Source organism: Arachis hypogaea, chromosome 6, assembly GCF_003086295.3.
Source record: "Arachis hypogaea cultivar Tifrunner chromosome 6, arahy.Tifrunner.gnm2.J5K5, whole genome shotgun sequence".
NCBI lineage: Eukaryota > Viridiplantae > Streptophyta > Magnoliopsida > Fabales > Fabaceae > Arachis > Arachis hypogaea.
This window is the reverse complement of record NC_092041.1, coordinates 114,177,612-114,316,382: the sequence shown is the minus strand read 5'-3', so window position 1 is coordinate 114,316,382 and position 138,771 is coordinate 114,177,612. Positions and strand designations below refer to the sequence as shown.

The 138,771-nt window shown below is 30.9% G+C and overlaps 8 protein-coding genes and 2 long non-coding RNA genes across 16 annotated transcripts in view; 6 read left to right on the top strand and 4 right to left on the bottom strand.

Annotated features, from left to right (window-relative positions):
- Positions 1-5,441: 5,441 nt before the first annotated feature.
- Positions 5,442-11,277, top strand: LOC112755921 (putative wall-associated receptor kinase-like 16). Its single transcript, XM_025804256.3, has 3 exons — positions 5,442-6,433; positions 8,593-8,757; positions 9,499-11,277. The coding sequence occupies exons 1-3, from the start codon at positions 5,557-5,559 to the stop codon at positions 10,710-10,712; spliced, it is 2,256 nt and encodes a 751-aa protein (XP_025660041.1). The 5' UTR covers positions 5,442-5,556; the 3' UTR covers positions 10,713-11,277.
- A 3,080-nt stretch (positions 11,278-14,357) lies between these two features.
- On the top strand, positions 14,358-18,874 carry LOC112755918 (probable magnesium transporter NIPA9). Of its 2 annotated transcripts, none has more exons than XM_025804254.3 (7): positions 14,358-14,734; positions 16,517-16,605; positions 17,138-17,194; positions 17,292-17,360; positions 17,654-17,774; positions 17,896-18,044; positions 18,407-18,874. In XM_025804254.3, the coding sequence occupies exons 1-7, from the start codon at positions 14,627-14,629 to the stop codon at positions 18,624-18,626; spliced, it is 813 nt and encodes a 270-aa protein (XP_025660039.1). In that variant the 5' UTR covers positions 14,358-14,626; the 3' UTR covers positions 18,627-18,874. The 2 variants fall into 2 exon arrangements, with proteins under 2 accessions (XP_025660039.1, XP_025660038.1); XM_025804253.3 differs by having other exon boundaries at positions 14,371-14,734; positions 16,517-16,609.
- A 7,881-nt stretch (positions 18,875-26,755) lies between these two features.
- Positions 26,756-29,416, top strand: LOC140173528 (uncharacterized). Its single transcript, XR_011862703.1, has 2 exons — positions 26,756-27,216; positions 29,070-29,416. It is a non-coding gene; the product is annotated as an uncharacterized lncRNA (long non-coding RNA).
- Positions 29,417-45,862: 16,446 nt separating this feature from the next.
- LOC112755917 (uncharacterized) lies at positions 45,863-47,346 on the top strand. Its single transcript, XM_025804252.3, has one exon. The coding sequence runs from the start codon at positions 46,077-46,079 to the stop codon at positions 47,073-47,075; it is 999 nt and encodes a 332-aa protein (XP_025660037.1). The 5' UTR covers positions 45,863-46,076; the 3' UTR covers positions 47,076-47,346.
- Positions 47,347-50,521: 3,175 nt separating this feature from the next.
- Positions 50,522-54,769, bottom strand: LOC112755916 (uncharacterized). Its single transcript, XR_003179104.2, has 2 exons — positions 52,965-54,769; positions 50,522-51,083 (listed from the first exon to the last, which is right to left on the bottom strand). It is a non-coding gene; the product is annotated as an uncharacterized lncRNA (long non-coding RNA).
- Positions 54,770-75,958: 21,189 nt separating this feature from the next.
- Positions 75,959-77,868, bottom strand: LOC112755914 (acyl-lipid (9-3)-desaturase). The gene has a single exon (XM_025804249.3). The coding sequence runs from the start codon at positions 77,737-77,739 to the stop codon at positions 76,393-76,395; it is 1,347 nt and encodes a 448-aa protein (XP_025660034.1). The 5' UTR covers positions 77,740-77,868; the 3' UTR covers positions 75,959-76,392.
- A 7,501-nt stretch (positions 77,869-85,369) lies between these two features.
- On the bottom strand, positions 85,370-88,178 carry LOC112755912 (uncharacterized). 3 transcript variants are annotated; one of them, XR_011862702.1, is made up of 7 exons: positions 88,042-88,178; positions 87,828-87,946; positions 87,608-87,690; positions 87,067-87,188; positions 86,782-86,960; positions 86,339-86,432; positions 85,370-86,229 (listed from the first exon to the last, which is right to left on the bottom strand). XR_011862702.1 is itself a non-coding variant. In XM_025804247.2 (7 exons), the coding sequence occupies exons 1-7, from the start codon at positions 88,049-88,051 to the stop codon at positions 85,983-85,985; spliced, it is 840 nt and encodes a 279-aa protein (XP_025660032.1). In that variant the 5' UTR covers positions 88,052-88,178; the 3' UTR covers positions 85,370-85,982. The 3 variants fall into 3 exon arrangements, 1 of the variants encoding a protein (XP_025660032.1); XR_011862701.1 differs by having other exon boundaries at positions 86,339-86,625; positions 86,796-86,960; XM_025804247.2 differs by having other exon boundaries at positions 86,796-86,960.
- An 897-nt stretch (positions 88,179-89,075) lies between these two features.
- Positions 89,076-94,349, bottom strand: LOC112755911 (ATP-dependent zinc metalloprotease FTSH 4, mitochondrial). Of its 2 annotated transcripts, XM_072197764.1 has the most exons (8): positions 94,096-94,196; positions 93,923-93,988; positions 92,884-92,971; positions 92,192-92,455; positions 91,349-91,630; positions 91,139-91,263; positions 90,457-90,933; positions 89,076-90,275 (listed from the first exon to the last, which is right to left on the bottom strand). In XM_072197764.1, exons 2-8 carry the CDS (start codon positions 93,947-93,949, stop codon positions 89,373-89,375), a joined length of 2,166 nt encoding a protein of 721 aa, XP_072053865.1. In that variant the 5' UTR covers positions 93,950-93,988; positions 94,096-94,196; the 3' UTR covers positions 89,076-89,372. The 2 variants fall into 2 exon arrangements, with proteins under 2 accessions (XP_072053865.1, XP_025660031.1); XM_025804246.3 differs by having other exon boundaries at positions 93,923-94,349.
- Positions 94,350-115,392: 21,043 nt separating this feature from the next.
- Positions 115,393-124,308, top strand: LOC112755910 (linoleate 13S-lipoxygenase 2-1, chloroplastic). 2 transcript variants are annotated; one of them, XM_025804244.2, is made up of 8 exons: positions 115,393-116,090; positions 117,210-117,496; positions 118,411-118,651; positions 119,660-119,983; positions 120,760-120,845; positions 120,946-121,050; positions 121,672-122,252; positions 123,377-124,308. In XM_025804244.2, exons 1-8 carry the CDS (start codon positions 115,802-115,804, stop codon positions 124,134-124,136), a joined length of 2,673 nt encoding a protein of 890 aa, XP_025660029.1. In that variant the 5' UTR covers positions 115,393-115,801; the 3' UTR covers positions 124,137-124,308. The 2 variants fall into 2 exon arrangements, with proteins under 2 accessions (XP_025660029.1, XP_025660030.1); XM_025804245.3 differs by having other exon boundaries at positions 115,473-116,090; positions 118,411-118,630.
- A 12,501-nt stretch (positions 124,309-136,809) lies between these two features.
- Positions 136,810-138,771, top strand: part of LOC112755909 (beta-fructofuranosidase, insoluble isoenzyme CWINV3) — a 4,362-nt gene continuing 2,400 nt past the window's right edge. Inside the window, exons 1-2 of one of the 2 annotated variants that reach the window (XM_072197761.1) lie at positions 136,810-137,082; positions 138,238-138,771. The exon at positions 138,238-138,771 is cut by the window's right edge and continues 359 nt beyond it. In XM_072197761.1, coding sequence (XP_072053862.1) covers positions 136,950-137,082; positions 138,238-138,771 — 667 coding nt within the window. In that variant the 5' untranslated portion in view covers positions 136,810-136,949. The other variant, XM_072197762.1, reaches the window with a different exon arrangement.

Sequence of the window (138,771 nt, the reverse complement as noted above, 5' to 3'; positions counted from 1 at the left end):
AATTAAAGATAGTTTTGGACTTCGGATCTAAGAATATTGGATTAATAATTAAATTTATCTCAGAAAAAATATTAATTTTTTAAATTAGTTTTCGAAAGATTAAATTAATCGTATTAGTTTTTTTTAAAAAAAAGTATAAATCAAATTAGTCATCTAGTTAGATGATGACGGATCAAGTTAAATATCACGTAGTATAATAACGTAGTATGTTAATGTCACGTGTGATAAAATAATTGTCTGACATATCATGTCAGTGACACGTAGAATGCCATATGTTATCTGGCATGTTATAAATTTGTTTAGAGTTAAATTAGTTTTTGAAGGCACACACGTAAATCATTTTTATTTCTAAAATTTTAAAAATTAATCAAATTAGTTTTTATATAAATTTCTCTTATTTTTTTATAATATTAAACTTTTTAATCTTTTTAATACTATTAATTAATTTTAATATCATTTTTAGGTCTTAATAAACAAATTTCTCTTTACATAAAATAATAGAAATAATTAACTTATTAAAAATTTATTTTATCATTTGTATTTTAAAATTTTTCATTTTAAAATTTTAACTTTTCTTAGTGAAATTTTTTATTTAAATCATTTTATCAAATTATTATTAATTATATATTTAAAATTTTAATTTTTTGAATCTTATTAAATAAATATAGTAGTTATTTTAAAATTTAAATTTTTTAAATTTTTTACTTTATAATTTTTGTTATTGTTTAACTTATGTGATAGAACTCAATAATTAAAAAATTGATTGATGGAATCTCTGCTGAATCTTAATATCTTAATGTAATTTTTTTAATATTATTAATACTTTTATCCCCATTTCTTTATGTCTTTTCAATTTTTTTATTTAATATTTGGTTGCCCATGTATCTTCTAACCTGACAGGTCAATGACTAATTCTTCGTGAACCTGGGCTCCATTTAAGGGTTTGTCGCTGACCAATGGATTACTGCATGCACAAGGCGGAATTTAAACCCTTAGCACTTGCTTAAGCGGACGAGTGAGTTGACCACTCGACGAACCAAAGTTGGTTAAAAAGAATTTTGAACTAAAACGAAAGATGATATGTCAGATAACACGTGACACACGTGTCACATTAGCCTGACATATCAATCAATCATCTTGTGACATGTGCCATTAATCTATCACATCATTATGTGACATGATACTTAACGTGACACATCATTGTCTGACCAACGGAATGATCAATTTAACTTACATTTTATCTTTCAAAAAATAATATGACTAATTTAATTTTTTTGGGAGTAATTTAAAAAAAAATAATTTTTCAAAAATAAATTTGACTATTCACTTTAAAATGTTTGTAAGCTTATCTTATCGGGAAAAAGAAGAAGATATAAAAATTGAAAAACGAGGGAGGAGGAGTAGCGGAGGAGAGGATCAAAGCGGAAAAAAAGGGGTTGTGAGGAGAAGAGAAGCGTTTGTAAAGTGTTGCATTTGTATGTATTAGTGTTACTATGTGGTTCCTCTTTTTTTATTTATCTATAATTTCAGAGTTATCGATGAATTTTCTGTCGTTAAAGCCAAAAGTGTAAAACGCAGCGCCTTCACAAATTGTTTGCTGTTGGATTTTCCATTAGTAATAAGTTCACCCAAAACATAGACTTTTTCGATGGATTACTGAATTTGTCGATAAAGTTTGTGAAATTTTATCTCTTCTATTATGCGACAAAAAACTTGTAGCAAATTAAATTCTATCAGTAATTTTGACAAATAATTATGCAGCGAAAAAAATCTCAGTAGTTAATGATTGTCAATAGTGTATTTTTTAGAGAAAAAAAAAGCAGAAAATGTAAAAGTAAAATTCTATGAAGCATAAACAATAATGCAGCAGACACATAAATTTTAAATTTTTCTACAATTGACATATATATAAAATATAATTTTTTTTTAAATAAATTGTAATAATATTTTAATATTTATATATTTATCAATACTAAAATATAAATGAAGATTTTAACTATTTTTATTTTTTAATTATATAAATATTTAAAAGATTTTTTATTTTAATAGATAATAATATATAGTATTTTTAAATTTATTTTAAAAATATAGGTTAAGAATAAGAATAAACATATTGATACATGATGATATTTATGTGTGTTCAAACGTATTTGAAAAAGTATTTTTATATTTTATTAAGATACCATTGGATACAAAAAATACGCGTGTCAAACAAGTGTCAGATAAGTGTCGCATTCTAAATATATCCGACATGTAGACATGACAATTCAACAAAATATTTGTATTTAATAGTGTAAAATAATTGAAGAACAATATATTATATGTTTTTTTTCAAATTTTTAATTGCTTATAACATTCATGACCTCTCTAACAATTTAGGTCTTTCATAATATTAATTAATATTTATTAACTTGTGGAAATAAAAGCTTTCACAACAGGTTGTTAATGACTTGACTTGGCACACTTTTGTAGGGCAGAGATTCTAAGAGCACCTCCAATGGTGAGTTCCTCTTTGACTTTTTTCTGACATATAGGAATTCTAACCATTGGAGGAGAGAAGGAGTGAGTTCCTGCACAAGGATCAAAGTAAGGGAGTCCCTCTAAACAGGGACTCAAATTAACCAATAATAACTTGCCATTTGGCAAGTTATTATAAAAAAAATAATAATATAAAATCTGAAATAATTAAATAATTAAATAATAATTAAATTAGTAATAATTATAATAAAAATTATATTAAATAATTATATTTTTATTTAATTAATAATTTATATTAATTATTTAAATAATAATTAATTAAATAATTAATTAGATTAAATAATTAAGTTTTTATTTAATTAATAATTTATATTAATTATTTATATTATAATTAATATTGAATATTATTTATATTATTATATTAAATTATAATTAATTAAATTTACTTACATTAAAAAATAAATTTAATTTTTATACCTTATAAAATAATTTTTAGTTAAGTTGGTTATTTTTATTTTTAAAATTTAAAATGCTAATAATATTATTAAAATTAGCAGTTGTAAACACAAAACTATAAATTAGTATAATCTCGAATTATATATTGTGTATTATTATTATATATAAATTTATTTAATATTAATATATTTTAATAATGAATTATTTTTAAATTTATAAATTTAAATAATATTATTGAAAAAATTTAATTATATTAATTTTAAGTATTTTAATTAATTAATTAAGTGGGACCACAACAAGGACTAAAGTTAGTTCCTCCTAATGGAGAAGAGAGAGATACTTTGAGTTCCTATTTACGGTTTACGACGCAAAAGCTGATGTGGAGTTACTTTTTATGACAGGTGGGCCATAAATAAGGACTGAGATGAGTTCCCTACTGGAGATAGTCTAAGAGCACCTACAATGGTGAGTTCCTCTTTTACTTTTTTCTGACACATAATAACTCTAACTATTGGAGGAGAGAAGGAATTAATTCCCGCACGGGTCTCAATGTGAGGGAGTCCCTCTAAACAGGGACTCAAGTTAACCAATAATAACTTGCCATTTGGCAAGTTATTTTAAAAAAATAATAATATAAAATCTGAAATAATTAAATCATTATATTAAATAATGAAATAATAATTAAATTAGTAATAATTATAATAAAAATTATATTAAATAATTATATTTTTATTTAATTAATAATTTATATTAATTATTTAAAAAATAATTAATTAGATTAAATAATTAAATTTTTATTTAATTAATGATTTATATTAATTATTTATATCATAATTAATATTGAATATTATTTATATTATTATATTAAATTATAATTAATTAAATTTACTTACATTAAAAAATAAATTTAATTTTTACACCTTACAAAATAATTCTTAGTTGAGTTAGTTATTTTTATTTTTAAAATTTAAAATGCTAACGATATTATTAAAATTAGCAATTGTAAACACAAAACTATAAATTAGTGTAATCCCGAATTATATATTGTGTATTATTATTATATATGAATTTATTTAATATTAATATCTTTTAATAGTGGATTATTTTTAAATTTAAATAATATTATTAAAAAAATTAATTACATTAATTTTAAGTATTTTAATCAATTAATTAAGTGGGACCACAACAGGGACTAAAGTTAGTTCCTCCTAATGGAGAAGAGAGAGATGCTTTGAGTTCCTATTTGCCGTTTATGACGTAAAAGCTGATGTGGAGTTACTTTTTATGACAGGTGGGTCATAAATAGGGACTGAGATAAGTTCCCTACTGGAGATGGTCTAAGAGCAACTCCAATAGAGAGTGCCTATACAGCTTTTTCTGACATAAAATGAGTTTCTCCCGTTGGAGCAAAATGAAATAGGTCCTTGCACAAGGCCCAATGGAGCAAAGTCCCTCTGAATAGGAACCGAAGGTAATGAATAATAACTTGTCATTTGGCAAGTTATTATTTAAATAAATAATTATATAAAATTTTAATTAATTATATTAAATAATTATATTAAAATAAATAATTATATTAAATAATTAAATAATAATTAATTTAATAATAATTATAATAATTAAATGGTAGTTAATTTATTAATAATTATAATATTTAATTAGATTAAATAATTAAATTTTTATTTAATATTAATATCTTTTTATTTGATTGAACACATATGGCAATTTTATAATGTTTGTCGTCAACTATAGAGCTTAATTATGTTTTTCTTTGTATTAAGTAATTTTACAAATTAGTGTAATCCCGAATTATATATTGTGTATTATTGTTATATATGAATTTATTTAATATTAGTATCTTTTAATAGTGAATTATTTTTAAATTTATAAATTTAAATTACATTATTCAAAAAAATTAATTACATTAATTTTAAGTATTTTAATCAATTAATTAAGTGGGACCACAATAGGGACTAAAGTTAGTTCCTCTTAATGGAGAAGAGAGAGATGCTTTGAGTTCCTATTTACTACTGTTTATGACGCAAAAGTTAATGTAAAGTTACTTTTTATGACAGATGTGCCATAAATAGGAATTGGGATGAGTTCCTAATGGAGATGGTGTAAGGTGCCAATTAAGAATCCAGCACCTTTACTTAATTATTCCAGCATTGATATAATCATAATTAAAGTTAATAAGCCGTCCTGGTTAACATTATATTGATGTCACAACTTTTGATCTTCATTGAAATATATATACATAAAAGATGAAAGACATTTTATAAATCGTTTCATATTTGATTGACTCTCTCTGGTCAGTGTTCGATATTTTCAAGAAACTTTTGTATGCTCATAGTCGTAGAACATATTTTACAAGTGTTTTAAGAATATTTTATTTCATAAAATATTAATTAAGTGCTTACAAGACATGCATTAAAAATGTATTAAACTCTAAAAATATGTAAAAGTTTCTTTCTGGCAACAACTTGTCAACATGCATATAACATTCAAAGCCCTATATAAGAGTTATCCCTAGCATCACTCTTAGGTTCAAATTATAAACACTATATCCAATTTATAAAAATTTCACCTGAAAATAAAATACAAAGTAATCTTGCGACGGTAATGGAGCCGGTGGCGATGGTGTTAATGGTAGTATTAGTCATCCTGGCAGTTACGGCCGCCATGGATGACAATCAAACCCAAGTCCTAGAAGGCTGTCAAAGTTCTTGTGGAGAAATTCAAATTCCATATCCATTTGGGGTTGGAAAATCATCAAAAACCGGTAAGAATTGTTATTTATCGGAGCGATTTAACCTAGTTTGCACAAACTCAACCTTACATAGAGATAGAGGTTCAATTCCAATCATAGGCATAAACATCACCAAAGGTCAAGTTGACATGATGATTTTGATCTCCAAAAGTTGTTATGACAAAGATTCTGGTCCCACCATAACCATTGGGATCGAATCATGGCTAAGAACCACTTATTACACAATTTCTAGCATGGACAACAAGTTCATAAGTGTTGGTTGTGACACTTATGGCTACCTAAATAGTTTCTTCGATGGTGCAACATATTCAACCGGTTGTTTAACGAGATGCTATCGAGAATCGACGATTATCGTCGACGGAAAATGCTCCGGGATTGGGTGTTGTCAAGTGGATATTCCGGCCGGAATGAGGAACAACACGGTTCAAGCATTTAGCTTTGAGAATTTCAATAGATCCTTAGGGTTCAATAATTGTAGCTATGCTTTTGTTGCCAAACATGGAAATTATACATTTTCTAAGGACCATTTGGAAAATTTACCTTATGAGAGGATGCCTGTGGTTTTTGATTGGAGTGTTGGAAATGAGAGATGTGAAGAGTCTTTGAAAAGTGGTACCAATGTTTGTAAGGGTAATTCCAATTGTGAGGAATCAGAGGCTGGAAATGGTTATCTATGCAAATGCAAGGAAGGTTATCAAGGAAATCCATATCATCCCATTGGTTGCATAGGTAATAATATTTACTTCATTTTATATTGTTTTCCTTTACTATATATTTTTTATGCAGTTGTTTTCGTATTAAATTGAGAGTGAATTTCATCCGTCTCCTGACAATTATTTCGAAAGGACAATGAGGTCCTTAAGAAAAAAATATTAAATCTGGTCTCTGATCTTTTTTTTGGACTAATTAACTCTTGTGCAAAAAAAAAATAACATTGACTTTTTTTGGCACAAGGGCCTCGTTGTCGTTTTGAGGTAATTGTCAGTGGTCGGGTTGGATTTTTTTTTTCGTCAAGGGCCTCGTTGTTTTTCGAGATAATTGTCAGAGCTATTTTGGATTTTTCTCTTAAATTAATAATTAAAAATTGTCAAATAATTTGACGTATTTAATTAAATTATCATCTAATGATTCTCAGTTATTAACTTTAGATGAAAATAAATTACACGTGAATTTTCATCATTTTCTATTATTTTTTAATTGTGACTTTCTTCTATCGCATTTTAAAACCCAAAAATAATGCTAAGTTCTTTTTTTTTTTTCTAATTTTAAATGATTATTGAATTGTGTTATTTACCTAATTATACTCATTTAATTTGAGATAATTAAACACATAAAAGATATCTTTATTATGTAGACACGTATGTATTATATCAAATAATTATATATATTAAATTATCTAAAAAAATTTAATTGTTTATTTTTCTTAAAGTGAATAATTATCTTAATTTTAATTACCAAATCAACATATATCCTTCTGCTAGTTTGAACTATGGAAAAGTATATGTTGACTTGGTGTATAATATAAGATGAATATACAAAATATTGTTCTTAATAGTTAATTGTGTTTTCATTTTATCCAATAATATTTTCACATTTTACGGTTGATATTCACAAATTTAGATTAAAGAGAAATTTAAAGAAATTGGAGGCTAGGAGAAAGATTCTTAATAAGCTATAGAAAAATATATAAATTTTAAAAAATTAGAGGATAACTATTATATTTTAAAGAAAGTAGCGAATATTTTCTAAATTACACAATATATTTTAATATTTCTGATGATGAGTTCGTGTCCTGTTCTGCTCATCTCATTGCAAGATATATATTATAGATTATAAATTCCTGCTACTACTTTATATATATTTGCTTCAATTACAAATTAAAAAAAAAAAATACATGAAAGTAAGAGTGGCAATGAATAGGGTAGGGTAGGGTTTGGAGCTAACTCTAACTCTACTTGTGGATTGAGATTTTTATATAAACTCAATCTTACTTTATCCGCAAGTTGAGAATATCTCAACCCTAACCCTACCCGCTCTTAACCTGCAGGTATTCGATCACATCAGTGGGTTACAAAAAAAGATGCAACATTATTATATAACTTGATGATAATTTAAAATAGAACTGACTTTTATGTAAAAAAAAATATTAAATTATCAATTAATGATCTTCTTTTAATGACTAAGAATCTTTTGCATTTAGTGAGAGGTCTTTGGTTCAATATCCACTTAAAACATATTTCTATATAAGTATATAACATATACATATATAGGGTACGAATTGGTCGGGTAGGATTGAGGCACAACCTGCACCCTATCCGACCTGCACGAGAACCCTACCCGCATTCTACCTTACCCACTGCGAATCGGATTGACAACCCTATCCAATCGGATGAGGTCGAATTGCATACCGCAGATAGAGTACATGTTGCCACCTCTACATAAAAGCTTGTCAAATATATCCTGAGCTTGGCGTTTTGTTTGCACTTATGCAAGTAGGATTTATTTAATTTTTGCTTAGTCATCATGGCAATATCCGACAATATAATAAAACAGATTGTAACAAAACTTACTTTATTAACTTAATATTCTAATTATATATTTATTATATTTAGTATTATTTATTTATTTTATCAATAATTAAAAAATATAAAATAAAATAATTTTGAACTAATTTGTTATTGTACAAATTTTTTTATATTCTTTAATTATCATGAGAATAATTAAGTAATATTACATATAATAAATATATAATTATAGATATTATATGTATAAAATTATGAATATTATATTAAATAAAATAAATTTATATTATTATCTCTATATTATTACCGATATTTTTTTTTTCTTTTGTTTGACAATTGTGTGATTTCTCTTGTGATGCTTTGCAGACATTGACGAATGTAAGACAGGAAAGCACAAATGCATAAGTGAAAGTAATTGTCTAAATACAAATGGGTCTTACACATGTTTTTGTCCCAAGGGTCAAACTGGAAATGGCACAAAGGAACAAGGGGGATGTCAACACCAAAATTTACTTCCCAAGGTTCTCATCGGTAACAACCTGAACAAAAAATACTTTAAAATATCTATTATTTTTAAATTTTAATATATTCAGACCCAATTATCTCCAAATATATGTATTAAATTTTTGAAGTGAAAAACATTTTAGAATGAATAAAATAAACTTTTAGTCTATCTATAATCTACTAATAACCTTTAATATAATTTTGTTTTCTTATCTTAACCATGCATGATATTTTCACTTTTTTTTTTTTATATTGGTCCCATAAATATATAATGCACAATAGTTGAGAATTATTAGACAATTTGATAAAGGTTTAATTACTCTATTGGTCCTTATAGTTTCGTGAAATTTTCAATTAGGTTCCTATACTTTTTTTCTTTTTAATTGGGTCCCTGCACCATTTTTTTTTTAATTAAGTCCCTCTTAGTAGTAATTGGCTTAATTTTATAGGGACCCAACTAAAAAAAAAAAGAATTAGTATAGGGATCTAAATAAAAGGAAAAAAAGTATAGGAACTCAATTAAAAAAAATTTTGGTGCAAGGACTCAATTAAAAGAAAAAAAAGTATAAGGACCTAATTAAAAATTTTGCAAAACTAAAGGGATCAGCAGAATAATTAAACCTTTGATAAATTTAACTAAATTATCATCTAATAGAAACTATCAACTTCAGGTAAAGATAACTACATGTGAATTTTTACTTTGTAATTATAGTAAAAAAATATTTCAACAATTTTGAAATAGTCCAATTAACACACTTTTAAATGTAGGTGCAAGTGGAGGAACCATTGCTGTTGTTGTGGCAACTTCACTGTTTATTTTGACACATCAAAAAAGAAAGCACATCAAACTCAAACAACAATACTTCAAGCAAAATGGTGGCTTAATGTTGTTACAACAACTCTCTACAAGAGAAGAATCCTCACAAATTACTCAGATTTTCACATCAGAGGAACTAAAGAAGGCTACCAACAATTATGACGAGAACTTAATACTTGGAAGAGGAGGTTACGGTACAGTTTTCAAAGGTTTTCTTGACAATAATAGAATTGTGGCAATCAAGAAGTCTAAAATAGTTGATCAGAGCCAAACAGAGCAGTTCATCAATGAGGTGATTGTTCTATCTCAAATCAATCATAGAAACATAGTGAAACTGTTAGGTTGCTGCTTAGAAGAAGAGGTTCCTTTACTAGTTTATGAGTTTGTTAACAATGGTACCCTCTTTGATTTTATCCACAATCAAATTCAAAACAATGTGAATAATTTGTTAACTTGGAACACACGTCTAAGGATAGCAGCAGAGGCAGCTAGTGCTCTATCTTATCTACACTCAGCAGCATCTATACCCATTATCCATAGAGATGTGAAGAGTGCAAATATTCTCTTAGATGACAATTACACTGCAAAAGTTTCCGATTTCGGAGCTTCCAGATTGGTTCCACTAGATCAACAAGCGTTGGCCACCATGGTGCAAGGAACTATTGGATACTTGGATCCAGAATACATGCAAACGAGTCAACTAACTGAGAAAAGTGATGTGTATAGTTTTGGAGTCGTACTTGTAGAACTTCTAACAAGCGAAAAACCTCTTTCTTTTGATAGGACGGAAGAAAAGAGAAGTCTTGCTCTTTACTTTCTGTCCTATCTAAAAGAGGATCGCTTGTTTGAAGTCGTTCGAGTCGACCTTTTGAGTGAAGAAAACAAGCAAGAGATTGAAGAGGTTGCTTTTCTTGCGGCAAAATGTTTGAGACTTAATGGAGATGAGAGACCAAGTATGAAGGAAGTGGCAATGGAATTGGAGGGATTGCAGTTAATGCAGAAACACCGTTGGATCAATGGGAACAAAAATTTGGAAGAGACTTGTTACTTGCTTCCCAGTTCATCATCCAAAACATGTGAATATGGTGATAGTAGTTGCCATAAAAATGCTGGGTATGATAGCATCAGAGATCAAGTACTAATTTCTTTTGATGATGGAAGATGATTATGGCATCATTTTATGCACAAGTTTTGTATAGAACATTTTGTATGTAATCTTTATGAACAAATATAACATAAATAAGCACAGAATATTTAGAAGTTGGTATCAAATTTAGAAAGTGTAGTTGTTGACCCCTTAACCTTGTTAAAGAAGTTTAGATCCAACTTGGGCAATACTCAAGTTCTTTGACTTGGAGAAGGGGTAACCCCTTAACCAAACTACTAAAATATTTTAAGTATATAAACAATATAAATAATCATCATCAGGGCAAGCTTATCTCAATTTGGTGATGGGCATAATAAGGTTCAGTTTCACATTGATGATGTGAACTGCTCTTGGAATTTATGTAGCACAAAACTATAATGTCCCCAATATCAAAGATTTAGCTCACAACTACATTATGAATGCCAAGCACATTGAACAAACATACCGCAACCCTCACAAAAGTGGAGATTCACAAGAAAACTCCCAGTGAAGAAAATATTTATTTTCTGAATGTATTACTTTAATAATATTGTCTTGTCTTGCCTATAGTTTTTATTTTATTTTTTTGTTTGGGGTGATTCAAGCTATGTAGAAATGGTGTATATATATAATTCTCATATATTATAAATCAATTCGCATATTACCAATTCAAGTTGCTTTATATTTGCAACACCCTGGCCTCATTGGAGATTTTAATATGAACTAACCTGGATAATTAGTAGGAACTACAACAATTTTAATTCAGATGTTGTAATCTGATTATGCTAAATTAGAAGTGCTCATAGATTGGTTATGTCAGGTGATTTCTTTTGAGATTTCTGATACATTTACTTTTATATGCCTTTTTTAAATGATAGGATTAGATTCTAAATCGGTAAATTCTTATGAATAATAATAATAAAAAAAAGACTTAAAAAAATGAACCTAAATATTATTGTTTTATTTAAAAGTTATTATATGTATAGACCCATCTCAAAAAGATATATTTATATTTTTAATGGTTTGTGCTGACTTTGTTTAAATGAGTCATATCTTGATTAAACAGCTAATTATTTTTGTATATATAAAAAAAACTAATTAAGTCTAAAGAAATCTCTGTGTACACTTGTTAAATCTTTTTTAACGTGCATAATCATTCAAAAAGTGACCATAGCTTGATGCATTAGTTCAAATGTGGAGATGGGGGTGGAGATGTACTAAAACAAATTGATAAGTAACCTTAGAATGGAAAAAAAAAAGGCAAAGGAAATAAATTGTTTTTCAAATTACAATAATTAATTTTTTTTTGTTTGACCAATAATTAATTAATTAATAAAGACTAAAATCATGAAAGTATATAAGGCCTATCAAGTTATTAAGATATCTAGTAGCCCAACCAAAAAGTTGATTGGCCTATTCACGCGGACGATTATTAATCGAGTATATTAAAATCATCACAAGGTATGAATGTTTTTAGGATCATTCATTCTGGTTTCAAATATTTTGGATTGATTTAGACACCACCTTATAAAAACTATTAATAAAAACTATTAATGTACTTTTAGGTTGTGTTTGTTTTTGTAAACAGGACATAAAAATATGGACAATACATATCTAAAATGTATTTGGATAAAAAGATATGGACATTGAACACAATGTCTTTGGGACACTTTTTTTTTTTTTTTTTTGTGTCCACTTCTAAACTAAGGACATGAATAGACACGAAAATAAAAAGGTGGACCTGAAATTTTTAATAAATTTTTTTTTCTCTTTTTGCCTATAGTCATTTTTTATTATTCTCCTATTATCCCTTTTTATTATCTTGTGAAAAATTTTATCCATTTTATTAGATAAGTCTATTTTAGTAATTTTACATTATATTTTAATCTTATTTATATTTATCCAAATATAATATTAAATATTACATTAGTATATTGTCCATTATATCTAAACACAATACATAAAAGTAATTTTTAATATTTCTGTCTCAATATTATATCCTATTCTATTTACAAAAAATAAAAGTGCTGGTGACAATGACATAACACATTTTATTTTATTTTTGATACAACACACAGGATTTGTTTTATTTTTGCATGAACATGAATTTGTAATGTACAACAATAATGATATAATATAATTATTTGTGTGCACTGGCCATGGTGAAATAGTGATACTTGCATATAAACAATAGTAACATGCCCAGAAACTATATTAAAGCTTAGTTAGCTTTTAACGTATAAGAATAATTGATATATATATATATATATATATATATATATATATATATATATATATATATATATATATATATATATATGTCCAGGTAAAGGATTTTGAGTTGCAATAAATTTGGAGAAACAATATAAATTTTGGATGTTAATTTTTTTTAATGTACAAATCTTTTGTTAGTTTATTCTTCTTGTTTCCATTAGTAAGACTAACTGAGTTAACATTCTTGTTATAATTAAGGATTGTTATGTTAGGAAAGAGAAAAAAAAAAGTGCAAAAAGATATGAAGGCGATTGATAATTATTTTCAAAAACACTTAAGTTTAATAAAATTCAGAATAACATGACAAATTAACCAATTCTTATTGTTTGTGTAAAGTTAATTTACACATACTGATTTAATAAAACAACTATTAGAATTATACTTTAAAGGTTAGAGATTTATCCTATGTTAAGAAAATTACTATTTATTCACATTTTAACAATTAGGGTAATAATGTTACATAACTAAAACAAAATAAAGAACCCTATGGAACAAAAAAAAAAAAAAAAGTTCCTTCAAGTTGTAGTGGTAAGCCTGGTAATTAAGTGGAATATAGCATGTTGAAGATGAACCTATTCATTATCTATCTCTGAAGTTGGAAATATGATGCTGCGGCACAATGGGCAAGAATGTGGCGACTGACAGTTGGCACAGCGTCGGAGCCAGTGGAGCAAGCAGCGATCATGAAAAACATGCGAGCAATTTGTACGAACAATTTGTACGCTTGAATCTTCATTACCATCGTCAAACTTCTCCAAGCAAATGGCGCATTCAGCATCATCATCTTGCTCATCAGAATCTTGAACAACATTGTACGAGGTAACATTAAGGTTCACAACAATCTCCCGCGTGTTGGAGTCACACCTTCTTGCAGTTTCGACTATGTCATGTAAAATTCGGTCTAATAGCTGAGGGGACACACTTAGTGAAGAACAGATTTCATGTAACAAGATTGTGTCTTCTCTGCTGAGCTCTGTGAGTGGAGTAACACTGCATAAGATGTCTGAAGGAACCAAGATTGCTTCCGTGGCTGTACTTGTAGTAGAACAAGACTCAACCTCACGAGTTGAGTTTGAGCTTTCAATAATTTGGATCAATTTTTTGGTGTAATTGAAGATGATGGAGAAGCAATCACCCAAATAAAATTCTTCTTCAATGGGAGTGATTTGCAAAGAAGAAGAGGAGAATTCCATGGAAACCTATTATAAGAAGTTATTGAGGAATTAGGGAGTTTAATACAATCTAAATCAGAAGAATGAAAATTATGTAAATTAGATCACCAAAAGTGTTTAAATAGAACCTTAATAAACTAACTAAAAGATAAGATAAAATAATTTAATTCAAATCTTTTAAAAATAAGATAACTAAATTAAAATTTGATTTAAAATTGATTTATTTTAGGGTAAATTACATTATCATCCTCATCCTCTTGCTTCTCACTGAACACCACCCCAATCCTCCGTCATCACCACCATCATACCCTCACACTCTCTCTTCCCCCTTCATCTCTCACTCTCACCCTCCACCACCGCATAACTCCCTCCTTCCTCCGCCCATCCCCGCTTCCGCAGGTGCCGGCAACCCTCCTCGTGCCGCACGCTAAGCCCCCTACGGCCGACAAGTCCGGCGAGCAGAATTGGGTCCACGAGGGCCTCATTACCGAGTCCCTCCCCAACGGCATGTTCCGCGTTCGCCTCGACAACCAGGACCTCACTCTCGGATATGTTTCTGGGAAAATCCGAAAGAATTTCGTCAGAATATTGCCCGGGGATCGCGTGAAGGTTGAGGTCAGTCGCTATGATTCTTCCAAGGGACGTATTGTTTATAGGCTTCGTAGTAGTAGTTCGTCTTAGTATTAACATGGACATCAACTGTTTGTGAAAATGTCTTAATGCACCCCAAATTGGGTTCTTAGTTTTTTTGTGTGATTTCGTAAGATAAGGATGGATTTGTTATTGTTTATCTGATTTATGCTGAATTAGAAAGAATATACTTTGAGCATATGGTTGTTGTCTAAATAGTCATTCATCTTTGATTTGGTTCCATATATTTTAGTTTTGTTAAAATAGTGTTGTAGTTTTCGAATCTGAATAGCGTTTTTGAAACACCCGCACATGGCATTATGGTAGTTTAAGGTAGTACTTCTTAACATAGATGTTTGATTGAAACCTGAATTCCTGGCAACTAGAAAATTGTATGTGGCTCCTTTTGTCAAGAAGTAAACACAGCTAGGCTATAAACATTGGTGGATTGTGGCACACTAAGGGAGATGCCTGTTGAGTTAAGGAAGAAGGTAATGTTATTACAGTCGTAAAGTTGAAAGGAGATGGTGGGGATGATAAGGTTGTTATTCTTGTCAACATCTGAGCAACCTTCTTATAAATACTTCAATTCTCTGTGATAGGAATTCAATTCTTTCTTGTGGGTTTAAATCGTATGATCTACATACTCTATTTGAAAACACACATTTTCATTAACAACATTAATTATTGCTATAATATTTCTTAAAGCTATACCATCACAATACAATTTGTATGGTCTAATTAAACTTTACGGAGGTCACTCTAGCTTAATTTGTTCTGTTTGTTACTCTAAGCTTGACACCATGCTTGAAATTGAGAACTATACCATATTCTAGTTCTAAAGGCTTTTCCATGTTAGGTGAATGGCGAAACAAATATTTCCTATACAAATGAATTAGAGAAAGCTTGATCTCTTGTAGGGAAAATTTTTTGCCAATACATGCACGAGGACCAATTCCAAATGGTATAAATGTATAAGGGTGCCTTTGTTTCATCTCATCACATTTAGGGTCAAATCTCTCTGGTTTGAACTTCTCTGGCTCTGGAAATTGTTTTGGGTCTTTTGCTAGAACTCCAAGTGCTAGCCACACCCATGTTCCCTGCTCATAAAATAAACTACATTAGTATATGCCTCCATCAAGAATTTAACCCAATATTTGGCATTGAACAATGATGTAATTATCACCTTTGGAAGGAGATAACCTCCTATCTCTACTTCAGTTGATGTTTCTCTTGCAACTAATGGGGAGACAGTGTAAACCCTCATGGCCTCTTGGATAACCTGAAATAATTAAATGCACCATAAAATATTTGCTTGGTCAATGAAAGTTAGTTTGCTAACTTAATTACCTGAAGCTTAATTAAGCTACAAAATATGAACACAACCAAGATGGTATCAGAGGTATGGTTGGTGTTACATAGTTAGCAGTTAGTACAAGACATATATAGTTGACTGTAAACTTGAATCATAAAACTCTACTTGTAAACTTGATTTGGGACCTAAGCTTGTAAGTTTTATAACCTTACTTTGGATCCATTGTTGTGAGTTGTGACCATTTTATTTGTGTATATATTAAATGCTTCACTCGTTGACAATGGACGAAGGCTTTGGGGTTTTTGTTAAATCTTTTGTTTGGCTGCTAATAAAACTAAGCATGCAGTCTTTTAACTTAATCCACCAAATTGTCGCTGTACTAATATATGCATATGCATTTCTGGAATGCTATTCGTTAACTGTTACATCATTACATGCTTTTCGAATTTTAGGAGTTGGTGCCGGAGGTGAAGAGCAAGAGGCGGCTACTCTGTCCATTTTTCACATACCATGTCTGGCATTTGTTGTTGCCATCTTGTTTGTAGGTACCTTGTCTTATGAAGAAACTACTTTAATTTTCACATGCTTTTATATTCCGAAATATTCAACATTCACAGTTTTGCATATTAGCAAGAATTCATTTGTGTCGCTTGATTTTACAATAGTGACTAGCTTTTGAGGAAATGCATTTGGAAAGACAAAAAGTCCTGTTATTATCTGGAAACCTACACATGGAATTGCTGCAAACTCATAGAGAGTCTTGAATCTGATGCAATAAACCCTTGTTAGTAGCATATAATTATGCACAATGTTGTTTACATTTTTCTTAATCATTTCGTATCAATATTATCCCCGTTAGGCCTCTTGGAATGCATTAAGTCGATTATGCTTTCCTTTTTCTTTATGTGGTAGCATTATCAAAGGACATTGGTCATTACAAAACATGAATGGAATTTTTTATAATAGGTTTCAGCAACTCCTCTTTAGAATATTGTAATCCAGCAGTGCAATCGAGTGTTATTACTTTCTTTGAGACTTCATTATTCTTTTAATTGATATAAACAGCTGTATAGGTATTGCTTAATGGAGGGCTTAGAATATGCAGGCGTCATCGAAGAGAACAAGAGATGGTAACTCGTGCTTTCATCATATCTTTAGATTTACATGTTTGTGTCTGCAAATAGTGATTAATGAAGTGTTTTTTTTCAATCATTTGACAATTTTAAGTTATATACAGATGGAATATGATGTTGTTGAGGAAAGTATTTATGGCTTGGAATCTGGAATTTATTTTGGGTACTTTTCCTTCCCTCCCTACTCTATTTATGTGTCCCCTTCTTTTAGAGTTAAATAAGAGTTTCCTTCTTTAACACAATTAAATTAGCCGTTGCTTGCTTTGGTAATATTGCATGCATTTTTATTTCAGTTGTTTTAACGCAATGCTTTGGCATTGGTTGTGATTGTAGCATTTCTTTCCGTTTGTCTAATTAGAATGGCTAGTTTATGCGACAAGCGCATTCATATGGCGTAAAATTAGAAGAACTTGATTATATGTCTTGACTCTTAATTATGTTTACACCAAAATGCAGGATGTCTTCGGTAATTTCGAAGATGGGATTTCTGTTCCTAGAGCAAGGTTTTCACCAACTGTTGGTTCCTCTGTGCATCATATTCAGTGTGTGTTGTAGTGGAACAGGGTTTTACTACCAGGTATTATGAAGGCCTATTTTCTATGATCTAATTCTGTGTGAACTTTAATTTCAAGTTCTACGCTGCCGATTCTGGTTTTGATTACCTCGAATAAAAATTCGTTGTCTTCTGTGCTATGCAGACACGGGGACTAAAGCACGGTAGGGCTATTGTGGTTTCTACATGTGCAGCCGTGGCATCAATTGTGAGCGGTGTACTAGCTGGAATGCTTGCATTGGGTGAAAGACTGCCTTCTGCCCCGAAAGCTCGCTTGGCACTTATTCTTGGATGGTAATATAAGATTTTTTGCTTTTATTTGTTAATTCCAATTACTTAATAATCTTAGTATAAAAATTTTGGTGGTTATCATTTTTAGATCGAAAAGTGTCCATCCAAGAATCCAAACTTATTACTTTTTTTCATATTGATCTGATCAATAAAAATTTCTACCTGACATTTAGTTGTCCGTTTGAAACATTTTTTGGCTTTTATTGAATTTTTGTTGCTATTAGGAGAATTGGGATGAAAGACCTAGATCAGTATCATTATTATGGTAGGAACTAGTCTAGCAATTCTTGTTTCGCAAGCTTGTCGCGCAGTAGCTTGAAAATAAGTTGATACTTCATACATGATAAACATTATGTCTGTTGCAGGCTACTTATAATCACGGGTGTAGTTTTACTCGTTGGTTCGACGCGGCTAGTGAAACTCCTCTCGTGTTCTTCAGGACGCATGAAAAGAAGCAATGCTGATAAGAGTTACGGCGCTAGAAGACCAAGTTCTTTGCGTATAAGGGAACCGAATCCAAGCGCCGTGATACCAGCCACGACGTTAAATCATCTGCTACCATCGGCTTCCAAAGAAAAAGCTTGAGTCAACGTTAGCCGGAAAAGAATGAATGTTATTTCATCGATTTGGCGAATTTAGGGTTAAGGGTTGTATACTGTATAATGATCTAACAGTGTTGCTTTCATCAGAAGGCATGAATGTTTTTAGGATCATTCCTTCTGGTTTCAAATATTTTGGATTGATTTAGACACCACCTTGTAAAAACTATTGATGTACTTTTAAGGATTGTATATGAGAGTGCTGGTGACAATGACATAACACATTTTATTTTATTTTATTTTTGATACAACACAGAATTTTTGCATGAAAATGAATTTGTAATGCACAACAATAATGATATAATATAATTATTTGTGTGCACTGGTGAAGTAGTGATACTTGCATATAAACAATATCAACATGCGTAGAAACTATATTAAAGCTTAGTTAGCTTTTAACGTATAAGAATAATTTATATCTTTATATATATATATGCCCAGGTTAACGATTTTGAGTTGCAATAAATCTGGAGAAACAATATAGATTTTGGATGTTATTTCTTTCTTGGAGGCCACTCAGATAAAGACGCTTAAAACGTCTTTTTTTAAAGATGTTTCCATGTTGTGTTTTAATTGGTTTCTGAGTGACCTCCTTCTTGGAGGCCACTCAGATAAAGACGCTTAAAACGTCTTTTTTTAAAGATGTTTCCATGTTGTGTTTTAATTGGTTTCTGTATAATTTATTCGGTGTTCTTCATCACATATTATTAAATTTCTCAAAAGATTTTCTTTCCAAAAATAATAAAAAACATTTAATTTAGAAAACAAAAAACGTAACTATTAGATTTTTTTTAAAATATTATTTACATAAAAAAATATATCACATTCATCAAATATATATATATATATATATATATATATATATATATAACAAGCTCTTAAAATTTTTATAAATAAAAAAATAATTTAATTTTTATATAATATATAAAATAATTACTATATTATTATTATATTATAGATTAAAATTTATTAATTTAAATTTTGTTTTTATTTTTAATATAAGCATTATAAATAAATAACTTTTTTATAACAAGATGTAATGTAACAAAATATATATAATATTAGTTAGTTTTTAAAAAATTCTGAAAAGATGATTTTTTCTAATAAAGTGTTATTAAAAAATTAACATTATAAAAACTAATTTCAACCAATATGATATAATAGGTTCTTAAATATATTTAATACAAAACACATTGAATATAAATTTTTATTGATTTTAAATTTTAAATAATTTTTAGTTGAATTTCGAATATTTTTATTTTAAAGAGTTAGAATATTTTAACATCATTTTTTTCGTATCTTTTTAATTGAGTCTTTGATTTTTTAAATTATAGACCTTATTTATAATTAAGAGTAATGTTTTAACACCACCAATTAGTCACACATATAAAAATACAAGAACAATTCTATTGTCATAATTATAATCTAACTTTATAAGTAATACAATACAATAAAACTATATATAAATAATATAACTAAATTTTATCTACATCTATAGTCACATTTCATAAATAATATAATTAAATTATATTTATGTTTATAATTAAAATATGAATAAAAATACAAAAAATTATCCGGATAGTTAATTTTTTTGTTCATAATTTTTTTTATTATTTTTGTTGTGAAAAGTTTAATTATTTTAATAATTAATTATTTTTTAAAAAAAGATAATTGAATAACACAAAAAAGTCTTATTAAGAGTAATTTATTTATATATGATTAAAAAATAATTGAATAATTATATAAGGTAAAAAAATTAATATTATTAAAAAATAAAAATAAAATTTATTTTAAAATTAAAAATCATGTTTTTTTTATTTTTTCCAAAATTTAGCTACGAGTAATTCTATAAATATTTTATGATGAATAAAAATATTAAACTCGTACTAAAATTTAGTCTAATAAAATTTATTTTTATGCTACTAAACGTTAAATAAACTATTGAAAAGAATTTTGTTTCCTCCATTAGAGAAGAATGATAAACTTCCATACTTCTATTATGTTATGGCAATAATTTGGCATGTTATTTTTTAATATACATAATAATAATAATAAAACAAGTATATATATCACGATAAAAAAGAAACACGTCACCAAATAATTTATCATCCGAATTATATATGAATCAAATTGATAATATAAGGGCTAACACTACAAAAATCGATAACAAGGTTAGGGACTTACAAAACCTTTCTTAAGATCATAGAAAAAAAAACGTTTATATTTGTGTGATATATAAAACAATTATCATATTATTATTATTATTATTATTATTATTATTATTATATATATATATATATATATATATATATATATATATATATATATGTATGTATGAGCAAAAAAGTCCAACTGTTTTAAAGTAAATTTTTCTTTTAATATTTGATTAGATGTTCTTGTATTTAGTACTTTTTTTTTTGCACTTCCTCTTAGTTAAGAATATAATCATTATAATTTTTTAGTTATTATTGCTAGGGGTGTTTACAGATGGGATATGGCTGAAATTTCGATCTAATCCGCACTAAACTCATTAGATCAATTCGATATTCGCACTTTTTATGTTTGGATCAGATATCAAATATAATAATAAAATAAAAAATATTTAAAAATTTTATTTTTATAAAAAAGGTCAATAATTTTTTTGTTTACTTTTGTTAACATATTTACTTCTATCTGATTAGAGTGTGGATCCGATTCGATCCAATCCGATCATCTTACATATCAGATCATATCCTCAATACTGTGGATTTATATGGATATGATCTAATCTATGAACACCCCTAACTACTACTATAGGTTCATTGTTGCAAAAGAATGCTTCTTTTATTATAAACCATTATTAGATCTTAATTACCATTAAAACAACTTAATTGTCAACAAAGAGATAATACTTATTGGTCTCTGAAATTATGTTCGTATTTGAATCCATAGTTGTAAAAACCAAACTGGATCGGCTGGTTCGACCGAAAAACTAGTGAACCGGACTAGAACCGAATCCTAGTTCGGTTCGGTTTACTCTTTAGACCGTTTAAGGAATAAAACCGGTATGAACCGGTAAGAACCGGTACAAACCAGTCTAACCAAACTGGTTTGCTTGAAAAAATTTTTAAAATGTCTCCACAAGGTCCGAATCAAGAACCTTAGAGTAAAAGCAACCTCTACTTGCCACTTAGCCATTGCACTTCTAAGTATTATATTTGACAAATACTAATTATATAGTATACATAAATATCTAATTTAATTTAATTTTTGTTTTTTTTATTTTTAAAAATAATTATATTTTAATTATATACCATTATTAATATAAATATAAATTTCACTAAAAATTTATTAATTTACTTGATCTATTTTATTGCTAGTATTGTGATTAAGGTTATTTGTTTTGATGTTAGTGTTAAAATCTACTGATATTATAGTTAGATAATAGGCTTTGTGAATTAATTATTTTTTTATTGTGTCAAAATAAGATACTATTGTAGTATTAAAATTTTATAATTTTTTTATATTAGTTATTTTTAGAAGTTGAGACTTGATTCTTCATAAAATGTTAGTGAAGATATGTATTTCAAATTTTAATTTTAAGTTTTTAAATATTTTATATTTTATATTTACGTGAGACCAGTTTTATCGGTTCAACCAGTAATTTATCGGTTGAACCAATAAACCAGTGAACCAGTAGTTTGATCGGTTCGATCACTGGTTCGGTTCAAACAACTATGTTTTAATCTAATTTCAAAAATTTTGATTTACTCAATTTAGTCTCCCAACTTAATAGTTATGACTCACATTGGTTCCTAATCTTATTTTTGTCACTGTCTCACAAAATCGTTAATAACATGCTGAGATGGACTAACGACTGTTACATTATACATTCTAGCAACTGTTTGATGTGACAATTGAAATTTTTTTACCTTATTTTTTTTCAACTAAACACTTAAAACCCTAATATGAGTCACGGATACTTAAGTTAAAAAATCAAACTAAGTAAATTGAAACTTTAAAAATCAGATTAAAGTTCGAATATAACTTCAAAATAGAATTTTAACTTATGTAGTGATTAATTTAAATGAGAATCAAATAAATCAAAATTCAACATAATTTTTATCAATGTTTTCAAATTCGAAATTTCTATACCAAAATTAACTAGGATTTTTCTTTAAATTAAAAGTTTAATGAAATAGTGACTTTAATTATCTTAACCAATGTCCTAATTAATTATTTTTATGTCTTAAAAAAATTGTATATGAGAAGAAAATAATTAATTTGTCTACTTTAATAAATAGTTATTTTACTAAAATGAAAGAAACTATTTTTTTAGATTTTTTTAAGAACTAATTAATATTATATATATTTTGTACATTTAGTTATAAAAATTTTATTTATTTTTAATGCGTATATTAAAAATAAAAAGAAAATTTAAATTAGTGAATCTTAATATATAATATAATAATAATATAGTAATAATTTTATATATTGTACAAATATAAATTAATTATTTTTTATTTATAAAAATTTTAAGAACTTGTTATATATATATTATTTTTTTTTGATGAAGTGATATATTTTTTTTATGTGAATAATCTTTAAAAAAAATCTAATAGTTAATTTATTACCTTTTTTGTTTTAGTCCAAATTAAATGTTTTTTATTGTTTCTGGAAAGAAAATCTTTTGAGAAATTTAATAATATGTGATGAGGAACACCGAATAAATTATACAGAAACCAATTAAAACACAACATGGAAACTTCTTTAAAAAAAGACGTTTTAGGCGTCTTTATCTGAGTGACCTCCTTCTTTTAATGTACAAATCTTTTGTTAGTTTATTCTTCTTGTTCCCATTATTAAGACCAATTGAGTTAACATTCTTGGTTTGATTAAAGATTGTTATGTTAGAAAAGGAAAAAAAAAAGTGCAAAAAGACACTAAGACGATTGATAATATCTTTAAAAATACTCAAGTTTAATAGAATTTAGAATAACATGACAAATTAACCAATTCTTATTAGTTGTTTGTATAAAGTTAATTTATACCGACTGATTTAACAAAACAACTATTAGAATAATATTTTTAAAATTACTATTTATTCACATTTTTTTTTAACAATTAGGATAATAATGCGACATAATTAAACCAAATTAAAGAACCCTACGGAACACAAAAAAACAAAAAAAAAGAAAGGTTCCTTGAAGTTGTAGTGGTAAGCCTGGTAATTAAGTGGAATATAGCATGGTGAAGATGAACCTATTCATCATCTATCTCTGAAGTTGGAAATATGATGCTGCGGCACAATGGGCAAGAATATGGCGATTGACAGTTGGCACAGCGTCGGAGCCAGCAGAGCAAGCAGCGATCATGAAAAACATGCCAGCAATTTGTACGAACAATTTCTACGCTTGAATCTTCATTACCATCGTCAAACTTCTCCAAGCAAATCGCGCATTCAGCATCATCATCTTGCTCATCAGAATCTTGAACAACATTGTACGAGGTAACGTGGAGGTTCACAACAATTTCCCGCGTGTTGGAGTCACACCTTCTTGCAGTTTCGACTATGTCAGGTAAAATTCGGTCTAATAGCTGAGGGGACACACTTAGTGAAGAACAGATTTCATGTAACAAGATTGTGTCTTCTCTGCTGAGCTCTGTGAGTGGAGTACCACTCCATAGGATCTCTGAAGGAACTAAGATTGCTTCCGTGGCTGTAGTTGTAGTAGAAGAAGACTGAACCTCAGGAGCTGGGTTTGAGCTTTCAATAATTTGGATCAATTTTTTGGTGCAATTGAAGATAATGGAGAAGCAATCACCGAAATCAAACTCTTCTTCAATGGGAGTGATTTGCAAAGAAGAAGAGGGGAATTCCATGGAAAGGTATTACTACTATACCTTTAAAAGAATCTGTCCTTAACAACTTAGATGACAGGATGAAAATTGAGAGAGACTCACTGACAAAATTCCTTTAGTATTGGTGTTTTATGAAACTCATCTATCTCGGCTAGTCAATTGATTCAAGAGGGTTCCGTTCCTTAAAGAAAGAAGAGTCCTTTTCTGTATGAAACAAGCAAAGACGCCTTCAACTGAGAGTTCTCACCTTCTCTCCTCTTTTTCACCGGGAACCCCTATTTCATCAACCACATGGACAATGGGAAGCGTCTGACCTCTAACAAAAATACGATAAAATAACTAAAAAATAAGATAAAAGTGTTTAAATAAAATTCTAACAAATTAAAGATAAAATAAAATAATTTAATTCAAATTTTCTAAAATAAATAAGATAATTAAATTGAAACTTGATTTAAATTTGATTTATATTGAGTTACAAATGAGACAATTATATAACACAATTCAATTTAAGATATCTACTTAATATTAATTTTCAATCTATTTATTCATATAATTTATTCAAAAATAGATTGTTATCTAATAATTTTTAATTATTAACTTTACATGAACACGTGAATTTTTACCATTTTTTATTATTTTTTAATTGTGATATTTTAAAACCGAAAAATAATGCTAGGTTCTTTTTTTTTTAATTTTAAATGATTATTGAATTGTGTTATTTACTTAATTATACTAATTTAATTTGAAATAATTAAACACATAAAGATATTTTTTATGACACGTATGTATTATATCAAATAATTATGTTAAATTATCTAAAAATTTTTAATTGTTTATTTTTCTTAAAGTGAGTAATTATCTTAATTTTAATTACCAAATCAACATATATCCTTCTGCTAGTTTGAACTATGGAAAAGTATATGTTGACTTGGTGTATATATAAGATGAATATACAAAATATTTTTCTTAATATTTAATTGTGTTTTCATTTTATCCAATAATATTTTCACATTTTAGGTACGGTTGATATTGACAAATTTAGTTTAAAGAGAAATTTAAAGAAACTGGAGGTTAGGAGAAAGATTCTTAATAAGCTATAGAAAAATATATTAATTTTAAAAAATTAGAGTATTACTGTTATATTTTAAAGAAAGTACGTAGTGATGAATATTTTTTAATTTAAAAAATTAGATGATTACTATTATATTTTAAAGAAAGTAGCGAATATTTTTTAAATTACACAATATATTTTAATATTTCTGATGTTGAGTTCGGATCCCGTTATGCTCATCTCATTGCAAGACATATATTATAGATTATAAATTCCTGCGACTATTATGTATATAATATATATATATATATATATATATATTTGCATACTAATGAAAAAAAATACATGAAAGCTTGTCAAATATATGTATCCTGAGCTTTGCGTTTTGTTTGCACTTATGCAAGTATGATTTATTTAATTTTTGCTTAGTCATCATGGCAATATCTGACAATATAATAAAATAGATTGTAACAAAACATACTTTATTAACTTAATATTCTAATTATATATAATCTATAATTATATACTTATTATATTTAATATTATTTATTTATTTCATCAACAATTAAAAAATATAAAATAAAATAATTTTAAGCTAATTTGTTATTGTACAAATTTTTTTATATTCTTTAATTATCACGAAAATAATTAAGTAATATTATATATAATAAATATATAATTATAGATACTATATTTATAAAATTATAAATATTTAAATAAAATACGTATAAAATTATTTTATTTGCAGTGTAAACGAAATAAGAAAAAAATATTTATTTTGATAAATATTTTTTATATTATTTATTTAAGTAATTATTATAATTAATTTATTTATTAAAATAAAAAATCCGAAATCTTAGAAAAAAAAATTAGGCACTTGATTATTTAACCAAAATTCATTTTTTCTTTTTTTATTTTTTTCATAGGATTTCCCAGGCACTCTTCTCTCCTAGTTCCTAGAGCATTGTCATAGGAACAAAAAATTGTAACCACAAGAATATTAGCACATGCATAGGAAAAAGAAAAACCAATGTTCTAAAAACCAGACCGAACTGACCAATCGAATCGATTCAACCGCGAATCGGAAATATTAGCGGTCCGATTAGACATGTAAAACCATCGTTTAAAAAACCGGTGAAAAACCGCTGAACCGGAACCCGCCCGGTTTACACAAAAACGGAAACTCCTCCGTTTCTTTCTCCCTTTCCCCCTTCCTTTCTTTCATTCAGAAAGATATCAAATCACACAACCCCAGCGAACAAACTCTAGCACTGTAAGCCTACACCACCGCCGTAAGGAGTGGCATACTGCCGCGTCCGTCGCACTCAAAGATCGCTATCCGTCCGTCTATCTAGCTTCCCTCGTGATCCAAGTCCTCAACCCCTGTTCGCTGTCACCGATCGCGGCTGCTTCCTCGAGCTCGGCGTCCGTCGTCTTTGTCTGCTCAGCCGCGCTTCCGTTGCCGTTTGTTTGCCGTTCACGTTCGCGCCTTCGCTCAGCTGTCGTCTTCGTTCGCGTTCTTCGCCGTTCACGTTCGCTCGGCGTTCACTGTTCGCGTTCACTCGCCGTTCACCGTTCGAGTTCGCATTCGTGTTCGTCTGGAAGCCACGTTGCTCTGCTTCAAACACTGCGACCAACCCGCGCGCTCCACCTAGCCGTCGAACTGCTCTCTTTTGTCGCAGCCGTGAGTTCCCTAAACCCGCCACCAGACAATACACTCACACAACACCAATACTCTGCTTCACACTCTGCAAATTCTGATTTCTATTACAATAAGTAACTATTGATTTGGTAGTGATTTGGATTATTTCATAGACTGAATTAAAGTTACAATAGTTATGTTCTCTTCTCTATCACATTGATATTAAGCTTTGAATTCTCTTATTTTGTTTTAATTTTACCGCACTCAACATGTTTGATGAAATGCTTTAACCATATTTCTGGTTGATTTTATAATTTCTAGCTTTTAGAAACTTAGTAAGTTGATTGCATGTGAAATTAGAATAATTGGATCTTAGTAATTAGGAAATTTTAGCTGCACAAATAGCATCTTTGCAGAAAACATATTAGCATGATGTTCCACATGCATTAGTGTTCTTCTGGTAAATTTTAACTGATATTGTGAATTTGTTAATTTGCTAATTGTTCTTGTGTTGTTGTTCTGTTGTTCTTCTGTTACTTTTAATTAATCTTTTTTGTTTTTGTTGTGATTTTCTGTTCTTGATTTAAGCTGTGATTGAAGGTTCTTTGGTTTTGGTATTCTTCACTTTCCTGTAAGCTTAGCTCTTAATTCATTGAGCATACATGGATCAAATCATTGTTTTCAGCAATGGTGATTTTTAGATTTTTTTTGGGTTGCTTTGTTTTAAATGTTCATATTGTTGTTGTGTTTTTGCTGTGATTTGAATGTTCTTTTGATTTTTTTTTTCCGAATGCCCAGTCAGTACTTGGTTGATTGGTTTTGCTCACTGAATGTATTTGATGATAAATTTTAAATTGATAACTCTGTTTCTGTAGTTAAATTTTACTAAAGTTTCTTGAATTTGCACTGCCCATGTTATTGATTCACTATTCCTTCATTGCTTTTTTTTTGTTGTTAATCATTGTGATGAGCTTTGTTAAAATTGGGTTGAAAACTACTAATCTTTCTTCATTTTTCACTGTTCTAACTCTAACTTCTGTTCTTATTTAAAGATTTGCAATTGGTGATCTTTTGATTTATTATATGCTTCATGTTTTCATTGTTCTGTTCTTATGAAGAAAAAATTTGCAATTAGTGATTGTATGATTCATGTTTTGATTGTTTTGTTATATAAACAAAATTCTGTTTTCATTGTTTGGTTGCACTGTCCCTGTTCTTGATCTCCGCCGACTTGCTACCCCTCCTCCGTGTTGGATTCTTTTTGTTTCAGGCTTTGTTGTGTTTTTGTTTCAGCCTCGTGTTGTGTGTTTGTTTCGGGCTCTGTTGTGTGTTTATTGTGCAACACTATCTTTTTTTGTTTTACTTTTTGACTTAGCTACATTAAGACAATATTCTCTATCTTTAACTTGTGCATTGTAATTCAATCCAGCTATTTTTAATGGAAGTATAATTATGTTAATTGTCAACAAATTTGCAGCAAGTTATGGCATATTTTGATGATTAATTACATTTAGTTGGTGATATTTTATGTAGGGTTTTAAATTTGAAAGATATTTAGGATGTTTATTTATAATTTATTTATTATTTTATTATGGGATGGTTTTTCCAGTTGAGTCATGGTTAGACTGATTGGACCAATAAACTAATGAACCAATAACTAAAATGGTTTGATTATCGGTCCAGTTTTCAAAACCTTGAGAAAAACACATTATAGTGATAGTGGTATTAAAATTGCATAGAGTCATAGACCCCCTTCCATTTTTTTTAATTTTTTATTTTAGGCGATGGGAAGAAGGGTCCCTGCATAACATTTCATTGACAAAACCATTTGCATATTTTTCCTTTTACTTTTTAGGTTTGATTGCAACCATGGCTATAATCACAACTCTATGTAGTGTTAGATTTAGAAGAAAAAAAAGCATCCAAGGAATCTCAGAATCCAACTGGCACAAGTCTTTTGATGAATGCAACTTCTCCGGATCAAACCCCGGAAGTCGTGTCGGGTGTGGTGTCGCCGGATTGGCCTCAAATGTCAAACTTCATAGTAAAAAAAACAATAAGCATAATAATTTGTTGGAGAAGGAATTACCTCTTCCGCCCACAAAATTAGAAATTAAAGAGTCAAAATCATTTCACATGAAAAATGCAATTTCAAAAAAGCTATCTTTTAACGTGAGTTTGAAGTTACCGAAGAGTTTGTCTATAGCAAAAAATCATGATGACAATGACAATGGAAAGAAAACAGATGATTTAAAGAAAGATGATGCTGTTTGGATGCAATTTCACCAACTTGATTATATTCAGTGTGTGTTGTAGTTGAACAGGGTTTTACTACCAGGTATTATGAAGGCCTATTTTCTATGATCTAATTCTGTGTGAACTTTAATTCAAGTTCTATGCTGCCGATTCCGGTTTTGATTACCTCTAATAAAAATTCGTTCTCTTCTGTGCTATGCAGACACGGGGACTAAAGCACGGTAGGCTATTGTGGTTTCTACATGTGCAGCCGTGGCATCAATTGTGAGCGGTGTACTAGCTGGAATGCTTGCATTGGGTGAAAGACTGCCTTCTGCCCCGAAAGCTCTCTTGGCACTTCTTTTTGGATGGTAATATAAGATTTTTTGCTTTTATTTGTTAATTCCAATTACTTACATAATCTTCGTATAAAAATTTTTCACACCATTACACATAATATTAGTATAAAAATTTTGGTGGTTATCATTTTTAGATGGAATAGTGTCCATCCAAGAATCCAAACTTATTACTCTTTTTCATATTGATCTGATCAATAAAAATTTCTACCTGACATTTAGTTTTCCGTTTGAAACATTTTTCGGCTTTTATCGAATTTTTGTTGCTATTAGGAGAATTGGGATCAAAGACCTAGATCAGTATCATTATTATGCTAGGAACTAGTCTAGCAATTCTTGTTTCGCAAGCTTGTCGCACAGTTGCTTGAAAATAAGTTGATACTTCATACATGATAAACATTATGTTATGTTGCAGGCTACTTATAATCACGGGTGTAATTTTACTCGTTGGTTCGACGCGGCTAGTGAAATTCCTCTCGTGTTCTTCAGGACGCACGAAAAGAAGCAATGCTGATAAGAGTTACGGCGCTAGAAGACCAAGTTCTTTGCGTATAGGGGAACCGAATCCAAGCGCCGTGATACCAGCCACGACGTTAAATCATCTGCTACCATCGGCTTCCAAAGAAAAAGCTTGAGTCAACGTTAGCCGGAAAAGAATGAATGTTATTTCATCGATTTGGCGAATTGGCGAACTTAGGGTTAAGGGTTGTATACTGTATAATGATCTAACAGTGTTGCTTTCATCAGAAGGCATGAATGTTTTTAGGATCATTCCTTCTGGTTTCAAATATTTTGGATTGATTTAGACACCACCTTGTAAAAACTATTAATGTACTTTTAAGGATTGTATATTAGAGTGCTGGTGACAATGACATAACACATTTTATTTTATTTTTGATACAACACAGAATTTGTTTTATTTTTGCTTGAAAATGAATTTGTAATGCACAACAATAATGATATAATATAATTATTTGTGTGCACTGGTGAAGTAGTAATACTTGCATTTAAACAATAGCAACATGCCCAGAAACTATTTAAAGCTTGGTTAGCTTTTAACGTGTAAGAATAATTTATAACTTTATATATATATATGCCCAGGTTAATGATTTTGAGTTGCAATAAATCTGGAGAAACAATATAGATTTTGGATGTTATTTTTTTTTAATGTACAAATCTTTGGTTAGTTTATTCTTCTTGTTTCCATTAGTAAGAGCAATTGAGTTAACATTCTTGTTTTGATTAAGGATTGTCATATTAGAAAAGGAAAAAAAAGGTGCAAAAAGACAAGAAGGCGATTGATAATTATCTTCAAAAACACTCAAGTTTAATAAAATTCAGAATAACATGATAAATTAACCAATTCTTATTGTTTGTGTAAAGTTAATTTACAGAGACTGATTTAACAAAACAACTATTAGAATTATACTTTTAAAATACTATTTATTCACATTTTTTTAAACAATTAGGATAATAATGCGACATAATTAAAACAAATTAAAGAACCCTACGGAACACAAAAAAAAAAGGAAGGTTCCTTGAAGTTGTAGTGGTAAGCCTGGTAATTAAGTGGAATATAGCATGGTGAAGATGAACCTATTCATCATCTATCTCTGAAGTTTGAAATATGATGCTGCGGCACAATGGGCAAGAATATGGCGATTGACAGTTGGCACAGCGTCGGAGCCAGCGGAGCAAGCAGCGATCATGAAAAACATGCCAGCAATTTGTACGAACAATTTCTACGCTTGAATCTTCATTACCATGGTCAAACTTCTCCAAGCAAATGGCGCATTCAGCATCATCATTTTGCTCATCAAAATCTTGAACAACATTGTACGAGGTAAAATGAAGGTTCACAACAATCTTCCGCGTGTTGGAGTCACACCTTCTTGCAGTTTCGCGTATGTCAGGTAAAATTTGGTCTAATACCTCAGGAGACACACCTAGTGAAGTAAAGATTTCATGTAACAAGATTGTGTATTCTCTGCTGAGGTCTGTGAGTGGAGTACCACTACATAGGATGTCTGAAGGAACCAAGATTGCTTCCGTGGTTGTACTTGTAGTACAAGAAGAGTGAACCTCAGCAGTTGGGTTTGAGCTTTTAATAATTTGGATCAATTTTTTGGTGCAATTGAAGATGATGGAGAAGCAATCACCGAAATAAAACTCTTCTTCAATGGGAGTAATTTGCAAAGAAGAAGAGGGGAATTCCATGGAAAGGTATTATAACAAGTTATTGGAGGATTTTCTACTAGACCTTTAAAGAACTTGTCCTTAACAACTTAGATAAGAAGGATGAAAAATGAGAAATAAATTGTCTTACCAAAAGTGTTTAAATAGGATTCTAACAAACTAACTAAAAGATAAGATAAGATAATTTAATTCAAATCTTCTAAAGATAAGATAATTACTATAATTATGTATTAAATACTAAAGACAAGATAACTAAATTAAAACTTTATTTAAATTTGATTTATTTTTGGATAAATTACATTTATTTAGTGTAAATTAAATTTTATTAATTCGATGGTGAATCCTACTAGTAAATTATTTAGTGTAAATTAATTTAATTAAATTTAATTTAATTATATTTATAAAGCTACTAATAAATACTAAATAGTAATACTTTTTTACTATAAATTTGACGATAAATCCTTTAATATTATAAAAAAATTTAGATATATCATATTATTTTATATTATATTGTGGTCAATTATATTTATGTAGCATTGTTGTACTTTTTTTTTAAAGTAACTGAATTTTGAACTCCTTACCAAAAGTAATACAATCGTTGTACTAACTAACATGAGTTGCATAATGGTTTTAATTCAAAATGAAAATTAGTTTTATTTCTAAAATTGTTGAACAAATAAATTTAGAATAGTTTTTAAATATGTAATAAATTACATCAAATCATAAGGATTTTTTCTAATTTTAGTAATCGGCACTACATTAACTCATAAATTCAAGCAACAAAATTCGGGTAATTTTTTGTTCAAGAAACCTTAGGGGGAAAAGATTAGGCACTTAATTATTTCACCAAAATTCATTTTTTTTTCATAGGATTTCCCAGGCACTCTTCTCTCCTAGAGCATTGTCATAGGAACAAAAATTGTAACCACAAGAATATTAACACATGCATAGGAAAAAGAAAAAGTGAAAAACCAATGTTCTAAAAACCAGACTGATCGGTCGGTCAGCCAATTCAACTGCAAATCGGCAATATTAACGATTCGGTCAGATATGTAAAACCGTCGTTTAGAAAACCGGTAAAAATCGTTGAACCGAAACCCGCCGGGTTTACACAAAAACGGAAACTCCTCCGTTTCTTTCTCCCTTTCCCCCTTTCTTTCTTTCATTCAGAAAGAAATCAAATCACACAACCCCAGCCAACAAACCCTAGCACTGTAAGCCTACACCACCGCCGCAAGGAGTGGCATACTGCCGCGTCCGTCGCACTCAAAGTTCGCCATCCGTCCGTCTGTCTAGCTTCCCTCGTGATCCAAGTCTTCAACCCCTGTTCGCTGTCACCGATTGCGGCTGCTTCCTCGAGCTCGGCGTCCGTCGTCTTTGTCTGCTCAGCCGCGCTTCCGTCGCCGTTTGTTTGCCGTTCACGTTCGCGTCTTTGTTCAGCTGTCGTCTTCGTTCGCGTTCTTCGCCGTTCACGTTCGCTCGGCGTTCACTGTTCGCGTTCACTCGCCGTTCACCGTTCGAGTTCGCATTCGTGTTCGTCTGGAAGCCACGTTGCTCTGCTTCAAACACTGCGACCAACCCGCGCGCTCCTCCTAGCCGTCGAACTTCTGATTTCTATTACAATAAGTAACTATTTGATTTGGTAGTGGTTTGGATTATTTCATAGACTGAATTAAAGTTACAATAGTTATGTTCTCTTTATTTTGTTTTAATTTTACCGCAGTCAACATGTTTGATGAAATGCTTTGACCATATTTCTGGTTGGTTTTATAATTTCTAGCTTTTAGAAACTTAGTAAGTTGATTGCATGTGAAATTAGAATAATTGGATCTTAGTAATTAGAAAATTTTAGCTGCACAAATAGCATCTTTGCAGAAAACATATTAGCATGATGATTCCACATGTAGTAGTGTTCTTCTGGTAAATTTTAACTGTTATTGTGAATTTGTTAATTTGCTAATTGTTCTTGTGTTGTTCTGTTGTTCTTCTGTTACTTTTAATTAATTTTTTTGTTTCTGTTGTGATTTTCTGTTCTTGATTTAAGCTGTGATTGAAGGTTCTTTGGTTTTGGTATTCTTCACTTTCCTGTAAGCTTAGCTTTTAATTCTTTGAGCATACACGGATCAAATCATTGTTTTCAGCAATGGTGATTTTTAGATTTTTTTTTTGGGTTGCTTTGTTTTAAATGTTCCTATTGTTGTTGTGTTTTTGCTGTGATTTAAATGTTCTTTTTATTTTTCCGAATGCCCAGTCAGTACTTGGTTGATTGGTTTTGCTCACTGAATGTATTTGATGATAAATTTTAAATTGATAACTCTATTACTGCTTTACTGTCGTTTCTGTAGTTAAATTTTATTAAAGTTTCTTGAATTTGCACTGCCTATGTTATTGATTCACTATTCCTTCATTGCTTTTTTTTTTGTTGTTAATCATTGTGATGAGCTTTGTTAAAATTGGGTTGAAAACTACTAATCTTTCTTCATTTTTCACTGTTCTAACTTCTGTTCTTATTAAAAGATTTGCAGTTGGTGATCTTTTGATTTATTATATGCTTCATGTTTTCATTGTTCTGTTCTTATGAAAAAAAATTTGCAATTAGTGATTTTATGATTCATGTTTTGGTTGTTTTGTTATATAAACAAAATTCTGTTTTCATTGTTTGGTTGCACTGTCCCTGTTTTTGATCTCCGCCGACTTGCTACCCCTCCTCCGTGTTGGATTCTTTTTGTTTTAGGCTTTGTTGTGTTTTTGTTTCAGTCTCGTGTTGTGTGTTTGTTTCGGGCTCTGTTGTGTGTTTATTATGTAACACTATCATTTTTTGTTTTACTTTTTGACTTAGCCACATTAAGACAATATTCTCTATCTTTAACTTGTGCATTGTAATTCAATCCAGCTATTTTTAATGGAAGTATAATTATGTTAATTGTCAACAAATTTGCAGCAAGTTATTGCATATTTTGATGATTAATTACATTTAGTTGGTGATATTTTACGTAGGGTTTTAAATTTGAAAGATATTTAGAATGTTTATTTATAATTTATTTATTATTTTATTATAGAACGGTTTTTCGGTTGAATTACGGTTAGACCGATTAGACCAGTAAACAAATGAACCAGTAACTAAAACGATTTGATGACTGATCCGGTTTTCAGAGCCTTGAGAAAAACACATTATAGTGATAGTGGTATTAAAATTGCATAGACCCCCTTCCATTTTTTTTTTATTTTTTATTTTAGGTGATGGGAAGAAGGGTCCCATTTCATTGACAAAACCATTTGCATATTTTTCCTTTTACTTTTTAGGTTTGATTGCAACCATGGCTATAATCACAACTCTATGTAGTGTTAGATTTAGAAGAAAAAAAAGCATCCAAGGAATCTCAGAATCCAACTGGCACAAGTCTTTTGATGAATGCAACTTCTCTGGATCAAACCCCGGAAGTCGTGTCGGGCGTGGTGTCGCCGGATCGGCCTCAAATGTCAAACTTCATAGTGAAAACAAACAAGAAGGATAATAATTTGTTGGAGAAGGAATTACCTCTTCCGCCCACAAAATTAGAAATTAAAGAATCAAAACCATTTCACATGAAAAATGCAATTTTTAAAAAGCCATCTTTTAACTTGAGTTTAAAGTTACCGAAGGGTTTGTCTATAGCAAAAATTCATGATGACAATGACAATGGAAAGAAAACAGATGATTTAAAGAAAGATGATGCTGTTTGGATGAAAACAATTATATTGCTTTTAATTATAAAAGTGAAGCTCGGAGTTGGGTTTGAGCGTTGGATAATTTGGATTAATTTTTTGGTGCAATAGAAGATGATGGAGAAGCAATCACCAAAATAAAACTCTTGTGGTATGGCTGGGTCTTCAATGGGAGTGATTTGCAAAGAAGAAGAGGTGAATTCCATGGAAAGGTAATAGAATAATTGGTTCGGTTTATTCTATTGCTATGTAGTTTTTATAGCGTGCTGATTTTTTTTAATAGTTTAAGAAAAAATAATCTTTTATTAGTGAATCAAATCTTTATCTCAATTATAACTGATTTCAAATTTAGTTCAAATTTGATACATAGATTTTGTATATTTTTCATATATCTTAAATTGTTAAAAAGATTTGATCAATCATTTATATTTTTTTTTTTTTTTTTGGTGACTTCAATCATTTATATTGATAATATATTAAGAGAACAATGTGTTATTGCTGTTTTTTGTTAGTAAATATTATTGATTTTTGCATGGTTGGACGTGCATAATCATTTAAAAAGTGACCATAGCTTGATGCATTAGCTCAGATATTGGAGATGTACTAAAACAAATTGATTGGTAACTTTCGAGTGAAAAAAAAAAAAAAAGGCAAAGAACTGTTTTTCAAATTACAATAATAAAATTTTTTTTTGGTATGACCAATAATTAATTAATTAATAAAGATTAAAATCACAAAAGTTAATTTACACAGTCTGATTTAACAAAACAACTATTAGAATTATACTTTTAAGGTTGGAGATTTATCCTATGTTAAGAAAATTACTATTTATTCATATTTTAACAATTAGTATAATAATGCTACATAATTAAAACAAATTAAAGAACTCTACGGAAACACAAAAAAAGTAGTGGTGGGAATATAGCATGGTAAAGATGAACCTATTCATCATCTATCTGTGAAGTTGGAAATATGATGCTGCGGCACAATGGGCAAGAATATGGCGATTGACAGTTGGCACAGCGTCGGAGCCAGCGGAGCAAGCAGCGATCATGAAAAACATGCGAGCAATTTGTACGAACAATTTCTACGCTTGAATCTTCATTACCATGGTCAAACTTCTCCAAGCAAATGGCGCATTCAGCATCATCATCTTGCTCATCAGTTTTCGATCTCTCCAACAGATTCACGAATTGTAGTCGTTCAAAAAAGTTTTGACAGAGATCATCATTATAGATATCAGAATCTTGAACAACAATGTAGGAGGTAACATGAAGGTTCACAACCATCTCCCGCGTGTTGGAGTCACACGTTTCATTGCTTAAAATCCTTCTTGCAGTTTCGCCTATGTCAGGTAAAATTTGGTCCAATACCTCAGGTGACACAGGTAGTGAAGAAAAGATTTCATGCAACAAGATTGTGTCTTCTCTGCTGAGGTTTGTGAGTGGAGTACAAGGAACCAAGATTGCTTCAGTGGCTGTAGTTGTAGTAGAAGAAAAGTGAACCGCAGGAGTTGGGTTTGAGCGTTCAATAATTTCGATCAATTTTTTGGTGCAATTGAAGATGATGGAGAAGCAATTACCGAAATAAAACTCTTGTGATATGGATGGGTCTTCAATGGGAGTGATTTGCAAAGAAGAAGAGGTGAATTCCATGGAAAGGTAATGATAAGAAGTTATTGGGGGATTAGTAAGCTTAATAAATTCAAAGTATTAAAGTCCTAACAGAATAGTTGGAAGGGGATAAAAAAAAGGCTGACAAAAAGATAAACAGTAGAATGACTAGATAAGAAGTTTTTTTTTACTAGACTTTCAAAGAACCTAAACCGAAAGGATGAAAATTGAAAGAGACTAGCACATAGAATTACTTTAATATTGGATTTTTCAATCTTCTTCATGCAACAAGAAAACAAATCACTCACTTCACTTAATCACACTAAAAAAAATGTGCATAAAGCAACTGAAAATTTTATTCCTTAAAGTTGTGTACATTGTCCCACCAAGAGTGTTTAAATAGGTTCCTAATAAGTCACAAAAAAAAAAAAAAATAGGTTCCTAATAAACTAACTAAAAGATAAGATAAAATAACTTAATTTAAATCTTCTAAAGATAAGATAACTAAATTAAAACTTAATTTATTTTAGGATAAATTACATTTATTTAGTGTAAATCAAATTTAATTAATTTGATTTATATAGAGTTACAAATAAAACAATCATATAACACAATTCAATTTAAGACATTTACTTAATATTAAGTGTCTAGAATTAATTATAAGTATGAATACAGATTTCTTGTATAAAAGTTGTCTTGTATAAGTATGAATACAGATTTCTTGTGTTGAGTAATTAAAATAAGTGTCTAGAATTAATTATATGTAAAAAATAAAAAATAAATAAAAATATTTTGATTTTAGATCAGTAAAATTAAATGTACAAAATAATTCCTAATTAATGATTCTTTTCATTTATTTACTTTTTTTTTATTTATAAATCTACTAGTAAATACTAAATAGTAATACTTTTTCACTATAAATTTGATGATAAATCTTTGAGTATTATAAAAAGATTTAGATGTGTAGTATTATTTTATATTATATTGTGGTCAATTATATTTGTGTAGCATTGTTGTACTTTTTTTTTAAAGTAACTGAGTTTTGAACTCCTTACCAAAAGTAATACAATCGTTGTACTAACTAACATGAGTTGCATAATGGTTTTAATTCAAAAAGATCTATTGCTTTCAATTATAAAAGTGAACCTCAGGTGTTGGGTTTGAGCGTTCGATAATTTGGATCAATTTTTTGGTGTAATTGAAGATGATGGAGAGGCAATTACCGAAATAAAACTCTTGTGGTATGGATGGGTCTTCAATGACAGTGATTTGCAAAGAAGAAGAAGTGAATTCCATGAAAAGATAACAAAAGTAATTGGTTCCGTTTATTGTATTGCTATGTAGTTTTCACAGAGTGCTGATTTTCTTTAATAGTTTAAGAAAAAAAAATCTTTTATTAGTGAATCAAATCTTTATCTCAATTATAACTTATTTTAAATTTAGTTCTGATTTGATACATAAATTTTGTATATTTTTCATATATCTTAAATTGTTAAAAAGATTTCATCAATCATTTATATTGATAATATATTAAGAGAACAATGTGTTATTTATTGCTGTTTTTTGTTAGTAAATATTATTGATTTTTGTATTTATATTACACTTGTTACATCTTCTTTAGTTATACGTGTATAATCATTTAAAAGGTGACCATAATTTGATGCATCAGTTCAGATATTAGAAATGTACTAAAACAAATTGATTTAGTAACTTTCGAGTGGAAAAAAAAGGCAAAGGAAATAAATTGTTTTTCAAATTACAATAATCAATTTTTTTTGGTATGACCAATAATTAATTAATTAATAAATATTAAAATCACAAAAGTATATATAAGGCCGATTAAGTTATCAAGATATCTAGTAGCCCAGTCCAAAGTTCATCGGCCTATTCATGCCGGATGATTAGCAATCGAGTATATTAAAAAAAAAAAGAGAGAAAAGAGCAATAAGTCTTTGATTTTTTTATCCACGAACATTTAAATTTTTGAAAATTTGAAAATACATTTAAGTTTTTTATTTTTTCAAAATTTGGATATATCAATTTTTCATGTTTACTTAGATTTGTCAGATCTAACAGAAAAATCAAATGTGACTCCCATTATACTGACTTGATTGATACGGATGCACACATAAAATAGTTTTTAAAATGAAAATAATTAGACACAATGATCAATATATCCAAATTTTGAAGAGATCAATAATTTAAATGTATTTTTAAATTTTTAGATACTTAAATGTTTGCGGACTAAAAAGTCAGAGATCGATTTGTCCTTACTAATTGACAAACACTATTTTTTTAGGGTAAAGTGACAATTAGATCATCAAAAATTTTGACCTTGAATTAATTAGTCGTTATAAAAAAATGTATCAATTAGGTTCTCCACAATAATAAACAGTAGACATATACGTCCTTCTACTAATAAATAATACAAAATAAAATGTTGTTGTTCATGTAATTAGTACTACTTAGCACTAAGAAATTTGGGTCTCTTTTGACTTTGTGCATCTGTTACTGAATATCTAGTGCATTTAGTATATCCAAATCTAACGATACATTTATGGGTGTGAGAAAATAATACATATTAGAAAACAAAAGTGGGTTATTAGTCATTAAATTTAAATTTCTCTAGATTTAAAACTTTGTCGTTAATTAAATTTTCTTTCTTGAGTAATTAGTTAAGAATTTTTTTTAAGGACTAATTTTATTGACTAATATAATTATTTTAATAATTCATCAATTTTTGTTGTTGTTGTTATTGTTGAGAGCTTTCGAAAGATAATTAATTTATTTTCGTATAACCTCAAAATTACAAATTCAAGTAATGGACTTAATTACTAATGCAATTATTAAATTTGACTATCTATAATTTATATTACACTTTTTAAGTGTATCTTTCTTCAAATTCTAGATTAATACAAGGTGTTTGTATACTGAATTTTTTGTCTTTATGTTGTTTGTGTGTTTTTGTTTTTGTTTTTTTCTGAGTAAAGTATCAATTGAAATGTTAGGCTCCGTTTGTTTTCGAGAACAAGATAGGACAAGATACTGAGAATATGATAGAATAAAACACTGATGAACAGAGACACAAAATTTTGTGTTCTTGTATTCTGTTTGGTGATAAATTAGAACAAATTATGAAAATCTAATTTATTCATTTTTTTTCATTCAAAAAATTTGAGATGAAAAATATAATAATAAAAAATATAATTATAAAAAATTAATAAAAATAATAAAAGAAAAAATAAAAAATAAGTTGTATACCTTGTTAGTGTCTCTGTGTCCTTCCTGTCAGGATAGACACAAAATATACTAATTCAGTATTTCTGAACACATTATTTCTGTTCATATCTCCTCTGCCAAACACAATTGTATGTCTTAGTGTTCCTGTCTCAGTGTCCTATCTCTCTAAACAAACGCAGTCTTAGAGACAATTTTAAAATTTATTTCAAATAAAATGATATTTTACTCTTTGATTTTTGAGTGATTTGTCCATGGTTATGAAGTGTAAAGATTCGTTTGGAATAAGAGCAAGCGAACGTGGAGTTTGAGTTTGTGATTGATCAGAGAATGTTTCTTTGTGGTTGTGCGGTGCCCTTAATTATATAAATTGGTATAACAATCTAATCGATGATCTTTTACTCAGAAACTCTATCATTCATATCTCAAATTTGTTGCAACATTTCCACACACAACGATTTGGTAATGCGTGTATATATATATATATGGACGGTTACGTGTACTACCTTTTTTTTTTTAAGTTATATCTTATAGTTTTGTAAAATTTTTAATTAGATTTTTATATATTTTTTTAATTAGGTTTTTGTATAATTTTTTTTAATTAAGTATCTTTTAGCAGTAATTAGCTTAATTTTATAGGAATCTAATTTAAAAAAAATTTGGTGCAACGACCTAAATAAAAGAAAAAAAATTGTAAGGATCCAATTAAAAAAAAATTGTACAAAGACTCAATTAAAAACAAATACAAAATTTTAATTAAAAATTTTGTAAAATTATAAAGACTAATAGAATAATTAAACCTATAAAAAAACAGAACTTTATATTCATCCTAGGGCTCCTTTACTATCCCTTGTTTATCATACCCAGTGTACTGTTTATATATATAAACCACGTAAACCTAAAAAGAATTTAGAAGCACATCAAAGTATTATGTCCTACACCTTTAAGGGATATAATCATTAGATAGTTTATAAATTCAAAAATACTATTTATACTGTACAACTAGTAAATTACTCGTTAAATATTTATGTATAAGTATATATATTATTTAATTTATTTTATATTTTATACTAATAATCATATAGCGACTAATTTTTTATGTACAAATTAAATAATATAATTATTATAAATTTGAAATAATTTTTTATCTCTTGAATTATTTTTTAAAATTAAATTTAGTCTATTTAATCATGATGGTATATTATAAGACATACACATTTCTCAAGAATATATGAACTACTCTAGATAATTTATAAGTTCAAAACATTCTTCATTCCTTAAATTAGTTTTTAGAATTAATATTGAAATCTTGAACTAATATTCGAAAAAATTATATAATTTATTAGACTTAGTTAACACATGACATAAGAATATAAGTTAAAATTATTATTAGTAGAAGATTTTAAATTTTTATTTTAATGTATTAAAAATTAAACTTTACACATTTTTATAATAAATTTTTTATTAATAATTTTAATATGTGCCTTAAAAACACATATTAGTTAAATCTTAATTTATTTACCAAATGGACCAGATCATTATTATGCGAATAAAAATGATTTTATAAGTAAAAATTTAATTATAGTTAATTTCATGTGAAGTTAATAATTAAGAATTGTATATTAGAAGATAATTTAATCAAACTTAATAAATTATTTAATAACTCTCAACTATCAACTTCACATAAAATTAATTACATTTGAGTATCTACCTATTTTGTATCACTAACAAAGAAGTTAATATTATTAAAAAAGAAGTAGATTATTATTTCAATATAGTTGAGGAAGTAGATTAAAAAAGAAGTTAATATTATTATTTCAAAACTTCCTTAACAAAGTAAGTATATAGCATCATGTGATTATGCCTATAATTTGTACTTCAATTCAGCTCGAGTAACATAAGCGTGAATTGTACGGAAAGACTACAATAATTTCAAAAACTCTACTATCCATTAATTATTGGAGAGAGTCATTTTAGATAAGGTTCAGTGTGAGTAATTAAGTCGACATTTAGCAAGGACAACGTTGCAATTTTGATGAATAAAATATTAGGTTAGAGAGTATAGACTCAAAGGAAGTGCTGCTGCACTTAAACAAAACTGAATAATAATAGGGTTCATCATACGATACTTATGCTATTCTAATTATTGTAGTTATAATATTTTTAAAAATATTATTAAAATTAAAATAATATTTTTTATTATTTAATCATATTTTCAATTTAAAAAATACAAAAAAGTTTTACAGAAATATTAAAAAATATAATTATAATAATATTTATATAATCCCTGTAATTACTAAAATATCTTAATACTAAAATTTACCTAATAATATATATGACGAAAGAGAAAAAATGACTCTCTCTCTGTTATGCTCCTTTCCCTTTTGTACTATATCATGACTTTGAAGAAAATTCAGTCTAAATTATCAATTTTCAATTAATAAGAAAGAAGTTGTGTTTGAATTTTTACATAGTTTTTTTTTTGTCACAATTCTAGATTATTTAGTTATAAAATTTTTAATATTATATTATGAGACTATTTTTTTTAAATCTTAAATTAATAAAAAAGTACATGAATAATTATATCTCTAATAAAAAATAATCTTAAAATAAAAACAATTAACTTTTAGTTAGTAAATGCAAAAAATATTTTTATTAACAAAAAAATAATACATATAAATAAATTAGATATGATAACACATTTTATATAAACTCTGATCCAAACAAAAGAGTAGATTGTGATAGATTAATTTAAAAAATAGTGTGTTTACTGTCTATATACTTTTTTGTGCATTTTTTTATTTTTATTAAAAAATAATTAAACGAAAATATTTAATTTAGTCCCTAAAATTATATTCGAATTTTAATTTAGTCCTTAAAATTTTAATTGTCTCAATTTAATTCCTAAATTTTTTAAATTTTAATCACGTTAGTTCCTGCGGTGGTTTTTATTACAAAGTGAATTGAAAAATTGAGACAATTAATACTTTAAAAACTAAATTGAAGTTCGAGTATAATTTTAGAAACTAAATTAAATATTTTTTCAGAAAATAATTAATAAAAAAATATACACAAAATAGAGTTATAGTAATCCAATGGATATGGTTTCGCTGCTCTATACCATAGGAGACAAGTGAGCATGGTTCACAGCCATGTCCCCAACATGCTCATTCAATTGTAGGTTATTATATATTATTATTATTTAGAGATATAATTTAAGAACATAATACTATATTTTTTATACAGAAAATTTAGGAGGGGAATATTTTTATTAAAATTTGACTAACACTTAACTAATAAAAAAAGTGAATAATTTTATACTATTAAAAATATTAATAATAATTAATTAATAGTTATAAATCACAAAATTTATTAGTTTTTTAGTACTCATCTTTTTTATTATTTTATGTATTTAATATATTAAAAATATAAAATATTATTTTTAAAATATTATTTTTAAAACATAAATGAATAAAATCGTTATTATTAAGTCAAGCCTAAAAGTCTCCAAAAGCCAACAACTAGCCGTCACGTTACATAAATCAAAGTATCTAACCTCATTTTTTGTCGCACTGTAACGGACCCATCATATGACTCCACGTGTTTCTCGAGATGTGGATATTTCCATTAAAAACCAAATAAAAATTCTAACATCGATGATCGAGATCCTTTGAGGCTCCACCTACATCCGGTACCACCCAAATACTACTCCTTATTTGGAATATTTTAATAAAAAATGAACAAAATCCACAAATAAACTTATAACTAACACCATGCTATATTTATACAATGAAATCTAACTATCTAAGATACCTACGCCTGTGATTTGTATATCTTTTTTAGTGGAAAGAAAATAATGTATATCAGTTATCTTTTTTTTTTTTTTGGCATCTTCATTTTTTTTATTTTTCAGTTATTTTTAAATTTTACTTTACTTTTCAAGTTTTTTTTTTATTAATCTAAAAATAGTATCTTTTGATGTTCAACTCAAAATTGGTACTCATAAAAAAAGGTAATTTTGCTCTAAAAATTTAAATATTGAACCAATTTAGATATTTTATTTTAGTCAAAAAACTTAATTTTTTTAAATACTTTCGACCTACGAAAATTCTATATAACAGAATGTTAAATAAAATAAAATTTAGTTATTTTTAGTTATTTTTTTTGTTATTAAATATTTTTGTTATCTTATATGAATCCCAAGGATAAAAATGTCTAAAGAAATATATATTTTTTAATTCTTGAAAATAAAAAACAAAAGAGTTTTGTGAATTCATAATGATCAAATTATATATTTTAAGAAAAAGAATTGCTTCTTTTTGAAAAAAAATAGTTTATTTATTTTAAAAATCGTGTGTTATTCTTAAAATTTAACTAAAATTATATAATTTTTTTTTAAAACAGAATAATGTTTGATTTTTTTTTAACAAATCAACTTTTCGTTAGTAATTAAGATTATTAACGAATGCTAATGTACAATATTTCTTAAAAATTAGCTTGTTACTAAAAGTAAAAAAAAAAAGGTTAAAACACTCTAGATTTTAAATAATAAATCATAAATTCTAAACTATAAATATTAAATTTGAATTAATAATATAAAATATAATAAATAAAAATAGTTAGAATTTATCTAATTAACAAAGAAGGTAGCTTTAAAGAATAGTAAAAATTATAGTGTAATTAGTATAAAAGTTTTATCATAAAATTCATTACCTATTAAATACAAAACTAAAGCAATCTCAATTAACAGCTATGAAGTACGAATATTTTACTCAGTTGTCGTGTCTGCATGTCGGACACATTTTGGATACGATATTTACTGATATTTGTCTCCGATATGCGTGTTTGCTGTTTAACCGTGACTTAATAAAAAAATAAAAAATTCTTCTCCAGACATGCTGGACACACCTAAATATCATTACGTATCAGCGTGTCCAATCTTATTCTTAACATATATTTTTAAAATAAATTTAGATATAATATATATTATTATTTATTAAAACAAAAAATATTTTAAATACTTGACATAATTAAAATAAGACATTAAAAATAATTTAAAAAATTAATTTATATTTTAATATGAATAAAATATCAAAATATCATTACGATCCATCTAAAAAATATTTTATATTTTATATGTATGCGTGTCCCTGTGTCATGTAAGATTTTAAAATTCGCGTGTTGGCGTGTCCCATGTGGTATCGTGTCGTGTCCGTGTTCGTGTTAGTGTCCGTGCATCATAGATTAACCGTGAATAAATAAGAAGCCAATAAACTATAACTCAAATGATATAGTCTCTTTATACTTATTTAAATATTGCAGATTTGAGTAAATAAACAGTGAAAAAGAACCCAACACATGATGATTTGTTTATTCCTGACCTCTTTTTATTTATTAATCTCCCCCTTGCAGTCACAAAAAGACTAAGGCAAGAAGTGTAGTGTAATGTAAAATAGCAATATATATGTATATCACTACTATATCATAGGAATTAGCTATCACAAAAAAAAAAGCACACAAAAGAAACCAAAGCAAAGCTCGTTCCACCACCACCACCACCATGTTTGAGGAATCATTGTCATCATCAACATCCTCCCTCACCAGTTGGTTCACCCCAACCATGTTTTTCCTCCTTCTCCAACTTGTTATTGCCACCATTTACATCATCTCCTCTCTCACCAACAACAATGCCAAGCATCATGAACATCATGAACCACAACAACCACTTGCAAGATCCCCTTCTCTCTTGCATAGACTCAAATCCCTAAACTTTTATAACTACCACGAACAACAACCACAACAACAACTTCCACATGAAATCAATAACTACTTATTCCAACAACAACCACTTGCTACATCTCCTTCTCTATTGCAAAGGCTTAAATCCATTAATTTTTACTCTAACCACCCTCATCACACTTCCCAAGAACCTCAACAAACTCAACAACTTCCCAGATCTCCCTCCTCAGTCATCCAACGCCTCAAATCCATTAACCTTCAAACTTATTTCCCAACTGAAACTTTATCTTCCTATTTTACCCCTGAACAACCAAAGAAAAAAACGCACGTGCCGAAAATACCAAAAGTGAAGAAAGAAGAAGAAGAAGAAGAAGAAGAAGAAGAATATGACGATGGAGATGTAGTTGGAGAAATAATGTTCCGCAATAACAACAATCATGACGTGGATGAGGATTCTTGCGCTTCCATGGACGAGATTTTCAGCAAGCTGCAGCAAGGGCAAACTGGTAATTTCACAAGAACGCATTCCGACACTAAACCGGCCTCCGGCGAGGTTCCGGTTAAGCTTCCGAGGAAGATGAAGAAGTCGGCGAGCACCAAATCGGCGTTCTCGCACTTCGAGGAGGTCGACATTGTGGAAACCCGCCGTCCGGCCACCGCGAGGGAGAGTGGCGCCGCCGCAGAAGAAGGCGGAGGTGACGGCGGCGTTGACGCAAAGGCGGACGACTTCATTAACCGGTTCAAGCAGCAGCTGAAGCTTCAGAGGCTGGATTCAATAATGAGGTATAAGGAGATGATTGGCAGAGGGACTGCCAAGTAATTAAGAAAACTTATAGGGGGCTAATTGCAATAAGTAATTAGTAATTAATTTTCACTATCTTTTTACTAGTGTAATTTTCATGTTTGTTTAGTGTTACTGCTGTTGGCTATAATTATATATATGTTTTTGTAAAATTGTGTTGTTTAAGTATCGGTTTTCCTTATTTTCTTTTTTTGGCTAATATTTTTGTAGCTATATATTCAACACATTATTATACTTTTGGTTTAGTTCTCAAGTTCTTCTAATATAATAAAATTTTATTTAATTATAATTTTCTTTTTATAAGTATGTTTTCCGAGCTTTGTAGATATTTTTCATTTAACGCAATTTTGGTATCTCATTGTTGAGGACTAAACTTCTTTTTATAAATTTATGATATTTTAGTAACATATTCATGCATTAATAATACAAATTCTAAGTGTAGTTTTGATTTGTGAATTGAATCTTGTAGAGTTGAGTGTCTCTTCATGTGGATGTTGAAATGAAGTGCATGACATTATAGGTTGTTGCTTGTTGGCCCCCCATTATTGGCTTATTGCCATATTGGTTTTAGTTCTCCATAACACTAGATAGATATTTTGGTTTGTGGTTGTTTATGTATCATAATCATCAATAATCATGCATTGTAGACCAAAGAAAATTGAAAGAGGCTTGTGTTGAATGCTGATTGGTCATTGATCATTTCCATTTCTAACTTAGTAACTTTAATTAATTCTCCACCTAATTAATAATAGTGCAACATTTTCTGATGAATGGAGTTAGTTTGTTTATGTGCAAACCGCAGAGTGAAAGTATTGTAAAGCATCATTATTCTCATTCCCCTTCCCATGGATATCACTTCTATGGAATATTCTCATGGTTTGGTTTGGAAAATGGTCATGAGTCATCACATTATGTAATGAATATATGAATAGTTAGAAAAATATTATGGAGTTTTAACTCATTTTTCTGTTATTTTCTTAATTTACAAATAAAAAAGTTTTATATTTGTATATTTTTTAATATTTTAAGAAAATAACAAAGATATTTAAATTTCTACTCATTTAATCTACGCTTTTTTGTTAACAAAATAGTAGTAATCACTCAAAGGATCAATAATTGACTTATTTTTATTAGCAAAGTAATAAAAAAATCAATAGGAAAAAAAAAAAAATAAGCAATGTTATATTTTGAATAAAAAAAAATATAACAAATTAACATATTGTTTGTATTTTCTAAGTTCAAATGTTGAAGTCAAAATTATATAAAATAAAAAAACAATAAGAATCAATTCAAAATATAATAATCAACGTTCAAAAATTATTTTATTTCCATGTTAAAAGAAGAGAAAAAAATATAATATTAAGTAAACATTTTTTGAATTATTAGAGGAAAAAAAAAAGGTTAGGGGGTCGGTGAAGGAGATGGGTAAGGTTGAAAGCCAGTTGTGAATGCAGAGTGCCAGCAATGAAGTATTAAATTCACATTCACTGCATTAATTGCAACGTGCTTATCCCCTATTATTTGGGCTTTTCCCCCATTTTCTTTTGTTTTTGACCATATGTGAAGATACCTTTTTTTTTTATCTTATTTTTTAATTATGATTCCAATTGGACAAAACTAAACTAATATAGTGTTATCTCTATGTGGGTTCCATCAACAACATTTTCAGACACGATTGTCAAATTCTCCTTTTATTTTATTTTGATTTATTTTTGGTTTGGAGCAAGGTATAGAATCGAGCAAATAAGTAAAATGACATATCTTTATTGATTTTGATGTATAAATAATATTATTTTATTTTATATTATCATTCCTTACGTAAAGAATGGTGTTAAATGAAATAGAAACAAATGAATTAAATATGTATTAAATATAAAGTTAAAATAATTATATAAATATAAAGAGATAATTTAAATATTGGATGAATATAGTTTATTAATATATAAAAAGTATAATCTCAATAATTAATTTTTTTATATATAATAACAAATTTAGTTATTTATTCTATTTTTTTTATTAGTTAAAATGTGTTTTTAAATATTTATTTTTTGTAATATAATTAAATATCAATATAATAAAAGGAGATTAATTTTTCATTTCATATAATATGTATAAAATTTTTTATTTATAAATTAAAAAATTAAACGATGAATAATCCCGACTTTACGCAAAAAATACACTGTAATTTTAAAGGAGCAAGCACCATATGAGATGGAGTCTCTGAAAAGAGAAAAGAGAGAAAAAGGCAGTTGAGGATGAAAAGCTGTGTTACCTTTGTCATTATTATTATCTATATATATATATATATATATATATATATATATATATATATATATATACAAGAATATTAGATACCCTAATCCTAATAAACATACTCTATCTAACAATCTATATACACCAGAGTATCTAAGGAGTACCTAATTAACAAGATAAAATACTATTTAATATATAACCTTAATTACATCTCCCCTCAAACTTGGGCACATGAAAATTGATGAGACCCAGTTTGTCATTACAAGAGAAGAAATTTTTAGGTGGTAGTGACTTAGTTAGGATATTAGCAACTTGGTTTGTTGAAGAAATTGGAAGAAGCTTAATCAATCCTTCCTGAACTCTATCACGAATAGTATGACAGTCAATCTCTATATGCTTAGTCCTTTCATGAAAGACTGGATTAGCAGCGATATGGAGAGCGGATTGATTATCACAGTACATAACAATAGAACGAGAGAGAGGTATTCTAAAGTCTTTCAACAAGTAAGAGAGTCACACTCCCTCACAAGTAGCAAGAGTCATGGCTCTATATTCAGCTTCAGCCGAGGAGCGAGCTAGAGTGTGTTGCTTCTTACTTCACCAAGAAATCAATGACTTTTCAAGAAAGAAACAAAATCCAGATACTGAAAAGTCTAGTATCTGGACAAGCTCCCCAATCTGAGTCGGAGAAGGCAGTGAGTATGAGATTGTTGGAGGTAGAAAATAACACTCCCTTGGCCGGAGCACCTTTAAGATATCGAAGTACATGCAGAGCGGTTTGAAAATGTTTTGTTGTGGCACAATCTAAAAACTGAGCTTGCCAACTGCGAAGTATATATCCGGCCGTGTATTCGTGAGGTAAATTAAACGTCCAACTAGCCGTCTATAAGGTGCAACATCATCAAGAGGAGTTCCTGAAGATTTAGATAGATGAGTTGTATAATTTATTGGCGTGGAGGCTGGTTTTGCATTCATCAATCCAAACTCATCAAGTAAGTCAAGTGTATATTTGCATTGATACATGGCAATGCCCTGCTGACTTATGGCAATTTCTAAACTAAAATAAATTTTAATTTGTCAAGATCCTTAATTTTAAATTTGTTATCCAAGTGTTGTTTAATCTTTGCAATTTCTCTCCAATCATCTCCTACTAAAACTAGGTCATCCACATAAACAAGGATACATGTGAAGCCTGAATCAAATAGTTTAGTGAACAAACAAATGTTTGATTTTGATTAAGTATATCCATCTTCAATGAGAACACATAACTTCTGATGCCACTGTCTACTAGCCTGTTTCAAGTCATATAACGATTTTTCTAACTTACAAACTGAACCAGCTGGCACTGCCAATCCTAATGGAGGTTTCATATACACCTCTTCTGGTAAATCTCCATGAAGAAAAACATAATTGACGTCTAACTGGTGGACATACCATCCTTTAGTAGCAGCAATAGCCAAAAGCATTCTTAAAGTAGTGAGTTTGATGACTGGACTAAAGGTATCAAAGTAGTCAAAACCTGTCGTTTGAGTGAAACCTCTTGCAACGAGCCTTGCCTTGTGGCGTTCTACCTCACCATTAGGTTTGAACTTGATCTTGAAAATCCATTTGCAACTGATTGCCTTCTTTCCAAAAGGAAGGGAAGTCAGTTTCCATGTTTTATTCTCCTCAAGAGCCTTCAATTTAGCACTTATTGTCTTACGCCAGCAATCATAGAGGATGGCCTCTTCATAACTTCATAACTTCTTGGTTCTGTGGTGGAGGATACAGCAGCTGAAAAAGCTTTATGCCTTATTAACAATGTGTTGTAAGATACATAGTCAGAGATTGGATACTTCACTTCAAAGGAAGTTGGAGATTGCTAAGTCGAAATATTGACTTGCATGCAATGATACTCTTGCAAATAGAATGGTTGTTTTCTTTGCCTGCGTGATCTTCTAAGTTCATTAGCATCAGATGTGCTGTTTGGATTACTTAATGATGCAGCAGGATTCAAATTATTTGCTTCAAAAATGGAAGGTTGGCCAGAAGAAAAATCATGAGATGCAAGTTCAAGTGATTGAGAATTAGGAGAGGATGATGCATGAGAATTAGATGCAGGTGCATGAGGTTCAGAAACGAAAATTTCTTCATTAGAATGCAAGTCTCTTGATCTTGTCAATGAATTATTTTTGAAATTAGAAAGATTTTTCAAATTAAGCAATTTATTTGATGTTTCACTACTACAAAAAAGATCTGAATAAAAATTTATTTCAAGATGAGAAATATTAGAATTTTGAGAGTACATATTTTGAGAGTACAAATTTTTAGTGCCTCAAGATTGATCATTTGAAGACAAAATCTCTTTGAAAGAAAAATATGGTTCATAGAAAACAATATTTCGAAAAATAACAACTTCTTTGGTTTAAGTAAAATATAGCCTTTTGTTCCTGATTTATATCCAAAAAAGACACACTTTCGTGCTCTATGATCCAATTTCTTTCGATGAGCATATAAAGTAGAAGCAAAGGCTAAACAACCAAAAATCTTTCGAGATGTTAATTCTGGAATGTTGCCATTAAGAATCTGATATGGATTATGTTTAAATGTAACTTGGGGTACTCTATTAATTATGTAAATAGCATGAGCCACTGCATAATGCCAAAAACAATTTAGAAGATTAGAAGTAAATATGAGAGCCCTAGCTACATTTAAAATATCTTGATGCTTTCTTTCAATAATTCTATTTTGTTGTGGTATTTTCACACAATTTTTTTGATGTAAAATTCTTTTCTTTTGATAGAAAGAAATCATCAAAAATTCCTGGCCATTATCAGTTCTAATGGCTTTTACCATGATTTCCTTTTGTGTATAAATCATTTCAACAAAATTCTCTAAAAGAGAGCGAGTTTCAGATTTATTTTTCATAAAGAAAATCCAAGTAAACCTACTCCTATCTTTAACAATGGTTAAAAAATATCTATGACCAGAAATAGATGCTGTGGCAATAGGCCCCAAATGTCAGCATGGATCAAATCAAAAGAAAATTCAAATTTACTCAAACTATTCAAAAAAAGGTAACCTCTTTTATTTTGCAAAATGACATGGATCACATGGTACATTATTGTTTGGACATGAGATGAATGGATGCATTTTTTTTAATTGTTGTAATCTACTAAACGAAATATGGCCTAACCTATAATGCCAAAGAATACTCTATGAAGTGTGTGAAGTGTCCTGTTCTTCTGTCATAATATTCAAAATCTTTTCTTCTAATTTGCTAAAGTTAACAGCCATCTTTGCTTGAGTATTTATTGTATACAGCACTCATTTTTTATCAGCAATTCCAATCATCCTCAAGGTAGGCCGCTCTTGAGCATTACATAAAACAACAAGATAAGGCATCAGTAATTTTTGAAATAGAAATGAGATTACATTTAAAACTTGGTACATATAGAACCTCAATCAAATAAAAATTAGCTGAGAAGAAAATTGTTCCACATAAAGTTGTAACAATATGTGAATCATTTGGCATGATAATTTTAACTGGATTAATGTGTTTAATAGAATGAAAATGTTTAATACTAAAACAAATGTGAGCAATTGCTCCAGTATCTAAAATCCAATCTTGAGAATTCAATTCAAAATCGGAAAGAGAAATGAGATGAAATATACCGGCTGAAGGAGCATGAATTGTTGCCAAATTTCATCATGAAGAGGTTCTTTATGTTGCTAGAATAGTGCAATAAGTGCTTCTTTCTGTCTATCCGAGAATATCTCATCCAAACTGATCTTGCCTTCATTTTGGATAACTGTGGGGTTGCATTCTACATTACTCGCAACTACCACTGAGTTCACTGAATTAGCTGAAAGAGGTACTCCATTAGAGTGATTTGGTTGCAGGTATGGTGGAAAGCCATGCTTCTGGTAACATGTATCCACTAAGTGACCTTATTTTCTACAATAAGAGCAAAGTTTGGGAGCTCCTCTAGAATACCTCTGCCACCTTTACCACGTCCTCTTCCTCTTCCTCTTCCTCTGACACTGCCTTGGCTAATCTGATATGCTCTCTTTCACCTATAGATTTAGTGTGAACAGCATTCACTAACATTCTAAAATCTGGTTTGATGAGATGCATCATTTGTCTCTCTTGTTGAAGAAGTAGAGAAAAAACAGTGTTCACATCTGGAAGGGGCTTAAGCAACATAATATGGGAACACACACTTGCATATTGGTCATTTAAACCTCTAAGAAAACGAATCATATAAGACTGCAATCTATATTGCCTCATTATGTCTAATCCACAGCTATAATTACTCAAGCAAGCACAAGTTGGTATGGGTCTAAATTCGTCTATTTCCTCCCAGATCCCTTTCAGTTTTGTATAGTAAGAGGTGATGGATAACTCACCTTGCTTTGTGCTGAACAGATCTTCCTCAAGTTCAACAATTCGAAATAGATCACCCTCATAAAATTGATGTTTGAGGTCCTTCCCCAATTCGTGTGTATTGTCCCACCACAGTACACTTTGCAAAATTTATGGACTCAATAATCCATGTAGCCATGATAGCACAAACGTGTTGCAACGATCCCAAGCATCATACGAATCATCGGTTGGAGCTGGTTTGAGTAACGTGCCATCAATGAATCTAATTTTATTCTTCGATTTTAGACAGATCCACATAGATCTGGACCAGCCAGGTGTGGTAGTTCAATATGGTCAGTGGAGTAGTTGTGAGAGCGATTCCAGGTGTCTCACTTGGGTGAAGGTAGTAACAACTTGAAGAATGTTGTTCAAACTGAGCCATCATCTTTCTGAAAATCTGCTGCAGTGACTTTGCGTATCTGGATTCATCACCTCTGCCTCATTTGTTGTCATTGATAAATAAATCGGACAGATCTACCTTTCACGAGTTACTCTCACTAAGTTCTCATATGCGGTGAAAGATTCACACTTTTTTGCAGGCTCTACACTAACCGCAGCATGACAAAACTTTGTTCAAACGTGCAAAGTTGAATAGTAAAATAGTGTAGCAAGCACCATATGAGAGGGAGGCTCTGGAAAGATAGAAAAAGACAGTTGAGGATGAAAAGCTGTATTATCTTTGTCATTACTATTATCTATATATATACAAGAATATTAGAAACCCTAACCCTAATAAACATTCTCTATCTAACCATCTATATACACCAGAATACTTCAGGAGTACTTAATTAACAAGATAAAATACTATTTAATATATAACCTTAATTACAACTAGTCCTCTTCACTGTTCTTCTTTCACATTTCTGATCTTAATTTTCCTTCTTCGTTTGTTATTCTCACTAGCTGAGAGCATTGACATCGTGGAATTCCACTAACTTGAAATCCTCTATTAGAATAGAGTGAGAGTAACAAAGAAAAAAGAAAAACTAAAATTAGAAATGTGAATGAGGAAGCAATGAGAGAGAAGTGGAGAGGACTAGTCAGTCTAACGAAGTGGAAGTGGGAATGAAGGTTGTTATAACAATATTTTGGATCATATCATTTGTAAAATTATAACAACACTTGTGCTATAATATTTTGGAACACATGTAAGGATCGTGTATGTCCTTTAAAATTACATTATATTTTTTGCGTGAAGTCGGTCATGGTTTAATTTTTTTAATTTATGAATAAAAAATTTTATACATGTTATATGGAATGAGAAATTAATCTCCTTTTATTATATTGATATTTAATTATATTACAAAAAAATAAATATTTAAAAATATTTTTTAACATATAAAAAAATAAAATAAATAACTCAATTTGTTGTTATTGTTATCTAGATTATTTTTTTATCAATAATAGGCTTACCATTGTAATTTTTTTAGTAAGAGTACATAAATAGTACATTGTATATAAGGTGTAATAACTCAACAAATATGTTCTAAGATGTTCAAGCTGTGATGTTGATGATTTGATGAACTAGAAGGGATTAAGAAATGGAAAAAAAATAAGTTATTCTCATTGTTGAAAAGAATGAAAAATCTCCTTAAAAAATATTTGTTGAGTTATTACACCTTATATACTATGTACTCTTTATATACTTTTACTAAAAAAATAATTACAATAATAAGCCTATTATTGATAAAAAATAATCTAAATAACATTATATAAAAAAAATCAACTATTGAAATTATACTTTCTATATATTAATAAATTATATTCATCCAATATTTAGATTATTTCTTTATATTTATATAATTATTTTAACTTAATATTTAATACATATTTAATTCATTTGTTTCTATTTCATTTGACATCATTCTTTATGTGATGAATGATAATATAGAATAGAATAATACTATTTATACAATAATTACTTGTATTCTTAGTTATTACTCTTACATTCTTTTAATAAGTAAAATAATATATTTTTATTGTTATGATCTAATTTAATATAAAAGGTTTATGATAGGTACTTAATCTAATAATATTTTAATATTAAATATTTTTTATTAAACTTATCATACCCGCGTATCGCACAGACACTTCATTAGTAATGTTATATTTAACATGTTTAGTTTGTTCTCTTGATTTTATGTGTATGGGAGTTAGTTATCTCTAAAATTCAAGAATTGTTAAATGTTTTATCAAAATTCTTTGTTTATAGGTATAGAACATTAAAAAAAGATACCTACATAAAATTATATTTGATAAATAAAATATAGATATAAATATTGTATTTAAAAATATTATATTAATATATTTTAAGTCTTTTTTAATAGAAATGATATAAAAATAATAATAAATAATATAATTTATTTTTTATTATTTCTATTATTTTTTTATAATTATCTTTTTTTCTAAAATTATTTTATATAAAAAATATAATAAATTAGATATTCGTAATCAAACGGAGCCTGAATATTCACACTTTACACTCAAAATAGATCTGTTTCAGTATTTATTGAATCATTATATTTATTAAAATTTATTTATCATGTGTCATAAAAATATATACGGGTTAAGTTTATAAAGTAATAAAAAAATTTATTAAAAATATAAAAAATTTAAAATTTTAATATATTTATTTTATATTTATAAAAATAAATATTTAAAATTTTTTATTAATAATATATTTATTATGTATATAAAAAAATATATATTAATTAAATTCTATTTATTAAGGAGTTAACCTAAACAGAGTTAGTTTATTTATTTAGTATTTATTTTGGGGCTAGAAAGAGAGTTAGGTGATCAGGATGACTTCGTACCATTTATCATTTTCGGTTTTTGGAACTTATGTTTTTTATATACTTTTTTTTTGAAAATAAATCTAAAATAGATTTATTTTCAAAAAAAAAGTATAAGTACTAGACAAAAGAATTTCTTTTTATTTTGATTAAATTGCCCACCTCCATTCTGCCCATGTCTACGAATTAAACGAAATGAGTTAGATTTTTTTTTTAACGAATTCAATTTTTTATGTCAACTTATTTTTTAGCAGATTAAACAGATTTAAGTGTGTAAATAAACGGATTTTATTCTATTTCATTTTATTTTTGGTAACTTCAACACAGGATATTGAATTAAGTTTATATCAAAATTTTAATTTGGAGAACAGACTCTTTTAAAAAAAAGTGAATTCGACTTAAAATTTATTTAGTATTAATGTCAAATAAATTATCTCAAACTACTAATAGCAAATAAAATGAAAATAAATAAAAACTTTAAATAAACAAAAGCATAAAATTGAAATGAAAATTGAAAGAAAGCAAAATAATAATTAAATATTTAAACAAAATAATTAATAAAAAAGACAATAAAATAAAATAGACTTCTAAATCCTAACACTTACATGCACTTGCATTTCATATCTTTTAATGCATCATTGAGATTGAGAATTTTTGTAGAGTTTGTATGATGATTTAGTGTTTTTTTATTGAAGTCCCATTTTTTTTTTAATTTTTTCTATTTATAGACCATATGATAGACTTATTCTTGAAGAATCTTGACTACGATCTAGTTCTTCCTCTTTTTCAGGCCACCACTCTGAAGGATCTTTATAGTGGTCTCTTTACATCTTGTCTTGTCTTGGTCTCCAAACTCCACATTTTTGTATCGTTTACATTTAACCACGTGATGTATTTAGTTTTGACTCCAATTCTTGACTCAAATAAATTAGTATTAAGATCAAATAAATTTTTTACTCAAAACCGATCCAAACTGCACCCCAAACATCTTTAATATTATCCCCATAAGAAACTCAAACTCTAAGCTAAACAATAAGGATTCGGTTCCGCTACGTTACCAACAGCATATCTGCCAACTTCTGCCAACTTTTATTTATAATTGTATTTCATGGAAGTGTGTTCGTGGATGTGTCTAATAAAAATGTCTTTTTTATAGCTATGTTTAATAGAAGTGTCTTTATAGATATATTTTCTGGATGTGTCTCTTTATATATGTATTTAAAATATATTAATTATTAGACACATTCATGAACACACTTCCATGAAACACAATTATAAATAAGAATTGGCAGAAGTTGACAAATAATATGTTGGTACCCTATACTTTTTCATAAGGATTTAATGTGGAAAAAAATTTAGGTTAGCTAGTCACTACTTTGAATACCTTTGTCGTTTGTGACGAAGGATTTGAATAGCTTTTATGCCGCCACGTTTATTGATATTATTTTAAAGAATAATTATAATTGATTAATAAAGGTTAAATAAAGAAGTATACGTTAATATGCAAAAACCAATCTAGATTTGTAAGTTGTTATCAATCAATCTTTGAAATGAAGAAACATGTGTTCGGTATAAGTTTAGTTTGCCGGCTGACCCATGGAATTAACAGATCTAATTTTTATAGGAAAGGGAGGGAAAAAAAAAAAATAGGGCCACATTCAAGTTTTCGCAATAATTGTTTTTGACCACAAGGATAAATACTTTGGATTTTAGAATGAAAGTTTTACTTTTACGGTATGAAGTAGGGGTGGCAATGGGTAGGGTAGGGTAGGGTTTGGAGTCAATCCTAACTCTATCCGCGGGTTGAGATTTTTATATAAATTCAACCCTACACTACCCGCGGGTTGAGAATATCTCAACTCTAACCCTACCCGCTCTTAATCCGTGGGTACCCGACCCTATCCGCGGGTTACAAAAAAAATGCAACGTTATTATATAATTTGATAATAATTTAAAATAGAACTGACTTTTATGTAAAAAGAGTTTATTAAATTATCAATTAATAATCTTCTTTTAATGACTAAGGATCTTTTGTATTTAGCGAGAAGTCTTTAGTTCAACATCTATTTAAAATATATTTTTATATAAGTATATAACATATACATATATAAGGTGCGGGTTGGTCGGGTAGGGTTGAGGCTCAACCCGCACCCTACCCGACCCGCACGAAAACTCTACCCGCACCCTACCCTACCCACTGCGGATCAGGTTGGCAACCCTACCTGACCGGATGGGATCGAGTTGGGTACCCGCGGGTAGGGTACATATTGCCACCCTAGTATGAAGTGAAGTCTATTCTTACTTCTTAGTGAATTTAGTACACCTCTCTTTATTTCATTTGAATCTGGCTACTTCTGAAAATTCCAATTGAATTATAAATACTTAACTGATAGTATTTCTATTTTTATAAAATATATATTTTCAGAAGTATTTTTATAATGGGGTAAAGTATATATTTGTCTTTTAAGTTTGACAAAAATTTCAAAAATACCCCTAAGTTTTATTTTGTTTTAATTTTATCCCAAAAGTTTTCGATTTGTATCAAATATACTCCTGACGGCTAATTTTTCACAAAATTTAAAACCAATTCAACAACAATTTTATAAGAACAACTCTCAACACAAGCATATCAAGCATAATTTTCATGCATTATTGTTAGATTGGTGTTAAATTTTTTAAAAATTTAGCCGTTGAGAGTATATTTGATGCAAATCGAAAACTTTTAGGACAAATTAAAATAAAATAAAACTTAAGGGTATTTTTAAAACTTTTGCCAAATTTCAAGGACAAAAAAAATATACTTTACCCTTTATAATGTTAAAATATATTTAATATGTATTTTAAAGGCTTATTTCAATTTAAATTTCAATTATAACTTGAATTGATTAAAAATGTATACAATACCCCTATCTTGCAATAGTGCATCACAAAGATAGAAGAGGTTTTCAAGAACAATTTTCAGAATACTGAGTATATATTTTTAGAAATGAAAATATACTATGTATATGTAATATTAAAATCAATCAAATTAGACTCATTTAGAAACAACCAAATATAATGTGGAATAAGGGTTTCACTTTTAAAACTAAATCCAACGGAAACCAAGCAAACCCCTATTATTAATTATTATTTACTAGTAACTTTTAAAACTTATACTATTAATACAAATCACAAATTCCTCTTCTATTCATATTCATGTTCATATTTCCTATGTTGTTTACCATGACATATCGAATGAGTTTTTAATGGGTGATATTAGAATTGAAATTAGGGGTGTGCATGGGCCGGGTGAAACCGGGTTTGATGTGACCCAGATTCGGCCCGAAATATATACCGGGCCTATTTGTTAGACCCGAACCCGACTCTAGACCCGATGAAACCTATACACTTTCGGGCCACGATTATACCGGGTAAAAACCGGGTGAAAACCGGGCCGTTAACATTATATTACCTTGATACCTTCTTGTAAGTTAGTATGTAAAAATATCCAAATTTCCAAGACTCCAACCATTATTTGACATGGTAAAATTCACTTAGAAAAATATAATAAGAAGTAACTCTTCTCTAAAATTAAAGTATAACCATAATCAGTATTAATATTGCCTAATAACACCAAATATTTAAATCAATACAAATAACACAAAATTATGCATTAGTCTAAAGTCTTATGCATTTTAAGCATAAAACATTAACTTATAGTCTTATATATAATGACTAATAACACAAATATTAAGGTTTACAATACTTAAATTTCACATAATAATAACCATCATCCATCACTAATAACACAAAATATTAATTGTGTATGATGATCGGGCCACCGGGCCGATTTCGGGTGACCCGAGCTATGGCCCGGACCCGACCCAAAATAATGACCGGGTCTACTTTTGAGACCCATACCCGGCCCTAGACCCGATGAAATCACATCAAATTAGCCCCTAAAGTGTTCGGGACCGGACCGGGTCTTCGGGCCGGACCGGGCCATGCACACCCCTAATTGAAATTATCTTTATATAACATGTCTTTCTCACGATAATTGTTTTTTAATTAAATTTGGATAGCAATTATTAAAAAAATGGATACCTCCTCTTTTTATTTTATTTTATTAATATACTAAAAGTGGGTTTTTAATTAAGCTTATTGGAGTGAGGTAGCATATGTTTCTTTACTCATTTTCTCTCCAAAATAAAATACATTAATTAAAGAAATAATAAAAGAAGTAATTACAAATTATTATCATTAATAATTTCTAATTCGTGTAGTTTAATTTGTAAACCTAATACTATCTGAAATGATTCAGTTGCCTATGCCCAGAATTTCTCTAATTTTATAAAATGTTTAGAAATAAATAATTTTTTATTTAAATAAAAAATCCTGAGGGAATGGAATGTTTCTTCACAATTTGGTTTATTGATTATTTTCTTTTATATTTATTTAAAGGGAAAAAAATAAATGAGTTTTTGTTGAATGTTACTATAACTAAATCTAACATTCAGAGCAGTAGAGCAGAGTGTATTATTGTGTTTGGTCCCTGTCAACGCTTACCAAATAAACTAATCACTAATAATAATTTGTTTTAATTACTTTATTTATTTATAAAAGAGAAAATCACTATCCACTAATAAGTACACGTATGTATAATTGTATACTAACGAGTCTAATTAAGCATTGGATCCAAATTAGCGAAGTTTAAGGTCATGGTCTGTGTATCCACACATATACCTAGGAAAAATGTGTTTTCATCACATGCTGATGTTGTTTTGTCCTAATCAAGGTAAAATCTTATCTACTTATTTAAAAGTAAGATAAAATATGTTTTATGTATCTCACGTTTTGAGAATTAAAAAAATAATTAATATTTAATTTTATTTAATTTTATCTTTAATATTTTTTATTTGTGTCAAAATTAATTTTAAACATTAACTCGATTAAAATTATTAGAGACAAAATAAAAAATATGCAGAGGTAGTTTTAAGGGCAATTTACGTATCTAAATTGTGGAAATGGATCCTCTCCATTTTTTTTTGTCACTGGAGAGAATACAGTGTAATCTCTCACCTTCAATTTTTCAAGTGGGACCAGAAATAAATGAGAGAGAGAATACAATGAAGGGTGAGATCTTCCACTGGATATCATCCAGTTTTTTTTCCACTGGAGAGGATCCACTCCCCTAAATTGTTTGATCCCCAATATTACGCAAATACATTGTTTCAGTTTTTAATACGCAAATGCATTGTTTCTATATTTTATGTAAACCGCTACTGCCAGTAGCGGTTTACGTGTGAGTGTGTGTAAACCGCTACTGGCAGTAGCGGTTTACGTGTAAGTGCGTGTGTGTAAACCGCTGCTGGCAGCAGCGGTTTACGTGAGTGTGTGCGTGTGTGTAAACCGCTACTGCCAGTAGCGGTTTACGTGTGATGGTTTGCCTATATAAACCGTGGTTGCAGCCGCGGATTATGTGTTTAGAAGGTTTGAGGAGTTTTCTAGAGAGAGAAAATTGTAGAGAGAAGTCAGAGCAAGTTGTGAGCGGGCCCGAGGTTCCTCAGCGGCGACTTCTGGCGAGTTATCATGGCAGGCAGGAACCTGTACCGACTGAACGGCGTTGCGCATATTGCCGGTTCTATTGGTGACGAGGTTAGTTAATATTTATTTTTTTTCTAGTCTTTGCATATCTTAGTCAGAAAAACGGTAGGTTAGGTAGACGAATTAGAATTTATAGATCAGTCGTTGTATCCTGAATTTAGGGTTCGCATGCTAGGATGTTAGTTCACTAATCTTGGTTTAGTGTTTTTAGTTTTTGTTTGTTAGTTATAGATATGCCTAGTTACCTGAAATTTAATTCCATTCAATGAATGTTATGCCCGCTAATTAATGTTGGTTTAGTTTAGGGAACGGGATAGTTGACATTAGTGAATTATTATAGTTTGTTTAGGATATTTGTATGATATGAAGTTTTAAATTTTAGATCTTTACAATATTTTAAAATTTCTGGATGTTAATAAGTAAATTATTTGTGTTGTTATTTTCCCTATCGTGAGTAGGAAATTTTTTTTAAATATTATATAGGAGAATTTGCTGATGGTTTAAGGTATTCGTATTCGGTTAGATATGGAAATCTGTTTAAGGATAGGAGAATTTAATTGGACTCTGTTTTCGTTTGTTGTTCTGTGCAGCCCAATAGGTGTATATACAGTGTGAGGCGGCAACAGAATATGCCCATGCATGAACGTATCATCCCGTATTTAGAGCGGGCTGGATTGTACCATTTGGCTAGGCTAAATAGCCAATGGTTCTGGTTGGATGAGCCACTCGTTAGTGCGTTCGTTGAGAGGTGGCGTCCTGAGACGCATACGTTCCACATGCCTTTCGGAGAATGCACGGTGACATTGCAGGATGTGGCATTTCAGCTAGGGCTTCCTGTGGACGGGGAGGCTGTGAGTGGTTGCCTTGGTGAGTTTGAGACATACATGGAGGGTGGCCGACCAGCTTGGGAGTGGTTTGAGGACCTATTCGGTGAGCGGCCCCCACCGAATAAGGTCAAGCAGATGACAGTACACTTTACATGGTTCCACGAGAGGTTTAGGGTGCTACCACCAGATGCGAGCGAGGAGACTGTCCGCATCTACGCATGGGCCTACATCATGATGCTGTTATCGACTCAGTTATTTGGGGACAAGAGTGCGAACCGGGTTCATATACGATGGTTGCCATTTGTGGCAAACCTTGATGGCATGGGGAGGTATAGCTGGGGTTCGGCCGCTTTGGCGTGGCTGTACCGATGTATGTGTCGGGTAGCGAACAGAAATGTGACTAATCTTGCGGGCCCGCTCCAGTTACTTCAGAGTTGGATATTCTGGCGGTTTCCGTCTCTTAGGCCGGCCGGGTTTGAGGTTTTCTCTTTCCCGCTGGCATCAAGGTATGGGTTATGCTTTTTTAAGTTTAACAAATTTATTGGGCATATTTTAAATTTCGTGTCTAATATGACTTAAATTTAGGTGGTCTGCCTACTTACCTCCTAATGATGGAAAGGAGCAGAGGGTCATTAGGTATCGGCTTGCATTGGATCGACTGACCGCTCGTGATGTAAGTTTTATAGCAGCAAGAGTTTTACTTTTTGTTTGATCTCTATTCGTGACTAGATATATACTTGTTATTGTAGTCCTTGATGAGTTCTTAAATTTCAGATTGTGTTGGAGCCCTACTCCGCGCTTGATGTACTTGCCGTGGTCCATCCAGAGATACTTACAGAGGAGCACAGTCGCATGTGGCGAGCCGTGACTGCCTTGATATACTTTGCGGTCATCGAGTGGCATCAGGTTGACAGGGTTGTTCCACAGCTAGGTGGAGTACAACATATCCCCGAGGATGCTTTGAACGTAGACTGGCTGCATGCTAAGGACGGTAGGGGTGGCGATAGGTGGTTTCCCCACTACTATCAGAAATGGCATGAGCATTGGGAGAACCGACTAAATGCCGTCATTTCCATTGAGCGAGTGGCAGATCCTGGCCCATCTGCAGATTACCTAGATTGGTGGTACCGAGAGGCTCAGCGGTTCCTTAGCCCTGGGGCTGCATTTGCCGATCCTAGAGGCACCCAGATACCTCCGGAGGCATATCAGAGAGGATCCTCCCAGGTTCCACGCAGATCACAGCTACCTGATATGCCGGACAACCGTCGTGTTGAGAGACGCCGTCGTGTTGGTACTAGGGACACCGGTCGAGATTGGAGGTGGTTACATGATGCGATGCAGGAGGATGACGCAGGCGGAGATGCTAGACCTGAGGTCGATCACCGTGTTCGTCGGGCTAATGCCAGACATGGGAGAACTCCGGATGATACACAGCACGCAGGCGGAGTTAGTGGGTTTGCAACGACTGAGGCTGGAGGGGATACATTCACTAGCAGAGCTTATTCTCAGATGCCGGAGTTCACACCGACCATGACTATGGATTTAGATGATCAGCTGGTCAGTCCACGGTTTTATGCAGACTTTGCTGAGTTGATTAGGGATGATGCTGGCACGTCGAATGTGCAGTTTGGTGGCCAGTCTTACCAGCAGCAGATGCCGGATGTGCAGATGGAGACCGGAGCTTACCAGCCACAGTTGACGGAGATGCATTACCAGGCACATGATTATCAGGGTCAGTATGGGGTAGATCTGAACGTGCCTGCAGGTAGTCCGTTGGATACTTGGTTCACTATGGGGGGCACCCCCCAGTCCGCGTTCGGGTTAGACCCTCCACGTGATGATGTTGGACAGGAGGCAGCCCGACCGACTCGAGTCAGACGTCCAGCTCGATGTGGGACAGGATCTCATCTCCTTGGTGACTTTCATGATGTTGCGAGGGATGATCGCGATGGTTAGCACCATGTGTTGTTGTTTTTTATTTCTCGCTATGTAGTTTATTTTCTGATTTAGGACTTTTATGTTTTTTATATTTGGATGACTGTTATTTTGGGTACTTGTTACTTTATGTTTTATGCCCGTTGGACCTTATGTTTATTCTTGTTGGAAGGACTTTTATATTGTTCAGTTTTTACTTTATGATTATGTTGAGACAGTCTATTCTTTATCGATCTATTAGCTAAGATGGAAATTAAGGACAATATCTCTAGAAAAGTGAAACACAACTACCGATATTATCATTAACAAGACAAAACAAAAAGACTAAAAACTCATAACTGATAAACGAAAAGACTAAAAACAAATAACTTAAAACTCATAACAAGTAGACACGTTTGTTATCACGGAAACTACGACAAACGAAATAAGTAAAGATAAATCTACATCCCACTAGTAGATCCTCGCTGAGGGCAAACCCGTCGGGTATGACCGGGCTGCCTGCACAGACCACACCTCTTAGGTCGGCTGGTGTCGGCTTCGTCCATGTTGTTGCGGATGCGGGTGGACCGTGGTCGTCCTTCTCTAGCCCTTCTCATGCCCGGATCGGGTATAACCGTCGGCCCGTCATATGGTGGCCAAAGCCCATCTGGAATACATGGTGAAAAGGACATCTCATACAACTTAAAGACCTCAGACATGGTGTACACCCCATCAACATAAGTTGCCCAATCTAGGCGTGACTGCGCACAGCATGCGAGGGCATGGCAGCAGGGGTAGTGCAGCGCCTGGAAGTATCCACAATCGCAGGTGCGATCCCTCAGAGAAACCCGATAGCTACCCAAAGAGAATTTCCCGGTGGGAGTCGTCTCAGCCACAGTATAGTCAAGCTGATGCCTATCAAACACTGTCACCGTGAAGCACCTCGATTCCTTCAGATTACGCTCAATGGCCTTAACTACTGCCTGTGAAAACCGGTGCCCGGACCCTAACTGTGCCTCTGCCGTCTGCCCATGGACAACAAACAACTCGGCCAGCCGGAGATATGTCGACTTAACCAGAGACGTGACCGGGAGGTTTCTTGTGCCCTTCAAGACAGAGTTCACACACTCAGAGATGTTGGTGGTCATGTGACCGTATCTTCTCCCACCATCCTTATGCTGTGTCCACCTCTCATAAGGCATTCTGTTTGCCCATTCGCACATGGCCGGGTTCTCCGTCCTCATTATATCAAACCAATAGTCAAATTCTGCTTCCGTCTTCGCATACGCGGCATTTACCAACCACCTCCGCGCATCCTGCCCCTTGAAAGTGAGGGCAAAATTTGCAGCAACATGCCGAATACAAAATGCCCGATAAGCATGGGGGGGTTGCCAACCACTATCGGGGCTCTCTAATGCAGCCTTGATGCCGTTGTGTCTGTCAGAGATCACGAGAATACCTTGCTGTGGAGTGACATGCCTTCTAAGGTTCGATAGAAAGTACGACCAAGAATCTGCGTTCTCTCCCTCCACGAGTGCAAACCCAACAGGCAAAATGTTCGAGTTACCATCCTGTGCGATCGCCAACAACAACGTCCCGCCATATTTGCCATACAGGTGTGTGCCGTCGATGCTTATCAGCGGCTTACAGTGGCGGAAAGCCTCAATACACGGAGGAAACGTCCAGAACATCCGATGAAAGAAAACTCTATCCTCGTCAACTTGGTCACCCACCCTAACCAGGGACGTCTTCAGCAGAGCAATCGAACCTTCCATCGTGCATGTGACTCCAAGGATCCACCGAGGCAGATCTGCATATGACTCCTCCCAATCACCATATATTTGCGCTACTGCCTTCTGCTTCGCCAACCACACCTTCCGATAACTAGGCATGAATCCATAAGTCGCCTCCGTGGCCTCTTGCAACACCTTAATAGACACCGACGCATCAGCTCGAACCAATGGATAGATTCTCGCACAGATAACATGATAATCAAGCTGCTTGTGGTCGCTTGATATCGATGTGGCCATACACGTGTGCGGACCGTTGTACCTCTTAACCTCCCATGTGCCCTTCCTTTTCCGCATGACTATCCGAATCAACCACGTGCACCCGTTACCAAACTCCTTGCATCTCCCTTGGTATTTCAGGTTGTCGGACTCCATAACCTTGTACTCAACTCCACGCCGAATACTGTAATCCTTCACACTCAACACGGCTTCCTTTTTACTCTGGAAGGATTGGCCAATCTGAAATTCAGACATATTTGTCCCATCATGCATCCCCTGCCCCTCGAATGTTGCATCAGCATTCTGCTGTTGGCTGATGGCTTCCAAGTTCAAAGAAGAGAGGTGGGGAGGGTACTCCTGTGTTGCAGAACCGGAACATCCATGGGCTGAACGTCCGCCTCTTGAAATATCATCATCACTGTCCCCACCAATATCGACAGGCTCCTCATCCAAATCATCGTCAAACAGTGCATTCTCAACCCGATCCGGTCCGGCATCGCATTCAAATTCAGGAACAACAGGACCAACATATGCATGAACAGCCCCAGCACGTTCGGGCTCCGGATTCGGAACTGCCACTGCTACCACAGGCATCGATGTTGAGGCACCACCGGCTGGGATCGACTGAGGATTAGGGGCCGATGTCCCTGAGCTATCCACACCATCTTCCAACTTTGCAAACAGCTCAGTTACCCTCACCTCCGGAAATCTACGCCTGCAGTGAAACAAGACATGCAAGTCTTCATCCGACCCGATCACGAAGGTCTCATATCTCACACCAGTTGAGACAACATCAATGGGAATCTTGTAAAATAATTTTTTTACCCACTTCGTCCCACACACACCGAGCTTCCGTAATATGCTTTGCTTAATCTCCGCCAACGTATTCGAAGATCGGATAAAAACACTAAGTGGTTCTCTATCTGTGAATTTTACACCATGCCTTTTGCTCTTTTGAATTTTTCCAGAGCAGTGAACCAGAGCCACAAAACTTTCCTCTCCCTCCATTTGTGAATAACACTCTACTTCTTCACATTTGGTCCCTCTATGGTTTATATAGGCAGCCCCATTCAGACACACACACGTAAACCGCTACTGGCAGTAGCGGTTTACACACACGCACACACACACGTAAACCGCTACTGCCAGTAGCGGTTTACACACACGCACACACTCATGTAAACCGCTGCTGCCAGCAGCGGTTTACACACACGCACTTACACGTAAACCGCTACTGCCAGTAGCGGTTTACACACACACACACACTCACACGTAAACCGCTACTGGCAGTAGCGGTTTACATAAAATATAGAAACAATGCATTTGCGTATTAAAAACTGAAACAATGTATTTGCGTAATATTGAGGATCAAACAATTTAGTTGCGTAAATTGCCCTAGTTTTAATATAGATAAAAAAATATTAGAGATAAAACTAAATGAATCGAAAATATTAAAGACAAAATTGAATAAAATTAAATGTTAAGAATATTTAAAAAAAAAATTTAATTTTAGAGATAAAAAGTAGCAATATCTAATTTGGTTTATAAAACTTTTAGTGTTAATTTAAAATAGGTTTAATTACCCTGTTGGTCCCTATAGTTTCGTGAAATTTTTAATTAGGTCTCTATACTTTTTTTCTTTTTAATTGGGTCCCTGCACTAATTTTTTTTTTAATTAAGTCCCTCTTAGTAGTAATTGGCTTAATTTTATAGGGACCCAACTAAAAAAAAAAAGAATTGGTACAGAGACCTAAATAAAAGGAAAAAAAGTATAGGGACCCAATTAAAAAAAGAAATTGGTGCAAGGACTCAATTAAAAGGAAAAAAGTATAAGGACCTAATTAAAAATTTTGCAAAACTATAAAAACCAACAGAGTAATTAAATCTTTAAAATAATCTTTAATTTTTGAATTTATAAATGATAATTTTTTTGTTTGTCTTTAATTTAACTGTAATTAATACCGTCCTAACATGAAGTTGTGAACTCGCAAGCAACAAATTATTAGGCAAAGAATTTGATGGTCCAAAACGTTTGAACTATTAAATGGTCTTATAATAAAATATGTTTTTTAAATTTTTTAATTAATAACGGCTAAATAGTCTGTTTCTAATTTTAATTACAAATTAATTTCATATATTTTATTTAATCATAAAAATTATTTTTTATTTTATAAATTATTATTTTATCATTCATCTATTATGTTTATTAATAACCAAAAAACAAAAACAACAACAAATTAGATCTTCCCTTGATCGTAATAACTTTTTGGCAATCCCAATCGATTAAAAGTTTATCTTTGATCTATTACATCCGTGGAGGATTTTAAAATCGTGTTTCTTAGAAAATCAATTAATTGGATTAACAAAACAATCGATTGAATTTCAGGTTTTCCATAACTTAATCGATTGGACTTCAGGTTACCATAAGTTGCAAGGTAGTATGATTTTCGCAAAAATCAATCGATTGGTCATATTACCCAATCGATTGAACGATGACTAGAATGTGAATTTTTTATAATTCAATTGATTGTTTATATTACTCAATCGATTGAAGGCCGCTATTAAAATGATATACGAAGGTTTAATCGATTGGTATGATAATACAATTGATTGAATTTTGTACGTGACTAATGGTATATTCCAATTCAATCGATTGGTATGATCATTCAATCGATTGAAATGTGATGTAAATAAATTTTTTTCTGCATTCAATTGATTGAATTTTTAATCGCGCCATTATCAATTTTCATATCGTTTTCATTCAATTGATTGTTTTGTTAATCCAATCGATTGATTTTCTAAGAAATACGATTTCAAAATTTTCGACGGATGTAATGGATCAAAGATAAACTTTTAATCGATTGGAATTGCCAAAAAATTATTACAATCAATGAAAGATCTAATTTGTTATTGTTATTGTTTTTTTATCATAATAGATGAATAATAAAATAATAATTTTTATAATTAAATAAAATATATGGAGTTAATTTGTAATTAAAATTAGAAACGGACTATTTAGCGGTTATTGAAAAATTTTAAAAATATATTTTATTATGGGACCATTTAATGGTCTAAACATTCTGGGACCATCAAATCCGGTACCAAATTATTATGGAATTTTGTGTTTGTAGTTAAGTAAGTAAGTAACAAATTCCTTGAGAATTATTAAAGGAGAAAAAGATAATAATAATAATAATAATAATAATAATAATAATAATAATAATAATAATAATAATAATAATAATAATAATAATAAATGGATAGATAGACAAAAAAAAAGGATAGATGCAGCCATGATCGAATTTCGATCTTTACAATATATAGTTGATCCAGTGAACATATTTCTTTGTTGAGAGACATTCTGGAGTTAAAATCAAGATCTAGGGAGAAAACGTCTTGCATAACTCCAGGAAAACCAATGTTTGTGCTGATTGTTAGTAAATCACAGTTTAAAGAAACAATATGATTTTCACTTTCTTAATAAATCTGTTTCAGATTCGGTAGGTTAAAAATTAATTTATCGTATATCTAAGTTCTATTTTAAAATTTTTTTATTAGTCAATAAATTACTATATATAAAAAATAATATTTGAACTCTTTACACTTATATAATAAATTAACTATTAGATCAATTTAAATTGGTTGACTTAAACTAATTTTAAGAATAAATACTCAATCCATCCTTTGTCTATTTTCACAAAGAATTAAATATTTTTTGTCAAAAAAAAAAAGAGATACTTGGAGTTTCAATATTTTCATTTTATGACAATACAACTTCTCTCTTAAATAATTCTTTAAACATTAATGAAAATTAATTTTGTGAAGATTTTATTTATAATTTATAGGAGTTTTAAATCCCACAAAATTCTTTTCAATAATATAACTAATTATAACCACTACTATCATCACCACTTTCCTCATCTTTATCATTATCACTTCTATCTCTATTATTTCTATTGTGTAACCATACTTTATCATTATCGTTGTCTTTTCTACCGTCATCATCACCAATACAAATATTATCAATATTAATATTATCTTATTTCATTTCTTGTTCGATGATATTTTTTTCTTTTAAAAGATTTTCGTATTGTAATTATTTTTTTTCTGCGACATCATTTTCAGCAATGGTCTTTTTCTACTTGACCGCCACCGATAAAGAAATTTTTAAAAAATAAACTTATTAATAGTTTATGGAAGTTTAAAACCTTACAAATTACAAATAAAATCCTCTACAAACTAATTTTTATTACTATTTAATAAATTTTTTAACAGATAAATCGTATTATCTTAAAATTAAAAAAAAAAAAGCCAAAATGCCTCCATTTTTTTTTTACAAAAAACATCTTATTTTTTAATAAAAATGGACAAGAATCGAATTGGATCTTTACTCCTAATTTTAATTCAAGATTGTACGTAGGATCAGTTTTTGGGTTTTTTTTTTCTTTGGCCTAAACCCCGTTAGTTTAAAAAAAAAAAAGTTGATATGCTATTTTTAAAAAAATCGTATGATTTTTTTTTAACATGACTCGATATAATTGATAATTTTAAAATTCTCTATTAAAATTTCTCCCCTTTACAAAATTGTTAATTGTAACTTCAGATCTATTATAAGTTATTATAATATAACTAAGACAGTTATAAGTGTAATACCTAATATTTTTAAATTAGCCTTCAATTTTATTTGGATTATATTAGTGGTTAATACTCAAATTTTATAAAATTAAAAAAAATTATATAAAATATTTTATATAAAAACAGTAGATAATTAATTTTTATTTTTAAAAACTATTTAAAAATAGTGAAAACCTCAATCACAAAAATCGTTACTAATTAGGAAGTATAATGGACTTAGTGATACTAAAACAGAAAGTGAGTATACTAAATTATAAAAACAAAAATAATAACAAATTTTACTCATATTAAATAATTATATAATAAATAAAAACAAATATCATAACCATAATCATAGTCACTCAATAAATATTAAATAAGACACACAAAGGATCCTAATTTTCTCATTTTGTGTAATTATGGTTGAAACAATCGCCTATTCTCCATCCTTAATATGAATTTAGGTAAGTGCTTAACGTTTCGTATCTATGTCTTTGATATCCCACTCCTAACTATCTTATAATGTACTGATCTTTTTAGCTCAATCAAGTAGCGTATTGTTTTATACTGCATTATTCCTGAAGATGGTACAAAAAAAAGGGATGAAAAACAAAAATTTCTCAATAGTTTATCTATATAGTGTCATCATATCTATCTCCAACCACTTCGAATTTTAAAATAAAAACAATAATAATACAATGTTATTTAATTATTATTTTCAAAAGGCTTTGTTAGTTGGAGTGGTGTAACTTTTAGATGCTTCTCATTTACTTATGTTATGATATATGTGACTCATAACAAAATGCCTATAATGTTAAAATATATAGAATGCAAATTTATAAATCTTGATTTGATGTGCCAATAAACCATAAAGCAAGACAAAATAAATAAGAGAAGAACAGAAAGAATTTTTTAATAAAATAAGGATTATAGACATAATAATAAATTAAATAGAAAGGATCTTTGGATAAAAGAAGAATATTTGAATGAAATAAGAATAATAAACACAATCATAAATCAAATAGAAAGGATAAAAGAAAAACAATCATAATCATACACTTTTTAATATATTTTTCATTATTTTTTTCGTAACTTTTAAGGAAGGTATTGAGCTCAAATTGGCATAAAAACTAAAAAGGTAGGAGTCTCCTTCCCTTACTGAACGATCATCTCGATCGATCACCTTCCCTTATCGAAGGATCATCTCGATCGATTATCTTTCCTTACCGAAAGATCACATCGATATTTTGTCTTTGAAGGTCACATTCCCTTACCGAAGGATCATTCCCTTCATTCAAATTACAATCAAGGTTATTTAGACATACATAAGAAGGGAATTTATATTACAAAAAAAAAGGGACAAAAGTTTGTCGATCACCTTCCCTTTCCAAAGGATCATCTCGATTCAATCACCTTTCCTTACTGAATGATCATTTTGAGATTTTGTCTTTTTGAGTCTCATTTCCTTATCCAAGATTCTTATCCCAAAAGTTTGCCAATCACCTTCCCTTATCGAAGGGTAATCTCGATTCAATAACCTTCTCTTACCAAATGATCATTTCGATTATCTTGTCTTTGGGGGTCACTTTTTCTTACCGAAAGATCACTCCCTCAATTCTTTAATGCACATAAGATGGTTATTATGATGCATAATATGTATAAAATAAAGAGACATTATATCATGACATGCAATGCTAACATTTATATTAAAAAATATTTAAGATATGACATAAAAAAATAGTATAAAATCCCTACTTTCATTAAAGTTTCTATATATATTCTAATACAAATAGACACGATTTGTTAGCTAAGAGAGACTTGTTCCATCGCTAGACTTTGTGTATGTCTTATTAGCTAAGAGAGACTTGTTCTATCGCTAGACTTTGTGTATGTTTTGATGTACGTATGAATCTTTTGACTGGATAGAAAGAAAGTCTCCATATTCTGTAGTATGCATAATTTAGAGAAGATATTTTTTAGAATAATATATGAGTAAAATTTGTGAATAGTTTAGCAGAGGATTTAGAGTGAGAGTAAAGAATTGAGAAATGATAAAGATTTTTTCTATAATGGAATGAAGAAAGTATATGAATAGCAATAATAGAAGATAGAGGAATAGGTTATCTAGAATTTTTGTATATGTATAAAAAGGAGAATAGAATGAAAAAGAAATGACTTAAATGTCTCTTAGGTATGTGCAGATTGTGATAGGAGAATCTAGCTCGCGTTTAGGTGAAATTTTCAATCTAAATCGTCTCTTTGCAACCCTATAATATTTTGTACGTTTGAAATTTGAAAATAGCTATTAGAGACAAATTTATAGAGAATTGAATTAGCTTTAAACTGAGTTTTAAACAAAGTCAATCGAATAACCACAGATTGAGATATTTATGAAATACTGTTAGTGCTGGTTGGTTAAAACACGATATTTTATTATAAACTTGTAACAAATTTATCTACCTAATTTAATTTTAATTTGAATATTTATGTGCACTGAACTTAATGAATGAACCTAGTTTTTTCTTTAATTTTTTTTATATAACTAAAGATCATTTAAATTCAATAAATATAGAGTTAATTATGACTATATCTTAAAAAATTATTTATTATTAGTTATAAATTTACTAAAATTAGTATTTTTATATTTTTTAATTTTAAATTAAATATGTTAGTTTTTAAATGCATTATTTTTTTATTTTTTATTATAATTTTAAAATTTAAATTATTACAATTTTAATTAATTAAGTATTCTATAATAAATATAATTAAAAAAGTTGGATGTTACATGGAAATCCGAATATTTAAACAACTATTACTTGTCCCGAGAATCTAAATGTTTGAAACTAGTTATGGTCATCGAGGCAGTTATCACATCCCAAATTGGTTGGATATTTCAATAATATTTATTTGTTAGTGTAGAAAATAGAAATAACCATTTTTTTAATGAATACAAAAAGTCAAAAAGTAAACAAGTTGCATGTGATTGAATATTACAAAAAAAATAAAAAGTGTAAAAAAGTTGCATGTGCTTGGTCCAATGGCCCTCGATATTTAACCACATGACAAGACACTCAAAACAAACGACTCCAAATATTTTTGGTTGGATTATCATCTCTTATTCTCTTCGTGATTAGTTTATTACAGCTCCGCCGTTCTCTCTTATTTATTTATTATTCTATTTTATTTTAGTGTATTTGTGAGTGAATTTTTTAATGAGTTAAAAAGAAAATGATCTTTGAAAAATTAAGCATATATTAATGAATTTATCTATTTTGTATTTTAAAAATATATGTTAAGATTATAAATTAAAATTTTTTTATTAAAAATATAAAAATTTAAATTTTTAATATATTTATTTTATATTTATTAAATAAAAAAATTTAAAATCTTCTACTAATAATAAATTTATTATATACTTTTAAGATACATGTTAGTTAAATTCTATATTAATTTAACCTTTTGGACGATTAAAACGTAACTCAAGCCATTTTGGTCTATTCGTAAAAAGTAAAAACTAGCGAATCGAACAGGTAAAAATATGATTTTTTTTATGAATTGTTTATTTTGGTTTGGCTCAGATAATTTGCGAATTAAGCATATTCGAATCGAGCGACACAATTGACTTGTTTGACACCTTTTTGTTATTGTAATATTAATTTTTTACCTAGATTTTTAGATTAAATTTATAAATACATGATAACATTTTCTTATGGATATTAAATAGAAATTTTTATAATTATCTTGTATTTTTAATTTTTATTTCAGCATTTTAGAAAAATAAAAAATAAACTAAGTGGATCAATTCATTTAACTTATCAATTCGTATGAATAGAGTCAAGTTAAGATGATATTTTCTCTTTTTTTTTTTTCAGCGCCCAAACGGGCCAGGATAAAGCCCACTACCCATAAACCCAATCTCCCCAGTATTTGGATCCTGAGGCACCACCCTTCACCGGATCACTACCTAGATCTAGCATCTAGATAGGCAGAGGTAGCATAGTGGATTAGTAGTATCTGCCACCACCACATCTGGGCGGAGCAGCTGGTCGGATACCAACACTCCTCAGCAGAATCGTTAAGATAAAAACCAGTCATTTTCTGATTCGAACTTGTCGGCCCGCTCGTTTGATTAGCTCTATCAAAATCGTTTTTTGAACAACCAATGATTTGCCTTAAGCCCTTATAGGAGAAAACAGAAATGAACAATCACCGATAAACAAAAATTGTCATTTTCCATTTTCCATCTTGACACAATCAACTCAAGCCATACATTGGTTGAGAGAAGAGGGTGCCATCATAAAATTATAGATTATAGATATTAGATACGTGACGAAATATGCGTAAGCAAGAAAGAGACTTGGTCCAACTTCACATGCTTTGCGCCAAAATTCTTTACACAACTCGCTCTGTGTTTGTCTCGTCCTTGTATGCAAAAACTTGAATACAATTGGAGATTGATAAAAGATCAAAGTATGGAAGAATGCAAGTGCCTCCACAATGATAAAACTAAAATGATGATGTTCTTTCATAAATAACAAAATCTCACAATACAATGAACAAAGTTGCATAACCAAACTGATAGGAGCAACTAGTCGATCAATAAGAAGGAAAGGAGACAAATTTCAAATGAATTCCCTTCCCATGCATAATAATGTGCTACAATACACATTGAATTCAAACTATTATGAAGCTTTTAAAGAATAATAATAATAGCATTACTTACATTCCACTCTCTGTAGCATGAATGAAGTGCAGAGCAGAATCAAGATAGAGAACAATATATTAAACCATACATTCCAGGTATCAATTTTGATAGTAAATTAGTCGAATCTGCTGCAACCACACCGGATTGACGCCTCTCTAACCAATTCGCAACCAATTATTCCCAATTTCTTCAAAGCCAAGCAACACAACAAGAACCTTGCCAGTTGCCACTCATCCATGAGTGTTAACAGCTTCCCAAACAAGATTCTTTGGAACAGGATTAGAAACGTCGCGAGCCTGCAGCGCAGCGTCCCTCAGCGTCCGAATCGTGAGAGCATTTGCCTTCCAGAAGGACACGCAATTGTAAGGAAGATTATGCTTCTTGCAAAGATCCTTAACAAAGGGAGAAATCTTCCGAAGATGGCACCGAGGCAGCCTCGGAAACAAGTGATGCTCAACCTGAAACTGCAAACCTCCATGGAACCAATCCATCCAAGAAGAACAACTCACATCAAGAGTACCATTACACTGCTTCTCACACCAATCCGTTGCGGTTGGAGGACCAACATAAACTTTGGCAGAGAAATGGTTCAAACAGAATTGAACATGCTGAATTCCAGTAACAGAAAAGCTTGCTAACACAAACAAAATCCTTTCCCCCCAATTAGGCAAACAAGAAACCAAGCAAGGGTACCAAATCCAGAAAGCAATTAGCCCTAAAATCTCAGTTCCTCTATCAGGAACCTTCCGATTCGAAGACAACAACATGAAAGATTGCGCAAACAAATTGAGCCTAGCGAAGCACATAACAGGGTAAAATGTCCAATGCTGATAACTAACCAATAACCTAGAAAACGAATCGAATTTCATGATCCTCTCGTAGAAGCAAGAAAAGAGTGAATTGAAGAACCTCGAAGAGACGACGAAGAACGGAAGGTGTTGAAGATCGGGATCGAAATCGAGGCTGTTAACAGCAATGTGATGCGCATTGTGGTTCCATTTCCACCAACCAATGCTAATTCCGGCCAGAACATTACCGGAAAGAATTTGAAGAACCCGGTTGAGTTTCTTGGAACTAACAATCTTGTAATGACCGGAGTCATGACCAATCCAACCGCTCTGAATCCATAAAAATCCCATCAAAGCGCCGGAGCCAACGCGAACCAGGCCGGTCTGGGCGAAGAGAACCGCGTAAACGCATAAACAGAACATAATGAAAATGAAGACGAGAGAAGTGAGAACGCCGCGGTTATGGTCGAAGAGGCCCATTCTTGTGAAGGTGGAGAGGAGGTTTCGGTAGTCTCTGGAAGCTTCGGAGACGTTGTGGTTGGCGAGGTAGGAGCCGGTGAAGAAAGGTTGGAGGCGGTTGAAGGCGTGGTTGGGGTGGAAAGCGAGGAATGCATCGGTTACGTCTTGACCGGCGAGGTTGAGCAATGGGGAGGCGCCACCTGGATGGTATTGGAGCCAGTTGGTGACGTTGTAGACTTTGCCGTGAATGGAGATCCATAGATCTTGGGGTTTGTTGTGCTTGCTGAGTTCTTCTCGTGAAATGTAGTTTGTTGATTGTGGTTCCGCCATTGATGAATGTAACTCAAGTGAAAGAAAGAGTGTGTGTCTGCTGCTGCTGTTGTACTTGTAGTTGTAGTAGTAGGCGCAACTCGTGAGTTTTTTTGTTTTTTTTTTAAATTATTATTATTATTATTATTATTATTATTATTATTATTATTATTTAAATAATATTTTACTTGTAGCCACTAGCCATTCAATCGTGCACCCATTTCGCCCATTTCGGGATGTGAAATGTTATGCCATCAAAATTCCCCTACATGTACAAGAGGGAGTAATGTTACATATTTTTTTTTTTATAAATTAAGTTTAATTAAATTAAATAATAAAATTTGAAATAATTTTTATTATATTAAACTAATTTAATTAGATTTGATTAATAAAAAAATTTAGATATATAATATTATTTATAAAAAATCATTAAATAATAATTTATTCAAATATATAAATAATTTTTAACTAACAATTTCATATACAAAATAATTACATGTGAATTTTTATCAAATTATTAAATAATTTAATATATTTTATTAAATTATTATATAATAACTCTTAACTATTAAGTTTTTTATAAAAACAAATGTATATAAATTTTTATGAATTAGTAATATCAAATAAATCATATCTTTTTAAGAGAAATTTATACTTTTATTAGCAATTTTAATGAGTCAATAGTTGGAAAACAAAAATTAATGAGTCAAAATATTTTTTATAAATAATAAAATGGTGGAGTACAGTCGACAATAGTTACCAATATAATCACTACAATAATTATATAACTTTGACAATATTAAAAAAATATTGTTAAAATTAAAATTATATTTTTTATATTTTTATAATATATATTATTATTTTAAATTTATTAATATTTAATCAAAATTATATAACTACTGTAACTCTCGTAATGATAACTATTATAAATTATAATATGCGCCGAATATAATAGGCATTAAACTATATGTATATTTTATTTTTTTTTAGGCATAAATATTAATGAGATTTAAATCTACAATTGGATAAATTATATTATACAATTTCATGGGGACTAAATTAATTATCAGTTTTGCTGGACAGTTAATTTTTTAACTAATAATGATCAAATAAACAAAAGTTTAGAAATGAAAAGAAAAAATATTGATTGATTATTGCTCAAAAAAATTAATTTAATTATCAATAGATATAATATTCAATTTAGTCTCTCAACTTATATGAAGATTTTAATTTAGTCTCTAAAATTTTAATTGCATTTATAAATTTTGCGAACATGACTTATGTTAGTTCTTGAAATAATTTTCAACATATAAACATTAACAAATGAAACGCTGTTGTGGACAACCAGATGCCATACTATATTATGTAAACTAATATCGTTTCGATTTTGGCACTCAAATAATCTAAAACCGTCGTAAGTGGTATTTATTAAAATTTTACTTAACAAAACAAGTGATACGACGTCATTTTTGAGTTATTTAAATGTCAAAACCAAAATTGCATCATTTTATTAGTTCCAGCGTGACATGTGACTATCTATATCAATGCTTCATTAATATTTTTATACTGAAAATCATCTCAAAGATTAATATGAAACACGTTTATAAAATTTAAAGACTAAATAGAGATAATTAAAACTCTAAGAGTAAATTATCATTTTTGTCCCCAATGTTTAGGGTAAGTCCCAAAGTTGTCCCTAACGTTTAAATTGTCCTATTTAAGTCTCTAACATTTCAAAATTGACTCAATGTTGTCCTGCTATTAGGGATCTGTTAACAGAATTGACGGCGGGACAAAATTGAGACGATTTTAAAACGTTAGGAACAAAAACGATACATAGAAATAAATTTTAATTTTATCCTTCATTAATATCAATCTTTTACGATACATAGTTATTTAATTATTTTTAATCACATCTAAGTAAATTATACTTAATCACATTACTTTGATTCTAAATAAATTTATTTTTTATAATTTTACTTTTAAAGATTTTTTATAATTTATTTTTTTAAGAATAAAATTATAAAAAAAATTATTTAGAACAAAAGCAATGTGATTAAGTATAATTTACTTAGAAGTGATTAAAAAATAATTGAATAACTATGTATCGTAAAAAAATTGATATTATTGAAGGATAAAATTAAAATTTATTTCTATGTATCGTTTTTATCCCCAACGTTTTCGTCATATTTTAAGTCCCTAACGTTTCAAAATCATCTCAATTTTGTCCCGTCGTCAATTCTGTTAACAGACGGCAAGACAACATTGAGTCAATTTTAAAAAGTTAGGGACTTAAATAGGACGATTTAAACGTTATAGACAACTTTGAGACTTACCCTAAACGTTAGAGACAAAAATAATATTTTACTCAAACTTTAAAAATTAAATTAAAACTCATATACAAGTTTAGAGACCAAATTAAATATTAACTCTTACTTATAACTATAATTATAATGGCTTAAATTTAATATATATTACTAGAATAATTTATCCACCGTGCAAGTACTATATCATATTTTTATGAGTATTAAAGAAAGTATAATTAGAGTCAAACAATTTCTACCATCCTATATAAAATTAAAGAAGCGTTTTGTTTTGAGGTACTAGAACGAAGATTGGAGATTGAAACTCAGTATTATATTTAGTGGTTTAGAGACTGATACTAAAATTTCAATATTTGTTTCCAAAATTTTAATATTTCAATACTTCAAAAAATAGAGACACATAGAATTAAATTTTTTAGAGATAGAGACTGAAATTTTAATAACATTTTATACTTAAAATACCCTTATTTCAATTGATTAATTCCAACTTTATTCTTTATATAAATTAAATTAAAATTTTATTTTTATTTCAATATCTATCTCCCAATTTATACTAAATATAATATTAAGATTTATTTCCGTCTATTTTTCGATCTCAATTTTTTAATTTCTATATCTCTTCCAAATGCTACATGAATGATGATGTAAATGCAGTAAAATGTATACTAGAAATGCATTAAAGTTCAATTGTGTTTATTCAACGCATTTAATTTAAGGTGGAAACGACAATTATATTCATATAAAATTGATAATAAAAAATATTAAATAATTTGATATATTTAATTAAAAAATTTAATTAATATGTCTTTAGGGTATATAATAAATTTATTATTAATAAAAATTTTTTAAATATTTTTTATTTTATTTAAAAATTTTAACATGTATTCTTAAAATATAAAATAAATAAATCCTTAATTAATATATTATCTAATAATTTTTTACTATCAATTTAATATAAAAATTATTGTATGAGTCTATGCCTTAATTTAATGTGTGTGATCTTTTTATTATTGATTGCTAAATATATATTATTTTTATGTACTATTATAGAATTAAATATTTTTAATACGATATGATAACCACGTATAGAATAAAATACCAATAGTATGTCAAGAGTAATACTAAAACTATAAGTTACATTATTTTTCCATAAAACATGCTTCCTTCCAAAAGAATATATTATTAAGAATTTGATTAATTTGTACTATCAATGTAATACTAAATTATTTAGCAGTAAAATTTTTAATAATTTTTATATGTATGAACATCATTACTTTCAATATTAAAAACTCAATTCTTTTCTAGAATAAAGTGTAGTGATTAATTATTGAGAGTTGAGACAATGATCACATGTGCCCACAGGATTGCTTTGAAAACGAGATGTTTGGCAGAATGAGTCTACTTGATGTGAGTAAAAGATTCCCATTTTTAAATGAGGGGAGAAATATTTATTTTTATAATAATAGTAATTGACATCGTACAGAATTTATTTTTTTAAATGGAAGTTATATTAGTGTATTACATAAATGTAGATTAAAATAGTATAATACTAATAAATAGTATAATACTAATATACGGACAGCGACATTTCCATGGAAGCATAAGACACATTTCGATAGGAACTAAAATGGATCGTAACTTGATCTCTTTTTTTATAAAATCGTTATTTTTAAAATAATACAATTAGATATTTTTTAAATATGATTTTTTATTCAATTTTTAGAAGAGAAAAAAAATAACTTTTTTTATTTTTTAAACAACTAATACATGAAAATAGATATTTAAATTAATTAAATAATAATAAATTTTTAAAAAGATTGACCAAAAATTAAATTTTAAAAGAAAAGTCGTAATATTTTTCTTTTTAAAAATGTTCAAATTCATTAAAATATATACTCTTATAATTTACAGGATTTTTTCTGTCTTAGTAAAAATACTTTTCGCCCCACTAAATTACATAATCTTATGTATGCAAAAATCACATGACTATTAACTATTTCATGACATATATACTCATGGCTTTTCCATATTTAAATTTTTAACCTGAAATTATATCTATACTTTAAATTTATTCTATGTTTTCTCCACCAACATATTCTCTTGGTATTTTGGCTCTTGACTTGTTTCATCCAACAATGCAAGAACTCTAAAGCAAAATTTTTTTAACATAGAAATATATAGAGAGAGATTATTAAAATATATTTAAGTTTCTGATTTTTTTTTTAAATTTGGATATATCGATTTCTTATGTTCATTTAGATCTATTATATTCAACGAAAAAATCAAAAATCAAGCATAACTTCTATTATATTGACTTAATTGATACGAATGCACACATGAGAAGATTTGTAAAATGAGATCAATTAAACACAAAAATCGATATATTCAAATTTTGAAGAGTTCAAAAATTTAAATATATTTTTAAATTTTCACAAATTTAAATATCGGTAAACAAAAAAATTAGGGATTGATTTATCATTTTTTTTTAATTGTAATCTTCTCTTAATGTTAAGTAGACACCATCTTAATCTTTTATTTATTTTTGATGAAGACATCCTGTTAATTTTGTTCAACAACTAATGATATGTCTCACCTTAAGAAAAATTAATGCTAAATTAATAATTGGTATTCCCAAAATCAATATAATCCTATATTACTAACCAAGAAGAAGGTTTACATGAAAAAGTAATAATCTAAAGGTATTTAGTTTTCGTTTTGATTTTTTGTTTTTATTTTTAATATTTTTTTTTGTAAATTTTGTGAAAAAAAATGAAAATAATAAAAATAATAAAATTCTGTTTTTTATTTTTACTTCTTATTTTATTTTTTCTTCATAAAATCTAAAAAATAAAAAATATTAAAAATAAAAATATAAATCAAACACACCCTAATCTTTTAAAACCAAAATTATTGCACCCAATAATATGTAAATAATTTCGATCTAAGGTGAAGATTAAATATTAATTATTAATCATTAATTTTAGCTGTAAATGCCATTGTATGTATAAACTTTTTCTATAATATAAGGAAAATTAAATAGATAGGAGATTGATTGATTGAATGGTTGTTAGCATTTTGCAACATAGGAATGTTAGATGCTCTGATTGTGATACAAATTAGATAAGGACAAGCCATTCATTGGGGTGCACTGCAGAAGCAGAAAATTAGTGTTTTTTAAGGCATAAAAACATACTAATAAGTTAAATTAAAATATTAATAATCATGCATATGGAATCAAGCATATAATATAATAATAGTGACAACCCCACCAATTGGGATGAAGCATTGTAGCCAAATAAAAATGAACCGTACAATATAGTATCTAATTCATAGCTTTTAGAATATGCCATAAGCCACATGGAGATGCTTCATCAATCACACTTTCTTAGCAAAATATCTTCAGTCTTAGATTTGAGTTAGAGTTGGCTTGCAACTAAAAAGGGAAAAAATTGGAAAAAAATAAAAATAAAAGCATACTTCAGCATTTTTTTAGAGAAAAACCCAAAATAAAAGACAACGAGATCCTTGACAAAAAAACCTCAATCTGTCTCCTGACAATTACTTCGAAAGGACAACGAAGTTTCTGTACAAAAAAAAATCAATGTTATTTTTTTTTTTTGCACAGGGACTAATCAGTTCCAAAAAAAATATCAGGGGCCGAATTTGGTGTTTTTTTTTTCTTGGAGACCTCATTGTCCTTTCGAGATAATTGTCCTTTCGAGATAATTGTCAGAGATCGGATGAGTATTCACTCCATTTCTTATTTGCTGCGTGGTATAATGTAAGAATAAATGGACAATGAATTTTGAAGAAGCAAAATTTTGTGTTGTGATATAAAATTATAATCTGTGTAGAATAAATGATTGAGTTTTATACTTTTATTATAAAAGTTAATTATATAATTAATAAACGAGTGATGATTGGGAGTATATCATATCATGAAACAGTTCATTCAAAAAACTTAAGTTTTTAGGAGAAGACAACATTAATCGTTATATTTCTGATATATCAAAGTTTCTTTATCTTTTATTATAAAAAAAAACTAGTTTTTCTTTCTTGGCGATTAAGAAAAAATATAACATAGGACAATTGTTTTTCTTTTCATGAAAAAAAATTTGGAAACAATTGATTTATAATTATGTTACATTGACTTAAATATATCAATTGACAAAATAAATATAATATATTCAGTTAAAAAAAATTTATATGATTAAATATATTATCAATTAATATATTATTAATTTAATATTATGAAAAAAATAGATGAGTGAAAATATTTAATTTTTATTTGCAATCGTGACTAACACCCGATCATATTTTTTTTATTTGTAATTAAATCCTTACTTTTTACACAATTTCTCAGTTTAAGTCCCTACAAATAGGAGTATTATTTTTTTAATATTTTTTTTTAATAATAAAGACCTAATTAACAAATTTTAAAAAGAATAAGGACTTGGTTACAAATTTATAAAGTATAAAGACCTATTTACAAATTTAGTAATTTATAGGAATTTCCGATTAATTAAACCAAAAATAAACTCAAAAGTAAAATTAAAAATCATTGAGAAACATGTAAAAACTGTATACAGCAATAATGTCCGAAGAAATTGGATCATAAACAAGAAAAATACAAGACAGCTCATGAGATGAACTGATTCATGGAAGATCACATGCAATCTTACAGTCGAAGGTATTATTTTGACAATTTGTTGTCTATATGGACCAACCTTGTCTGCAGTAACTGTTTATGGCTATCCCCAATAATACAATATGCTACCTATATATATATATATATATATCTTCATTCGGATCATAAATAATATGGATTAGTCAGGTGGTTAATATTTTATTATTAAAGTCCAAATTTTGAGATTTTATAAATGTAATTATTTTCGTTGAGAGACTCGCTCATTATAGTCAAATGTGTTTGATTCAAATCAGGCACATATTAGATACACATAATCAAATGAAAAGAGTCAAAAGGTCTTAAATACGAAAAACAATGTTTTTTTTTTTCAATTTCTGAAATTAATTCAAAATGTCACATTATCTCAATCTTTTTTTTTTTTAATTTTATGAAAGAAATAATTAAGTATAATTTGTTATTTTTTTCAATACAATCCTATGAAAGAAAAACCAAATCGGCAATTTCTAATAAATTTTATAAACAAAATGTTTTTTTAGACTAAATAAGCTGTGGAGCTTGAGGGAAAAGAGTTAAAAGGAAAAGACAATTAGACAAGAATAATTTGAAGTGAAAAATCAACTACCAGCCATAAGTTTGAAGCTGTAACATAAGTCACTTTCATTAGTCTATTCTGCACTCATTTCTGAACTATAATATTTGATTGAATTTATGTTTGTCCAAAAGGAACTTATGGCAATAAAAGGAAAAGAATCATGGTCAAAACAGAACAAATTTACATAGAATTATGGACACAAGTAAATTTATACATACTAATAGGTAGTCTATACCTAATAGCTAGAAACTTATGGCGAGTTTGCGAGTGGCTTTGAAAAGGAATCGATGGAAAGGAATTGCTCGATGAGTAGAGTGAAATTCGCTTTACTCATCGAACCATTCCCTTCCTTCGCTTTCTCTCCAAAATATCAACCTCCAAGATCAAATTTTTAGGTAATTGACCTTTAACAACCTGTGATGATGAAATTTCTTTTAGATGCAATTCACATGTAGTGCATGAACTTCAATTCAGCAGCTATACCAAAAAGGCAATCATGATCCCCCAATTCTTGTAAGGTGTGCAATTATTGGGGTCCAATAATGCAAAAACTTGGTTGCATTTGTGATTTGTCAATTTTCTTTGACTAGCCAAAAAATTAGTGGGGACCGGAAGGACGACGTCTCTTCTCCTTGCTTGTCAATCTACTTATTAAGACTGCGACAATGAAAACAGGTACAGGATCAGTATTCTGCAAGAACTAGATTCGCGACCGAATAGGTTTATCGACTCCTCCATGTTGTGTGTGCTTAGATTTATTTGTGTCTTTATCATTATGAGACTTGATAAACTCCAAGACTATGCTGGTTAACTCATCTTGATGATGTGTAAATTCGTGATCGGCTCTTTCTACAATGTGCAGTTCATGGTTAGATATGAACTTATCGAAATCTAGAGCATCTTCGGAGGGTACAGTTTCATCCTTGGATCCATGAACTGTTAGCACTCTGTACATCAACATTGAAGTGTGACTACCATGATAAAACTAGAACATGAAGGATTTGACATTGTCAATGAATATTTCTTTTACATGTTATAACAATTAAGAAACAATACCTGCAATCTTGAGGAATTAATAGGCAAGCAAGATGAGTAATAGTGGATAGGCGATCCATCAAACTTTCTTCAGTAACACGATATATAATGTTCCCTATCACGAAACAGAACATGTTGATCAGGGTAGTGGAAATAAATTGACAACACGAAAAATGCAAGCACCGTCCATAGAAGCTGATTTTAGATGCTTTTCGATAGCGACTATGCTATAACATTCACAAGGAAGCTTGAAAGTTTGATGATAAGGAGACATGTTGATGAAGAAATGTCACAATTCGCTACCATGACTGGAAATTATTAAAACAGAAATAGCAGACAGTCAGTCGCATCTGACTCGAAATAATTGTGCCGACCAATGGCAAAGAAGCAAGAGGAAAATTGACCATGACTTTCTGATTTAAAAATGACAAATAAATAGATGAATATCACTTGAACATTATTACCTTTCATTACTCACCTCTTCTATTTTTTACATCAATAAATCCATCTTGTTTGATTCGTTTAACAAAATTTTCGCCCAAACGACCTTCCATGCCCTTCAATAGATTAAACCGGCCAGAAATGTTGACAATAGCATGAACATCCTTATATTTTGAGGCGTATAACAGTGCCACGTTACCCCCTGCAGAAACCTTTACTATCAACATCTTTATAGATTGTCTGTTCAGTCCCTAACAACTACTTACAGTTTCATATGTTTCATATAGTACGCATAATTGTAATGTAACCTTTACTATGACCAACAATTGCTGTAATTACAAATTTCTGCTCACGAAAGTGTTGAATGACAGCACGCAAGTCTTCAACTTCTCTGTAGTAGTTACCATACTGAAATGAACCTTCACTTTCCCTAGAAGACAATAAAATGAATTATCAAGAAACAAATCAATGTTGTAAGTTATATATTGCATAGAAACATTTATATATTCAACTTTAAAATAGATTGACCCCTTTCTTTTTAGTGTCTCTTCATTAACTTCAGTCCCAGTTTCTTTCAGAAAAGATAGAGCCATGATTGGACAAAAATATATTATCAGAATATAAGAGGGCATATAAACAAAATATCATGGTAATGAGCAATCTATGATGCTCTCTGAGTTACTCATTATTCTTGGAGCATAAGCCATCATGCTGATCTAATAATAAACAAAAGAATATGATACACAACTAAGTCAAACTATATATTTATATTCATTCACTAAACAAATTATTAATATACATCATATAATTAAACATTTTATATTCTTCACACAGATGATTAGTACGTACCCATTTCCAGAAAAATCAAAGCGGAAGGCACTAATTCCATCATTTTCAATAGCAGCAGCAAGATTCACCATTGGAATCCTTTCCTGATAAAAGTGCATTATGATATTCAGAAACCTTAAAATTTCAGCAGCAATGTCATGCTATTAGATAGTTTAATCACTCCCCTATAGCAGAGCTCAAATTAGCTTCATACAATGAATTGTTAAAAATAAGAAAACACCTTGGAAGATTGGAAGCCATGGCAGATAATAACAAGTTGTGTGGATTCAGCATCGTGTAAGATCCCCACAAGATTTTCGCCATGGTAGTTTCGTATAATTATTCTCCGCTTCTCACTTACTGCAAAAGAATTAATTGGATCGTCCAATTTCAACATTTCATTGCATAATCATTAGATATGAGATCATATTATTAAGAAGGAAACTAATTCGTACCTTTTCGCATGATAGCTTTCGATTTCGTATGTTCCTGGAAAGGTTTAGGGTTCCTCCGCAATAATAATTTTTGGGGGGTAAACTTCAAAATTTTCTTTTTATTTTGATATTTTTAATAAGTGGATACTTGTTTAAATCCTAATTATTAAGTTACTATATTTTAAAATTTTTTCCATGACTTAGCTTACTTAGATCTGGAAAATCCAGTTTTATAATTGAATAATTCTCCACGTAGAAGCGTTTTTCTATACAAGTTTTTACAAGTCATGCGTTTCGAACCGTACTGCACGTTTTCACTGCACCTTTTTTTTTTGTTGTACGTTCTTCTTCCTCTTTCTCTTTCTCTTCTTCTTTTCTTTTGTTTCTTGCCTTCTCTTTCTCCTTCTTCATTTACGTGCTTTTCTCTCTGTTTTCTTTTTTCGTTATTCTCGATTTCCATTGTTTTTTAACATTAAGCTCTGAAATCGTTTTTGAAGAAGAAGAAGCAGCAGAAGATGAGGAGAAAGAGAAAGAGTTCTGAATTATACATAAGGTGTACTTCAACAAATTTTAGGTGTATTTCTGTAATCCTTTGGATGTATTTCTATAATTGTTTGGGTGTATTTCTGAAGTTCCATTATCTTCAAATTTGGTAAGAAACTCATTTTCATAGAGGAAGAAGAAGAAGAGTCGTTCATAATGCATAGTGAGTAGTGCGCTTTGGAAACAGGAAGTGGTTGAATAACGTTAGCACCCCTCTTTATAATTGGTTCTAGTAACTCCTAAATGTAATTATTGTTATGGAGTCAATCCTCTCAATTTCCTTGTAGATTAAATACTAGTGCAAAATCCACCAGTTACATAAAAGGTTCAAGGTAAGTTAGAGGTGTAAATACACACTATATTAAATATGTATTTCATATTTCAGTGAAATACTTCACATTTTAGCTTGATTCTCTACTAAAAACTAAAAAGTAAAAACACAGCATCCTGGGAATTTCATATTAACAGTAAATTTGCTTTTCCGAAAATCTTTGCAAAGCACACGAGGAAAATTTCAATCTTTGAGTCTTCTAAGACAACCTACTTTATAGAAATAACATTATCAAATTATTGAGTACAACAAATCAACGGTTCTATTTTGCAGAGTAACATTTGATTGCTTTTGTTTCTTTTGCTTTTCTCTTCCTCTTAAAAAAAGAAAAGAAAAAAAAAATATATCAACGGTTCTATTCTACAAGAGCTTCTACACAGTTTACATGAACTTTGCTCCTAGGTGCATAAAATCCCAGAAACACCAAATAAATGCTATCTATACATTTCATCTGGTAACTGCCACTGTATTCGTCCTGCTAAGATCCAACTGGAACACCTTGAGACTTGGCGGCGGCAGTGGCAGCAGCAGCCGCAGCAGCTGCGGCTGCAGCAGCAGAAGCTGCTGTGCTGGACGGCGAACTGCTCTGCACCTCGACCATGTGCGGCTGCTGCTGCTGCTGTTTCTGGGATCTAACTTGAGCAAGAAGTGTTCTTATCTGAGTTCCTGAAAGGGTCTCATGTTCAAGAAGAGCATTTGCAAGAGCATGGAGTTCCTTGTTGTGAGTGGTTAGAATTGTTTTTGCATTGTTGTAAGCTCTCTCCAAGAAATGCTTCACCTCTTTCTCAATAAGAAGCCTTGTCTCTGAGCTCATGCTTCTCCCATCATCATTGTAATTGTGAGTGGCAAGTCCAGTCTCCTTTCCCATACCATATTTAGTAATCATTTCCCTTGCTAGCTTAGTCGCCTGCTTGAGGTCGGACGACGCGCCAGCAGTAACTTCATTTGCCCCGAAAATGAGCTCTTCTGCTACCCGGCCTCCCATGCAAACATCAAGCCGGGCAAGCATCTGTTTACGGGATATGCTGGTCTCATCCTTCTCGGGTATTTGAGTAACCATGCCGAGGGCCATCCCTCGGGGAACTATTGTCGCCTTGTGAACGGGAAGGGCCCCATCGGTGTGAATGGCCACAAGGGCATGGCCACCCTCATGGTAAGCAGTCAACTTTCGCGATTCCTCAGATATGATGGCTGTCTTGCGTTCACTTCCCATCATGATCTTGTCCTTTGCATACTCTAAATCGGCCATGGTCACAGCTTTAGCACCGTCCATTGCAGCCTTAAGGGCGCCTACATTAACCAAGTTTGCAAGGTCAGCACCAGAGAACCCAGGTGTTCCTCGAGCAATGACCATCAAATCGACATCATCAGCCATCATAACCTATAGTTGATTGAAAACAAAAATCCAGCATAATGTGATGTTTGCAGCATACTCTAGCCGACACGATAACAACTTTAAGAAAACAAGATCCTAGATTCCTAGCTGGCCATTGGCTAGGTCAGGGTTGGCGAACATTGGCAAAACAACCAAATAAGACGCATTCTTTGCAAGGAATAATTACCTTTGACATGTGCGACTCCAAAATCTGCCGTCTTCCTTCTACATCTGGATTGGGAACAACAACATGGCGATCAAATCGACCAGGTCTCACCAAAGCCTTATCCAATGACTCTGGAAAATTAGTTGCTCCAATCACAATTGTGCCTTCATTTTGTTTGAATCCATCTAACTCAACCAGCAATTGATTTAATGTCATCTTCATGTAAGTTTGGTCCTTCGCACTTCGGTTCCCTCCAATAGCATCTATCTCGTCAATGAAGATTATAGAAGGTGATCGCTTCCTAGCAGCGGAAAAAAGATCCCTGACCCTTCGTGCACCTACACCCACGTACATCTCATCAAATTCGCTCCCACTGCTTGAGAAGAAAGGAACCCCAGCCTCTCCAGCTATAGCTCTTGCCAACATAGTTTTTCCAGTTCCAGGTGGACCAACAAGCAACACTCCTTTTGGAAGCTTACCACCAAGCCGAGTAAAGCGCTGACACAAGGAAAAGATATGATCAACAACCAAATGGAGTAACTGATCAAAATAGCTCATGACATGTATCAACCAATACACATAAAATTGATATACGAAAACAGTAAACCAGATCCATACATAGAAATTTTAATCATCTAGCTTCGGAACAAGATAGGTACTCAGAGCTAGGGAGAGCGGAGCATGATAGGGCAGAGATGTCTACCTTAGGATCCCGGAGGTAGTGAACAATTTCTTCCAGCTCTGCCTTTGCCTCGTCAACACCTTTTACATCATTAAATCTTGTACTTGACTCCATGCTGGGTAGCACTCCTTCATGTTCACCAAGCCCTAGGAATGGAAAAGGTAAACTTAAGAACACATCAACAGATTCGGATTTGATAAAGAAAAATCATATGAGGTCATGTATAAATACCTTGACCAACTCCTTTATCCTCTACGAGAGCTCCTGCACCCGAAATCAACAAAAAAACAACTACAATGGACCTAAATGCACGCCATAGTCGATCTTTAAAACTCGCAGCTTCTGTAGCCACCATATGAACGGGTGAACTTGCAGTCCCGAGAATTCTCTCTCTTGCAGAAGTTCCCAGATTTCTAAAAGCAGAGAAACCACCTATACTTTCTTCCCCCCGCACATTTCTAAGAGAAGAGAAGCCATCTATGCTTTCTTCCTCCCTCACTGCATTGGGCATACCTGAAAACTCCAAATTTCTGATGACATAAGATAATACACTTGAAACAAGTACATGAAACTATTCATTAAATATAGTTTCCATTTTCCATCCTAGTAAATCACATTATTTTCTTAGCCTCTTGCGTGTGCGCTTTTAAATAACGTAAGAAAAATTATTCACAAGATGAAAAGGATAATGCGCAGGGCATGGGGGACAAGGGATCCTCAATAACCATAGCTTTGCAGAGAGATACACCTCTTAAAAGATTGTGCACCTTGCACCAAAAAGAAACAAGACTAAGTGTTGCTTGTTGAGTGCTTGATATTGAAAAACTTACACTCCAACCAAATACCCCCCCCCCCCCCCCAAAAAAAAGAATAATGGATCGACAGCAAAAAAATGCTAAGTTTTGCTAAAAGATTATGAAACATTATGTCTAAACATCTGCAGATAAGAAGAGATAGACCAAAATATGGTCCCATATAATTGAGCAAGGTTCAGTAAACCAAGTCAAGATTAATGAATAAAAAACATAGGCATAAATAACCATGAAAAAGTTAGCAGTCTAGCCAAATAATCACCTCTTCTCAATGTCTTCAATAATTCACTTTCATCCAGCCTATCAACTTTAACCAATGCTTTAATATATTCGGAAAGTGCTGAAGGATTAGTATGCAGAGATGGCTGACTTTCAAATAACCTAATTACAGCTTCAGGTTCGTTTCGATGGTAAAGTTCTTTCAGATGAGAAATTTCAACGGCTTCATCTGCATCACGTATTCGACGGTTGAAGTCACCAACATAGCTGGACTTGAATCTCTCTTGGGTGGACAAAAGCCTATTCCCTACCAAAAAATTGAAAGTAAGATCAGTTAACGGAAACTAAAGGACACAAGGGACACAACATCAAAGTACTTTTTGTTCAAATGAATAATACAACAAACACAACTAAACCTTGTCCTATTAATAAGGCATCATGGATAATAAGCCATTGGCATCTTGAACATAGGAAAATAGGCACAGATTACTTCAAAAACCAAAAGTAAATCAAAATCAAATAATCTGGCAACACATTGAATCTTAATATTTGTAGTAAGGAAAGCAATAATAATAATACTACATTTAGAAAAAGATAAAAAGAAATTCACTGTAGGAAAATCACTTTTACTTTTGTAAAAGATCTTTTAAAAAAATATCATTAAAAAAAAGATCTTTTTCGAGAATGGCGCCCAAACAAGCACTAACACACAGGATAGGAACATGCGATTTCTACCTGCACAATCTCTGAACTTATTAATGGAAAAATGGCCTCTAAGAAACAAATGTTTTGCCTGTCCAAATTCTGATTGTCTTCTTGAAACCTGTAAAAGTAAATTACAAAATTTATATGCAAAGGGTACAAGATATAAGATATAAATTATATGCAACGAGATTCAATTAAGAGCGCACCATATAATTGGTCAATAATTAACGCACTAGTATGTCATGCTTAAAACTACCTGACACTAATACTAATAGACAAAAAAAGTTAAATAATCCCTTCACTTGAAAAGATGAAAATTCTTTAAACCTATGTTACGGGCCTAAGTGTTTACTTGTTTGAACTTTGAAGCAGACTTATAAACCGGGATTGATGAAAGCAATAGGTGAAACCACTAAAAGTTTAGGTTTTTAAGAGATGGTTTAGGAAATGACACTATAGCATCCTCTAATCTATAATTCTATATAACCGACTCCGCTTAAGTATTCTCAGTTATTGTTTTTGAAACATTTAATTGTATTCGCATTTCGGAGTTCATGTGTAGCTGCTCTAAATTTTCAGAAAGGGAATACAGGGTACTGGCAGTTGGCACCATCAGTTTTTGGGTTAATTTGAGCTGCATTGTTAGCATTACAAACTCAAATTCTCTATCATTCCCTTAAAGCAAAACAATAATAAAAGATGAATACTAATGTGCATCAAATAAAAAACCAGCTTTCAGAAGCTGATACTTGAATTGGGAACCCCCAGAAGACCTTCATTTCGAAGTCAAATCAAACAACCCATCCATAAATGATCATATAACCCAACAAACAATCTTAAACATAACTTTTTCCCTATCATTTCTGATATCTCCAATATATTTAGTTCGATGTTATTATGATTATTGGTTACCGGAAAGAAAAGTTTGCAACTTTATAACCCTGAATCAAAATCCACTAGACCCATTGTCCATCCCAATGCACAGAATCAATAAAACAAATAAAAGAGAATTGGGTACCAATACCAATAATTGAAAAAAGAAAATTAGGGTTAATATAGGAAAAGTTACCTGCGTTAATAAAGGCCTCCAAGCCATGAGTGATTATTGGATGAAGAGAAAGAAGAAGGTGTGTGTCTGAATTGAAGTGAAAAAAATTGAAATGTTAAGTGAAGAGAAGAGAAGAGAAGGTTAATAATAAACGTTGGTCAAAGGGGGGTGTGACTTTGTTGTTAGAGCGTGACCTTCTCTGCCCTTCTTGTCTGGGACGCCATTCAGCAAATTTCTCTTCCCACCATTTTCTTAGGCACTCGTGGCTTTCCAGTTTCCACTTCCATGTCTTTTTTTTTTTCTTAAAAGAAATTCGTCTTTTTGGGCTTGTCTTTTCGTTGATGGGCCGAAGCCCATAATAAGTTTTTGCCAGTATTCGATACTGTTTGGACAGGAAAAACTTCTAGGGTTTTATATTTTTGCTGACCCAAGGGATGTATTTTGGGTCGAACAAGATCCTGAAAGATTGACAGTTTTTTCAAGTGAAAGTTTCACTGGAAAAAAAACAAAAACAAAAACAAGGTGACCACTCGCATGAGTTTATTTTTACGTGAAGAAGACGATAGTTATTTTTAGGAAAAAATTCTAAACGGTCCTCACAATTATTTTAAAAGATAACAAAATTCTTAACAAAAAAAAATTAAATCTGACTCCTGAGTTTTTTTTATGGGACTAATTAACTCTTTTGTCCAAAAAAATCAATGTTATGTTTTTTGGCACAGGAGTTAATCAGTCCCAAAAAAAATCAAGAATTAGATTGGGTGTTTTTTTTCTTGAGAGTCTCATAGTCTTTTCGAAGTAATTATCAGGAATCGAGTGTGATATTTACTCTTATTTTTATAAAAATATTTTTATATGAAGATAATATTATAAATTATTAAATAATTCAGTCAAACATATTTAGTTAGACTATCTAATGATTTGCATTATTATTTTCACATAAGATGCCTTCATAAAAATAATTTAGATGAAATATCATTTAATAATTTTTATTTATTGTCTTTATTGTAAGATAGGTTCATATGAGTAAAAAAAATAACTAAAGAACCCTTGTGCTTAAGATTGTGTTTGTTTTTTAGAATAGGACAAGATAAGATACTGGAAGCAAGACATAAAGGAAGATACACAAAATTTTGTGATAAATTATAATAAATTATAAAAATCTAATTTATTCTTACTTTTTTAATTTAAAAAATTTGAGACAAAAAATATAATTATAAAAAATTAACAAGAATAATAAAAAAAATAAAAATAAGTTATATCTCTTGTTAATATTTTCGTGTCTTTTTTATCAGGATAAATACAAAAAATATTAATTCAATATCTTTAGACACATTATCTCTATTTATATTTTTTGTCAAATATAATTTTATATTTTTATATTTTAGTGTTCTATTCTGTTCTGTCCCTATAAACAAATGCAGCGTAAGAGATATGTTGGTACACAAATGTTTGATATTTATGACTAAAATAATAATATAAAAAAAAAAGTTTGACACTAATGTTTTGTGCTAAATTCATTTACGGTCGAATCGAATGAAAATTCAGCGGCTGTAAGAAAAAGATGCCAAAATCTACGGTCGTTAGATCTATGTTTTGGGGAACCATGCATAAATGAGTCTAACCGAATGAATTAAGATTTATTTTGGTCTTGACTCTGTTAACCATACTTAGATTTATCCCTTTAATTTTATAACAATGAATCAAGTTGATCCTTTTGTCACTAACCTACTTGACATATACTTTACATATGCAGTTAACTACCACTAGTAGTTTAATGCCAAGCTGAAATTGCACTAAAGACATAGAACTAATTTATTGGTTTTTTAAGGGAAAAAAAAAAAAAACTTAATTTCTGTTAAGTAGATTAACGATGAATAAATCAACCTATATCATCATTATAAAACTCAATAACCAAATTGATCCTTATCTGATATCTCTATATACACGAGTCTTTGAGAGTGGTTTATTGGACCAAAAACAAAAAAGAGTAATAATTATGTATTAACATATAAAAAAAAATATTATATTAATAATAATATTATTTAGTGTTAGTTAGACATGTTTTGTTAAGAAGCCTAAAGTATGGTCTAGAGGTGTGTTCATACAAGACTCTTTCATTTGCGTGTGTGAGAATTTTTTTTTTTTTGTTATCTACGATGTTTTAATTTAACAAGTCAATGACTAATTCGTCACGGATATGAATTTTATTTAAGGGTCTATCGCTGGCCAATGAATTATTGCATATATAAGATAGGATTTAAACTCCTAATACTTGCTTAAAACGAACGAGTGAGCTAATCATTCGATAAATTCAAATTAGTTGTGTGTGTGGGATTTTATTTTCTTCAATGTGTTAACAAAGGAAAGAGAACTACTTTCTCTTATCCGTGTGCGTGTTATATACATCTAGGATCTAGCTTTAATACGAGGATAACATTTCTCAAGTTTTTCAATAATACTTTTAATTAATTGTTATAATTAGGGGTGTCCATGGATCGGATCGTATCCGCAGATCCGCGGTAAATATCCGCATTCGATCCGAAAATTGCGGATACGATCCGATCCGCAAATTGATCGGATCGCGGATATCTGCTCTACATCCGCGTATCCGATCTGCGGATCCGCAGATCCGCACTATAATTATTAAAAAATAAATAAATATATATATATTTGGTATTATATTTACTTGTTTGTATGTTTTAGTTAGTAATTATTATTCATATATTGTATTATTTTATTTTTGTTATTTAGAGAGAGTTTGATTAAAAATATTTTAGGAATAAATAAGTTTAAAAATATGAAAGAAATATTTTTATCGAATTCTTTTACATAGAAATATGATTAAAAAGAGAAGGTTTAATTATGCGGATATATCCGATATCCGATCCGGCACTAAAAAGTGTGGATATCATATCCGATCTGATCCGATGAAAATTGTGCGAATCGGATCGAATTTTTGACCATATCCGATTCGATCCAATCCGCGGACACCCCTAGTTATAATTACATGTGTTTACTTATTTATTTATAGGCAAATTTATCTATTTATACAATTTTATATATTATTAAAATTTATCTATTATTTTCTATATATAACATATGTTATTTTTATTTTCATATAATTGTTTATTAGACAGCAAAAATAAAAATAAAAAATAAGAGTAGAGAATAAATTAGAGGTCAAGGTTACAATGAATAACTTGATCATGATTATATTGCTCGCTATTACAACCAAACACTATTTTGTCAAGTTGCCAAAGCTCTCATAGACTCCTTCCTTGGAGAAAAATCAAATTTGTCTATGCTAATAGTACAAAATTTGTCATATGTCCATTGGCATTATTTGCATACTTTTGATAGATAGATAGCTGCACAACAAAATGGAAGTTTGTTTTGATAGTCTTCCCAGCTGAATGCTCCTCCTGCTTATTAGAAACGGAAATATTTGGTAACAAAAAAAAATTTGAGTTTAATTTTAATGTATTGATAGTATAAAGTAATTTACACAATCGTGTAATTATATCTCTGTTCTTTTAAATGACTATTTACGCAGTCAATAGAAAAAATAATTATATAATTATTAAATACACGTGTAAAATGATAATGCATCAAAACTAAATTCAAAAAATATTAGCAAAAAATCTTCAAAACTTATTACTTTTAGTTTTATTTAATGTATCTTGTATAAATAAATATTAAATAAGATAATTAAATTTAGACTATTTTTTGTGTCTCTAATATTATTGTATTAAAAATTAATTTTGTGTGGATTGATAAGCATTAACATTGCTATTAGCTCTCATTCTTTTTATAAATTAAAGATGTATAATAATTATAAATGTGAGATTAATTATGAGAATAATTTTTTATATTCTAATCCAAAAGTCTTTAATTTGAATATTGGAAATAATAAAATTATATATTGTATAGATGAATTGTATATTCATCAATTCTACAAACAAAGTTTGGATAGGGCTGTCCACGGATCGGATCGGATCGGATATGGACGAAAATTCGATCCGATCTGCACAATTTCTATCGGATCAGATCGGATACAAGATCCGCGTTTTTTAGTGTCAGATCCGATGCGATCCGATCCGCACATTTGCGGATCGGATCGGATCGGATTGCGGATATATCCGCATGATTAAGCTCATTTTTTATTATCTTTTTAAGTAAAAAATTCAATAAAAAATGTTTCTTTCACACTTTTAAATCCATTTGTTCCTAAAATAATTTTAATCAATTTTTTTCTAAATAACAAATAAAACAATACAATACATAAATAACAAGTTTAACAACTACTAACTAAAACATACAAACTAACAAATAAGTAAATATAATAACAAATATTTCAACAAACACTTCCAATAAGTGAAAACAACAAGCATTAAAATACTAAAAGCCTCATTTAAAATAAAACAGCAACATTATAACACACTAAAATCTAAACAATCTGCAAATGCTTATCAACCATCAGCAGAAATAAAACAACTTGATCCAAGATTATAACACACTAAAATCTAAGATTGTTGAAAGAACATTGAGAATGAAGTTTCTTGCTACTTAAAAATAAAACAACTTGATCCATCCCTTCTTAAATCAACAGGCAGCAGACATCAGCAGCAAGCATGAATCGTGTAGTCCTTTTAAAATAATACATATTGAAAAATTAGTGAAACATGTTAGAATAAATTGAACAAAAAAATAGTCTAAGTTATTATACACTAATACAAGTACTTAGTTATAAACTTATAATACCTAAGATGGTTCAAGAGGATGTAATTGACTTTAAACTTCAGGATCTCCAGCACTAGTAACTCCAGAAAATTCTATTCAATTAAACAATTAAATATGTCAAAGCCAATGGGATAAAATAAAGAATAAAGAATGACGAAAAATAAATGAACCAATTTATTATATACCTGAATCAACCGCAGCATCTCCTTCATCAAGCTCAACCAAAATCTTAGCAGGTTTTAACCAATTTTGAGTACAAATTAAAGCCTCTACAGTGGTGGGACTCAAAGCACTACGATAAGGGTCAAGGACACGACCTCCGGTGCTAAAAACTGACTCAGACGCCACAGTAGAAACAGGAATGGCTAATATATCTCTAGCCATGCAAGACAGAATTCGATACCTCAGAGTCTTTCCTCTCCACCATCTCAATATATCAAATCCACTAAAATCTTCTGCCACTTCATCTTCTAAATACCTATCCATCTCATTCTTCTTGAGCTCGCTTAACTTTATCCTTTGTGTTTGTTTCCACTTGCTCATAGGGTCTTCAATCATAATGCTATCAATGTCACTCGTGTCTAAACTAGGATTTGGTGTAGTATCGGAAGAAAAGCTAGTATCCTGAGTATCTTCAGGGGGGCGAGGATTCCATAAGGTATATTGCTCAAACAATTTAGTAATAATATCCTTCAATTTTTTGAAGATCCTTGAAGACTTTTCACCTTCACCATACATCTCAGACAAAGTGAACTGAATATATTCCAACTTATAACGGGGATCAAGGAACACAGCAACAAGCACTAGATAATTTAAAGATGGTTTATTAGCTTTGTCACTTGAAGTGAAAGAAGAAGAAGAAGAGTAACGGTGATCAGAATCATCCCAATACTTATCAAACTTAGCTTTCATAGCTGATGCCATCTCACGCAATACCAAATCATCACTTACAACCCATTTATTTAAAGTGCATAATATCTTACACAATACATGGAAAAAAGTATTTGAAGTAACATTCAAAGAACTAGAGAATGAAAGAGTTGCATGATAGAAAATTTGCAAAAACCGCATGAAAATACGAGCTCTACTCCAATCTTCATCACTAGGAGGCCCCCCTCATCGTCAACATATCTCTCAAAATGAGCATCTTCTCTCGCAAGACGAGCAAATGCCTTTTCGAACTTTTCAGCCACTTCCAACATCATATAAGTAGAATTCCACCTAGTTGGCACATCAAAAATAATCATTTGACGACTAGTAATGTTTGCCTCAAGTGCGCACCTCCTAAAAGTTGCTAATCTAGATGGAGAGGACTTAACAAACTTACTAGAAGTTCTTATCCTAGCAATAGAAGAGCTTAAATCTTTTAAACCATCACAAACAATTAAGTTCAAAATATGGGCAGCACATCTCAGATGGACAAATTCCCCACCCAACATAGTACAACCATTCCATTCTCGCATAATTTTAACCAAAGTATTCACAGCAACAAAGTTGGCACTAGCATTATCTACAGTTACAGTACAAAGCTTCCGAATACCCCAATCTTTCAGGCACTTCTCTAACGCTTTTCCTATGGTAGCACCAGTATGATCAGCAATCAAGTTAAAAGACAATATTTTCTTATTCAATGTCCATCCATCATCAATGTAATGAGCAGTTACACACATATAGTTCATGTTTTGAACAGACGTCCAAGTATCAGTGGTTAGGGAAATCATCTGATGGTTCAACTCCAAGAGGGATTTAAGTTTGGTCTTTTCCTCTATATATAATTGCATACAATCTCTAGCAACTGTCTGACGACTCGGGATTTTAAATTGAGGTTGCATCTCACCACAAAAGTCCCTAAACCCAGTATTTTCTACAAACCTAAATGGGAGTTCATCAATTACTATCATCTTACAAAGTGAAAGCCTACACCGCTCCTGGTTAAAGTCTACTGCCTTCAATGTTGGTGGCTCATCTAAATTAGAATTTGTGAACACAAGGGTTTTTTGTTTTTTATCAACATGATTATTTGGGTTCTTCGCACAAGTTCCAATGTGTTTTTTTAGATTAGAGGTGCCATCCCTACGACTATGACATTGTAACCATTTCAAGCAATGTTTACATTGAGCTTTAGTTTCTTCCGCATTTTTTTTAAAGTGATCCCAAATAATAGAAGCGGGCCTGTTAGCCTTTCGTTTACCTGGCTGGCCTGTCTGTGTCTCTGTCCCAGCAGTAGGAGCATCACTTGAGGCTGGATTAGTCACTGATTCCCCTCCCCTTGCTGACTCAGAAGGTGTCGATGCAGCAACATTTGGTGGAGTAGGAATGCTCCCTACTTCAGATCCACTTGTATTGTTTGTAACTGCTTGCTTATCAGCCATTTCAAGCAACACAATCCTACAAGAAACATCTCACATAATTACATAAATCATATAAACATAGAATAGAACACCAGCATCTCACAGAATTCATTATTTGGCTAATAACAGTTTATCTGGTTCAATCCCTTCATCATTGAGTACTCTTTCAAACTTGACATACCTGAATTTGCTTGGAAACAAATTGAATGGCGAAATTCCTTCGGAACTCAATGGTTTGAGCCGGCTGCAGAAGCTTGACTTGTCCAGAAATAACCTCTCTGGATCACTGACATTCCTTAACAGCAAACTACATCATCTTGTAACTATGGTTCTGTCGGATAATGCTTTAACAGGTAGTATCCCAAGTGGCTTCTGCTTATTTCATATAAACAATAACATGAGCAGAATTCTTTAAGAAACACAAATACACAATAACAGTAAGGGTAATTACAACAGGTTACTATTATGTATTGAAAATAAGTCAAAAAATTGAGTCCAAATACAGAACAGAGAAATAGAGCATTTCAATTTAGCAGGTTACTCATGAAAATTACCTGAAGTCCTGAACATGGTGAAGACTGAAGAGATTAGGACCTAGGAGTGAGAGATTGGGGGTTTTCCACCAGAGAATCCAACCAGGTGCTGCTAGTGTTGCTCTGGTTCTTGAGCATCAAGCTTTTCCACCAGAGCTCGCCGTCTTCGATTTTATCCAGATCCAGATCCAAGATTCAACGCCATAACAGCCTGCTCAAGGATCTAAACATCGTCGCCAACGTTGTCGAGAACACCGACCAGCGCAGGCAAGAACGGCGGTGTGAACGGCAGAATATAGGTGAGAGTCTGAGAGATTGGGGGTCAGGGGGTGAACGGCGGGGTGAACGGCAGAATAGGTGAGACTCTGAGAGATTAGGGGTCAGGGGGTGAACGGCGGGGTGAACGGTTTCAGAAATTGGGGGTGAATGGGTGAGATTGGGGGTCTGGAGTTTTGGGTTTCACTTTGTTAGGCTTTCACATTTCAACGCCGTGAAGGAAGGAACAAGGAAGGGAAGGGACGAAGGGTGAAGACGTGAAGTGCAAAATGTGAAAATGAGATTAGGGTTAGGTTAGGTGGCTGCAACACAAAGTAACTAAGGTATATATATTTTTCATTTTTTATTTTTTAATTATTTTGTGCGGATCTGTGGATCCGCGGATATAACACAGAAACCCGCGATCCGATCCTTAATAGGTGCGGATTGGATCCTATCCGATCCGATCAGTCTGCGGATCGGATCATATCCGCAATTATCGGATCGGATGCGGATAAATACCACGGATCTGCGGATATGATCCGATCCATGGACAGCCCTAAGTTTGGATTCCATGGATGAGTAAGTTTTGGAAATTGTTATCATTTGGAGTGAATATGATTCAAAAACTCTATTAGTTGTTGTGCTTTTGTAAACGATGATGTCTTAATTCTTGGATTCTACTTTTAAGATTTTCTTCTTTCTTTTTTTCCTACTTTTAAAAATAAAAATCCACATGCAAGTCACATGTTGCTAACTAGGTTGACAACCAACTGTCTATAATAACGATAGAGAAAGTCTAGGCCAACACTTTTATTAAAATTTGGCCAGTACTTATTCAATAAAAGAAAAGTGAGTAATCTCACACTATTAGATGTAATCTCACACCATTAAAAACACAAATAATGACTAATTAATGACTACAAATCACAAAATCTGTTGGTCCCCCACCACTCCTCATAACAATATGCTATGAGAGATTTAATTATTATATGTAATCTAATTTAATCATGTTACGTATACATAAAAAATCATATATAATATTTATTAAAATATAAAATATATATTAAAAATACAATCATATTAAATATATACTAAAAATTAATTATTCATATAAAATAAATATTAAAATATAAAATATATATTAAAAACGAATTAAATATCAAATGTATTCATATACGCCATATGTATGTCCACATGTATACCTAACATATTTTATTGAAGAGGTTTGCTACACATACAAGTCTTTTTGGTTTATAAATCTTATAAATTGGCACAAGTCTAACAAAAAACACGCATTACACTCCCACATTCAAGAGTAAATAAACGCACGTTATTCAACAATTTCCTATTTTCAAAGTGCGCTACTCACCATGCATTATAAACGACTCTTCTTCTTCCTCCATGAAAACGAGTTTCTTGCCAAATTTAAAGATAATGGAACTTCAGAAATACACTCAAACGATTACAGAAATACACCCAAAGGATTACAAAAATACACCCAAACGGTTACAGGAATTCACCCAAACGATTATAGAAATACACCCAAAGGATTACAGAAATACACCTAAAGAATTACAAAAACTACACCCAAAAGATTTAAGAAATACACCTAAAATTTGTTGAAGTATACCTTATGCATAATTCAAAACTCTTTCTCTTTTTCCTCATCTTCTGCTGCTTCTTCTTCTTCAAAAACGATTTCAGAACTTGATGTCAAAAACAATGGAAATCGAGAATAACGAAGAAAGAAAATAGAGAGAAAAGCACGTAAATGAAAAAAGAGAAAGACAGGGCAAGAAACGAAAGAAGAGGAAGAAAAACGTGCAGCAAGAAGAAGAAGAAGGTGCAGTGAAAACATGTAGTAACGGTTGAAGAAGGAGAAAGAGAATGGAAGAAACGAAAGAAAAGAAGAAGAAGAGGAGGAAGAGGAAGAAGAACTTCTACGCAAGAAGAAGAAGAATGTGCACTTGTAAAGACTTGTATAAAAAAATACTTGTATGTAAAGAATTTCTCTTTATATTGAAAATAAATTAAACAACACATTTATTTATATACGAATACATGATAATTAATTTAGTGGTTAATTTTTAATTTAATTAAATAAATAAAGAGAGGTGTCCTGTAAGAAAATTCAGGAGTGTAAATAAAAATGTAGGTACATACGCTACTTAATAATCTGTCATGAAAAATTATTGTAATTTGCACTAATTATTATATATTTTTTTAATGTTTTTTTTATTATATAAATTATATTTATATAGCTAGTAATAATAAGATTGGAGAAGGGAAAAAATAGAGATTTTATAAATAGAAAAAATAAAGTTCATATAAATGTTAGGATGAATAATTCATAGCTCCGTTTTGTGTATATGATACTACTTTTTTTTTCTTAAAAATTAAGTTATAAATGCTGCTGAAAACAAAGTAATATATACCAAGTTACACAAACGCTAAATCTCATTCACTCATTCTAAACTTCACAAACCCTAATTAAATATCTAATAATTCACTCATTCACAGCCCCCAACACCTTATTCTGATTTATTTCTCAACTATTATTGCCTGTAGCATAGGAATTTGAGTGAAATGATTTCATTTCTTAAAGGTTTAGCATTTTAAGGAATTTGAGTAAATGGGTTTGTGAGACTTTGCATACATTTTACTCTTTTTTTTTATTGTGTCTCTTCTGTTCCCCTCTTGAAATAATTTAAATCAATTTTGTGATAATCAGATACGATTCTAATTTGATTTTTGTATTGATATATGTTTATTGTGTAGGAAATTCACTTAGAAATGGACAATACCATGTATAAATGTGGTGGTACAAGAATAAGAAGAAGAAATCCTGTGGAAGCAATGTAGATGTTTATTGTGTTTTTTTTTTTTTATAAATAATTGTATATTTTTGTGAGTAAAATTGGAGGTCGATCGAGGGATTTTAAATTCCTGAATAAAGGTAGAATTAAATTTTAATAAAATTTTAAATTTATAAGTAGATTTAGGAATGAATCTAATCTCTTATCTTATATTCTATCTTGTGAGCCCTATTTTTTTTAATGTCACAAGGGTAACATTAATTTGTAAACTAGCATACTTTATTTAAACACTATTGCAATAATGTTAAGTTACAAAAGTATATTTTTATAATTGACTAATAAAATAAATATTTTAAAAAATTTAAATCAATAAAAAATATATAAATAATTATATTTTTAACATATTTTTTTATATAAAAATTTTTTTTTGGATTATGTGATTTTTTTTGGCATAAATTTTTTTTATTTGCTATATGCCAATTTCTTTTTAAGATTTAATAAGAATCAACTTCTAGAGTTTTTTTTATAAAAATTTTAATATTAAATTATAAAATTATTTATTTCAAAAATTTAAGTTGTTAATATAAGAAGAGGAGGTATATGATTAGTTATATATAACGCAACGTTGACTAATTTTTTTTTATTTAATATTAACTGGTAACTATAGACTATAGTTATTGGTAAATAAAAAATGATAATTTAGTGTACCAAATATTATATTGTATTAAAAAGTTATCGTATACCGTCAAATATTTTTATTAATTAACTCATATATTATAGTTATCTAATAATGTTTATATTAACGTGTCAAATGATCAGTCTCAGCTCTTGAAAGAGAAATAATTTGTGATATATAAGAATGTGTGTTAGAGCATTTTTAGTGGAATATTTTTAGAGAGTATTATTTTTTATATTTTTAAAAAGTAAATTAATTTAAAATTAAAATTTGTATTAGAGTTAATTGACAAAATAAAATTGATATTATTTTAAAGATACGATATTATTTTGATAAATAATTAATAAAATTGTATTATTTAATTTATATAATTATATTGATAAAATAATTAAAAATAATATAAAATTCTAGCTAATTAAATTAAAATTAAACATAAAAAAATTAAATTTTATTATTAATTTCAAATAATTATTCATAATATATAATCTCACAATTATTTATGTCATCTTATAGAACCTAAAATAAAATTAAAATTAAAACTAGCATTAGAAATATTCTTATTAGCCGATTATATTTATTGATGACTTTCTTTACAACAACATTTGTACAATTCAATGCATAAGATTTTATCCAATCTTGTAGTTTAATTAATATGATGATAAAAATGGATTTTTTTAAACAAATAAAATAAATATTTTAATTATAGAAATAGATAATTTATAGCGTTTTTACCGATTTATATTGTCTTAGTTATCTCGTTTACACTATAAACGAAATAAGATTGTACATATCTCATTTAATGTGTAAACAAAATAAGACACGTTTATTGTTATACGTATTACATTTACAAACGTGTTGTGAAATGTCTTATCTCGTTTACACAGTAAACGAGATAAGGCTTAGACGCGCATATATAAGAAACTCGTTTACAACGCTTCTTTGTCATTTTTCTTGTCTATTACCTTCATTTCTCTCTTTTTTCGAACGGTTCTCCCGATATTTGTGAGATACTTGGATTTTATGGCGCACGCAGATGCACGAGACGACAATATCAATTGCCCAAACACGACTTGGCACATTGCGGGAGCGATAGACTTCAATGTTAGTTTTGATCCTTTTTCTCTTTTAAATAATTGAGCAACATAATTATAATTATGATACTTTTATAGATTCAGTGTTGATATACATGTAGATTAAATTGTCCTGTTATTAGAATTTGTTAGGTTATGTAAAATGTAGAAATTAGTAAATGTTAATTAATTAATTTAATTATAATTATTAGTTTTAATTTATTTATTTAATGTTTATTCTATTTTTGCATGTATTTAAATCAAATTTCGTATTGTCAATTTTAATTGAGTATGTTGTATTGATGTTTGATAACTTATTTAAATATTAGGTTTTTATAGTTAATTATTCTGAAATGTGAAATAATTATTTATCATTAATTTTTATTTTTTTATGTTGAAATAAAATTCTTTAATTTACAATTGAAAAAATAGATTTATTATTGAAATACATTTATCTTTTAATAGAGGTCACGCCTACTACTCCTTAAGCGAGTGAGCCACACTCTTGCACCCTGGACGCCATTGTCCCTTACTTGAGGGAGGCTGACTTTGGCGACATGGTACAACTCAGGGATTTTATCTTTGACAACTCCCTGATTATTGCATTCGTGGATAGTTGGACTCTGGAGACCCCACATTTTTCACCTGCTTTGGGGTGAGTGCACGATCATCCTGCAGGACATTGCGTACCACCTAGGGTTACGCATGCATGGAAAGCTAGTGGGTGGGTGCTTGCGTGGCTTTCAAATGTAGTACCAGCACCCGACCTCGGAGTGGGTAGAGGAGCTCCTAGGTACCAAATCTCCTCATGCTCAACAGCAATGTGTCCAGAAGAAGGAATTGTTTTCCATCAAGATGATATGGCTTCGGGACCAGGTTCGGCATATCCCAGCTACTGCCGATGCAGCTATACCCTCCGACAGTACACGAGGTGTTATATACTGTTGTTAATCGATGGTTACCTGATGACTAACAAGTCAAGCAATCAGGTGCATATCAAATGGCTGTCACTGTTGGCAAACTTCCAGAGGTGTCGTGGTATGTCTTGGGGATCCGATGTGCTTGCATGGACGCATCACTCTTTATGCCATGAAACACATTGAGATGCCACGGACATAGCTAGATGCACTCCACTCCTAGTTTCGTGGATATACCATAGGTTTTCTTAGTGGTGCCCACCCGATAGACAAGTTTGGACGTTTCCTCTGGCCGTGATGTAATTATTTTCAATTCCAATTTATGTAATTCATCCTTTTATTGCATAAAATGAGATAATATAGTTGTTGCATATGTGAATAGGTTGATAGGTATGGCCTAGCATAATAGGGACCAGTACGAATAGAGGGTCCTCCAATGGCATGGTGCATTAGATCGCTTGCAGTTGCATGAGGTACGCGATTTAGTTGTCTCTAAACGGTTAAATATCCTATATAATGAACTGAACTTGACAATTATATTATAATTTACTGATGTAGTTCCTATGGACGTCGTACGACAACCTAGCCCTGCAACCCCTATGCCTGGACTGGTTTAAAGATGAGACAGAGTGAGGGATCAGACATGAATGACTGTTGTTCCCCTCGTCTACTTCAATATTGTGGAGTTTCACCACGTTCATCAAGTGAAACGCCAATTCGGTGGGGAGCAACCAGTGCCTGGAGATCCGATGAATGTTGACAGGTTCTTGACAATCACAGGACAGGAGAAAGACATGTGGTGGCCCAAGCATCATGAGCAGTGCTACAATGGATGGAGGCATAGGTTTGATGAGGGCCACATGATCTCTATTTAGCCCTTCATAGATTATCGGCCTACATAAGAGTACTGAGACTAGTACCAGCATGCTTGTCGTGTTAGACATCTCTCGCGACAGTGTCCTCAAAGCATCCATGTACCACATGTACCCAACCTTAATTGGACTATAAGCATCATTCATCAGATATCACTTTCTCTCGACAGATTTGAAACGAGACATAAAGTTCGCCGCCATGTGCCTCACATAATATGCATGGAACGCACTAGGAGGCAGCCACCCGCTCTCATCGGCTCTTAGTGCGGCCTTGATCGTTTGCGATCTATCAGATATAATCAAAATTCCTTATTGTGGTGTTACATGTCATCTTAGATTGGTAAGGAAGAACGACAAGGACTCCGTAATCTCAGACTCAACAATCGCAAATGCCACAGGAATGATGTTATTGTTACCGTCTTGTGCCACTCAAATTAGCAACATCCCACCATATTTGCCATACAGATGCGTCCTATCAACGAAGACAAAGGGCTTGCAATGCTTGAACGCCTCGACACAGGGAGAAAAAGACCAGAACACCTTATCAAATTGGCTGACATCGTGTATCAGCAAGTGCCCATCATAGTACGGTACCATTCTGAAATCACATATTATTCCGAGACAACAACTTTACAAAGTTTGAAGCAACCTCAAAACCTTGTTATATGACTCCTCTCAATCACCATATATCTGTGCAATTGTCTTTTGCTTCGCCATCCAAACCTTTCTGTGTGAGGATTTGAAGTGATAACTTTGCCCAACTACACCTTGTAGAACATGAATAGTAAATGATGGGCTGGACTGTATCAGAAGCACGATAACTCTACAAATGATATTGTTGTCCAACTATCAATGATCCTAAGACATGGTGGGGGCTAAACAAGTACGCGGTCCACCGAGTTTATACACCTCCATGACAAATTAAAATATAATCGATCGACATTCTAACCAAAATAAGCAAGATAAATAAGATAATACTCTAACCAATATCCGAGATTTTGTCAAGGGACGAGACAAAAACTCCAAGGATATCCATCAGTAAATTTTCTGCAATGCACATACTACTTTAGCCAATCCAACTCCACAAATCGGTACTCAACACTTTTCCGAATGTTGTAATTCTTCACACCTTGCATGACTGCCTCTCTGCTTCTAAATCTGTGACCAATCTAAAACTCCACTCTATCGTTTGTGTTGTAATTGTCCCCACCCATATTGAAAAATGGAGTTACTTCATGCATCGCGTCCAAATCTAATGTGCGATAGTGGCTGGGTAGAGTTGATCTACCTACCGGAGTCTCTGATATGAAGTCCTCATCCTCATCATCATCAGAGGAACCACCCTCGTTGCTATAGGCAACATACTCTTCATAAGACTCCTCACCGTTCATGTCCATGGACACCTCCGAAGTAGCACAACGCAGGGGATGGTGCAAGAGGTGGGTCATCCTGGACAAAACTCTAGCTGCCATAACCACCACCGCCAATATCACTGTCCTCCGCAAAAAGTTCTATCACTTGTTTTGTGATGATTCTCTCGTGGGACATCAAACACGAGCCGCACATGCTCATTGCCATCGAGCCAAAACAGACATAACCAAAATACTCCATTTTCCATCGGTGCTATCATCCGATAACCAATTCTTCCAACCTCTTTTCTCTCATTATCACCGACGTGCGTCAATATCAGACTATTTAACTCAGACAAAGAATATACTCTCCAAGTGCACAGCAAATAGGATTTTCACACTCAAATACAACTCTAGTGTCACTGTTTTCATGTGACAGTTAGGATATACCGTCACAACAAAATAACCACTAACACTAGACATTTCTACTAAAATTATCGAAGAAACGAATGAGAAGAATGATTGAGATGTTTGTGGAGAATATCAATGATTTGTATATCCTATTATAGCTGATTATTTTTGTCGTACTATATTTCGTTTACAGTAAAAACGTTTTAACTCAGCATGCATATATATTGTTTACACCATAAACGATTTGACTGAGTATATCTCGTTTACACTGTAAAAAAGATACGTGGATCCCACGTATCACGTGTGCAAACGTGATAACATGTAACCCATTATATGTCTTATTTCGTGTAAATGAGATGTATTCAAAGTTAAATTATTTATATTATAAATGAGATAAATAAAAAAATAAATTTCGATAATAAAATTACATATTATCTATTTCAGTAAATAAAATATTTATTTTATTTATTTAAAAAAATTCTAATAAAAATGCTTTGAGATAGATAAAGTGTACGTTAGAGCGAAGGGAACGTTTACGGGAAAAACAAAAAACAAAAAGATGTATATAATTTGTGGGGCTTTGTTAGCTAGGCATGTTAATATGTTATATTTTTGTTTTGCTATTATTTCATTATTGATAAAGTATATAACAACTTTACATAATAATAAGTTAATAACTTTTGTGAACAATGTCATGCATGCGTGTGTGCTTCATTCTTATTAAATTCAAACCATCTTCTCTTTCAAATAACACCACTAAACTTTTAATTTGCTTGCTTGCTCCTTTTGATATTTCTCAATCAGTCATATTTCATAATTAAAGCATGTTAAGTCATAGGGCTATGGTTCTTAATTACCGAAATTGATCTCCACATTTAGCCACGTTTCCTCTTGTGAACCAAGGAAAATTTTAATTCAATGTTTCTTTCCTAATATGGAACTAGAAGCCCCTCTAATTTAGTGCTGAACGGGTTTCTTATTAGTATTTCATTTGGTGACTTGGCAACGATGTAATGTGTTGACTTCTTCTTCTATTGTTGGGGTCAGCTCTTCTGCAAAATTATCGAAAAAGAGAAACATTTTTCTTTGTTTGGGTGAATTTTTTTTATAATTTTTTTATTTATTTTATGGTAATTTTTTTAGAGATAATAATAATCGAATTTTAAAATTGTCGGTCATATAAATTTTTATTAAATATTATAAAATTATTTTTTTAAAAGTTTAATTTAATTGAGACATAAATAATTATATTTTTATTAATTTAAAATACTTTTTTCAGAAAAACTTAATAATATTAAATATATTAAATACGTACCCTCTTTTCCTACGTTTTTCAGGTTAATTAGACAGATGACCTACTTCAATATTGTGAAGTTTAAAATGGTAGGCCCGACCTTCTTTAATGAGTTTTAAGACTAGAAGCTAGTTCTAAAAATAGTCTAAAATAATTCACATATATAGTTGATGACATGAAAATATGAAAACCTGAGTTTGTTTCCTACCGTCAATGTGATGAGGATTAAGGGTGTTTGTGATACTTTGGATGGATTTTGAGTAAAAGATTTATTTAATTCGAACACTTATATTATTTGCAGTGCGATTTAGAGGATTTTTTTAAGAAAATCTAATCCAATTTTAAATAGTTTGGATTGGATTAGATTTATTGCGATTTTATAAGTTAAAAGAATTAAATGTATATAATAAGTTTTAATATCAAATTTAAATAACTAATAATGACATAACAAGTTTTAATAATATTTTAAAAAACTAACAATAATATAACAATAAAAATAAAATTATGGATTAGTTAAAATAAATAAATATAATTTTTAACATAACATATTCACTAAATAATAATAATACATGAATATATAAAATATATAACAGATTGATCATATTATAAGTAAAATTATGAATATAATAATAAAATAATAATATTTAACACATTGTACAGTTTAGATTGGATTGGATCGATTTTGACAAGTGAATCTCAAATCTAATCAAATTCATGCGATTTGCCAAAAATAAAATCTAATCAAATCTAAATTAGTATAGTTTTAATCGATTTTCAATTTGAATTAGATTGAATAAGAGATTTAATTTAGTTCGATTTGAATTTGAACATCCTACCAAGGATCACTTTAGTCGATGACAAGTTTTAAATATATTTAAAAATGCCTAAAGCTATTAAAAAACTTGCCATTATGCGGATAATAAAAATAAGAGTTTAGTTGACATATATTTTAAGAACACAAGTTAATATTATTAATTATTTTTTTTAAATGTAAAATTTAACTTTTAATATATTTATTAAAATAAAAATTTAAAAATTTTTATTAATAAACTTTAATATATATCCTAAAGACACATGATACTTGAATTCTAAAAATAAATGGTGCACATACTTATCTAAACTTTACTTCTTTTTTTACAAAAAAAAAAAAAAAATCATTCTAAGCCTAAAAGATGGAATTAGCCTAATAGTAATGGACTCAAAAAATTTTAGTAATGAAAACAAAAATATACTAAAATAAATTTTATTATATTGGACATTGATATTTATACTATTTTCAATTTTTTAGTATCTAATACTTAGTGTTAAATTTTCGTCAAACTTATTTTTATAGTAAATTTTAAATATTTAAAATTTATTTATTTTTTATTTATAAATTAAATATTAATTATTTATCCTTTTTTAGAGCAATTAGACACTATATATAATAAATACCTTATACTATATATAGCTAAAAGAGAAATTATACCTATGTGTGAAAAATATATTCATCTAAAAAAAAAACTTAGTTTACAATAATTTTTCTCTTTATTCAAAATAATTATTTTTAAAATTTGATTTTTGTATATTTTTATTTTAAAATATTTTTATACTTCCATTCAATTATTTATCTTTTACATTTATTATGTGAATGGTTAAAAAAAATAAATATAATTAAATAATTATATAAAAAAATATTATCAATATATTAAAATTAAATTCTATATATTCTTTAACAATTATTACTCTATTACTAATTACAATTTTTAACTATTGATTACCTCCCAATTAATTAAAAATTCCATTGTTATAATATTTATGGTATAGAAAACTGTTTTTAACCAAAATAGTTATTATAAACAAAATATTTAGGAGTTAAAATAAAAAAAAAACATAATTAATAGATATATAATGTTCTTTTTATCTCAACTAATTTTTTAAGAAAAAAATACTAATAATTTTACTTATTTTTAAAAAATTAAGCTTCAATTTGGTAATTAACTAATTAGTTAATTTCAAAAAATACATTATTGCTACTCATTATTTTTTTTATGAGTTGATTTAATTATTTATATATAGTTTTGATATTAAATTAAATTTAACAAGATAAATACTGTTTCATGTTAAGTTTAATAAAACAAAAATTATTTTAACATAAATCTCAAAAAAAATATTATAATTTATTGTGGGAACAACGACAATATATTAATGAAGATAAATATATATAATAAAATATATGTTAAAAAGTTATCAGAATTTATTATTTTTTATTATTATTTTTAATCATCAATCTAATTTTTTTAGTTTAGCAATTTAATAATATAATTTAATAAAAAATAATAAATTTTGATAATTTTATAATATTTTTTTTAAATAATAATAATAATAATAATAATAATAATAATAATAATAATAATAAATAATAATAATAATATTATTATTATTATTATTGTTGTTGTTGTAAGATTTTAGCAGAGAAAAGTACCCCTTGATTTTTAAGTAGGTCCATTATTAAGACTAACTATTACGTATATAAGATGGTTTAAAATATAATTATTTATAATCAAACTTTTATGACAAAAACTTTAGAATTTGATTCTTACTGACTCCCAAAAAAAACATAAGATAGATAACTATATTTAAAAATAAAGGCTTATACAAAATTCAGTTTTTACATTAAAAATATAATTATTTATATTTTTTTTATTAGTTTAATCATTTTGGGATAATTAGTTTTATGACAGAAATAAATACAATTGAGCTCTTATTCTTATTTTATTTGTTATTTTCCTTTTGCCTCTCTATTCATATATATTTTTGGAAACTAGAAAATCATTTATAATTGTTCTTAAATCAATTCAAAATCATTAGGCCTCACCTTCTAATTAGTCATTGCTACCTTGTAACTTCTTGTGTGGAACAAGGAAAAAAAACTTAAGATACATTATATTATACTACACACATAATATAATTAATGTTGTGTAAGTCTATATACAATCTAAGCCCTAAGGTTACGTTTGGGTATGATCTCGCTCTCACTGATATAAGAATACAAAGATATATATATATATATATATATATATGAAAAAATTTTAAGTGTATCGAGAACACCGGTATTCTAATTATTTTAATCATTGATTTCAATTAATATATATTATATATATTTTTTGTGGAAGTTCAGGCGAAGTCGACATCACGTAAAGTTTATACTTGAGAGCTGTTAGATTATTTGATTGATTTGACTAAATTTTCATCCAACGGTTCTCAAGTATCAACGGTTAAAATAACTGAAAATACCGATATTTCTAATACACTTAAAACTCTTCCTATATATTTATATATATGTTAAAATTCAAATGTGAGAAAAGTCTAAATTAACTTGAGTAACTAAACACACTACCCATATCGTATAACACACACAAAATTTGTTATTTGTTATTAGTAATATACACGTAGCATGAAATTAATATGAGCCATCATAGGTTGTTTCTGAGTCCAATAAGCGATATTTAATTTTTGTTTCCATCGTTGGAGGCAATGTAGTAGACAAGTTTAGTTTGAAAGCATTGAAATTTGAATGGCTTTCTTTGGATCGTACAGCAGGTGATGAATTATATCTCATCGCTACACAGTTATTGACCATAAAAATTACAAATTAAACCTAGCCGGCTTCAATGGTCCCCAATTAGAGATTATGACACCGAATATATCCAATGACAATAAGCAAATACTATGAATTAGGTTTATTAGCACTTGTCAAATGTCATGGGCCCCAAAAGTTTCACCATATATAGGGAAAAAAGAAGGGATGAAGTTTGATTTTATCTTAATTTTTAAAAAACAATTTAAAATATAATATTAAAATTTCTATATTTTAAAAATCTAGAATTCGAACTTTGTTAAATTTATAAAAAAAATTAATATAAAACAAATAAAAAATAATATATATATATATATATATATATAATTAAAAAATATAATAATTTATCTATTTCTCTTATCAATTTAAATTTAAAAAAAAATAATTACATAACATATTCTTAATATTTTCAAATATTATCTAATATAATAATTTTATTAATATTTACTTGTATTTTCAAGCCAATATTATTGTGCGTCACAATAATATGGTACGATAATAATATATCAAATCACTTTCAAATTTTATAAAATTATATTCACTTTTTTTCTATTATTATGCATAATAACTAACAGTTATTTTAGACCAAACGTAGAGTTGCCTTATTTGACTATTTAAGATAATTATGTATGTATATGAGATACACAACCTAAATTCTAAAAATATATATTTCTTCAAATATTTTATTAGTATTATTTTTTTATTGTCCACGGTATCCTCTAATTCGACAAATTAAAGACTAATTTATCGCGAATTTGAGTTCCATTTAAAAGTCTGTTACTGGTTAATGAATTGCTACATACACAATGTGAGATTCGAAACTTAGATACTTATTTAACTGGACGAATGAGCTAATCACTCGATAAACCCATATTGATTGATTAGTATTATTAATTAACCAATCACAAAGCGATAAAGATTGCACCTTCGCCCTTATATATGCATACTTGGTACGTACGGCATCAAGAACTAATAACAATTACATACAATAATGCAAGTACATATAAACTCTCATCATCACTTTTCCTTAAGAACTTATTACAAAGGAATTGAAAAAAAAGGTGGTAGCAAAAGGGTGTGGGGTGTGTTTCCTTCAAGAAGCAAAGTTGTTATGGCGAGTAGTGGAAACAACAACACAAAATCTTCTCAAAGGGTGAAAGCCATTGTGACCTTAAAACAAAATGGTGTTGGTCTTCTAAATGGAGTTGTTGATGGGATTGATGAACTACTGGTTGGCAAAACACTTGTTTTGGAGCTTGTGAGCAATCATCTTAATCCAAGTAACTCCAACTTTCTTTAATTTGCTTCTTTCTTTGCATCTATTATATTATTGGATTCATTAAGAATAATTATTATTATTATTGGTTTTCTTTAATTTACACTTGGTAAATGATTTCTTCCATTATTTCTTCCTCTTCTTTCCCCTTAAATAGTTGAGTTGCTTTTATTTTTTATGAGGAAATGAAATGATTATTGCATTGGAATAATAGTATTATAAAGAAAAATGCATAGATTGATTATATCCCATAGCAAAATGTGAACCTGCTTATGCCTTTTTAAAATTTGATGAAATTTGATGCCTTCATTGAAAGAGAAGTCTTAGGTTACCCAAATAAGGATAGAAATCTTTCTTATTGTTTGTACTTGTCATGAAATTATTACTTTTTTTTAATTTAAATTAATAAAAAGAGGTATATGAACTTTAATATATCTTTTTATGTAAGAATTTATTTTTTGGATTTGTATAAATTTCTTTTAGATCACTCCTCCTAAAAATTTAAACTAATAAAAAAAGACACATTAATAATTATATCTCTAACCATACTTTTATTTAAAAATATATATATATATATAACATTTTAAATAAAGAATAAAGCTTCATTGCAACGATAAAACCAAGTAAACAATATTTTTTTATGGTAATATATATATATATATATATATATATATTACCATAAAAATTTAAAGGTTTAATTACTCTGTTGGTTCTTATAGTTTCGTAAAATTTTCAATTAGGTTCCTATACTTTTTTTTTTTTAATTGGGTCCCTGCACCAACTTTTTTTTTTCAATTAAGTCCCTTTTAGTAGTAATTGGCTTAATTTTATAGGACCCAACTAAAAAAAAGAATTGATACAGAGACCTAAATAAAAGGAAAAAAAAGTATAGGAACCCAATTAATAAAAAATTTTGGTGTAAGGACTCAATTAAAAGAAAAAAAAAGTATAGAGACCTAATTAAAAATTTTGTGAAACTATAGGAACCAGCAGAATAATTAAACCAAATTTAAATTATAAAAGTTTTTCCCCATCAAAATAGAAAAAAACTTTTAATTTGCAACTCTCTTGTTTTTACCGTTTTACCCTTCTAATAATTAACCTTTGGTTTCTATGAATGAAGAGGTGAACTCAGAGAAAGGGACCACCATAAAAGGTTATAACGTGCACAAGACAAATGAAAATGAAAATAATGAAGTTCTTTATGAGGCCTCATTTGAAGTTCCACCAGAGTTTGGTGAAGTTGGTGCTGTTCTTGTTGAAAATGAGCAACATGAGGAGTTGTTTCTGAAGAGTATAGTAATTGATGGTTTCCACAATAATAATGGATCTTTAAACTTCACATGTGATTCATGGATTCAACCCAAGAATGATAAGGCTTCTAATAAGAGAGTCTTCTTCTCTAACAAGGTTAGAATAGTAAAATTGCATTTTAAGAATGTTTATTTATCATGTTTGTGATTGAGAACTATACACCTAAAATTTAATTTCCATGTTAATTATTCTAAAATGAAAGCCCCACAACCTTTCTTCTTAAATTAGATGCTTCATGGTAAAAAATAATAGTTTATTCAATAGAATAATAAGAAAAAGAAATCACATTTTAAATTTTATTTAATCATAAATAATAATCTTTTAGATAAAAAAAATTAAACAACATTAATTAATTATTTTTTATCATTAATAAGTTTTATTTTGTATACTAAAAATTTACCAAATTTTTTATACATATAGGTATAAGAGTTTAATTTTGATTATCTGATAATGTAAAACGTTTTACATAGTCGTATAATTGCATCCGTTTTTTTGAATGACTATTCATACAGTCAATGTGAAATGTAGTTATTTTTGTTAATGTAGTATTAAGTAATTAAATGCACATATAAAATTATTTTACATTAACAGTGTATTAAAATTAAATTTATAGTTATAATTAGATTAAAAAAGTGGTTTAATTACTCTGTTGGTCTCTATAGTTTCGTGAAAATTTTAATTAGGTCCCTATACTTTTTTTCCTTTTAATTGAGTCCTTGCACTAATTTTTTTTAATTAGATCCCTACACTTTTTTTCTTTTTATTTAGATCCCTATACTAATTCTTTTTTTTAGTTGGGCCCTTATAAAATTAAGCCAATTACTACTAAGAGAGACTTAATTGAAAAAAAAATTAGTGCAGGGACCCAATTAAAAAAAAATTATAGAGACCTAATTGAAAATTTTACGAAACTATAGGAACCAATAGAGTAATTAAACCAAAAAAAATTGTTGTAGGGTCAATTAATTAATTAATTAATTAACCTATATATATACATGTGGCACACGCAGTCTTATTTACCATCAGAAACACCAAAAGGATTGAGAAAGCTAAGAGAAGAGGAATTGGAGGAACTAAGAGGGAATGGAGAAGGAGAAAGAAAGAGCACAGATAGAATATATGACTATGATGTGTACAATGACCTTGGTGACCCTGACCTCTCCATTCAACTCAAGAGACCTGTTCTTGGTGGTTCTAAACACTATCCTTATCCAAGAAGGTGTCGCACTGGTAGGACCCACTCTAATAAAGGTATCCCATTTTTTTTCATAATATGAATTAAAGTAGATGTATGTATGTCATACAATAAATAATGTACCATGTCACTTTTATATTTGTCCTAGGTTTTTCTCAAATTGGTTAAATTAAAAAATATATATAATTAAATTAATAATGATTTTATTCCTATGAGAAAAAAGTGGTGCTTATTTAGGTACTAATTTTTGTATCATTATTAAATTAAATTAAATTAAAGTATGAATTTATTTGTATTTTTTAATTATTTATCTACATAGTATAATAGCTTTTATAATTTAATAAAGTCTAAAATTTGAATATTGTTGACCCCAAATTAAAAGAGAGAATTTTAGTATAAGGCCAATAAAAAATTAAAAGAAACTTTATGTGAAAATTCGTCAAAATTCAAAAGAAATTCTTGTATGAAAGGTGTATTAAAAATATAACTATTAAGTCTTCTTTTATCAATTAAAATTTTAAAAAATAAATAAATAAAAATATATTTTTTTCCACATAATTTGTATACTTCCTGATTTTTCTTTTTAATTTATTTGTTGGAAGCTTTTCTGCAATTTAAGAAGTTATTGCTTTCTGTTGAGATGAGAGCTAATCTCAAAAGAACTCATCAGCAATTCTTGGGTCCAAAATATATAGTGCTAGTAATTTTTAGAATTATTGAGATCAACTTAATTAAAATAAAAAAAAGTTCTGAATTTAAATACAAAAATAATTTATTTATAAATTAATAACTTTTATATAAGATGTTCACGTAATTAAAATATCCGAGTCAATATGAATAGAATTTAATTTTAATATATTAATAATATTTTATATAATTATTTAATTATATCTATTATTTTTAATGATATAATCAATAAAAAATTAATTATTTTTACTAATATAATATTATGTACTAATAAAATATACATGAAAAACTGTTTTATGTTTAATGTGCATCAATATCAAATTCATATAAAAATATATATGACCTAACTGATTTATTTATATTTTTACTGAAAACAGATCCTTTATCAGAGAAGAAAAGTGGAAGTTTCTATGTTCCTCGAGATGAAGAATTCGGTGAAAGAAAGCAAAAGCAATTCACAGAAAGCATATTAACATCAGGTGTAAGTGCAGTGTTGAAATCGTTGGATGCAATATTCACAAACCTGAATATTGGATTTCCAAGCTTTGAGGACATAGATTCTCTCTACAAAGAAGGCTATGAGTTACCACCTCTTCATGCAACTGCTTTGAATATCATCCAAAAAGCCATTCCAACTTTCTTCAAATCTGCTAATCACACAGACAATCTTTTGAACTTTGATGCCCCACAACCATTTAAAAGTAAGTACAATATGTTAACTATCAATTTGATACTGAAAAATTCAATTCAACCGTTGACAAAAAAAAAAAATTAAAAGATGTTATTGATAAAACAATTTTAAATGATTTAAAAATGTGACATAAATAATTAATAATTATTATATTTTTTGTAAGTGATAAAAATTTTGTATTTAATAAACGACTTATTCATTTGATCTGAATCTTTGTGGCAATATTTGAATAAATATTTAGAAAATGTACAAAAAGATTCAAAACAAAATTTGATTTTCATATTTTTATTTTTATCTTTCAAGAAAATATGATAATTCATAATAAAAAAACTTTTAAAAAAAATGTATTTGACATAAAATTATTAAATTTTAAGAATAAAAAAATTTTATTTTTCTAATAACGATTACAAAAATTTACATCAAAATCTGATCTCTAATTTTTTTTTTAGAATATATATTTAATATCTAATATCTAATTTTTTAATCGTATTTTTAAATATTTCGAATACTTATTTGTCGTTAATATTTTTTGGAATTCTTTTTGTTAGCAATGTAAATTTTCACGTACTATTTTAATAATTTATTCTGTATGATTTTATCTCTATTGTATAGACATAATTACAAAAACAGTAAAATAATAAAATTTTATTTATTAATTTTTATAAAATCCTAAAAATAAAAAATAAAATATAAACAAATGCGAATCAAAGACACTCTAAAATGCATTGATGCATCCTAAACCTTTGAAATTATTGAGATGATTTTGAATAATCCTTTGAATTATAGGGGACAAATTCTTCTGGCTCTCAGATGAGGAATTTGCTAGGGAAACTTTGGCAGGTGTCAATCCATATAGCATCCAATTGATCAAGGTATATTTAATTTGTTTATCCCTTTATTAATTATTTCATGTATATATTATATATATTCATGCAAAAACAATTAATTATCAAATTTTCAATATTTAATTAGGAATGGCCATTGAGGAGTAAACTAGATCCCAAAGTGTATGGTCCACCAGAATCAGCTATTACTAGTGAAGTCATTGAGTCACAAATAAATGGCACAGTTGAACAGGTACCCATCCAAAGTAATTAATAATATTATAATAATTAAGATTAGGTGAAAACTCAGGTGCAGTCAACTTTACGTAAATTTGATAGTTGAGAGTTGTTAAATAATTTAACTGATTTGATTAAATTTTTATTTAACGGCTCTCAATTATCAATTTCACGTGAAGTTTATTGCACTTGAATTTGCACCTTAAAATTAATGGGTAAAACTATTAAGGTTTAATTACTTTGTTGATCCATATAGTTTCATGAAATTTTTAATTAGGTCCCTATACTTTTTTTCTTTTTAATTGGATCCCTGCACAAATTTTTTTTTTCAATTAAGTTCCTCTTAGTAGTAATTGGTTTAATTTTATAGGGACCCAACTAAGAAAAAAGAATTGGTACACAGACCTAAATAAAAGGAAAAAAAAGTGTAGGGACCCAATTAAAAAAAAATTTTGGTGCAATGACTCAATTAAAAGAAAAAAAGTATGAGGACCTAATTGAAAATTTTGTAAAACTATAGGGACTAACAGAATAATTAAACCAACTATTAATTAAATACTAGTATTTATTTAATGTGAAATATTTTATAAATAATTAATATGACTAAAAGCTAATATTATTTAATTAATAAGTATAGGAAATAAGTGAGAAGAAGTTGTTCATGTTGGACTACCATGACTTACTATTACCATATGTAAGCAAAGTAAGAGAGATTGAAGGGACAACACTGTACGGATCAAGGACTATATTCTCACTAACAAGCAAAGGAACATTGAAGCCACTTGCAATTGAGCTCACTAGACCACAAATCAATAACAATGGACAATGGAAGAGAGTGTACACTCCTTCTTCTTCTTCTTCTTCTTCTTCAACTGAACTTTGGCTTTGGAGGCTTGCAAAAGCTCATGTACTTGCCCATGATTCTGGAATTCATGAACTTGTTAGCCATTGGTTAAGAACACATGCTTCAGTGGAACCCTATGTGATAGCAACAAAGAGGCAACTAAGTGCAATGCATCCAATATATAGATTATTGCATCCTCATTTGAGATACACTTTGGAGATTAATGCCCTTGCACGCCAAGTTCTTATTAGTGCAGCTGGCATCATTGAGCTTTCTTTCTCTCCTCAGAGATATTCAATGGAGTTAAGCTCCTCAGCATATGATCAGCTTTGGAGATTTGATTTGCAGGCACTTCCAAATGATCTTATTCACAGGTATATATAATCTATTCTTCTTTCATTTAAATTTATAATGTTTTAAAATTGGTTTAGTGTTGTCCTATCGTCGAATCTGTTAACAGAATTGTCAGCAAAACAAAATTGAAACAATTTTAAAGCATTATGAACTTAAATATAACGAAAATGTTGGAGACAAAAACGATATATAGAAATAAATTTTAGTTTTATCCTTCAATAATATTATTTTTTTACGGAATATAGTTATTCAATTATTTTTTAATCATATCTAAGTAAATTGTACTTAATTACATTATTTTCATTCTAAACAAATTAATCTTTTATAATTTTACTCTTAAAGATTTTATTCATCATGAAATGTTTGAATAACCAGGACATAAACTTAAAAAAAAGTTAAAAAAATGAGCATGATACATATACAACAAAGTATAAATTATACTTTTTATCTCTAATATATCAAAATTATTTAATGTTTAATTTAGTTAAACTTTATTTTTAATTTTATCCTTTAATACTATCAAATTTTTATGGTAGATAATTATTTAATTATTTTTTTAATTTTACTCTTAATCACGTTATTTTTTTTAAGTGAATTTATTTTTTATTAAGAGAAAAATTAAAAAATAAATTAAGTAATTATTTGTCCTATTTAAGTTCATAACGTTTCAAAATTGTCTCAATTTTGTTCTATTGTCAATTCCGTTAATAGATCAACGAACTAACGGCAGGACAATATTGAGACGATTTTGAAACGTTGAGAACTTAAATAAGATTATTTAAATATTAAGAACAACTTTAAAACTTATCACAAATGTTAGAGATAACAACAATACTTTACTTTTTTTTTTATCTATAATAATAGTATGATTTCTGCTAAAAAAATTTGAATATGGATTCAAAATTATTGGTGGATTCAATTAAAATGGATTTTTAAAGTTATTATACGAGTCATATCTTTTCATAAATTGCAAAAAACAATCTTATCTTATATGAAAAATATTTCGCAATTACAAAAAGTAGTATGCATTTTTTTTTTATTTTTTGTGAAAAATAATCTTATCTTAAATTATATGAAGATGTAATTTATTTTATATAAGAAGCACTCATTTATTTGATATAATTTATTTATTTTTTTCCCATAGAGGAATGGCAGTGGAAGATCCTAATGCAGCACATGGTCTAAAGCTAACAATTGAAGATTACCCTTTTGCAAATGATGGTCTCCTCATATGGGATTCTCTCAAAGAATGGATCACAGATTATGTAAACCATTACTATCCAAATCCAAGCACCATTGAATCTGATGAAGAACTCCAATCATGGTGGAATGAGATCATAACAATTGGTCATGGTGACAAGTCTAGTGAACCATGGTGGCCAAATCTCAAGACACAAAAAGACCTAATTCACATTATTACCACTATATCATGGGTTGCTTCAGCACACCATGCTTCAGTCAACTTTGCACAATACATGTATGGTGGATATTTCCCTAATAGGCCTGCAATTGCTAGGATCAAAATGCCTGATGAGGACCCTTCATTGGAAGAGTGGGAAAATTTCATGACCAATCCTGATCAAACCTTACTTGAGTGTTTTCCATCACAAATTCAAGCACTTTTGGTTATGGTCATCTTGAATTTGCTTTCTGATCATTCACCTGATGAAGAGTACATTGGACAATTTATGGAGCCATCATGGGGTGAGGATCCAATTATAAAATCATCATTTGAAAGGTTTAATAAGAGATTGAAGGAGATTGAAGGGATCATTGATTCAAGGAATGGTAACATTCATTTGAACAATAGGCATGGAGCTGGATTAGTGCCTTATGAGCTTTTGAAGCCTTTTTCAGGGCCTGGACTCACTGGAAAGGGTGTTCCATACAGCATTTCCATTTAATAAACTATAATATTCACTACTAATTATTGTTTATTTTTTTTGCAAAACTACTATTTGTAGTCTATTATTGATTGTTTGTTTATATGCAATAATTTGATTGTCGTCTGATGATCAATGTAATTATCTAACTTATATCAAGAATAAAGTTTAATTATTATTAGGGCCGTTAAAATGTGTTAAACTCATCGGCCAGCCCGTTTACTCATTTAAATGGATGGACTTTGCTTCTAAAATTAATCCCGTTTAAATTTTGGGCTAAACGGGCTGAGTCCGATTAACCCGAAAAAAATGACTGGTTAAACGGGCTAGCCCGCGGACTAAACGGGTGGCCCGTTTAAGTTTTTTTTTTACATTTTTTAAAAAAGTAACATTTTTAGTCTATATTTTTCTCGATCCGACCCAAAAATCTGACCTATTAACTAAAAAAAAAATTATTTTTAAAAAGTTTTTGACATAAAAGTTGTTACGGTGGGTAACCGGAGATTAATGGGCTGGATGGCGTTGGTTGGCCCAAACGTATGAAGGAGGTGGCTTTCGAGTGGATCTGTTATTCGGTGTTCCTCCGTCCGACTTGTACGTGTGAAAGAATGGGGGGTGGTACCTGCAAAGACACTCCGATGCCTAAGTTAGCAAGAGTGTGAGCAGGTTAGAGAGTATTGGGACTTCGAGATACTTGAGAGGTGTCAGGGTATTTATAGTGGTGAACTAATAACCACCGCTGAAGTAGTGCCACCTTTTTAGGTGGATAACCGTTCCCATATCTTAGGGAGGTTAAGATATGGCTCTATGAAGTGGTTAGAGAGTTTCTAGGGGCAATTACTCATTCGAATGAGTGTTATCTGCCAGCTAACCCTCGTATCCGACTTCTCTGGAGCAGGTCGTGTTCAGTACCGACTTCTTGGGATGAAGGCTGGTACTGGGGGAGAGCCAACCCTTTGGGTTGGGCTTCTTTGCTTGGATCCTGGGTCATATTTATTGGGCCATGGTATGAACAATGCCCCTACTCGAGCCCAATTTCTTTTTAAGATTTGGGTTCGAGTATTCTACTCGGGATCGTAGCCGATTTGAAAGGGGACCGACGTGATGATTCGAAACCGACGTGACCTTTCGTGACCTTTTGGTTCTGACAGTTACGTCTAATCAAGCGTCGTGTCCGTTAGGGGTGTGTATAGGGATTCAATAGCCTTGGTAACGGTGCATCTTCATTAATGACTGCCCCTATTTTACCATTATGCCCCTAACGTTCTTATAAATACTTTCCCTCTCTTTCATTGTTTCGTTTTTGCGATCTTTCAAATTTCCCTTGCATTCGTTCGTGCTGCATTCTTGTGCTTTCGAAGGCTTTTGCTTCCAATCCTCATTTCCAGATAAAAGTTAGTTCTTTAATATGCTTTTGTAGATAAATTTGATTTGCAGACTTTGGTTTCGCATCCCCCTTCCTTTAGAGACCGTGTTGGTGATTTTTCTTTTCCCCTTGTAGGTTTTGTCACCCCTTTTTTAGAAAAAGAAATGGCTTCTGTAGATGCTCTCTCTCACTGGGTCGATGTCATAGTTTTAGGGGAGGAACCCTCAGTCGATTCTGAGTTTATCACCCATCTTCGTACTCGCCACAGAATTTGTTCTTCTGAGGAGGACGAGCCGAAGTATGAGTTAGTGGTCCCGGGTCCAGAAGACCGGGTTTGCTTTGGGAGGGCTAATGAGGCGGCCTCCCATTTTTTCTTTATGTATGAGTGTATGATCACCCGTTTGGGTGTTTTTCTTCCTTTTTCAGATTTTGAGATGTCTGTTTTACGTCATTGCCGAGTCGCTCCTACCCAGCTTCACCCCAACTCTTGGGGTTTTTTGAAAATTTATCAATTTATCAGCCAGGCTTTGGAGTTCCCGATTTCTTTAAAGATTTTTTTCCATCTTTTTCATATGACAAAACCCTTTAGTGGGCTAAACAATAAACAACAGTGGGTATCGTTCCGAGCCATACAAGGTAGGAGGATTTTTACCCTTTTTGACGAATCCTTCCATGATTTCAAAAACTATTTTTTTAAAGTGCAAGCTGTAGAGGGCCACCACCCCTTTTTCCTGGATGACAATTCTTCCCCCCGCTTTCCTTTATACTGGTTGGAGGCCTCCCCTTGTGAAAAATATGGTCTTGACGACCTGGATGAGGTGGAGGCGGCCATTGTGGGGTTCCTCCGAGAAGTTTGGGGGAGGTCTCCATACTTGGACACGAAAAAGTTTCTCCAGGGGTCTCCGAGTTTTATCCAGGCGCAAATAGGTAGCTTTCATTTGGTTCTCCGACTTGTCTGATTAATTCTTCCGACTTGTCTAATCTATCAATTGTTGCTTTTTTCAGAGATGGCAAAAACAAATGCCTAAGAGTCTTACCAAAGAGTTCAGGAGGCCAAGGCGAGGTCTCGTACCAGGTCTGGCGACGCTAGGGCGGTCGTCTCTCCTCCTCCTCCTCCTCGGAACGTCGGGACTCCCTCCCAGCCTATTGTGATTTCCTCTTCTGCTTCCTCTCTGCCACCTCCCTCCGTCCGACCTACTCCTGAACCAGAGAAGAGGAAGCGTAAGACCTTAGAGTCTGGCGCTTCTGGTGAGGCGGACGCTCTTGCGTTCGTCCGAAAGAACATTTATCCCCATGCTCGTATGAGCATGGATGATGTTTCTGTTCGGCACTACCTCACTGCTGTGGTTGAGGAGAGTCTCAAGACGGCGGGAGTTTGTGGCAAACTCTTAGATATATTTTTGAAGACTCCTCTCAGCTCTTTAGGGACGACCTCGAGGGTCGAGGAGCTGGAAGGCAGGCTTTGCATATATCAGGAGCACGAGAGGGAGTTGGAGGGGAAAGTCGCCAAGCTGAAGGAGGAGAGGGACGGCCTCCGGGAGAAGGAGAGAAAATTGCAAGCCCAATGCAACATGGAGGTGGATTTGAGGAAGGCAGCGCAAGCCAGCTACAACAGTTTATTTGCTGATCTTGTGTCTGTAAAGAATGACTTGCTGAATGCCCGGAAGGCCTATACCGAGTTGGAGGACTCTATTGCGGATGGTGCTGATGAGGCTTGGAGGGTTTTTAAGGAGCAGGTCGGAGTCATTGCTCCTGACTTTGACCTTTCTCCTTTGGACCCTAATAAGATTGTTATTGATGGTGCCATCGTGGATCCTCCTGTCCCCGTGGTGGAGTCTGAGTCTGATTTGAAGACTCGGGGGCAGAGGATCATAGAGTCCCCTCCTCGCTCTAAGGACGCTCCGAGTTCTTCTGCCGCTCCTCCGACTTTCTCTTCAACTCCTGGTCCTGGTGGTGGTGATCCTTCTACTCCTCTTGCAAAGAAGTAATTTGTTGGTTATTGGGGGTCCGGCTTGTGGACCCCCCCCCCTTTTTAAACTCTTTATATTTATTTGTTGATGTTTGAACAATTTTTGGCCTTTTAAGGCCGTAAACAAAACAATTTACGATACCCTTTTTTAATAAGGGTTTAATTTAGCGTTTTAAATAAATGCCTTTTTTGGATAAGGGTTTTGAGTTACCTTATGCGCGCATGCTTTTCTATTCTTTTTATCTTTTTTGGAAAAAACCTATTCTTTGGGGCTTGCCTGCTTTTCTGAATCTTTTTGATCCTCAAGGCAGCCTTACAACTTTTTCTTAGTTTTTTCCTATCTCTTTTTTGTTATTCCTAGTACTCAATTTTATTTTATTGAGTTTTTCGTGACTTAGGCTACTTTTGCGATTCATTTTAATTTTACTCGGTTTCGCATTCCGACTTATGAGTCGGACTGCTCCCGAGTTTATCATGATCAACTTCTATAGCCTCTTTACGCCGACTTGTACCTCGTCGTTTTATCCTGACGACCATCTAGGTCGGTTCATGAGATTTTCACGTTTTGTCGAGCTTAAATCGGCGCGTTTCGTAGAAAGAGAATAAAAAGGGAATTTAAAAGAGATATTTAAAATGAACGAGATCTTTATTAATTGAGGAGGTACCTTATTGCTACTAAGGGCTTTTGATAATTTATTTTCCCTTAGCCCCTACTATGATGCCTCGTTAAAAACCCTTTTCAGAAAAAACCCTTTGATTTTGGGAAAAAATCATGAAATTGGGAAAAGAGTACATCAGGGAGTAGGGTTCGCTTTTAGCTGTAGTACCTTTTCATATTACAAGCATGCCATGATCTTGGTAACTCGTTGCCGTCGAAGTCGGTTACCCTATAATAGCCTTTTCCTAAGACCTCGTTGATCTTGTATGGTCCTTTCCACTTAGCAGCGAGCTTTCCTTCCCCCGATTTGTTGACTCCAATATCGTTTCTGATTAGGACCAAGTCATCTGGGGTGAAATTCCTTCGAATGACTTTTTTGTTGTATCTCGCGGTCATCCTTTGCTTCAACGCTGCTTCTCTTATCTGGGCTTCTTCTCGGATTTCGGGGAGCAAGTCGAGCTCCTCTTTGTGTCCCTGTATATTTCCGATCTCGTCGTGGAAAATCACTCTTGGGCTTTGCTCATTGACCTCTATTGGGATCATGGCTTCTACGCCATAAACTAGTCGGAAGGGTGTTTCTCCAGTGGCGGATTGGGAGGTTGTTCTGTAAGCCCATAGTACTTGTGGGAGCTCTTCAGCCCAAGCTCCTTTCGCATCTTGTAATCTTTTCTTCAGCCCTGCCAGTATGACTTTGTTGGCTGCTTCGACTTGCCCATTGGCTTGTGGGTGTTCCACTGAGGTGAACTGGTGTTTGATGTTCATACTGGCTACTAGGCTTCTAAAAGTGGAGTCGGTGAACTGGGTTCCGTTATCTGTGGTAATGGAATAAGGTATCCCATACCTTGTGATTATATTTTTGTAGAGGAATCTCCGACTTTTTTGTGCAGTGATGGTGGCCAGTGGTTCTGCTTCTATCCACTTTGTGAAATAATCTATTCCCACTATTAGGTATTTGACTTGTCCTGGCGCCTGGGGAAAAGGACCTAACAAATCCATTCCCCATTTTGCAAAGGGCCATGGGGAGGTGATACTAATGAGCTCCTCTGGGGGGGCCACGTGGAAATTTGTATGCATTTGACACGGTTGGCACTTTTTCACAAAGTCTGTGGCATCTTTCTGCAAGGTTGGCCAGTAGAATCCAGCTCGGATCACCTTTCTGGCTAATGATCTCGCTCCGAGATGGTTCCCGCAGATTCCACTATGTACCTCCTCTAATATCTCGGTGGCTCTTGAGGTCGGTACACACTTTAACAATGGTGTTGATATCCCCCTTCTATAGAGAATATTTTTCACCAAGGTATAGTGTTGTGCTTCCCTTCGGATTTTCTTGGCCTCCTTTTCCTCCTTGGGGAGGATGTCGAATTTCAGGTATTCGACTAAGGGGTTCATCCATCCGAGGTTTAATCCGACCACTTCAAAGACTTCTTGTTTGTCTTCCATTTTTACCACTGAAGGTTCCTGGAGAGTCTCTTGAATCAGGCTTCTGTTATTTCCTCCTGTCTTGGTGCTTGCTAACTTGGATAGGGCGTCTGCTCTGCTGTTTAGATCCCGAGTTATGTGTTTCACCTCGGTTTCTGCAAAGCGCCCCAGGTGCTCCAAAGTTTTTTCCAAGTACCTCTTCATGTTTGGGTCCTTTGCCTGATATTCTCCACTTATTTGGGAGGTCACCACTTGGGAGTCGCTGTATATCATCACCTTCGTAGCACCGACTTCTTCTGCCAGCTTCAATCCTGCGATCAAGGCTTCATACTCTGCCTGATTATTTGAAGCTGGGAATTCAAACTTGAGGGAAATCTCTATCTGGGTTCCCCTTTCATCTACCAATATTATGCCTGCACCGCTTCCTGTTTTGTTGGAGGATTCATCTACATAGAGTTCCCATGTAGTTGGTTTATCCCCTTGATCTCCTGCATATTTTGCAATGAAGTCGGCGAGGCACTGGGCTTTAATCGCCGTCCGAGTTTCGTACTTCAAGTCGAACTCGGAAAGCTCTATTGCCCATTGAACCATTCTTCCTGCAACATCCGTCTTTTGGAGGATTTGCTTCATGGGTTGGTTCGTGCGGACTCTTATTGTGTGAGCTTGAAAGTAAGGCCGTAGCCTTCGAGAGGCTACCACTAAGGAGTAGGCAAATTTCTCTAATTTGTGATACCTTAGTTCAGGGCCCTGTAGAACTTTACTGATGAAATAGATTGGGTGTTGACCGTCCTCGTCTTCTCTTATCAAGGCTGCTGAGACAGCCTTGTCTGCCACAGATAGGTATAGGACGAGGTCTTTTCCGGCTACAGGTCGGGTCAAAATAGGAGGTTGGCTCAAAAACTTTTTGAACTCCTGGAACGCCTCCTCGCATTCGGGAGTCCATTCAAACTGGTGTCCCTTTCTCAATAGGGAGAACAGTGGAAGGGATCTTAGTGCTGATCCTGCCAAAAATCTGGAGAGAGCTGCTAGCCGGCCATTTAGCTGTTGGACCTCTCTCAAACAAGTCGGGCTTTTCATTTCCAGGATAGCTCTACACTTGTCGGGATTGGCTTCGATCCCTCTTTGTGTTAGCATGAATCCTAGAAATTTTTCTGCCTCCACCGCGAAGGCGCACTTTGCAGGATTTCGTCTCATCCCGTGCAACCTTATGGTGTCAAAGACTCGTGAAAGGTCAGACAAGAGGTCGACTTCTTTCTTGGTCTTTACCAGCATATCGTCGACGTACACTTCCATTAAGCTCCCTAGGTGAGGGGCAAACACCTTATTCATCAGCCTCTGATATGTGGCCCCTGCATTTTTCAATCCAAATGGCATGACCACGTAGCAAAAGTTAGCTCTGGGCGTGATGAATGATGTTTTTTCCTGGTCTGGTTCATACATCGGGATTTGGTTATACCCCGAGTAGGCGTCCATGAACGACAAGTATTGATACCCCGAGCTAGAGTCTACTAGGGCGTCAATGCTTGGCAGTGGATAAGGGTCCTTGGGACATGCCTTATTTAAGTCGGTATAGTCGACGCACATTCTCCATTTACCATTTTGTTTTTTGACTAGCACTACATTGGCTAGCCATGTTGGATATTTGACTTCTCTGATGAAACCGGCTTCTAGGAGCGCTTGTACTTGCTCCTCTACTATTAGAGCTCGCTCTGGGCCGAGCTTGCGTCTTCTTTGTTGTACAGGTCGAGATCCCGAGTAGACCAAGAGCTTGTGGGACATGAGCTCGGGATCTATCCCAGGCATGTCGGAGGCCTTCCAGGCGAAGAGATCGGAATTATCTCTGAGGAGCTTAGTCAACTCTTGTCTTAGGGTTTCCCCCAGGTTGGTTCCTATGTGAGTGTTTTTTCCTTCCTCTTCTCCGACCTGAATCTCCTCGGTTTTTCCTCCGGGTCGTGGTCACAGTTCTTCTTTAATCCTTGCTCCACCGAGCTCTATTGTGTGAACTTCTTTGCCTTTTCCTCTCAGGTTTAGGCTTTCATTGTAGCATTTCCTTGCCAACTTCTGATCTCCCCTCACCGTTGCTATCCCGCTAAGGTCGGGAATTTCATGCAGAGGTGGGGTGTCGATACCACCGCTCCGAGTCGATTAAGGGTAGCTCTGCCGATTAAAGCATTATAAGCCGACCCCACGTCGATGACTATGAAGTCTATACTCAGAGTCTTTGATTTTTCCCCCTTTCCAAAGGTGGTGTGGAGGGGCAAAAATCCTAGTGGCTTTATTGGCGTGTCGCCTAATCCGTACAAGGTGTCGGGGTAGGCTCTTAACTCTTTCTCATCTAACCCTAGTTTGTCGAAAGCGGGCTTAAAGAGGATGTCCGCTGAGCTTCCTTGGTCTACTAGTGTTCTGTGGAGATGGGCATTTGCCAGGATCATGGTAATTACCACTGGGTCGTCGTGCCCAGGGATTATTCCTCGCCCATCTTCCTTTGTGAATGAAATGGTTGGAAGGTCGGATGACCCCTCTCCGACCTGGTAAACTCTCTTGAGATGTCTTTTGCGAGATGATTTTGTGAGTCCCCCTCCCGCAAACCCTCCTGAGATCATATGGATATGTCTCTCCGGAGTTTGTGGTGGTGGATCTCTTCTCTCCACATCATCTCGCTTTCTTTTTCCATGACTGTCCGACCTTTCTATGAGATATCTGTCAAGCCGACCTTCTCTGGCCAGCTTTTCTATCACATTTTTAAGGTCGTAATAGTCTTTTGTGGAGTGCCCATATATCTTATGGTACTCACAGTAATCACCGCGGCTCCCCCCTCTTTTATTTTTAATGGGCCTGGGAGGAGGCAGCCTTTCGGTGTTGCAAATTTCTCTGTATACATCCACTACAGGAACTTTCAGTGGAGTATAAGAGTGATATTTTCTTGGCCTATCGAGGCCGAGTTCTTCCTTCTTCTTAGCTTCCCTCTCCCTCTCTTTCGTTGAGGGAGGGTGACCAGGTCGCCAACTCGGGTCTCTTAGCCTAGCATTTTCTTCCATATTGATGTACTTTTCAGCTCTTTCCTGTACATCACTTAAAGAGGCGGGATGTCTTTTTGATATGGACTGTGAGAAGGGACCTTCTCTAAGACCATTGACTAGCCCCATGATGACTGCCTCGGTAGGCAGGTCTTGAATCTCCAAACATGCTTTGTTGAACCTTTCCATATAGGCCCGTAAGGACTCCCCGACCTCCTGTTTTATTCCCAGGAGACTTGGTGCATGTTTTACTTTATCTTTCTGGAAGGAGAACCTAATCAAGAACTTTCTTGAGAGGTCTTCAAAACTGGTAATCGACCTCGGAGGGAGGCTGTCGAACCACTTCATCGCTGCTTTTGACAAGGTTGTCGGAAAAGCTTTGCATCGCGTAGCGTCAGAAGCGTCAGCCAGATACATCCGACTTTTAAAGTTGCTCAGATGATGCTTTGGATCAGTGGTTCCGTCGTAGAGGTCCATATCGGGGCTTCTAAAGTTTCTCGGAACTTTTGCCCTCATTATGTCCTCGCTAAAAGGATCTTTCTCCCCTAAGGGCGAATCTTCTCTACCGTCGTGGGAGTTCTGACCTTTGAGGGAGGATTCTAACTTTAAGAGTTTTCTTTCTAACTCTTTTCGTCGCTCCATCTCCTCTTTTAGGTTCTTTTCGGTTTCCTTTTGTCGTTCCCGTTCCTGTTCTAGCTGCTAGAGGCGACTGTGGACTAACCCCATGAGCTCAATTGCGTGGGATGGTCCTTCTTTTTCTGATTCGCGCCCCTCCGAGGAATTTACTTTCGGGTTTTTGATTCCGGAGGTGCCTTCCCTATGTTGATCATTGGCTTCCTGGTGAAGGGTCTGGTCTGCCTCATTGTTTCCAGTGTTCAGATTCTCTTGTTCAGAATCTGTCTCCACATGACCCTCTTCAGGGGATCTATCCGCCATCACTGGTTGATCTCTCGGGTCCCCGGCAACGGCGCCAATGTTACGGTGGGTAACCGGAGATTAATGGGTTGGATGGCGTTGGTTGGCCCAAACGTATGAAGGAGGTGGCTTTCGAGTGGATCTGTTATTCGGTGTTCCTCCGTCCGACTTGTACGTGTGAAAGAATGGGGGGTGGTACCTGCAAAGACACTCCGATGCCTAAGTTAGCAAGAGTGTGAGCAGGTTAGAGAGTATTGGGACTTCGAGATACCTGAGAGGTGTCAGGGTATTTATAGTGGTGAACCAATAACCACCGCTGAAGTAGTGCCACCTTTTTAGGTGGATAACCGTTCCCATATCTTAGGGAGGTTAAGATATGGCTCTATGAAGTGGTTAGAGAGTTTCTAGGGGTAGTTACTCATTCGAATGAGTGTTATCTGCCAGCTAACCCTCGTATCCGACTTCTCTGGAGCAGGTCGTGTTCAGTACCGACTTCTTGGGATGAAGGCTGGTACTGGGGGAGAGCCAACCCTTTGGGTTGGGCTTCTTTGCTTGGATCCTGGGCCATATTTATTGGGCCATGGTATGAACAAAAGTAATATTTTTTGTCAAAATATTTTTTAAAAAATAAAATAAAAGAATAAATGGGCTGGCCCGTTTAACCCACGGGCTGACCATAAACGGTCCAGGCTAAAAATTATGGCCCGCAAATAAAGCGAATTTAAACGGTCCAACCCATTTAACCCACATGTTTAACGAGTCGGGCCTAAATGGGCCGGACTAACCCGTTTAACAGTCCTAATTATTATTAGAAGAATATAATTTTGATGCATTTTTAGTATAAAATAATTTTATACATGTATTTTGCATGTTAATCATATAATGCTATATTAGCAAAAATAACTATTTTTATATTAATCACATAAATAGTCATCCAAAAAATAATTGTAGTTACACAATTATATAAAATATTTTTCACTATAAATATATCAAAATTAAACTCTAAATACATTTTTTTTTTCTAAATTTGATCTTTTCTATCACTATAACGAAGTTTCTAACTAACTTGATTGTGCCATCATTCCAAACCAATGAACCAGAGAAGAAATCTCTATATTTATATTTGGGTAAAATATGCTTGTTTTTTTCTCTAATATTTTTTTAAAAAAATTGTCAAATATTGGAGTAGATAAAATTTAATCAAATTAAATATTAATTAAACATATATTAAAACTTTTCAATTTTTTTAAAAAGATCCTTTATATTCCATCAATCATAACCAAAAATGTTGGCCCATATTTTGGGTGATAATTAATATTCTGTATATATAATATAGGGTGGTTTCGGTCATCAATTCCCCTTCAGATAGAATATTTAGTTGAATTTGATCAAAAGCTAACCCAAGATTTCTAAAATACTTGATATCATCAAACTTAAAAGTTGGAGGTTTAGTACATAACGGAATATAAATATATATATAAAAACAAAAAACGGGTAGAGACAAAATATAACAGCTAAGTATAACAACTAAGATTAATAGTAACTAAATCATTTTAATTGACCATGAGAAAAATATTATATTACTCTATAAGGTTTATGAAAATTGAATTTATAATTTATTGTATTACTCAATATATATAGTGAAATAGAATAGATAGTACAATTATTTTAACTAAAAAAAAAAAAAAAACATTTCTAATTTCTTTACGCCACATAAAAGCTAATAGTGTATTATATTTCTCATAAAAATTTCAACTCGAAGACTTTTCAACTCGAAGACTTTTGAGTCTTCGGGATTATTCATAAAATACAGGCTTATGATCTTTCCTAGAAGAGATTGATGCAACTAATCAGCTTTGAAAATTTTGTTTTAAGACCTTGAGTAGAAAAAGTAAGGCACTAAACATAATATATTTCCCACTCAAATTAAACAACACAACTTTTTCGTCTTACTCTTTTCCTCGTTTACAAACCTTTAAAAATGTCAGATGCAAAGAATGTGATCATAAATTAAATAATGTCACAATAACATTAAAATTAAACATTGATAAAGGTTATTTTCAAAAAAAATAAAAATAAAAATTTAAACATATATAAAGGCCAGGTCTTATTATTAGTCTAAAAATATACTGTATCAATTTAAAAGGCTAAAAAATTTGGTTAGTCCATTACGGTGTGAAATGCCACATGACGATTGCATACGAAAATTATAGAAATTTGGGATTTGGAGTTCTTTTACAGAAGCAAAAAAATATTTTCTTTTTCTTTTTTAACAATAAAATTTTTCTAGGTGCAAACAGTATTTTTTATTCTTTTTAACAAAAAAGAAAAAAAAATCATAAACGATCCCTGACAATTATCTTAAAAGACAACGAGGTCCTTAACAAAAAAAAGTATTCTTTTCGGTCCTGAACTTTACGTTTTTGGGACTAATTAGCCCATGTGTCAGTGTTTTTTTTTTTTTTTGCACAGGGGCTAATCAGTCCCATAAAAGTTATGATGCATGGACACTGACACGGACACGGGACACGCCGACACATGAATTTTAAAATCTTACCTGACACGGGGACACGTATACATATAAAATATAAAGTATTTTTTAGATAAACCGTAATGATATATTGATATTTTATTAATATTAAAATATAAATTAAATTTTTTAATTATTTTTAATGTCTTATTTTAATTATATTAAGTATTTAAAATATTTTTTTAATAAATAATAATATATACTATATCTAAATTTATTTTAAGAATATATGTTAATAATAAGATTGGACACGCTGACACTTGATAATATTTAGGTGTATCCAGCGTGTCCAGAGAAAATTTTTTTATTTTTTATTAAGACACGGTTAGACACAGTCACATAGCTGACACGCGTGTCAGACGAGTGTCGGTGAGTATCGTGTCCGAAATGTGTTTGACACGCGGACACGACAACTCAATGAAGTGCCCATGCTTCATAGCATAAAAATAAAGATCAAGGAGCGAATTAGATATTTTTTTTTTTGTTTGGAAGCCTCCTAGTCCCTTTGAAATAATTGTTAGGGGGTAAATTGGGTATTCACTCAAAAATATTTTTTTGTAAGGAATGAAACATATGTATTATTATTTTTTTTTTCCTGACGAGTGAAAACATTTTTCTCATAGAATAAAAAAGAATTTCCAAATAACACCATTTGAATAGTGATAAAATAACCACATAGCATATGGTTCAATTAAAAAATTCCAACTTGCTGGCAATCAAGAAGTCAAGTCATTAATAAAAATAATTTCCAGTTGCATATAACTATGAGTGTATATATATAGTTAAATTCTCAATGGTTTTGCATTCCTCTTCACTTGCAAGTTCATTATTTCATCATCACTGATTCTATCCTCACACAACAAAAAACAAGTGAAAGATACATATTGTAATTTAATTTCTAACTATATAAAGGTTTTAATTTGTTGACCTTCCTTAGCTTTAACCTTTAAGGTGGGTAACATGGAGCCCAATTCATCAGAGAATGCATCCTCAAATATCATCAGTAATGGCATCAAGAACAACAAAATGATACATGAAAATCATCTATATAGAACTTCCTACCATTTTCAGCCCCAACAAAATTGGATGAACGGTAATTAATATATATTCAAATATGTTACATGTATATGTTTTTCTTCTGTTTCTAATTTATTTTCTTTTTTCTTGTGATGACATGTTTTGTTTTGTTGATGAGAATTATTGAAAATTGAGTGCTTCATTATGCAGATCCAAATGGTAAGAACATGAACTTTCACTTTCAGTTATCTTTTTTAATTTGTTCTAATCATACTTTTATAATCTCGAAGCAAAGTTAGTATGGTTTAAGATTAAGTACGATTTTGGTCTCCAAGATTTAGGTAGAAAATTTTAATCATTTCTAATTTTTTTTTTTGTGCATTAGAATTCGTCCCTAAGATTTAACTTAGTCTTAAAATCGTCAATTTTATCTAAATTTTAAAGTTTTAGACTAAATTATCCCTAAAAGATAATTATTGAAATGGCATCGTTTTGAAGAGATGGTGATAGGTGAAGTGAGGATATAATGGTTTGAAGGATGATTTTAAAATCAAATTATTTTTTTTTAAAGTTATTATTTTTTGAAAAATATATATTTTATATAAAAATATATTATTTTATTATATTTATTTTAATTCTAATTACACCTCAATTAGATTTTTTAATTTTTTAATCTCTAAGCATGATAAGTGGGCAAATTTTTTTAGAATTGAAAAAAAAATTGTATGTAATTTAGTATCACGTAGTTAATTGGTATGTTTTTCTTTCGTATAGATTTAATTTTTTTAATTTTAAATAACAAATCAGACCTTTAAATTTAAGAACATTTCTATAATGCACAAACTAATGGGTTTGATTTGTAGTGAGATAATTTTTTTTTGTTCTCAAACAAATCGAAGGGTCCGATTAGTATGTTTAAAAAAAAATTTAACACTACAATATGAATTTGACTCTCAAATTTATGTTTTAAAAAAAATTAAAAACCATAAATCTGATAGTATCCACAAAAAAAATTATAAATTATAAATCTAACCCTGTGATTTATGGTATCTATATAAACAAAAAACACACTAAATTTTCACATTGTTAAAAAACACCACTACAACCCCATTACTAAAAATAGAAAGCTTGATAAGTGTAGTAAATATTAAACACATATCCTAAAAAGTTGAAATATACATTTTACAAACGCAGAAATTAAATGATGATTTAATGATTGTAATAATTGCAGGACCAATGTACTACAAAGGAGTTTACCATTTGTTTTACCAATATAACCCTGATGGAGCAACCTTTGGTAAGAAAATGGTATGGGGTCACTCAGTATCCTATGATCTAATCAATTGGATTCACCTCAATCATCCTTCTCTTCAACCATCTCATCACTATGACATTCATGGCTGCTTCTCTGGCTCAACCACAATAATCCCCTCCAATAATCAACCCTTTATTTTCTACACAGGATTTGATGAAACAAAACACCAAGTTCAAAACTTAGCTATGCCAAAAAATCCACAAGACCCTTTTCTAAGGGAGTGGATCAAACACCCTCAAAACCCTATAATCACTGCCCCAATTGGATTAGTTGAACAAGAAAATTTTAGAGACCCAACAACAGCTTGGAAGGGTAGTGATGGAAAATGGAGGGTCATAGTTGGTGCTAGAAATGGTGATATTGGGAAGGCAATTTTATATCATAGTGATGATTTTGTTAATTGGAAATTAAGCCCTAATAATCATGAATTCTATGTAATTGATGGCATTG

What these genes read in the sequence shown, in the direction of transcription:
- LOC112755912 (XM_025804247.2), bottom strand. An exon ending in ATGGCTTCCAATCTTCCAAG is followed by an intron (nt 87,691 to 87,827) that starts GTGTTTTCTTAT and finishes CACTTTTATCAG; the next exon opens with GAAAGGATTCCAATGGTGAA. An exon ending in AATTGTTGGTCATAGTAAAG is followed by an intron (nt 86,961 to 87,066) that starts GTTACATTACAA and finishes AGGTTTCTGCAG; the next exon opens with GGGGTAACGTGGCACTGTTA.
- LOC112755914 (XM_025804249.3), bottom strand. Translation starts at nt 77,739, where the DNA reads ATGGCGGAACCACAATCAACAAACTACATTTCACGAGAAGAACTCAGC.
- LOC112755918 (XM_025804254.3), top strand. Translation starts at nt 14,627, where the DNA reads ATGTTCCGCGTTCGCCTCGACAACCAGGACCTCACTCTCGGATATGTT. An exon ending in GGGATCGCGTGAAGGTTGAG is followed by an intron (nt 14,735 to 16,516) that starts GTCAGTCGCTAT and finishes TTCGAATTTTAG; the next exon opens with GAGTTGGTGCCGGAGGTGAA. An exon ending in ATCGAAGAGAACAAGAGATG is followed by an intron (nt 17,195 to 17,291) that starts GTAACTCGTGCT and finishes GACAATTTTAAG; the next exon opens with TTATATACAGATGGAATATG.
- LOC112755910 (XM_025804244.2), top strand. Translation starts at nt 115,802, where the DNA reads ATGCAAGTACATATAAACTCTCATCATCACTTTTCCTTAAGAACTTAT. An exon ending in TGCCCCACAACCATTTAAAA is followed by an intron (nt 119,984 to 120,759) that starts GTAAGTACAATA and finishes TTTGAATTATAG; the next exon opens with GGGACAAATTCTTCTGGCTC. An exon ending in ATAGCATCCAATTGATCAAG is followed by an intron (nt 120,846 to 120,945) that starts GTATATTTAATT and finishes ATATTTAATTAG; the next exon opens with GAATGGCCATTGAGGAGTAA.
- LOC112755921 (XM_025804256.3), top strand. Translation starts at nt 5,557, where the DNA reads ATGGAGCCGGTGGCGATGGTGTTAATGGTAGTATTAGTCATCCTGGCA. An exon ending in TCATCCCATTGGTTGCATAG is followed by an intron (nt 6,434 to 8,592) that starts GTAATAATATTT and finishes GATGCTTTGCAG; the next exon opens with ACATTGACGAATGTAAGACA. An exon ending in ACTTCCCAAGGTTCTCATCG is followed by an intron (nt 8,758 to 9,498) that starts GTAACAACCTGA and finishes TTTTAAATGTAG; the next exon opens with GTGCAAGTGGAGGAACCATT.
- LOC112755911 (XM_025804246.3), bottom strand. Translation starts at nt 93,949, where the DNA reads ATGGCTTGGAGGCCTTTATTAACGCAG. An exon ending in GGAGGCCTTTATTAACGCAG is followed by an intron (nt 92,972 to 93,922) that starts GTAACTTTTCCT and finishes TTACTTTTACAG; the next exon opens with GTTTCAAGAAGACAATCAGA. An exon ending in GGATAAAGGAGTTGGTCAAG is followed by an intron (nt 91,264 to 91,348) that starts GTATTTATACAT and finishes TTCCATTCCTAG; the next exon opens with GGCTTGGTGAACATGAAGGA.
- LOC112755917 (XM_025804252.3), top strand. Translation starts at nt 46,077, where the DNA reads ATGTTTGAGGAATCATTGTCATCATCAACATCCTCCCTCACCAGTTGG.